Consider the following 144,179-nt stretch of genomic DNA (forward strand, 5'->3'; position numbering starts at 1 on the left):
AGCTGATGGTCCAGTTTCCAGAACTATCCAAAATTACAGAGGAGGCTCGTGTGGGGTCTGGGCTTGCCCGGCTCTGTCATCATTGTTTCCTGTCTCTCCAGTAAAGGCCTGAGGAGACATTTGCCAAGAAGCTCACATGGAGAAACCAACTTACCCTGGTACTTGGTGGATCAGAAAAGAGAAACTCAGTTGCCTGAGTTTTAATCTAGTATATTTCCCAACCACACTAGGGGAGAGTAAATAAACCATTACTGTTTTAATCATTTGACCATGAAAATAACATTTCAGCCTTCCTCCTAGATAGAGGAGTGCATGGAGACAGCACTCTTTGCCATATGTTCTGGTTTGCATACAGACTGGGCACAGACTTCTTTGAGGGGCTGCTAATTTATCTTATTTTGATTTACAGGACACCCACATGGAGGTTCCTGAGGAAAAGCATGTCAAAATCTTTGAAATATCCTAGGCCTACTCTTCTTAATCTTTAATCCACTGTCTTCAACAAAATTGATCTGTATTTTTCAAACATGAAAATATAAGACCTCAATGTGGTTCTGAGTTCTGGAAACCATCATTCCTGAAAGTCCTTACTTTTTTTTTTTCTTTTTCTCAACTTTTTTATTTAAATTCAGTGTAATACTAGTTTCAGGTGGAGAATTTAGTGACTCCTCACTTACATACAACACCCAGTGCTCATCACAACAAGTGCCCTCCTTAATCCCCATTATCCATTTAACCCATTCCCCACCCATCTCCCCTCCAGCAACACTCTGTTCTCTATAATTAAGAGCCTGTTCTATGGCTTGCCTCTTTCTCTATTTTTCCCCCATATGTTCATCTGTTGTATTTCTTAATTTCCACGTATTAGTGAAATCATTGGATCATTGTCTTCCTCTGGTTGACTTATGGTTCCATCTATGTCCTTGCAAATGGCAAAATTCCATTCTTTTTGATGGCCGGTAATATTCCATTAGACAAATATACCACATCTTCCTTATTCATTCATCAGTTGATGGACATTTGGGTTCTTTCCATAATGTGGCTATAATTGATAATGCTGCTATAAACATCAGGGAACATGTATCCTTTCTAATCAATATGTTTGTATCCTTTGGGTAAATACCTAGTTGTACAATTGCTGGGTCATAAGATAGTCCTATTTTTAACTTTTTGAGGAACCTCCATACTGTTTTCCAGAGTGGCTGCACCAGTTTGCATTCCTTCAAGAGTGTAAGAGGATGCCCCTTTCTCCACAACTTCAAGCACTTTCTTATACCGTACACAAAAATAAATTCAAAATGGATCAAAGACCTAAATGTGAGACAGAAATCCATCAATATCTTAGAGAAGAACACAGGCAGCAACCTCTTAACTCAGCTGAAGCAACTTCTTACTGAACACATCTCCAGAGACAGGGGAAACAAAAGGAAAAATAAATGATTGAGACTTCTTCAAGACAAAAAACTTCTGCACAGCAAAAGAAATAATCACAAAACTAAATGGCAACCTTTGGAACAGGAGAAGATATTTGCAAATGACATACCCAGTAAAAGGTTAGTATCCAAAATATACAAAGGATTTATAAAACTCAACACAAAAAATAAATAATCCAATTTAAAATTGGGCAGAAGACCTGAATGGACATTTTTCCAATTTCCATCAGACATACTGATGACTAGCAAAGACATGAGAAGATGCTCAACATCACTCATCATCAGGGAAATACAAAACAACCACAATGAAATACCACCTCACACCTGTCAGAATGGCTAAAATTATCTTTTGGTGTGTGTACTTAAAATATTCAAAAATCATGGGGCGCCTGGGTGGCTCAGTGGGTTAAGCCTCTGCCTTCGGCTCAGGTCATGATCCCAGGGTCCTGGGATCGGGCCCCACATCGGCTCTCTGCTCCACAGGAAGACTGCTTCCCTTCCTCTCTCTCTGCCTGCCTCTCTGCCTACTTGTGATCTCTGTCTGTCAAATAAATAAATAAAATCTTTAAAAAAAAATTCAAAAATCATAATAGACCATAAAATCCAACTAACAAGTAATGGGATACTGCCCTTATTCTCCCCACAATTTGTGCATTTCTCCCTCTTTCATACAAATTCTAATTGATTAGGAGGAGGTCAATTGATATTCTAGTTTTTTTAACAATGCATGAAAGAATCATTGCCAATAAAGGATGAATCCAAACCCTTAAAGAGATGGTGATTATGGGCAGAGACATCCAAAAAAGGGAAGAAATGTTATCCTCCCACCTTCTTAAGGTCACAGTAACACATATGGAGTGGAAACACATCTTGTTAGAACAAAAAGGGACTTAGAAAATATCTATCCCCAACTTCTCATTTTATAGAGGAGGATACAAGGGAAAGCAGCTTGGCCCATATCAGAAAGCCCTTGGCAACTGGGCTTTCTGATGTAGAACCAGAAGATAGAATTCCTGTCTCCTTCCATGAAACCAGAACTCCATTGCCTCAGTTAAGGTAAGTTAATAGTGTTCTAGAAGAAAATCTGCATTCCATTCCAAGAATAAAGGGAAGATAAAACAAGGGCTATGTAGGAAGTATGAGGAAGGGGTTACTTCCTTACTGCAGTGGGTAGAAAAGTAAAACACAGTGTCCCACCAAGTCAGGAAACACAGGATAAACTCATTTTCACCTATGTATCATTTATAATGTCAAAACATACACAGTCTGTATTTCTTCAACTTTCAGACCCTTTACAAAGTATCATAATTATCCTATGTTCCCTACACTTCCAGAATTTTTGGTCAGTAGCGTTTTCCTAAGTTCTTTTTCTTTTCTTTTTTTTCCAGATTAGTAATTAGGCCTGTTGCTTTAAACAGCAAATCCACCTCACATGATAAGCATGCTGAGCCTATTATTTGAAAATGTAGCTAACATACCGTTTTAATTGAAGTTTATCCTAAGCTTCCTGACTTTGCAAATACATTGTAGAATGGAGACTGAAAGATAAACAGCAAGAAATTATTTGTCAAGAAATACAGTAGATGGGGATGCCTGGGTGGCTCAGTCAGTTAAGTGTCTCCCTTTGGCTCAGGTCACCATCCCAGTGTCCTGGGATTGAGCCCAGTGTCATGCTCCTCACTCAGTGGGAAACCTGCGTCTCCCTCTCCCTCTGCCCTCCTCCCTCCCACCCCCACACTCACTCTTTTCTCTCTCTCAAATAAATAAATAAATTCTTAAAAAAAATGCAGTAAATGAATAATGTAAGCTGACTTAGACAAGTGCCTAAAATTTCTTTTTTTTTTAATTAACATATAATGTATTGCTAGTCCCAGGGTAAAATTTCTTTTAAAAGAAGCTTAATGTAGAAATCTATACTCTAGTCCTTTTGAACTATTTAAGCCTTAAAAATTACCAAGCACATCTTTCAGAGTGTGTTGTTCTAACACCCTAACGCTGGAGTGTAATCTCCCCAAGAGGAGGGGTACATATCAGTTTCATTCCCTGGGAGTCCCCAACACTTGGAAATGTGTCTGGCACATAGAAAGCATTCAACAAATTTTCTTTTAATAAATGCTGCCATAGGTGAATAGAGGATTAACTTGATTTGGCTAGCTAAGCAATCAACAATTCATCTGAACATTGAATGGTTGAGCAAAACCCCTAGTGTCTCTTGCTCAAGGATGGGTTGCATAATGAGAATCTCTCTGACCATGTAAGTTATCTGGGAACGATATCAAATATGTCAGCTTAACAAAGACACCTCAGTTGGTTATCTTGGGAATTCATCATCTTTTGCACTTCTGAGGAAATATAGCACATTTTGACAGAGAGCCACAATTCATGATTTCATGATATAATTGACATAATTGCAGCACTTAAAATAAATTTTCCTTGCTTCTGGATAGATCTTGCCAACCTCTCACACACAGTGTATTTTTTTTTTCAAAAAGAAGATATAAACACTGAAGAACAAATACATCGTAATTATATAAAGAGTGTTAGCTTAATTTTTAGAGGAAAATTTCCTCATTGTAAGTATGTCATTATCAATAAATTTATTTTGTATGACCCTAATTCTAAGAGACTACTCCTTTCATTGGTCAGGTGGAAGAAAGGCACTAAGGGACATGATGATTCATAGAGAAAATGAGAAAATGGAAAATGTTGGGAATTCAGAGGAGACAGTCCAATCAAGCTGTAGGTTTCAGTGCTATCCATAACCAGTGCTCTGCAGCTAGAGATGGAAACTCCACCTGCCTGTCACACTTTCTGGAAAGGCTTAGGTTGAAGAGGAATAGGAAGTATATGATCAGGGCACCAGAAAAAAATAAATTACGAAGTAAAAAAAAAACTGTGTTCATTTTGAAACAAAATCGTGTACAGATGGTGGAAGAGCTAGAACTAGAGGCATGGGCACAGAACCTAAGCAACCTGACTGCAAAAATGCCAACCCATCAAGAGTCCCCAAGGCAGCTCACTGATTCTCACGAAAGGGAATTTTGTGCTCAATCAATCTCTTTGGTACATTAAGTAGAACCATTTTATTTAACAATATCTTCTTTACAAACATGAGCTATACAATCAAATAACCATTGTTCTTATCTGAGTTTCACCTCGGGCCAACTGTGGGGCACTGGCCAAGTAGAACTCTCTCTGGGCCTCAGCCCCACATCTCCAACGCAGAGGGTACAGTCTCACTTCTCATGTCTGCAGAGGCCTTGGCACAGGGGTTGGCATACAGGAAAATATCGGTAAGAGGCAGCTATTATTTTTCACATTTTGCTTGCAGGAATATGAAAATTGCTTTTCACTTTCCTTTATTTTTTCCCTTGGTATTTTTTGCTTTTTTTTCTTTTCTTACTTTCTTTCTTTCTTTTTTTTATGTGTTCTCCATGACCTGTGTGGAGCCCAGTACTGGGCCCAACACAGCCTCAAACCAAAACCCTGAGATCAAGACTCAAGCTGAGATCAAGAGTTGGACACTTAACCAACTGAACCACTCAAGTGCCCTTTCCCTTGGTATTTTAATAATTAACCAATCAACCAGGGCACCTGGGTGGCTCAGTCAGTTAAGTGCTTGCCTTTGGCTCAGGTCATGATGCCAGGGTCCCAGGATTCAGCCCCACATTTGGCTCCCCACTCAGCATGAAGCCTGCTTCTCCCTCTCCTTCTGCCTGCCGCGCCCTGTGCTCACCCTCTCTGTCAAATAAATAGTAATAAATAATAAGTAATATCTTTTTAAAAAATTAAATCAATCAACCAAAATTAATCAATCAACCAATCAATCAGTTAAAATAGAGACATTTATGCATGTGTTTCTATGTCTCCCTCTTCTGTCATCTTCTACTTCTTGAACCCATCTCAGAGCTAAGACACTCTGGTCTCTGCCTGTGCTGATTCCTGCATCTTCTGGCCTCGCTCCCAATCCCGGTGATTTTGCAGCTGCAAGAGCACTGTTTCGGGGTCAGCCTGAAGAAGAGCAAAGCAGACTCATACTAACACCAAAGCCACCAAATGAAATCAAACCCATGGAAGCAACACACAGGAAAGGAGACAGGTAGGAAATCAGCGAACCTCGAGGGAGTGAGATCAAAGCCAAACTTCATCTCACAAAAGGAACATTGGTATAAGGCTTCCCAAGTTTGAAAAGCAAAGAGATCTTCTCTGTCTCCTTCATATGAGAGCATTCAAGGATAGGAAGGGTAGATTTATAGTCTGAGACTTCTGTTGGAAGCCTTGCCTTTCTCATGAAGTTACATGTCTGGCATGTCAGCCCCATATGATGGATTATGTTATTGTTTCCTACATTGGCTCTCTTCCCTGTAAGGTGATTGCACATCCTAGCCCATTTCCAGGTGACTTGTAGTGCTTCTATATGGGTGGAGTATACTGCTCTGCCACATTATCAGGTTTGGCTTACGACTTTTGTCTGAGCAAATGAAATGCAAGCCGAGGTGCTAGTTTCCCAGTTCCAAGGAAACACTTAGAAGAACCACATTTTCAAGCCAATTCTCTGTTTTCTCTCTGCCACAAAAACAGCATATCTCAACGAAGTGCTGCTCTTTTGCTGATCCCTAAAAAGAGGAGACATTTGGAGCAAAATCATAGAACCAATTCACAGCTACCACCATGCCATGCTAGTGGGAAATGAAAATCTGTTGATGTGAGCCCCTGAGATTTGGAGATTGTGTGTTACTCCAGCTAAGCTGACTAATACATCTGATACCACAAAGTAGTAATACAACTGCACTGGGATAAGCATTCCATCTCTAAGGGCATTCCGCTGCTTGAGGGGTTTGGATTTTAATCTAAACATGAGCCAGAGATTAACTAGGATTAGTTCAAGGTCCATGTTATCTCTAGTCAGACAGTACCAGGGATAAAGAGCAATTGTGCCGTCTTGAAAGCACTGGGCTGCTACAAGTCGTCATTATCCTAGGGAGTCATTATTAACCATTTTACAATTCTGGGAGTGCCCATAACATAGCTCAGCCGTGAAGGAGTTGGTAAGCACGGGTTTATTATCTGTCCCACCGCAACCCATTTCTTGGAATCCAAAGCAAGGTAACTCGTCCTCCCTTCCTAGAGACTATGGAATTAATACACACCAGGAGGGCTGTTAGAGAGAAAGTGCTTCTTTGGCTCCCAGTTAGGCAACTGCCTTCATGACTCCACTTCTTCCTTTTCAGTTGTTTATTTATGGGCTGTTTGACAACGCCACTGCTCAGCCAGTGGCCTTGGGGTACAATTACAAATACTTTAAAACTCAATGTTAGCATGTTTTTCAAATCAATTAAAAGCATTTAAAAATTTTAGGGAAGAAGCCAAGAGCAACCAAAGTCCTAGCCACCCGGACAGGCCCACAGGGACTTGCAGGACCCGGCAAATTCAGTCTTGCCCGGATTGGCAGGGAGGAAAGAACAGTGAGATTCAGAAAATGAGTCGGATGGCAGGAGAGTAGGCTGAGTAGAGGGCATGTGTTCCTAGAATGCTGCTGCCTCATCCAGCAAGGACAGACAGGGCTGGGAAGCAGACCTCAAGCGTAGCTGTGGGAGCTACGCCCTAATCCCTGGCAAGCTCAGCTTGGTGGTGAGGCCTGGGCCTCGTGAAGACAGTGAGCAGCAAGTTGACTGGTGCAATCACAGATGATGTCTGCTGTCCCTGGAACAAATTATTCTTCAGAAGCTTAAAAGCAAAGCAGATTCACTCTTTGGCTAGACCAACTAGGGGATGAGTCACACGCTAGGACTTAGGAGTCTGGGGAAAAGGATGAGCAGAAGGAACTCATGAAAGACGGTTGTCCAAGGATGTGTTACCACAGAGCAGCCATAGCTGGAAGGGATGTTAGAACCAGATTTCCCTATCAGGCCAGTGTGTTTCTTTTATAGATAAGGAAACTAAGTCCAGAGAGGTTAAATGACCCACCTGAGGCCACCACAGCCAGTGAGCACATGGCAGACGCTGGGCAGGGCTGGGGGCTGAATTTTCCATCTGCTGGTGAGAGCTCTTCCTTAGTCTCTACGCTGGTCTGTTCTGGAATAAATATAAGGGTCCGGTAGGAACCCCTAACATCTAGTCCAAGTCAGCAGACAGAAGATGTGACTACAACAGCAAGGCCTTCTGAATCTTGAGGCAATTAGCAAGTGATCAGCCCAGGACATGTCTGCTCAAGGCTTCCCCACATAATAGAGGTATAAGATACCGTTGTGTAGATATTATCTGCATGTGCGGGGGGGAGGGGGAATCAAACCATGTGATCTCCACAACCATTGAAACTTCATCTTTGGAAAATTTCACAAGTCAACCTGATTGTCAGTGGTAAGGATCCTCCCCAAAGAGAATTGTGTAAAGCATGAGTAAGATGCATCACTCTCCCTTTGGGACTGGGGATAGAGAAGGCAGGTGGGTGGAGTGGAAGGGGCTCAGAAGAGGAAGGAAGATGAGGGAAGTGCTTAATGAAAACACTTTCTGACAAATAATGAAAATAAAGAACTTGGTCAGGTGGGTACAGCTAAATTAGGTTTTCATATGAGAAACAGAGCAAAGGACTCTTTTAAAATGCTTGTAGGTAACCTGGACATTGTTTCAAAATACTAGATTGAAATAAAGATCTTAATATACGGAAAAGGCAAATTTCTGTAATTTCCTTCCCCCTTGCGAGTTGTCATACTTTCATTTCCTCCCAAAGCAGATCCTAAATACCTACTCAGCAAAATAGAATACATGACATCGTCAACAGACATCTTCAACTATCAGAAGAGCAGCTTAACTTCATTCTGCAAATACTATCAGGCTCCACTGGAAGATATTCTTAACATGATCCCCCTGTTGCACTTGGGCTTCACAAAGTGATGAACTTCTCAGGAGGAAATGCTTCTCCAGCACTTGGTAGATTTGCTTTGTCTCTTCTGACAGTACCTGTTTTTGCTACTTGGAGCAGATTATGCCCAGAGTTTCTTTTTGCATAAACCACACAATAACCATGACCTTGTCAGAATAGCTTTCAGGGCTGACTGAGCTGTGATACAACTCAAACAACTGTGTGAGTTAAAGGTATCAGAGAATCATCAAGATGAACCAAACCCTACTGAAAATGATTCTATCACCAGTTTATCTAATCAGGATTAAAACCTGTCTGAAAATCAAAGAGAAAAAGGAATTAGATGGGCAATGGGATTCCATGTAACTTGGGCTCTTCCTCTGCAAAGTAAGACAAAGCAGACACAAGAGGGCACTTGAGCCCATACTCATGTTAGAAGCAAACTCCCTGTGACTCCCTCCAGCCTCCTAATCCCCCTACCTTGGGTCCCTACCCAAGAACATGAACCTGATCTATAAAGGAGCTAAACTCTACCTACAGGAGACAAAATATTAAGTGGGTTGATTTTTAAGCTTCACACAATAACGCATGGTATATCAGCGTGATATTGGTGTTAGGACTAATATCGGAATGGAAATTTGGTCTTTGCCCAGAGCAGTAACTTTACAGCCAAAGCTTGATCACCCAGCATGGTAAGGGTCACAGGGAGAGCATGACTCACACAATCCAAAAACCTTTCTAGTCTGTAGTTTCAAAATCACCCTTCCCCAAGAAGAGTGAGCAAAGCTGGTGTCAGAGAAACCAAATAGGTCAGCTTGAGTTTCATTTCCCTCCACTCAGGAGTAGCAATGAAACACCACAAAATTAACTACTTTAAAAACCACCTAGATTCCCCAGGTTAATTTCTATTACCTCATGGGAAAGAGCAGAAGACACAAATTTAAAACTTTACTCATTTTTTCACCCATTAAGGCCTCAAGTAGGTGTATGCTGTGGGCTGAAATGTGTCTCCCCACACCCATCCCCAAAATTTGTATGCTGAGGACCTTATCCCCAGTACCTCAGAATGAGATTGGGGGAGGTAAGATTTTTAAAGAGGTGATTAAGATAAAATGAGATTGTTAGAGTGGGTCATAATCCAATATGTCTGGTGTCCTTATAAGAAGAGATTAGGACACAGATATACTCAGAGGGAAGATGATGTGAGGACACAGGGAGAAGATGACCATCCATGAGCCAAAAAGAGAGGCCTGAATAAAAACCAAACCTTCCAACACCTTGATCTTGACTTCTGGTCCCCAGAACTGTGAGGCACAAATTTCTATTGTTTAAACCACCCAGTCTTTTGTACTTTTGTTACAGCAGCCCTGGTAAACTAATACAGTATATTTAACTTTTCCACACGTTAATATATTCACATTTCCCAGTGAATATATTAGTATATTAAAAATTTACCACTAGGGAGTGACTTGAAAACTAAATATAATCTCTCTCTCTTATTTAATGTTTTGTTGATATCCACATTTCATGGGAGACATGTCTGAATAACCAAAATAATGACCTAGTCAGCCTGGAAGTTTGGGCTATCAAATCCATAATAGTTGCTCCAGCTACGTGGACATCAACATCTACAGTTTGTTCCTATCATTTCTATTTGACAGATGGGGGAAAGGAGGCCTCAAAAGGCTGAACAATTAGTTCAGGTTTGCAACTGGAAGTGGGAAGGGATTGGGTTTGGACCTAGTTAGCCAGAGTCAGAAATTGTGTTCCTCCCCATCATCTAATCATGAGACACTACCTCTGCAAGCAAGGAGCAAAGAGTGTGATATATTCTGAGCTTTAATGGCTGAGAGTAGGGTTCTATTACTGGCAGAAACAGAGACAATCCCAAAGTTTTGTTTTGAGGGAAAAACAAAAGTTGTTTGGGTTGGATCTTAGATCTATAGTCCTACGGAGAGTCCTAAGTAGGAGCTGGAGAGCCAAGGCATGGCAGGTAGTAGGAAAAATGGGGCTCCACAGTGTAAAGCATGGAAGTAGATGAGACCTTAAAGTAGAAAATCCTAAAGAAACAAGACAATGACAAGGACTTTGTTCAAGTAGAGCCATAATTAAGAAGAGAATGAGGGAGAGGCCTCTGTGAAGAAGTCAGAGAGGCAGAGCAGAACCAGAAAACAGTGTTCCAGGGATCCAGGGTAAAATAATGTTAAGAATGTGGTGGTAAATCCACTGAATAATAAAATGCTGACTTGTGTTGTTAGCAAATTGAAATTGGGGTTACATTGAACTATTTTGTGCGCAGGCAATTGGTTTGACTTAACTTTTCATTATTGGGGTACTTGGGTCACTATATAATAAAAATTAGCATTTAAAAATTTTAATATTTGCTGTTTATTTAACTGTGGGGGAAATGCAGAATACATGAAACTGAAAACATATTATTATCAGCTTTGCAAATAATTACAATGACCTGAATGTGGAAAAAGATGCTGTAAAATGATTTCTTAAATTCAGAAAAATTAAGGACTTAAAAAACCAACAGAGAGATAGCTACATTTTGACAAAATAATGGACATGTCTAACGCAAATGTCCAGTGATACCTAACCACAACAAATTGAAAAAATAAAATTGTAGTCTAATAAAAAAAAAAGTCAAAACCCCATTTCTTGGCTACATCATTAAAAACAAAAGGTCTTTGGACAACTGGGTGGCTCAGTCAGTTAAGTGTCCAAATCTCGAAATGGAAAAATGCATATATCACACACATTTATTATCATTTTCCAAAAAATTTAAGCAAATATAACTGCTACTTACTACATAAAATCTTTGAGTTGGAAAGGCCATTCAAGCTAAATCACCACACCATATTCATAGGCAAGAATTCCCTTGGCAATATTCCTAACAGATGCTCACTCAATAGTCCACACCACTGTCTCCATTAATTATAGAAAGTTCTTCTTAATATTGAGTTTACAGCTATCTTCCCACAGGATCAATCAAGTTCTTCCCTTGGGACAGGATAAAATGAATCTAGACCAAAATAATTAGCCTGTCTCTCATTAATCATCTCTTCTGCACACTTCTACTTTTTCCATTGGCTGTCTGAGAATGTAGTTTTCAGACCCTCTCTGTTGAACCACCATTATTTATGTGCACGCCAGCTTAACAACTGACCCTTAAAATATGACAGTGAAATTTCAGTACAATACTCCAGCTACATCTTGACTATCATAGCTATTATTAAACAATCACTGAGAATCTATTTAGTGCAAGACACTGAGGATACAAAGGGTTATAAAACATGGAGTTTAGAACTCAGATCTTACAGGCAGTATCTGAAGTATTAGACTGTGTTAATTTTTTGGCAGCCATGTAGTATCTTGGTTTTGCTGCAAATTCATAGTTAATTGATTTGTTCAGGTTTTATTTTCATTGTCACAAAAACTGCTATCAGAAAGGTTCATATGTTATATCTTATCATTGTAAAATTGACCCTTCGAAGTTGATAATAGGGACTCACATATTTCATTTCATGTCATTTCAGAGCCAATGGTCCAGCCTGGAGAGATCTTTCATCTTTTACCCCTAGCTTTATAAACTGTAAGCTTGGAAGTGTGATAAACATGGCTTTTATGTTTATGCCTAAGCCACTGATAAAATTTTCACAGGAGGGGTACCTGGGTGGCTCAGTAAGTTAAGAGTCTGACTTTTGGTCTCAGCTCAAGGCTTGATTTCAGGGTCATGTGTTCAAGCAAGCCTCCATGATGGGTGTAGAACTTACCAAAAAAAAAAAAAAAATCACAGGAAAACTCCAAGAACAAAGAACTTGGCATGCATGGATGCCTGGAGAAATTCCCTTCCAGGTTGACCTCCTTTGATTTATATCCTATCATGTGATTGTCCAGCTACCTGAAAAGTCATCTGTTTATAGTATCAGCCATCCCACATGCCTCTACTTTTGTTCAAAAGATTATTTAGATAGGCTTTATCCAAAGTAAGACAATAATAAAGATTGAAGGGTTGGTTATTTGTGCTATTTATAGTTACTTCTATAGAAAAAAAAAAGAAAAAGAAGAACTGCACAGATAGCTAATTGATTTAAAAAAAAAAAAAAAGCCAAAAGAGGAACCCATCACAAAAACAACAGCAGAAACAGTCTATAAAGAAACCTCAGGGCTCCGATGAGAGGCTACTCTACCAAATCATGTGCCAATGGTCATGAGAATGCAGAAATCCTTACCCCCTTAGAAAACTCGCATATGTTTAGGAAATGTGGCTCTTCCACTCCCCTAGGAATATTGTGGAATGATCTAGGATGTGTGGAAAAAAGCACATTGTGGAAGTTTATTATAGGATGCAATAGGCACAATGATCACAGACAGGGAGGACACCTGCTTGGGTCATGGAAGATGAAGTCTTCATGGACTTGACTGGAGAGTTGGTAATTATTCTAGGTAATATTAAGCTAGTCCTTATTGGCTATACAAGTTAGTTTTAATTTGGAGTAGTTTCTTATTTAATCTTCTCCCATGTGGATTTCATTCCAATGATGACAACCGGGGTTCCCAGAGCTAATAAGATATATGCTTTGTCTGCTATTCCATGGTGATCATGCAATCTAGGAAATTTATGATCAAAGAAAATGAGAGTTTATTTTGAACTTTTCTTAGTAAGTGTATGTCAGTCCCTATTGATTATCATGTTCTGTTCCAAGTGTTCATCAGCCATCTATCTAATAAAGGATTCTAGAATTTCTCAAATCTATTTTTTAAATATTCGCATATTGTCAGGATTCCTTCACCTTTCTAATTCTCTACTGTCTCTAGAAGACCTTTACACTCTGAGAAGTAATTTATCTAATCCTGAAGGCATGACCACACTTGAGATCTCTTGAGGCCCTCTTACTCTTTTTCCAAATCCCATGCTTGGTGATAGAGTGGAAAGAGAATAATTTTGGATTCAGAAATCCATTTATCAAACTTATTCACTCTGTAATTTTGGGCAAATTACCAACACTCTCAATCTTCACTATGTCCTTCTATGATTTGGGAATACATCTTAATTTGCAATGTTACTATAAGAATTAATGAAAATATGCAAGTAAACCAAAAAATAACAAAATATTAAAATCTAAAATCCAGCTATATATAAAATAATTATACAATAATTATACAATATGACCAAGTTGGGTCCTGGAAATGAAAATCTGGGCCAATCAATGCAATCCATCATATTGAGTGCTGGCAGAAGAAAAACTACGTGAAAATATCAACTGATGCAGAAAGGCATTTGACAAAATTCAACATCCATTCCTGATTGAAAACAAAAACAAAACTCTCTAAAAACTAGGAATAGAAGTAAACTTCCTAAATCCAATAAAGGGAATCAAAAAAAAAAAAAAACCCTTCAGATAACTTTCATACTTAATGACAAGAGACTGAGTGCTTTCCTCCTAAGATTAGGAACAAACCAAGGATATCCACTTGCACCATTCCTATTCCTCATCATACCAGAGGTCTTAGCCAGTACTATAAGGCAAGAAACAGAAATAAAAGGCATACAGATTAGAAAAAAATGTTATGTGTCCCTATCTGCAGTATGATTATCTACGTAGAAAATCCCAAGGTTTCTGCAAAAAAGAAAGAAAAGAAAAAAAAAGAAAACCTTCCAGTATCCTGGTCACATGATTACAAGGTCCACACAAAAATCAACTGTATGTCTACCTGCTAACAATAAACAATTAAAAACCAAAATTAAGGGGTGCCTGGTTGACTCAGTCAGTTGAGCATACGACTCTTGATTTTGTTTCAGGTCATGACCTCAGGGTCAAGGGATCCAGCCCTATGTCAACCTCCATGCCAAGCAGAGCTTGCTTAAGAGTCTTTCTCCCCCTCTCCCTCTGCCCCTCCCTACTCACACTGTCTCAGAAAAAAAAAAAAAAAAAGAAAAAGAAAAAAATTAAAATCATAATACATTAGTTCTAAAAAATATAAAGCGCTTAGGTATAGATCTAACAAAACATACAGGATCTATATGCTGAAAACTACAAAATATTGACAAAAGTAATCAAAAACCTAAATAAAGAGAAAGACATACAACATGTATGCATTGAAAGACCTAATACTGTGAGGAAGTAAATTCTCCCTAATTGATCAATAGGTCCAATAACACCTCAAAATCCAGCAAGATTTTTGTAAATATACACAAACTGATTTTAAAATTGTTATGGAATACCAAACGAACTGGAATAACCAAAATAATTTTTAAAAAGAAGAATAAAGTTGGAGGAATCATACTACCTTTTTCAAGAATTTACTGTGAAGTTAAAGTAATCAAGACAATGTGGTTCTAGTAAAAGTTTAGACATAAAAATGGGTGGATTGAATAAAAGGTCCAAAATCAGACCTACACAAATATGACCAATTAGTTTTGACAACAACATTCCAAAGAAAATTAAATGAAAAAGGTAGTCTTTTCAAATGAATGGTTTTGGAGTAATTGGACATTTATATGCAAAAAAAAAATGAACATCTTGCAAAGACATGGATGGAACTAGAAGGTATTATACTAAGCAAAATAAGTCAATCAGAGAAAGACAATTATCATCTGATCTCACTCATGGAATTTAAGAAACAAAACAGAGGATCATAGGGGAAGAGAGGAAAAATAAAAAGACTAAATCAGAGACGGGAAACAAACTATAAGAGACTCTAAATCATAGGAAACAAACTGAGGGTTGCTGGAGGAGGGCAGGGGGTGGTGGGGTAACTGGGTGATGGGCAGTAAGGAGGGCACTAGGTGTAATGAGCACTGGGCATTATATAAGACTGATGAATCACTGAACCCTACCTCTGAAACTAATAATACCCTATATGTTAATTAATTGAATTTAAATTAAAGAATGAAAAATAAAGCAACTATATTTAAAAATAAATGTAAAACGTACAGCTATAAAACTTTCATATGAAAGCATAAGAGAATCTTCAGTATCAAGAATAGACACATTCTTGGACCTGACAACAAAAGCACATTGTTAGAGAAAAAAATAATAAATTGGACTACATCAAAATTAAAACCTTTTATTCTGTGGAAGATATCATTAAAAGATTGAAAAGATAAGCTATTGACTGAGAGAAAATACTTGAAAATCATATATTGGACATCGTACTTAGATCCAGAATATATAAGAATCTCTCAAATTTCAACAGTAGTAAATCAAACAACTCAACTCAAAAATAGGCAAAAGACTTACACATCTCATCAAAGAGGAGAAGAGGATGTCAAGTAAACACATGAAAGGAAATTCAAAATTACTTGCCATTACAGAAATACAAATTAAAACCAGGCTTAAAACACACTGATTAGAATGGCTAAAATAAAAAACACTAACAATACCAAGTCCTGGCTCAGAGGCAGAGCACCTGGGACTTTCACATCTCTGGTGGAACCCAAAATGTAGACACTGTGGAAAATAGTTTGGCAGTTGTTTTTTTTTTTTTTTTTTTTCTAAAATTAAACATACAGGGCACCTGGGTGGCTCAGTGGGTTAAGCCTCTGCCTTCAGCTCGGGTCATGATCCCAGAGTCCTGGGATCAAGCCCCACATCAGGTTCTCTGTTCAGCAGGGAGCCTGCTTCCCCCCACCCCCACCCCGCCTGCCTCTCTGCCTACTTGTGATCTCTGCCTGTCAAATAAAGAAATAAAATCTTTAAAAAATAAATAAAATAAAATGAAACATACATTTATCATATCACCTGGCAATCCCATTCCTAGGTATTTGCCCCACAGAAATGAAATGTTATGTTCACTCAAAAATCCTTACATGGATGTTTGAAGCTGCTGTATCCATATTTACCCCAAACCAGAAAGATCCCAAATGTTCTTCAGTGGTTCATCAAACTATGGCTGAACAAACACAAAAAGACAAAGCAGTGAGCCATCAGTACATGCAAGAACTTGGATGAATGTCAGAGGCAGGATACACCAAGTAAAAGAAGCCAGTCCCAAAAGGTTGCCTGGTGTAAGGTTCTATTTATCAGAAAGATTATACTATCACCCCTGAGAAGAGATTCATGGTTGTCAGAGATTAGGAGAGTGAGGGCAGTTTATGGCTGCAAAAGCACAGGACAAAGGAATGTTAGGGGGTAAGACAACTGTGCTGTATCTTTACTGTTGCAGGGGTTACCTGAATCTAGATCCATATGAAAACTCATAGAACTGTACACCAAAAGATAAAAGTCAATTTCACTGCATCCTAATTTAAAATTTCTTGGTGCTAAAATAAAAAATACACGCTCAAAGACACTTCATTTCTGCTTCCTCATCTATAAAATAGAATTTTTAAACATACTTTATAGGACACAATAAAATAACTGACAAAAATGTTCACCAATACGGTTTCTGCATGAAGTAGCCAAGCATCCTCTGGCATAAAGTATGAAACAGAGATAAGAAGGGCATGTATTTATTTTAAAAATTTCACTAAAGATGCAGGCTGCAATGAGAACTGGCTTTGATTGAACCCCATTCTTTAAAAGGAGTCACTTTTCTGGACTATCAGAATCTTATTCCTCAATGTCTATTGGGTCTACACCAGGTGATTTTCTTCTGCTTTTATCTGGGTTCTATGTTACCCTTTGATTCCTTCAGGATCACCTCCCAAGTCACAGTGGTCAACCATGCACTGATTTACAAATTTGAAAGGTTGTTTTTTTTCCCACTAAAATATTAGTCAATTCGTTCTCCATTGTCAGTTTTACCTGAATTTCAGAGTTTTTTTTTTTAATCTCTATTTGAAAATACCCCAAAGTTAAGCTCTTAAAATAGAGTTTGTAATATCCTCTGTCTATAGTTGCAGCAACTATACAAATATGTACTGACACTTGAACTTTACAAATTACAAATCTGACAAAAGCCATAAAAATTGCTTTTCTCCTTTTCCCACTGCCTTTGTGAGTACAGTCTTGGAGATATTCCGAGGCTCCCCGACTTTTGGAAACAGGAGAATAACTTCTGAACTGGAAACTATCTCAAAAACATTCCAGAATATTCTTGTGTTCCTCCTCTCTCTCTCTCTCTCTCATACACACACACACATAGACACACACAGAGATAAGTGTTTTGTTTTTTTTTTTAATTTGGTTATGTTTTCTTTTCTTTTCTTTTGTTTCATAAAAAAGAAATTACTATGTAAGGGGAGAAATGAAGCTGCTTTACAATAACTTTCACCTAGTATCTAGTAAGAGATATTAACTATTTCTGAAGCTATAAAGAAAAAATTTATCAGCAGATTAAGGGATATGACCCAGTATCATTAACTTTAATAAACAGAATTTCAAAAAGCAGATATGTCTCACAGAGAAGAGTATGGCATAGCTCCTAATTTCACTCCTACCCTTTCCCCAGAACCCACATATATTCATTAACAAAATCCTGAGAATTCTCACTAATATGCACTCAATTTGAAAAGAAGTACAGTAGATTGCTTATCTTCTTCCTCTTCTGACTGGGGAGGCAGTAAAGAAACCCAAAAGGTGTAAACAACATAGCTTTTGGTAGTGATGAATGGGGTAACAGATTAAAGCTTGGCTACACACAAAGTCTAGTCCAAATTTGGGTACCAGTGAGAATCACTATTCAGTGATTCTGTACAAGTAACTATCACTTGTTTCACCTTCAAATCAGCAAAAAGTGCAAAAATTAAAGTTTTAAGTGGGCGAGAATATACACTAATGCCTCCCTTTTCTCCTCAGAGTCATCTAACATCCAATGGTATCAGTATCTTAAAGAAAGAAAAGAATGTGCTGGTTAGAGGAGTAAAGAACCATGGCCAACAATAAAAGTAATAAATGGTGTGAGAACAGTGAAAAGAAACTATGGACAAATTGGAGAAGAAAGAAAATATAATATGTAATTAATAAAGAAACTAACATAGAAGAAAAACAAAGCAAACAAGAAATGGAAGATTTTCAGAAGAGTTTTAATAGGACAAGAGTCAACAAGAACCGTTTGACTTTGACAAAATAATAGCACAATAATTAGAATATAAAGAACACTATAATATGAAAAGGGAAAATACGATTTTTAGAAAATAAAATGAGAAGCAAAACAATGTCATTAAAAATAAGCAATGTCAGGGGCGCCTGGGTGGCTCAGTGGGTTGAAGCCTCTGCCTTCGGCTTGGGTCATGATCCCGGGGTCCTGGGATCGAGCCCCACATTGGGCTCTCTGCTCAGCGGGGAGCCTGCTTCCTCCTCTCTCTCACTCTCTCTGCCTGCCTGTCTGCCTACTTGTGATCTCTGTCAAATAAATAAATAAAATCTTAAAAAAAAATAAGCAATGTCATTAAAAACAAGACTGAAAGAGCAAAAAAACAAAATCCACTGACTTACATTTAGAAAAAGATTATGAACATCATAGTAATGAAAATAAACCTGAGTACTTAAAGAATCATAGAGAAACCACTACCAAAATAGGTCCCCAACAAATGCATAATTGGTGTCTAGAAGAAAAATAACAAATGAAATAAGAAAAGTATTACAAAGATATATTACCAAAAAAATCCTTGAAATTAAAACATTAAATCTGCACATTGAATGAATATGAAAATTAGGTATGGAACTCTGCGTTAATATACGTCCACGTGAAGTTAGTGAATTTCAAATATAATGAAGAAATGCTCATTCAAGCATCAGGAAATGCTAGTCACCTCCAAGGAGAAAAAACAATTATCAGACAGATCTCAGACTTCAGCATAGCAACATTCCACACTCAACTATAAATGAGAATAGTGTACAATGTGTTGTCCAATATGAGAGTTACTTGCTACATATGGCCTTTGAACACTTGAAACTTGGTTAATTCAAATTGGGTTGTGTTGTAAGCATAAAACACATGCTGGGTTTTGGTGATTTACTATAAAAAAATAATTTAGGGGCGCCTTGGCAGCTTAGCTGTTAAAGTGTCCAACACTTGATTTCTGCTCAGGTCATTATCTCAGCTTGAACCCCATGTTGGGCTCCATGATGGGCATGGAGCTTATTTAAAATTCTCTCTCTCCCTCTACCCTTCCCCAATCACACTTCTCTCTCTTTCTAAAAATAATAATAATAATAATAATAATTTTTGAATCTCAGTAATAAAGTTTTATGTTGATTACATGTTAAAATGATAGTTCAACATATTGGGTTAAATAAAATATACTATTAAAATTAATTTTATCTGTTCTACACAATATTTTTAATGTGGCTATTAGAATTATAATGCTATCAGACTATTTTGATCTACGTATTTTTTTAGGAAAGAATATAATAGCTACCCAAGATTTTTAAAGTAAATTGTAGCATATATACATTTTTTATGTAAAAAGGGAAATTCAGCTCTTATAACCTTTTATTGAAGAAACTACCTGATGAAATCCAGAAAAGAATCAAAATAAAGAACTCAAAATTAGAGAAGTCATGGTAAAGAGGACTAGTAATGAGCACTGTATGCATTCAAATATACCAAAAATGTGGAACTATGGTTACAAAGGAGATACACATCTTGATCATATAAGAAGTAACAATATAGTAAGGGTCAATAAACTTTTCCTAAAAAGAGCAAAAGACTAAATAATTTGGGATTGCCAGCCCCATGGTCTTTGTCAAGATGATTTAATTTCATTGCTATAGTTCAAAAGCAGGAATAAACCATATGCAAACAAAAGGATGGGGCTGTGTTAATACAAAAACTTTACTTACTAAAACAAGACCATATTGTTTCCATCAGGACTACTCCTTTCAATGCTGTAACTCAAAAGCAAAAATAAATAATACATAAACAAATGAGCACAGGCAATTGAGCAAATTACAATAAAACTTTATCTACAAAAACAAGCAGCAGGCCAGGTTTGGTTGTAACCCTGTAATAGAGGGGAGGGAAAAGAAACGTATTATGATAAAATCCCCATCTTCTTAGTGGGTGTTTCGAAACTACTATCTAAAATTGAAATATACTGTTTTTAAAACACATAAAATCCCCTTTGTAAATTGTTTAATATATTTTCCTTTAAAGAGGAGTTTTTACAGAAAATAATATCAGTCTAGGAATCTTACACAGTCATAAAAAAGAATGAAATCCTGGGACGCCTGGGTGGCTCAGTTGGTTAAGCAGCTGCCTTCAGCTCAGGTCATGATCCCAGCATCCTGGGATCGAGTCCCACATCGGGCTCCTTGCTCGGCAGGGAGCCTGCTTCTCCCTCTGCCTCCATCTGCCAGTGCTCACTCTCTCTCTCTCTCTCTCTGACAAATAAATAAAATCTTAAAAAAAAAAAAATGAAATCCTGTCATTTGCAATGACATGGATGGAGCTAGATAGTATTATGCTAAGTAAAACTAAGTCAGAGAAATACCATATGATTTCACTCATATGTGGAGTTTAAGAAACAAAACAAATGAGCAAAGGGGGGATAAAAAAGGAGGCAAACCAAAAACAGACTCTTAACTATAAAGAACAAACTTGTGGTTTCCAGAAGGGAGGTGGGGGGGGTAGGGCTTAAGTAGGTGATGGGTATTAAGAAGGCTACTCTTGATGAGCATGGGATGATATATGGAAGTGCTGAATTACTAAATTGTACACCTGAAACTAATAGTACACTGTATGTTAACTAACTGGAATTTAAATTTAAACCCGTAATTTAAAAAAAAAGAAAAAAATCAGTCTAAAATTCATTTATTTTCTACCCATTTATTTTCTCTATCAGTTCAATTCAAATAACATTTAAAAAAATTTTTTTTGAAAAATTTTTTACTTTAAAAATTTACCCAATTATTTTCTATGCTACAGGATTAATATATTCCATCACTGCTGCTTTTTAACCCTTTTATAACCACATACCCAAAAAATGAGTAAAACTGTGTTTATTTAAAATGGTCACTGAAAAATACACTTGCCCATCCCTGTCACTTGGAACTGAAAAACTTCAGAATGCAAACTAAGCGACTGTATTACTATTACGATCTGTCATATTAGGTTCGATATTCTCCAGATTCGACCCATCGGAACTCGCTGCCTTTTCCCTGAGTTACCTGCTATTTTTCTGTATAGTGTCAGCTACACTTTAAAATAGGCTACTGTTTTTGTTTCTTCAGCTTACACTCTTTGGTCAACTCAGGTCATCTATCCTGATATTGCGTGATCCCCTCTCATATCATCTGACCCTAAAAATACATCCTTGCAAAATCAAAGAATGTGTTTTTCTTTCCGAGTCATCTTGACAGGTATCCAGTTCCCAAACTAAAGAATTATAACGAATTTCAGGCATGGAGAGCACTGGGGTGAGAAAATCCTTTCATGGAGGCCCCTGCGCCCAATCACCCATGTATGCTCCAGTTTTGTCCTTTAGCGAGAAAAGAGAAGACCCGGTCTCTGTAGATGGAGAGCTATCCATTGAACATAACTAAAGTCAAAAGGGACTTCCCAGTTCTCTGAGAAAAGCAACAACTGGAGCTTTATAAGAAAGTGCCAGTGACTCATAAACAACTCAAGATATCTTTTACAGGGAGATTATTTCTAAAACAATAAATCTTTGCCTGATACTTGTTCAAACATGAACTCAAACCACCTGAACCCTTTATCAGATATTGTCCTTCAGTGTGATTTCTTTCTTAATCCTTGAAAAATTGTACTACAATTCTGTGCATGGCGGAGCACCTTAAACAAGGTTGCCAATCATTAACTAAATGCCAGGCATTTAAATTTTAATATTTGTGATAACTTCTACTATCTATTTGAACTTTGTCTAAATATAGTAGCTCAGGCCCAAAAAGAAGACAAGAAAAACTTTTCACCTGAATCATCCACATTATCTCTCACGAGTAATCTCATCTCAATAACCATCCATTTTCTGGAAATCCTGTCACTGTAACAGAGCCAGTTTCTTAAATAAAAAGAAAAACGAAGTTCCTTGTACTGTACTGATTACTTCTACTTTTCTGATCTCATCATGGCTCTTAGGCTGTGTTATCTCAGTGGCAATGTAACTTGCTGGATAATTCTTATGATAGATATATTTTACTCAAGGGCCATTCAAATAATTAAAAATAAATTTCTCTTAAAGAGGAAAATCTATTCTGGACTTCAGATAGGATAATTCTCCTTGCACTCCTTAAATAGTAAGGTGCATCATCAGAAGCAAAGCACCAAACACTCAGGATCCCTACAGAAATAGTCATTGTGTTTGTTCAGCTGCACATACCCTCACATATCTCAGCCCCATGCATGCTGGGTATTTTTAGTAGCTGCTCAAGTTGCCTATCTCTCTTTAGCATATTCTTTCATAACCCTAAGAAACTTGTGCCACTCTAAAAATTTATTCCCATTTTGCTTATAGCCAGTGAGGAAGCCATCACTTCTCCACAGATTTCCATTAAAGGAGTTTAGGTAAGAGAATGAGATCATATTAGCAATGCAGGAATCACTGCTGTCTGCATCCACAAGGATGAGCATGGTAGTAACCACCCAAAGCCAACATGGGAGTCAGAATGGCTGGGCCAGTGAGGCATGTTGCTCTGCCTGCAGAATGTCTTGATTCTTACATTGTGGTCAGTGATAACAGACAAGAGTAAATAAGGGCCATGGTGAATTTGTATCAGTATATCTGAAATATTTAGCTGCTTTCTAGAGTCAAAAAAAAAAAAAAACAAGTTTGTACTACTAAATAATTTTTCATTGAGCCTCATCTTTCATTCTAGGAACACAAGGAGAAGGTTGCTATATTTGTTCTTTTTTTTTTTCCTGTCACCTATGAATAAGGAAGGCAGGTGTTTAAACAGCAACATCTGAGACCTAAATTCAATTCTGGAAGTATTTTTAGGCTGATCAGTTAAATATAGAGATAATTTACTGGGTGAGGTTATAGGCTTCCCACATAGCACAGTTTTAAGATCCTGAGCCATCATTAGAAAACAACTATTTGCTTTAGACTTAAAAATAATTGCTTTTAAAAAATCTTGGGTCCAGAGACTTCAACATGTCTCTCTTGTTGGTATTAACAGGCTGCCTGTCTAATGTTATAGTTACAAGCATGGCCTCTCAAGTAGAGTACCTGAGCACAAATTCTAGTACTGCTATTTATGAGCTTGGTCAAGTTAATTATGAGCTTAATCGAGTTAACCTGTTGGTGACTCAGTTTCCTGACCTGTTAAAGCATCTGTCTCAAAAAGAAAATTGTTGTAAAAATTAGATGTGTGAATTTAATGCTCCTGGCATATGGTGAGCACTAACTGTGATTGTTGCTATTAGTCTGATTGCATGTCTGACACTTTTACTTCTTATCAAGAATAAAATGCTTTGTTTAAATTTGATTTTCTTATTGTCCTTACAGAAATAGGCTACTATGGCAACCTGGCATAGAGACAAAGAGAGATATACTATTAAATTTTGTTATTCCTTACCTACCCACTTTACGTATTCATTCGCTTATTCATCCATTCATCTGGCATGTATTGAACATGTATTATGGATCCCATATAGTGCAAGACCCTGAGGACACAAAGATAAATAAAAAACAATCTTCAGGGAAGAACAGAGTCATATATGCTACTAAGCACATTAATGACTCAGGTCTACGGTAGAAGAATGAAGAATACAGTAGAGGTACAAGTGAAGGAAAGACAAATTTCGCCCTGGGAAAGGGTTAGAAAAATCTCCTTTGAGGAAGGGGTATTTGAGCTGGGGACTGAAAGATGAGCAAAGTTCACCGGGGTCTGAGTTAGTCTGAGGGCAGAACATTATATATAAAGAAGGACACAAGGATAACTCCGGTGGGTAAAACAGAGTCCCTCCAGCAATCTAGTGGACAAAACTGACACAGATTCTTCCACCTGCTAGATAAAATAGCATAAGAAACAATAGCCAAGCTTGAAAGAAGTAAAGGAAAACAGCCCACAGTTTCAAGAAATGAATGGGACATCCAAATGCAGAGTAGTAAAGCAAACTGATGCAGCAACCCCCCAGGGGTTGTCAGCCTTCCTTATAGAGAGGGCTGTTAATATCCAGGCAGGAAAAAGAAAAGAATATAGTCCATGTGAAAAAGAAAAGAATATAGTCCATCTCTACCTATAGTCCAATATAGGTAGAGAGGTGGAACTGAGATCTCTGCACTTAGCTGGGCCATCTAGAAAAAGGGAACTAGAAATATTCTCCCCACCAGCCTAGAGAAGTAGCAAGAAAACTTGCCATCTGCCTGGAACTTAGGGTGGGGAAAACATTGAAAACCCCACACCCAAGGCAAATTTGCATATGAGCATCCAATTTATATTGTCCCCACCAAAATCCCAAGCTAAGACATTAACATAAAGCTGGTCTGAGACCCATGAAACCACTAGAAAACTGGCAAAATTGGTGTTTCCATTACGGAGGGCACTACTCTCACAGGGTGGAAATCGACCCCTACTGAAGATGATCTCACAATGAAATAAACTAAAAAATCACACACACACACACACAAACACACACACACACACACAGAGAGATGTTTGGAAACAATCCACCATCACGAGAGAGAGTCAGTGAACATTACAAATAGAAAATTCACATTACAGAAACTAGATATAAAAATGTGAACAAGACTATAAAATAAGTGAAATTTAAATAATCAAGGAGATAAAAGTATGCATAGAGACAACAGTGAAAGAACAGGATGATGATGAAAAAAAGACAGAGCAGAGGTTAATGCAGCACTGTCCACTTACATATTACTTGGAGCTCAGCATCTCTACAGTGGCATGTGGGATGGGGGGTGGAGAGGTGGGGAAGTATGGGAAGGGAATGGAGAAGAGACATCAAGAGATAAGTCCTGGGACCAGTCAGTGGCAGAGTTGGTTAAGCATTGGATGCTTTTCAGCTCAGGTTGTGACCTCAGGGTTGTGAGATCAAGCCCCAAGTCAGGCTCAGTGTTCAGCACAGAGACTGCTTAAAACTCCCTCTCCCTCTGCCCCTCCACCCTGCTATCTCTCTGTCTCTGTCTCTCTTTCTCTCTCTCTCTCTCTCCCAAATAAGTAAATAAATCTTTAAAAAAGAGAAAGAGAAATAAGACCTGAGAGGCAGACAGGATCAAGTTATGTAGGGTCCTGTGCCATCCTAAAAAGTTTAACTTTATCCCTTAGCAAGGAGAATACTTTAAAGAGTTTTAATCAAGAAAGTTATGAATAAATTTGTTTTAAGATGTTCTCTTTGACAGTACTTGGAAAATGAGTGAAAGGAGACAAGAAAGGAAAATGGAGACCACTTGAGATTTTTACAGTAGACCAGGAGTCTTTAGTTCCAAGTTGCATTTATAGGGTAAGGAACATTCAACTGCTTTTATCAGAGTTCCAAACTTTGATTGCTCTACAAACATCAGCAGAGCTCCAGAAGATGCAGGACTGTGTGGAGAATTTATGTTGTTAGATGGTACAAATGTTGGGGATACAAAGATGAACAAAACATGGGCTCTGTTTTTCTCTCCTTTAAGGGCCCATAAGCTAGCAGGAGATTCAGACATGTAAATAAATAATTACACTGTGATGTATATAAGAGAAGAATGAACAGAACAAAGGTGGGGGAGGTGGGGGGTAGGCAAGGTGGCGGAGGAGTAGCAGACTGAAATGACATCAGATCCCAGGAGTTCAGCTAGATAGGTATCAAACCATTCTGAACACCAACAAACTCAACAGGAGATAGAATAGAAGAGCAGCAATTCTAGAAACAGAAAATCGACCACTTTCTGAAAGGTAGGACGTGTGGAGAAGTGAATCCAAAGCAAAGGGAAGATAGACTGCGGGGGGTGGATCCTGGCAAACAGCGGAGTAGTGGAACACAAAATTGGAACTTTTAGAAGTCTGCTCCACTGAGGGACATCACTCCAGAGGCTAAGCAGGGATGGAGTCCTCACGGGGGCAGTGTGGTCTTTGCACCCATGGGGTCACAGAAAGATTGAGCATTCTGAATGTGACAGAGCTGCCAGGTATCAGAGTGGGGAAGCCGACTACAGAGACAGAGCCGAGGAGTGAGCTTTCAGATTAGGGTTATGTTAAACCATGATCCAAGGCACAGTTAGGGCCACTCCTCTTCGAGCAGAGACCCTATAAGTGACAGATCCAGGGATGTTCACCTTCTTCCTCCAGGAGGAGCAGTACAGCAGGAATCTGCTGGGTTTGGAGACTCCAAACAGGGCTATATGCCAGAGATAGAAATGCTCAGTCACAGGCCAGGTGAGCTCAGAGTGCAGCTGGAGACCAGGGAGACAGGAGGGATTGACTGCTTTTCTCTGAAGGTGCACTGAGGAGTGAGGTCCTGAGCTTTCGACTCCTCTGGCCCAGAGATTGGGAGGCCGCCATTTTCATTCCCATCCTCCAAAGTGGTGTGCAAAGTGTTCTGGGAACCAAAGCTACCAAGAGCTAACCTGAGCAGATTACTTAGCCCAACCCCTGGCAAGGGTGGTGCAATTCTGCCTCGGGCAAAGACATTTGAGAATCACTACAACAGGCCCTTCCCACAGGAGATAAGCAAGAATATCCAGCCAAGACCAAGCTCACTGATCAAGGAGAACAGTGGAATTCTAGAGCTGGGGGAAAGCAATGCATAGAATTCATGGCTTTTTCCCCATGATGCTTTAGTCTTACAAAGTTAAATTTTTTTAACTTTATTTTTTTCTTATTCTATATTTTAAACTTTTCCTCTTTCCTCTTTTAATGTTTTTTAACTAGTTTATCTTAACAATACCTTTCTAAAAAAAATCTTTTTAAACCTTCATTGTTATAGTCATATATTATCCCCTCATTCTATTTAACCTTATTTTTTGTATAGATATAGGGTTTTATTTTTTCTAAAAAATTTTGGGATACAATTTCTTCTTCTTCTTCTTCTTCTTCTTCTTCTTCTTCTTCTTCTTCTTTAGATTTTATTTATTTATTTGACAGAGAGAGAGATCACAAGTAGGCAGAGATGCAGGCAGGGGGGGGTGGTGGGGGAGCAGGCTCCCTGCTGAGCAGAGAGCCCAATGTGGGGCTCGATTTTAGGACCCTGAGATCACGATCTGGGCCAAAAGCAGAGACCTAACACATTGAGCCACCCAGGTGCCCCTAATTTCTTCTAACAGATCAAAATATATCCTAATCTAGCACATGGCTTTGTTCTAGTCTCCAGCCTGAGCACATTCCCTCCTCTTTTTTTCTCCTTTTTTCTTTTTCCAACCAACTTATCTTATCAATTCCTTTTTTAGAATTTTCTAAAAATTTTCATCTTTACAGTCATATTCCATCCCTTCATCATGCTTACCCTTATTTTTGTATATATACAAGTCTTCCTTTATTTAAAATTTTGGGGGGTAGTTTTTTCTAAGAGACCAAAATACACCCAAAATCAAGTGGGTGGCTCTGTTCTATTCACCAGTCTAATATGTTTTTTTTTAATTTTTATTTCTTTTTTCCCCCTTTCTTCTCCCCCCCCCCCCCGCAATTTTAGGTCTCTACTGATTTGGTTAGCATACCTTTTTGGGAGATCTTTGCCTCTCTCTTAGTATTTTATTCTGTCATTCATATATTCTTATCTGGATAAAATGACAAGGTGGGAAAACTCAACACACAAAAAAAGAACAAGATGCAGTACCAATGGCTATGGACCTAATCAATATGAACACTGTTAATAAGTCAGAACTAGAGTTCAGAACAATGATTCTCAAGGTGCTAGCTAGGCTCGAAAAAGGCATGAAAGGTATTAGAGAAACACATTCTGGAGAAATAAAATCCCTTTCTGGAGAAATAAAAGAACTAAAATCTAACCAAGTTGAAATCAAAAAAAGCTATTAATGAGGTGCAATTAAAAAAATGGAGTCTCTTACTGCTAGAATAAATGAAGCAGAAGAGAGAATTAGTGATATAGAAGACCAAATGATGGAGAATAAAGAAGCTGAGCAAAAGAGAGACAAACAACTACTGGACCAGAAGGTGAGAATTCAAGAGATAAGTGATACCATAAAATGAAACATTAGAATAATTGGGATTCCAGAAGAAGAAGAAAGAGAGGGGCAGAAGGTATATTGGAGGAAATTATAGTAGAGAATTTCCCTAATATGGCAAAGGGAACAAGCATCAAAAGCCAGGAGGCACGGAGAACCCCCCTCAAAATCAATAAAAATAGGTCCACACCCTGTCATCTAATAGTAAAACTCACAAGTCTTAGTGACAAAGAGAAAATCCTGAAAGCAGCTTGGGACAAGAAGTCTGTAACATACAATGGTAGAAATACTAGATTGGCGGCAGACTTATCCACATAGAACAGGCATGATATATTCAGAGCATTAAATGAGAAAAATATGCGGCCAAGAATACTATATCCAGCTAGGTTATCATTGAAAATAGAAGGAGAGATAAAAAGCTTCCAGGACAAACAAAAATTAAAAGAATTTGCAAACACCAAAAAAAAAAAAAAAAAAAAGAATTTGCAAACACCAAACCAGCCCTACAGGAAATATTGAAAGGGGTCCTCTAAGCAAAGAGAGAGCCTAAAAGTAGTAGATCAGAAAGGAACAGAGACAATATACAGTAACAGTCCCCTTACAGGCAATATAATTCCACTAAATTCATATCTCTCAATAGTTACCCTGAATGTAAATGGGCTCAATGCCCCAATCAAAAGACACAGGGTATCAGAATGGATAAAAAAAACAAAACCCATCAATATACTGTCTACAAGAAATTCATTTTAGACCCAAAGACACTTCCAGATTTAAAGTGAGGAGGTGGAAAACAATTTACCATGCTAATGAACATCAAAAGAAAGCTGGGGTGGCAATCCTTACATCAGATAAATTAGATTTTAAGCCAAAGACTATAATAAGAGATGAGGAAGGACATTATATCATACTTAAAGGGACTGCCAACAAGAAGATATAACAATTTTAAATATCTATGCTCCTAACATGGGAGCAGCCAACTATATAAACCAATTAATAACAAAATCAAAGAAACACATTGACAATAATACAATAATAGTAGGAGACTTTAACACCCTCCCCTCACTGAAATGGACAGATCATCCAAGTAAAAGATCAACAAGGAAATGAAGGCCTCAAATGACACACTGGATCAGATGGACATTACAGATATATTCAGAACATTCCACCCCCAAGCAACAGAGTACACGTTCTTCTCTAGTGCACATGGTACATTCTCCAGAATAGATCACATCCTGGGTCACAAATCAGGTCTCAACCAGTACCAAAAGACTGGGATCATTTCCTGCATATTTTCAGACCACAATGCTCTGAAGCTAGAACTCAATCACAAGAGGAAAGTTGGAAAGAACTCAAATACATAGAGGCTAAAGAGCATCCTACTAATGAATGAATGGGTCAACCAGGAAATTAAAGAAGAATTGAAAAAATTCATGGAAAAAAGTGAAAATGAAAACACAACTGTTCAAAATCTGTGGGACACAGCAAAGGCAGTCCTGAGAAGAAAGTATATAGTGATACAAGACTTTCTCAAGAAATAAGAAAGTTCTCAAGTACACAACCTAACCCTACACCTAAAGGAGCTGGAGAAAGAACAGCAAATAAATCCTACATCCAGCAGGAGAAGAGAAACAGTAAAGATAGAGCAAAAAATCAATGAAATAGAAACCAAAAGAACGGTAGAACAGATCAATGAAACTAGAAGCTGGTTCTTTGAAAGAATTAATAAGATTGGCAAACCCCTGGCCAGACTTATCAAAAAGAAAAGAGAAAGGACCCAAATAAATAAAATCATGAATGAAAGAGGAGAGATCACAACAACACCAAAGAAATACAATTATAAGAACATATTATGAGCAACTATACGCCAGCAAATTTGACAATCTGGAAGAAATGGATGCATTCCTAGAGACGTATAAACTACCAAAACTGAAACAGGAAGAAATAGAAAACCTGAACAGACCCATAACCAGGAAGGAGATTGAAGCAGGCATTAAAAATCTCCCAAACAAACAAGACCCCAGGGCCAGATGCTTCCAGGGGAATTCTACCAAACATTTAAAGAAGAATTAATACCTATTTTCCTGAAACTGTTCCAAGAAATAGAAATGGAAGGAAAACTTTGAGGCCAGCATTACCTTGATCCCAAAATCAGACAAAAACCCCACCAAAAAGGGAAATTACAGACCAATATCCTTGATGAACACAGATGCAAAAATTCTTACCAAAATACTAGCCAGTAGGATCCAACAGTACATTAAAAGGATTATTCACCATGACAAAGTGGGATTTATTCCTGGGCTGCAAGGATTGGTTCAACATCTGCAAATCAATCAATGTGATCCAATACATTAATAAAAGAAATCATAAGAACCATATGATACTCTCAATAGATGCTGAAAAACATTTGACAAAGTACAGCATCCTTTCTTGATCAAAACTCCTCAAAGTGTAAGTATAGAGGATACATACCTCAATACCATCAAAGCCATCTATGAAAAACCCACAGCAAATATCATTCTCAATGGGGAAAAACTGAGAGCTTTTCCCCTAAGGTCATGAACATGGCAGGGATGTCCACTATCACCACTGCTATTCAACATAGTACTAGAAGTCCTAGCCTCAATAATCAGACCATAAAAAGAAATAAAAGGCATCCAAATTGGCAAAGAAGAAGTCAAACTCTCACTCTTTGCAGATGATATGATACTTTATGTGGAAATCCCAAAAGACTCCACTCCAAAATTGCTAGAATTCATACAGGAATTCAGTAAAGTGTCAGGGTATAAAATCAATGCACAGAAATTAGTTGTATTTCTATACACCAACAGCAAGACAGAAGAAAGATAAATTAAGGAGCCATAGACACATAGATCAATAGAACAGAATAGAGATCCCATAAATAGACCCTTAACTCTGTGGCCAACTAATCTTCAACAAAGCAGGAAAGAATGACCCATGGAAAAAAGACAGTCTTTTCAACAAATGGTGTTGGGAAAATGGACAGCCACATGCAGAAGAATGAAATTGGACCATTTCTTTACACCACACAAAAAAACAGACTCAAAATGGATGAAAGACCTCAACGTGAAGCAGGAATCCATCAAAATCCTTGAGGAGAACACAGGCAGAAACCTCTTCAACCTCAGCCGCAGCAACTTCTTCCTAGAAACATCACCAAAGGCAAGGGAAGCAAGGGTAAAAATGAACTATTGGGACTTTGTCAAGATCAAAATCTTTTGCACAGCAAAGGAAACAGTCAACAAAACCAAAAGACAACTGAAAGAATGGGAGAAGATATTTGTAAATGACATATCAGATAAAGGGCTAGTATCCAAAATCTATAAAGAACTTAACAAACTCAACACTCAAAGAACAAATAACCAATCAAGAAATGGGCAGAGGATATGAACAGACATTCCTGCAAAGAAGACATCCAAATGACCAACAGACACATGAAAAAGTGTTCCACATCACTCAGCATCAGGGAAACATAAATCAAAACAGCAATGAGATACCACCTCACACCAGTAGGAATGGCTGAAATTAACAAGTCAGGAAATGACAGATGCTGGTGAGGATATGGAGAAAGAGGAACCCTCCTACACTGCTGTTGTGAATGCAAGCTGATGCAGCCACTCTGGAAAACAGTATGGAGGTTCCTCAAAAAGTTGAAAATAGAGCTACCTATGACCCAGCAATCTAACTACTGGATATTTACCCTAAAGATACAAATGTAGTGATCCAAAGGGGCATGTGCACGTGACTGTTTATAGCAGCAATGTCCACAATAGCCAAACTATGGAAAGAAGGTAGATGTCCATCAACAGATGAATGGATAAAGAAGATATGGTATATATATACAATGGAATATTATCTAGCCATCAAAAGAAATGAAATCTGGCCATTGCAATGATGTGGGTGGAACTAGAGGGTATTACACTGAGCAAAATAAGTCAATCAGAGAAAGACAATTATCATATGATCTCTCTGATATGAGGAATTTGAGAGGCAGAGTTGGTGGCTGGGGGAGTGGGGAAGGAAAAAAAATGAAACAAGATGGGATCAGGAGGGAGACAAATCATAAGAGACTCTTAATTTCACAAAACAAACTGAGGGTTGCTGGGGGGAGAGGGGGAGAGTGGTTGGGTTATGGACATTGGGGAGGATATGTGATATGGTGAGTGCAGTGAAGTGTGTAAGACTGATGATTCACAGACCTATACCCCTGGAGCAAATAATATATTATATGTTAATAAAAATAATTTTTAAAAAAGGAATGAACAGAACAGGGAAGGCTGGAGCAGAGGAGTGTTGACAAACGGATTACAGAGAAAGGGACATGTGAATTGAAGCCTGAAGGGAGAGTGAGAATGAACATTCAATGCAGGAAGAATTTTGTAACCCCAATGACTCATGAATATAAAACCAATATGATGAAAATTCAGGAACTACTTTCCACAAACTTCATATCTTGATGATATTCTGACATATGAGTCATCATGTGGTATAAATGAAGAATAAAAATTGATCCTCAGAGAGCTTTTGATTTAATAATCATTCCTTATTTTGGTATAATGGAATACTTTCACAAGACTTACACACATTCACTTATCCTTACAAGAACTCTGCCTGGTTCATCTTATTCTATGCACTTTGGGATGAAGAAATTTATTAATAGAAAAGCAATTAAAAACAAGACTAACTCACAAGAAATAACTAATGTTAGCAACCACGCAGAGTGTGTAATGATGGTAGTGGGTCCACATTTGTTTCCTCTCACAGGGAAATTCCCAACTGTTCTGATCCATCTAGGCCAGGACAATGGTTTTCCTTCCCATTTTCTGCTTTGACAAGGTGACTATACGGTGGCAGAATATACCACCCCCAAATATGTCACTCTGGTGTAAAGATTACTTTGAGTTAAAGGCAAATGAGAGGAAGCGGATGTAGGAAAAGCTCCATGCCCTCTCCTATTTGCCTAAAAGCAGGACATAAACTTACAAAGGACCCGCCTCCTCCAAGAAGAACAAGAGTTAATCACCGAGTCAATTTTAGACCCTTATCAGCCTGGAGATGGCACCAGAGGAAACTACATGACAAACCTTCCTACAACTAGCAATATCTGATATTAGTTTCCAATTTATCTGCGTTCCCACAATTTGCTGCCATGAAAACTCAGAAGTCTTTTTTTCTTTTTCTTGTGAATTTTCTAAAAATGTATTGTTCCTTTGCTAAGATGCTATATAAGCCCAAGTTCTAACCAACACTTTGAGTTACTCACATCTGAGAACTCCCATAGGTAAGCAAAATGCACATGTTAATAAACTTCTGATTGGTTTTCTTTTTTTCCTATCAGACATGTTTTAATCAGAGAGGTAAAAGAAAGTCTCCTCATTTGAATTAAATAAACTATTCAACTGCTAGATGACTTCTACTGGCTTAAATTTTACATATTTTGAGTTTTGTTCTTTAAAAAAGCAAGGATTGGGGTGCCTGGGTGGCTCAGTGGGTTAAGCCTCTGCCTTTGGCTCAGGTTGTGATCTCAGGGTCCTGGGATCAAGCCCCGAATCAGGCTCTCTGTTCAGCGGAGACCTGCTTTCCACCTACTGCCTGCCTCTCTGCCTACTTGTGATCGCTCTCTGTCAAATAAACATATAAAATCTTGAAATAAATAGATAGATAGATAGATAGATAGATAAAATTAAATACGAAAGCAAGGATTTATAGGGACACCTGGATGGCTCAGTTGGTTAAGCGTCAGACTTGATTTTGGCTCAGGTCATGATCTCAGGGTGGTAAGATCAAGACCCACCTCCAGCTCCATGCAGCACCTGGAGCCTCCCTAAGATTCTCTCTCTCCCTCTGAACTCCCCTTCATGCTCTCTCTCTCTCTCTCTCAAAAAAAAAAGGTTCTATTTTAAGTTTTAAAATATGCTCATATGAGGCTGTACTAATGTGGAGAAATATTTAATATAAAACTATAATATTGTATTCAAATATTTTGTAAACATACTTGACAGCATTCCAGCCCACCACAACCATTCTTTAAGATATTCATGGCCACCTTGACCTGGTCTCATGGAGGCTTTCCTGGCAAAGCACAAAAGACCTTTCTTTTTTTTTTTCTCCCCAAAATAAAACTTCCTTCAGTGAAAATGCTGGAGCTCACAGCCAATCACAGACCAATATAAAAGTCATATTTTCCATGCCCCTGGACCATTTCATTTGTTACTGAAGAAGCTTTGGATCATGAAACACAGAAACTACTGGTGCTGGAGGCAGGATTATGCAGCCTTTGAATATATAACTTTAATACAGTCTCTCTTATGGAAAAAAAAGCCTGGGAGAGGTTAGAGATGACTTACTCACTCTCATTTCCTCATAAATAATATTCTGTATTCTCATTTACAATTTTAAACCCTGGAAGTTAGCTCTGAGTTGGAGACCAATCATGCACCTGCCCCTCTGCTATGCAGCCCTGATCGCTTCCATTCATAGGCCCACATGGGACACACGGACCGCCATCTCTTGGGCTTGCATGGCTAGTGTCTTCATCACCCATGCAGTAGAAGGTGAAAGCATCCAGGGCCACAGCTGTGCTCTCTGTCTCCTCCATGGTGGAATGGTGGGGGGAACCTACCTTAGAAGACCTGCAACCCCCACTACCACCAGGACAAAGGGCTGCCCCCAAGCTATTTTTCTCTTATTAATGTATCTTTCATCTATACAATGTATAGGGCCTCAGCCAGAGAACCTAGAAGAGTAGTAAGAAGAAATATTTTCTCTTCCCTGCAAGTACTCCATCTTTGTCCAGGGCACAAATAAAGGCCCTGGTGGGTTTAGATGGTGGGATGCCCATGGGCAGTAACCGTTAGTTCCTGAGAGCAAGTGGTTCCTGAGGGCAAGTGGATCAGCTCATTGTAGTGCTGACTCCCTCCACATCCTGGTCCTTCCTTCCCTTCCCAGCTCCATTTGGGCAAGTCTGTCCCTCCACACCCTCCTCTCATAGCCCCATTGCCCTTGCACTGGCCTTCTCACAGCCTCAGCCCCGAACTTACGAAGCGTCTATAAGTAAGCATCTGAAAATGCTTACGTTGGTGTTTGATTAAATTCTGGGGATTCCCCGGAGTTCAAGTGAAGGTAACACACTGAAGGAAGGGGAAATTCACAGAAATCAGACTAATATTCAAATGAACTCTGCCATATGTGCTATAGCCTAAAGAAGCAATTGGAGTTCAGAGAAGGAACAGCTAATTTAAATGCAGGATATGTGCGAAGGCCAGAGCTGGGCAAGGATGGAAAAGAGGCATTTAGAGAGGAGAAAGAATTTTATAAATTTGAGAACTGAAAGGGATCCTAGAGCCCTTAGAGTCTGCCCTCCTGCTACCCTCAAGGCTTAATCTTAGCAGAGAGCCATATAAGCCAAGGTCCAGCTTGGACTACGTGGAGCCCTGTGAGAGACAGGCCTACCAGAGAACATCACTATTGTCAAGAAATGCTGGGACAACGGGAGGACGGAGGGAAACAGAGTCTGTGAATAATGAGCTTCCTCTGACAAGCAGAAACAGTATTACAATTTTATTAAGCTCATAATTCCTGTCCGTTAAGAAGTTCATTGTCTTGATGACCTGGGAGACACTAGAACAGATTGTTCTTAAGAATACTGTTTGCTGGGCGCCTGGGTGGCTCAGTGGGTTAAAGCCTCTGCCTTCGGCTCAGGTCACGATCCCAGCGTCCTGGGATCGAGCCCCGCATTGGGCTCTCTGCTCAGCAGGGAGCCTGCTTCCCCCTCTCTATCTGCCTCTCTGCCTACTTGTGGTCTCTCTCTTTCTGTCAAATAAATAAATAAAATCTTAAAAAAAAAAAAAAGAATACTGTTTGCTTGAACAGCCAATATTAACTGTTTCTTCCCACTCACAAGTACATTAGACCTAGTGGGACTTAAATTGCTTTCTCTTAGTGAGGAAGCTTCCTCTTGGTTGTAAATTATACATCTTTGCTTGGGCATTAAATCTTTAGGCCACCAGCAAACCACTGAGTAGATTACTATTCTACCATACACATACACTCTCATTCAAATATGCAAAATTCTTAGAGTTCTGGGGAAGAACAGCCATGTACAAATAAACTCGAAGTATGGAACTACATGGGGTCAGTAAACCACTCCTAGTTTATAGCACGAGAGCCGGCAAACTAGATCCCGGAGGCCAAATCTGTGTGCCAGTTGTTTTTGTAAATTAAGTTGCATTGGAGCATAGCCACACCCAAGCATTTGTGTATTATCTACCTTCCTGCTAGAACGGCAGACTTGAGAAGTTGTGAAAGAGCTAGGATGGCGTGCAAAGTGTAATATATTTACTATCTGGCCTTCTACCAAGAGTTTGCCAACTCCCTGTTACTCTTAGTTCTGTTAATACAAGATGTGATTCAGAATTCATCCCAATCCTACCTAGTTCCCTCTCTAATAAACATTTATTGAGCAACTTACCATGTGGTAGGCCCCAAAGCAGACACTCTGAGGGGGCAGGATGGGGGAAGTACAAAGATGAATAAGACAAGGCTCCTGCCAAGAAAGGGGTAACATGAGTAATTTCAAGGTGTGTTCAATACTGAGATAAAAGTGGGCTCTGACACCATGAAGCCAAAATAGGAGAACGTACCGGAAACTGGAGAAGACGTACTGGAGACTTTAGACTGCAGCCAAGTGACAAAGAACAAGTAGCAGCTAGCCAATGGGAAGGGCTAAAAGGAAACCAGAGGACTTCAGAGACTGCTCCGGCAGTCCAAAGGCAACATTTGGCTCTTTCTCTTTGCATTTCTGCTGTCGCAATCTTCGTGGAGATAATGTACACACCAGGCCAGGAGACAGGGGTGTCTGGAACATCACAGAGTTTCCATAGTTCACTTCCCAAGGACTTGCAACTTCAAGACTAATGAAGGAAACAGTGAAAAGCTTTACTATTAAACCTGTGTCAAACGAAGTTTTTGTCTCCATGAAATTCTAGTCCTATTTTTTAAAGCCCCTTAGAACTGACAGATAAATAATTCTACTTGCCAAAAATAGAAACCTAATTTTTAACCTATAAAAGCCTGGGGAATCACCACTATACGATAGGTGATAAAATAAAGCTCTTTCGGCCTCATTTTTGGCTGCACCCCCAAAACCAATTCAGTGAGTGACAAATAATCCCCTAGAAGAAAATTCTTTGTAAAGTTATCCAGATGGTGTGAATTGAAGAGAACAGAAAAGGTCCTGCACTCCAGCAGCATCTCTTGCACCAACCCCCAACCTACCCTCAACTGCAGCCCTTTGAGGCACGCCTGTGGGTCACAGAATTAATTTCCAAAGCCCAAGTACTGTTCAGGCGTGTACATCTGCTGTCTGAAAGCTACCACACATTAACATCTTTCCTTTTAAGTGAGAACTCGAGCGGGAATTACTTTTTTCCGACTACTCACTGAAAAGTAAAACCTAAGGGCCTAGGACAAAAGACCACAAATCCTGTCAGGGTTTAGGAGGGCAGGAAAGATTCTGAGCGTAAGACACCGCACTGGAAGATTTAAATGGATTATACATTACAAAAAGAGGGCCGGAGGGATGCCTGGGTGGCTCAGTCAGTTAAGTGCTGTAGTCTTGATTTTGGCCCCGTTCAGGATCTCAGGGTCAGGGGACGGAGCCCTGTGGGGCACCCGGCACTCAGCAAGGAGTCTGCTTGAGAGATTCTCAAGCAGAAGATTCCTTCTCCCCCTAGCCCCTCCAAACCCCCCCCCCCATTCCACAGGCATATGCATACACACACACACACACACACACACACACACACACACACACACAATTTCTCTCAAATAAATAAATCTTTCCAAAAAGGCAGTGGGGAGGGAGTTGGTAGTACAGAGAACAAACAGGAAGTAGAAAGATTGAAGACTTGTTTTTCCATATGTGGGATCTGTGAATGTGTGTCTGTGTTGGTGTATTTGTGTCTCTATGTTTGGCAGGGGCAGGCGTTTCAGAAGGAAGAAAGGCAGGATAGTAACACAAAGAAGAACAGGTGGGCAGAGTTTGTCAGAAGTAAATGTTCCCACATTCCAATTTTGCTTAGGCATTTTAAAAAATTATCTTAATTCTGGGGTGCCTGGGTGGCTCAGTGGGTCAAGCCTTTGCCTTCAGCTCAGGTCATGATCTCGGGGTCCTGGGATGGAGCCCCGCATCAGGCTCTCTGCTCGGCGGGTAGTCTGCTTCCCCCATCTCTCTCTCCCTGCCTGCCTCTCTGCCTACTTGTGATCTCTGTCTGTCAAATAAATAAATAAAAGCTTTAAAAAAAGTTATCTTAATTCTATAGGCAGAGTGTAAATACATGCTAAGCCTTGTGAAGGTCTTTCCACATATTATATATACCGTGTGAACTGTTCGGAGGTGATTTGTGGTTAACAGGAGATGAATATTGGTATTTTTCCATTTTAAGCATCATCCCCTGAGTGTTAGAAAAAGGTTTGTTTTTTTTTTTTTTAACATATTTATATTCTTTACTTTTATAAATCTTGTGCCTCCTAATTTTGAGATTGCTTCCACCAGATGCCAATTAATTCTCTCAGCTCGGTGAGGTTATCATGGTCCACTCTATCTCCAGCCCTAAATGGAAGCATTAGAGCATGTGTGCATGATTCTCTAAGGGGCAACTCAAAACTTACCTACACCACCTCCCTGCAGCTTCTAGACCATTAGAGCGAGATTATTAAGGAGGCCTTTGTTTGTTAGTTTTGCATTCCAAGGGAGAGTGGGAGGAGGGCTTCTCTCCTTTTCTCAAGCTGTCTTAGCTCAGGCTGCTGTAACAAAAATATCATAGACTGGGTGGTTTAAACAACAGACATTGATTTCTCACAGCTTTGCAGGCTGTGAAGTCCAAGATCAAGTTGCCAGCCAAGTCAGCTCCCGAGGAAAGCTTTCTTCCTGGGTTTGTTATCACAAGCCCGTTCTCGCCTGTAATCACCTCCCAAAGGTCCTACCTCCTAATACCATCACGCTGGGGGTTGGGGCTTCAACATATGAATATGGGGGGAGGCACATTTAGTACATAGCACAGGCCAAATTGCTCTTCAAAAGAACCACGACAGGGGCTGGCACGTACATGGGCTAAACTTTCCAGTACCTGCAAACAAGATCTGTGAGACGAATGTGCAGGAAAGGAGAGCGGACAGAGGGCTTGAAAGAAGATTGTTTTCTAGTTTGCTGCCTCATATGTGTCCAGTCTGTGCATAATTATCAAGTAATGAAACTGGTTTTCCTATGTGGTCTATAATCCAGTCCTGAAGGAGAGACCCAATGAAAAGATGATGTTTTAAGAAATACCATTTGCATTACATTTAAAATAAGGAAGAGCTCATAGGAGGCTTCTTTGCAGGCCACCACTCATGCCGGTCCATCATCTCCGATCTTTCCTGGCGGTGGTGGCAGGTAGGCAGCGTACACATCTAAAAACTGCGTCCTTTATTTAGCCTGGTCTCAAATTTCGAATGCCAGTCAGAAAAGGATAAAATAAATCAAAGGACTTGATAAAGTCACTCAGAATTGGTAGAAATAGGGGTGCCTGAGTGACTCAGTCGGTTCTGCTGTCCAGCTTTTGGTTTTAGCTCAGGTTGTGATCTCTTGAGTAGTGAGACGGACCCCTGCCTCGGGCTGCACACTCAGTAGAGAGTCTGCTTGAAGGCTCTCTCCCTCTGCCTCTTCCCAGACTTGTACGTGCGTGCGCACACTCTCTATCTCTATCTCTATTTGTCTCTCTCTCTCTCTCTCTCAAATAAATAAATAAATCTTTTTAAAAAAATGTAATAAAAATAAAAAGAGAAAATGACAGACCTACAGCACCAGCGTTGATCTCTCTTTGTTGTGCTCAGGTTTCCCTTGGTTATTTTCAGTTAAGTCTTCCCCATAGCCTACAGACATAAGCGTATCTTGGACTTCATGTCAAGCATTTCTATCACTTATATAACACTGTCTAGTGGACAACTTAATGTTGCTTTTTTTTTAGAGAGAGATTTTATTTATTTATTTGACAGACAGATCACAAGCAGTCAGAGAGGCAGGCAGAGAGAGAGAGAGAGGAAGGGAAGCAGGCTCGCTGCTGAGCAGAGAGCCCGATGCGGGACTTGATCCCAGGACCCTGGGATCATGACCTGAGTTGAAGGCGGAGGCTTTAACCCACTGAGCCACCCAGGCGCCCCTTAATGTTGCTATTTTTAAGAAAATATCTATAAGCAATGGCTTTGAAAATATTATAAAATTTGTTCTCATCTGAGGTACAAAATGTTTTTTTTCCTAAATCTGTAAACTAGAATATAATGTTAAGAAATAAAAATGCAGTAAATTTTAATTCACAATGGAAAGAAAATATTCTTAGAGCTGAATTGTCTAACACAGTAGTCATTGACCAGTGTAGCTGCTTTTTTTTAAAGATTTATTTATTTTAGAGAGAGAGTGAAGTGATTGTGCCAGTGGCGGGGGCTCAGTGACAGAGGGCAAAAGAAAGAGAGTCCCAAGTAGACTCCCTGTTGAGTGCAGAGCCCCATGCAGAGCTGGATCTCACGACCTTGAGATCATGACCTGAGCTGAAATCAAGAGTCTGAAGCGTAACTGACTGAGCCACCCAGGTGACCGCCACTATAGCTCTTTAAATTTAAATCAAAATAAAAATAAATAAATATCCAGTTTCTCCACCATATTAGCCATGTTTCAAATGTTCAAGAGCTACATGTGGCTAGTAGCTACCATATTTAACTGTAAATATGGAGCACCGTCATCATTACAGAAAGCAGTATTGGACAATGCTATTCTAGAGTTTCAGAGCCAATCATTTCTGACACTGAGAAAACAACTCTTGTTTTCTCTGCATGAATAGATTCTTAATATTTTAACCCTCAGTGAATTTGAGCTTTTTTAAAGTATGAAGATATGTGGTATCAGAGGCTTGTAAGAACAGAATTTTATTGTTCATTTTAGAGACAGATTAAGTTCCCTTGATAACTTATTTTTAAACAGTCTTACTAGGGTCAAAGGACAGGCAAAAATCCAGAGTTGCAACAGTTTTTCCTAGAAGCTTAATGCCTTTCAGATTTCTTGCAAACCATTAAAGTTCAGCACAGGGGAATTTAAAATGTTGAGTTAGTGATCTCATACATTTAGCTGATTCTCCGAAGCTTTCATCCTTTCTCTGCTAAGCAGGATGCCCTTCTTTGTATCCCATTCTTTTCCCATATTTTCAATTCTCACTTTCTCTTTACATGATACATGTTTTCAAATATTAAGGCTACTCTCTTCACTGACATGAATAAATATGAGTGCAAGGGTTGAAGAAAATAGAACTTTCAGGAATATTTCTGGAATTCTATGATTTCATAGGCTAGTAAAACTGGAGACCAGGTATCAGCTTGGAACAAGAACAGTTATGAGTTTTTAATGTTTTAGATTTCAGTATACAGCTCTTCTTCCCCATAAAAGAACAAATGGGATAAATCTTTGTCAGACTTTAAATTTTCCTCTCACTGCTTCCTCTGAAATACCTGGAGGCTGGGGTCATCAAAACCTACATTCGGGGGCACCTGGGTGGCTCAGTGGGTTAAGCCTCTGCCGTCAGCTCAGGTCATGATCTCAGGGTCCTGGGATCAAGCCCCGCATCGGGCTCTCTGCTCAGCGGGGAGCCTGCTTCCCCCCTCTCTCTCTCTCTGCCTGCCTCTCTGCCTACTTGTAATCTCTCTCTCTCTCTCTTTCTCTCTGTCAAATAAATGAATGGAATCTTTAAAAAATAATAATAATAATGGCAAAGATTTTGAATATCCAGGAAGGGAAGCATCCCAAGGAATTCTAGATGGAGTAGGGAGTGAAAAAAGGAAATACCAGGGAAAAATGCTGTAATCAATGCTTTTCAGACTTTAAAATGCATGGGAATCACATCTCACCCAAATGAAGCTTTTGATTAAATAAATCTAGATTAGGACCCGAGACTCTGTATTTCTAAAAGGCTCCCAGATTTTGAGTAACAAAGCCGTGGTAGACTCAACTACTACCATCGGTACAAAACTCACATTTAAACTGATACTTTGTTATCTAAGATTGGCCCTCAAATAGTTTCCCTCATTTGATTATAAATGAATGAAATCGGATTCTGTGAAATATCTGCTCTAATACATCAACTCAAATCTTCTACACCTGTCCCTCCCAAGCTGGATGTCAGTAGTACAAACGTTCCATGCTCAAAGTTTGGAAAACGGTGAGTCAAACACAGGTAAGTTTCTCTATGGTAAGATTCTCAGAGCCTTTAACACAATGTACGTTATGAATCTTCAAGAGAGAATTGACTACACGTAATGCTTTCTTCCTAGCTAACCTAGTAATACCTCCTGGAGAAACTTGCCTACAGGATGACTAGTGGTTATTGACAAGTTCTGAAGTCGCAGTGGTTCTTAAGTTCATGGGTACTACTTTGGTCACTGTAATTAGTAACCCATTCTTGAGGGTAAGTCACTGATAAAAGAGTTTTCATAGATGGTCAAGGCAACAGGTTAGAAACAATGATGATCTTTATACCAGTCGTTCGGATGGAGCTAAGCAGAGAATACTAGTGTAGGAAACACTAGAAGGAGCACAATGCTGATAATATACAGAAGGTATGTTCCAGAATTAGGATGTTTGAAAACCTCCACTTTATATGGCACAGCATAGCTGTAACCTCTAAAGAAATGACAATGGCAAACAGAACAGACTAATCCTCTGCGTACAAACAGAAACAGAATAGCTCATCATACGGAAGAGCAGAAGTGCCCCACCCAGGGACACAGTTTAGGGAGAAGTTTTCCAGTTATGCCATATAGTTCCCTGTGATCATTGCCTTTATATGAAAGGAGCAAAATGAAATGTTTAGTGTAAGATCTGGAAAGACTTATCTCATCTCTGTCTGCCATGACAACTGGGAGAGATCTTCTAACTGTGTAAAATATGTGAAGCCCAAAGCTTCAAGAAATACTTCTCCGAGCCCTCTTGAAACTGGTTATGTTGAAATAAATAGTAGATTGACGTTTTGCCTAGAGCAAAGAAGCTTCAGCCAAAATGACTTTCTCTTTTTTTTTTTTAAACGATTTTATTTATTTATTTATTTGACAGACAGAGATCACAGGTAGGCAGAGAGGCAGGCAGAGAGAGGGAGAAGCAGGCTCCCCACTGAGCAGAGAGCCCGATGCGGGGCTCGATCCCAGGACCCTGGGATCATGACCTGAGCCGAAGGCAGAGGCCTTAACCCACTGAGCCACCCAGGTGCCCCATGACTTTCTCTTTTATACAAATGTGGAACTGCATGCTTTCCAACTTCAAGAGGTGGTAGCAAATATACTCTTAGGACAACCAAATCTCCCTGATATCAAAGACCCATATCACGAACCTCGGATGTAATGGTCCTCAAAATGTAATTGTATCTGAATCGCCTGGAGAGCTTGTTAAAACATGGATTCTTGGGAGCCACCCTGGAGTTTTTGATTCAGTTGGACTGGGTTGGAGCCTGATGATTTGCATTTCTAAGAACGTTTCAGGTGATGCTGCCACTGGCAGCCCAAGATCCACACTTTAAAGAACACTGCTGGAATGGAAGGAGCCTCAGTGATCACTTGGGCCATCCCCTTTCCCTCACAGATGAAGTCTGGGACACATAAAAGAAATTATCCCCAAAGATGGGGTCATAAACAACCCCTTTGATCACATGTCTGTGTGCCATTCCCATATCAGGAAAAATTGTGAAAGACTTTGATGTGGACAAAAAAGATGACCATGTGTCCCGTCCATCTACACTTCTAATGTATTTTTGTTTTAACTGTCCTTCAGGTATTTTACAACTCTGAAAGTGGTAGAAAACTAATCACAATGCTAATGATTATTTTCTGAAGAAATGCAAGTGTATTGGGATCTGTGAAATACAACTGGTTGATGGCTGTCAGCACTAACCAAACATGCATCATATGTAAAATTAGACAGCATTCTCTTTGCCTGTGTATGTGTGTGTGTGCGTGCATGTGTTCCTTCAATACCCTCTTGAATCTGTAGCATGTTCCTGGGCCCCACATTAAGTAATGAGTTAAATAAAATAAAACTCTTTGGCATGAGTTTATGTAATATTTGTATTGATTTGGGTATCATGATTTTACCAAAAAATTATCTTTTTTTTTTTTTTAATTTTTTATTTTAATAAACATATAATGTATTTTTATCCCCAGGGGTACAGGTCTGTGAATCGTCTGGTTTACACATTTCACAGCACTCATCATAGCACATACCCTCCCCAATGTCCATTTCCCCACCACCCTCTCCCGTCCCCCTTCCCCCCCGCAACCCTCAGTCTGTTTCTTGAGATTGAGTCTTTTATGGTTTGTCTCCCTCCCAATCCCATCTTTTCATTTTTTCTTTTCCTACCTCCCCCCAAACCCCCCCACCTTGCATCTCCACTTCCTCATATCAAAGAGATCATATGATAGTTCTCTTTCTCCGATTGACTTATTTCGCTAAGCATGATACCCTCTAGTTCCATCCACGTCGTCGCAAATGGCAAGATTTCATGTCTTTTGATGGCTGCATAGTATTCCATTGTGTATATATACCACATCTTCTTTATCCATTCATCTGTTGATGGACATCTAGGCGCTTTCCACAGTTTGGCTATTGTGGACATTGCTGCTATAAACATTCGGGTGCACGTGCCCCTTCGGAGCACCACGTTTGTATCTTTAGGATATATACCCAGGAGTGCAATTGCTGGGTCGTAGGGTAGCTCTATTTTCAGTTTTTTGAGGAACCTCCACACTGTTTTCCAGAGTGGTTGCACCAGCTTGCATTCCCACCAACAGTGTAGGAGGGTTCCCCTCTCTCCGCATCCTCGCCAGCATCTGTCATTTCTTGACTTGTTAATTTTAGCCATTCTGACTGGTGTGAGGTGGTATCTCATTGTGGTTTTGATTTGTATTTCCCTGATGCTGAGTGATGTGGAGCATTTTTTCATGTGTCTGTTGGCCATCTGGATGTCTTCCTTGCAGAAATGTCTGTTCATGTCCTCTGCCCATTTCTTGACTGGATTATTTGTTCTTTGGGTATTGAGTTTGATAAGCTCTTTATAGATTTTGGATACGAGCCCTTTATCTGATATGTCATTTGCAAATATCTTCTCCCATTCTGTCAGTTGTCTTTTGGTTTTGTTAACTGTTTCCTTTGCTGTGCAAAAGCTTTTGATCTTGATGAAATCCCAATAGTTCATTTTTGCCCTTGCTTCTGTTGCCTTTGGCGATGTTCCTAGGAAGAAGTTGCTGCGGTGGAGGTCAAAGAGGTTGCTGCCTGCATTCTCCTCAAGGATTTTGATAGATTCCTTTCGCACATTGAGGTCCTTCATCCACTTTGAGTCTATTTTCGTGTGTGGTGTAAGGAAATAGTCCAATTTCATTTTTCTGCATGTGGCTGTCCAATTTTCCCAGCACCATTTGTTGAAGAGGCTGTCTTTTTTCCATTGGATATTCTTTCCTGCTTTGTCGAAGATTAGTTGACCATAGAGTTGAGGGTCTATTTCTGGGCTCTCTATTCTGTTCCATTGGTCTATATGTCTGTTTTTGTGCCAGTACCATACTGTCTTGATGATGACAGCTTTGTAATAGAGCTTGAAGTCTGGAATTGTGATACCACCGACTTTGGCTTTCTTTTTCAATATTCCTTTGGCTATTCGAGGTCTTTTCTGGTTCCATATAAATTTTAGGATTATTTGTTCTATTTCTTTAAAAAAAATGGATGGGATTTTGATAGGGATTGCATTAAATGTGTAGATTGCTTTAGGTAGAATAGACATTTTCACAATATTTGTTCTTCCAATCCATGAGCATGGAATATTTTTCCATTTCTTTGTGTCTTCCTCAATTTCTTTCATGAGTACTTTATAGTTTTCTGAGTATAGATTCTTTGCCTCTTTGGTTAGATTTATTCCTAGGTATCTTATGGTTTTGGGTACGATTGTAAATGGGACTGACTCCTCAATTTCTCTTTCTTCTGTCTTGTTGTTAGTGTAAAGAAATGCGACTGATTTCTGTGCATTGACTTTATATCCTGACACTTTACTGAATTCCTGTATAAGTTCTAGCAGTTTTGGAGTGGAGCCTTTTGGGTTTTCCACATATAGTATCATATCATCTGCAAAGAGTGATAGTTTGACTTCTTCTTTGCCGATTTGGATGCCTTTAATTTCTTTTTGTTGTCTGATTGCTGAGGCTAGGACTTCTAGTACTATGTTGAACAGCAGTGGTGATAACGGACATCCCTGCCGTGTTCCTGACCTTAGCGGAAAAGCTTTCAGTTTTTCTCCATTGAGAATGATATTTGCGGTGGGTTTTTCATAGATGGCTTTGATAATATTGAGGTATGTGCCTTCTATCCCTACACTTTGAAGAGTTTTAATCAGGAAGGGATGCTGCACTTTGTCAAATGCTTTTTCAGCATCTATTGAGAGTATCATATGGTTCTTACTCTTTCTTTTATTAATGTATTGTATCACATTGATGGATTTGCGGATGTTGAACCAACCTTGCAGCCCTGGAATAAATCCCACTTGGTCGTGGTGAATAATCCTTTTAATGTACTGTTGGATCCTATTGGCCAGTATTTTGGTGAGAATTTTCGCATCTGTGTTCATCAAGGATATTGGTCTGTAATTCTCTTTTTTGGTGGGATCCTTGTCTGGTTTTGGGATCAAGGTGATGCTGGCCTCATAGAATGAGTTTGGAAGTTTTCCTTCCATTTCTATTTTTTGGAACAGTTTCAGGAGAATAGGAATTAATTCTTCTTTAAATGTTTGGTAGAATTCCCCTGGGAAGCCGTCTGGTCCTGGACTTTTGTTTGTTTGGAGATTTTTGATGACTGTTTCAATCTCCTTACTGGTTATGGGTCTGTTCAGGTTATCTATTTCTTCCTGGTTCAGTTGTGGTAGTTTATACATCTCTAGAAATGTATCCATTTCTTCCAGGTTGTCAAATTTGTTGCCATAGAGTTGCTCGTAGTATGTTCTTATAATTGTTTGTATTTCTTTGGTGTTGGTTGTGATCTCTCCTCTTTCATTCATGATTTTATTTATTTGCGTCCTTTCTCTTTTCTTTTTGATAAGTCTGGCCAGGGGCTTATCAATCTTATTAATTCTTTCAAAGAACCAGCTCCTAGTTTTGTTGATTTGTTCTATTGTTTTTTTAGTTTCTATTTCATTGATTTCTGCTCTGATCTTTATGATTTCTCTTCTCCTGCTGGGTTTAGGCTTTCTTTGTTGTTCTCTCTCCAGCTCCTTTAGGTGTAGGGTTAGGTTGTGTATTTGAGACCTTTCTTGTTTCTTGAGAAAGGCTTGCACTGCTATATATTTTCCTCTCAGGACTGCCTTTGTTGTGTCCCACAGATTTTGAACTGTTGTGTTTTCATTATCATTTGTTTCCATGAATTTTTTCAATTCTTCTTTAATTTCCTGGTTGACCCATTCATTTTTTAGAAGGATGCTGTTTAGTCTCCATGTATTTGCGTTCTTTCCAAATTTCCTCTTGTGATTGAGTTCGAGCTTCAGAGCATTGTGGTCTGAAAATATGCAGGGAATGATCTCGATCTTTTGGTACCGATTGAGACCTGATTTATGACCCAGGATGTGGTCTATTCTGGAGAATGTTCCATGTGCACTAGAGAAGAATGTATATTCTGTTGCTTTGGGATGGAATGTTCTGAATATATCTGTGATGTCCATCTGGTCCAGTGTGTCATTTAAGGCCTTTATTTCCTTGTTGATCTTTTGCTTAGATGATCTGTCCATTTCAGTGAGGGGAGTGTTAAAGTCCCCTGCTATTATTGTATTACTGTCGATGTATTTCTTTGATTTTGTTATTAATTGGTTTATATAGTTGGCTGCTCCCATGTTAGGGGCATAGATATTTAAGATTGTTAGATCTTCTTGTTGGACAGACCCTTTGAGTATGATATAGTGTCCTTCCTCATCTCTTATTATAGTCTTTGGCTTAAAATCTAATTGATCTGATATAAGAATTGCCACCCCAGCTTTCTTCTGATGTCCATTAGCATGGTACATTGTTTTCCACCCCCTCACTTTAAATCTGGAGGTGTCTTCGGGTCTAAAATGAGTTTCTTGTAGGCAGCATATGGATGGGTTTTGTTTTTTTATCCATTCTGATACCCTGTGTCTTTTGATTGGGGCATTTAGCCCATTAACATTCAGGGTAACTATTGAGAGATATGAATTTAGTGCCATTGTATTGCCTGTAAGATGATTGTTACTGTATATTGTTTCTGTTTCTTTCTGATCTACTACTTTTAGGGTCTCTCTTTGCTTAGAGGACCCCTTTCAATATTTCCTGTAGAGCTGGTTTGGTGTTTGCAAATTCTTTCAGCTTTTGTTTGTCCTGGAAGCTCTTTATCTCTCCTTCTATTTTCAATGATAGCCTAGCCGGATATAGTATTCTTGGCTGCATGTTTTTCTCGTTTAGTGCTCTGAATATATCATGCCAGTTCTTTCTGGCCTGCCAGGTCTCTGTGGATAGGTCCGCTGCCAATCTAATGTTTTTACCCTTGTATGTTACAGACTTCTTTTCCCGGGCTGCTTTCAGGATTTTCTCTTTGTCGCTAAGACTTGTAAATTTTACTATCAGGTGACGAGGTGTGGACCTATTTTTATTGATTTTGAGGGGCGTTCTTAGCATCTCCTGGATTTTGATGTTTGTTCCCTTTGCCATATTAGGGAAATTCTCTCCAATAATTGTCTCCAATATACCTTCTGCTCCCCTCTCTCTTTCTTCTTCTTCTGGAATCCCAATTATTCTAATGTTGTGTCGTCTTATGGTGTCACTTATCTCTCGAATCCTCTCCTCGTGTTCCAGTAGTTGTTTGTCTCTCTTTTGCTCAGCTTCTTTATTCTCTGTCATTTGGTCTTCTATGTCACTAATTCTTTCTTCTGCCTCATTTATCCTGGCAGTGAGAGCTTCCATTTTTGATTGCACCTCATGAATAGCTTTTTTGATTTCAACTTGGTTAGATTTTAGTTCTTTTATTTCTCCAGAAAGGGCTTTTATCTCTCCGGAGAGGGTTTCTCTAATATCTTCTATGCCTTTTTCGAGCCCGGCTAGAACCTTGAGAATTGTCATTCTGAACTCTAGATCTGTCATGCTACCTATGTCTGTATTGATTAGGTCTCCAGCCTTCGGTACGGCCTCTTGTTCTTTTTTTTGAGGTGAGTTTTTCCGCCTTGTCATTTTGTCCAGGTAGGATTTGCTTTCTCCTGCTGTGGAATTCCGCTGTTCTTGGTGACTGAAGTTGGTTTTGGATGGTTTCTTGTTGATCTTCTGGGGGAGGGGCCTGTTGTAGTGATTCTCAAGTGTCTTTGCCGCAGGCGGAATTGCACCGCCCTTGCCAGGGGCCGGGCTAAGTAATCCGCTCGGGTTCGCTTTCGGGAGCTTTTGTTCCCTGAGCGCTTTCCGTAGAGTTCCGGAGGACGGGAATGAAGATGGCGGCCTCCCAATCTCTCGGCCCGGAGGAGCCGAGAGCTTGGGGTTCCGCTCCTCAGTGCGCTCTCAGAGCAAAGCGCCCAATAGCCCCGCCTCCCTGGCTTGCGGTCGCGCCTCGAGGAAAGCAGTCAATTGTTGGAGCTGGAGAAAAGCGCCGGGTCGCTTTTGTCTCCGTGGCCTCCGGCCGCGCTCCGAGCCCACCCAGCCTGCGACCGGCACAAGGTAACCCCGGGCTTAGAGCTCACTCCTCGGCTCTGTCGCTATAGCCGGCTTCCCCGCTCTAATACCTGCGAGCTCTGCGGCACTCAGACACCCCCAGTCCTTCTGTGACCCCGCAGGACCTGGGGTTATGCTGACCCTGCCTGGGTTTCCCCCCAGTTTAGCCTCCGGAGTGATGTCTCCCAGTGGAGCCGACTTTTAAAAGTCCCGATTTTGTGCTCCGTCGCTCCGCCGCTTGCCGGGTGCCGGCCCCTCCCCCCGGGGTCTATCTTCCCGTCGCTTTGGATTCACTTCTCCACAGGTCCTACCTTTCAGAAAGTGATCGATTTTCTGTTTCTGGGATTGTTGCTCTTCTTCTCTTCGATTTCCCATTGGATTTATAGGTGTTCACAATGGTTAGATAAGCTATCTAGCTGATCTCCTGCTACCCGATGTCGTCTCAGCCTGCTACTTCTCCACCATCTTGACTCCTCCCCTCACCAAAAAATTATCTTTTAACCTCGTGAAAAAAAAGAAAAGAGTGCTTTTTGAATGGCAGAATAAGGATCTACAAAAATCTGCAATAAAACTCGGGCAAAAGTCAAAATCAACTTTTTCCATATTCTGGACATTCACTAAAGAATTACAAAATTCCAAGTCGTGTTTATCAAGAAAAATGGCTGAATCTTGGTAGGAACAACCTTTCCCTATCAGCCTCATGGTAGCCTTCAGGACCAAAAGCTTCATAACTGTGATAATCATGCAAGCCAGCATTCTAACTGAAGAGACTAGGATGGGTTTGGAACTTCCCAAAAGCCGCATAATTGTCAACATTTGACCAGCTTATGGCAAGCTTACTGAAAATCCCCATTCCCAGGACGTATCTTTATTTGACTTGACTCAGAACATGATCTGTCTGTACCAACATCCCTGATTCTAGGGAATTTGAAAAAAAAAAAAAAAAAAAAAAAAAAGCAGTGACAATTGTTTTAACATTGCAGCTGCCTAAGATGATGTTACTTAGTGGGGTTAATCAAAACACCTAAAAAGAACAGGGGAAGGCAAGGTCCAGAAGGGACCTTGAAAAGCTCACATGCTTTCTTGGAAATCTAGAAGAACATGTGAAGGATCGTGTGCATTCACAGAAAAGACATAAGAAGGTTCTCATCTCTCATTTCTAGGTTGCATGGAGACTCTGCACAAGCTAAGGCAGAATTGTAAACTGCCAGCAAGATCACTGAAGATATATGTTTATAAAGGTTGGGAGAGTTATTGGTTCAAAGCATTTATGGAAATCTCAGTCATCTAATCATTAGCTGACCACTAAGCTAACCAGGTAGAGACTTCAATGGTAACACATGACAAAAAACGCAGGCTTTATAGAAAGAGTACAGGAAAGCCCCTAAACAAATGAATAAAAAAACAGCAACACTATAACAAAAACAAAAAAACAGCAATAACAACAAACCCTGGGGAAAGCATCTGATTTCCAGTGTTGCCACTATATATTGTTTAAAACAGAAAAATATGAGGCACTTAAAGAAACAGGAACTTATAGCCCATGCAAAAGAAAACAACCAGTCAATTCTCCCTAACAAAGTCCAGACTTTGGACTTCTTAAACAAAGACTTTAAATTACCTAATGAACTAAAGGAAACTATGTTTAAAGAATTAAAGGAAAGTGTGAGAATAATTCAAAAACACAATCAGGAAAACAACTCTATTTACAAAAGAAAAGAAATTAGAATTAAATTTTTTGAAGCACAAGATTTATATACTGAAAATCTACAAAATGTCAGTGAAAGAAATTAAAGAATATATAAATAAATGGAAAAACATCCCATATTCATGGATCAGAAGGCACTATTACTGTTAAGATGGCAATATTCCACAAATTGATCTATGCATTCAAAGTAATCCCTCTCAAAGTGCAAGCTGGTTTTTTTTTTTTTTTTTTTTTTTTTTTCAGAATTTGACAGGGTAATTGTAAAATTTATATGGAAACAGACTACCCAAAGCAATCTTCAAAAAGATTAAGGAACTTGCAGGATTTTTTTTTTTTTTTGAGAAAGAGAGGGTGCAAGCGTGCACACCTCAGAGGAGGTGGGGAGTTGGGGAACAGGGGGAGAGGATGAGGGAGAGAATCTTAAGCAGACTCCACACCCAGTGTCCAACACAAGGTTCCATCTCATAACCCCAAGATCATGACCCAAGCCAAAATCAGGAGTCAGAGTCTCAACTGACTGAACCACCAAGGTATCCTGAAACTTGCAGAATTTAGACTTCCCAGTTTCAAAATTATTTATTACAAAGCTACAGTAATAAAGTAGTAGAGACAATTTGGTAATGACATAATTCAATGGATAAATAATAATCTTTTCACTCTCTTCGGTCCTCGCTTCCAAGATAACCAAGAAAAGAAGGAATAATGGTGGTGCTGGAAAGGGTTCTGGCCAAGTGCAGCCGGTGTTTGCTACACCAGCTCTGCTAGTTGTGTGCCCAAGGGCAAGGTCATTAAGAAGTTCATTATTCGGAACATAGTAGAGGCCACTGTCATCCGAGACATTTCCAAAGCAAGTGTCTTTGATGCCTATATGCTTCCCAAGCTCTGTGTGAAACTACATCACTGTGTGAGCTGTGCCATTCACAGCAAGGGAGTCAGGAATTGCACTCATGAAACCTGGAAGGACCAACCCCCCCACCCGCCAACCTTGATTTAGACCCAAGGGTGCTACCCCACAACTTCCACAAAAACCCATGTAAAGAGCTAAGTCCTTAGGACTGAAGAAAAACTGTTCTCTGGGGAAAAAATAAAATAAAATGGAGAGTATACTTTAAAACACACATACACAAAACAACAACAATAATCTTTTCAACATACAGTGCTGGAACAACCAATGCAAAAGAATAAAATTAAACCCCCTACTTCACACCATATATAAAATTAACTATATGGTTTACAAATATTATCTCCCATTGTGCAGGCTATCTTTTCACTTTGTTGAACATGTCTCTGGTAATCAAACTGGAAAGCCAAATGTGTCAAATGTATGTGACATACATACTACATGTATGCCAGCCACATGAGGGTGGGATATGGTTGGGTGAACTAAGCTAGGGGCAATTTTAGAGGATGTGTAAGAAATGGCAACTGCATTTCCACTTCCAAACAACTAGCTTATGTACAAATTTAGATCAGATCCATTCTTCTGCTCTTCAAAGATTTTTTTACGTGTGTCCTTTCTATTGTTGTTTTTAATCAAATTGATGCTGCATTCCTACAGAAAACTCCTGAACATATGTTCTGAAATTTTACCTCCTGTTACCCAGGGTAGAGAGGAAGACAGAACAGGGGTTTTCCTGAAAGTGTGGCAATCGTAATGATTCATGCTACTTCCTTATTCTAACCCTTTCTACGAGCGGGGTGGAGAAAGCTCACAGTCAGACCTGGGGGAAACCATCTTTACTGAAAGGGTGTCCTTGCTGTCACGATTGCTTTTTGTTTTCCTTTTGCCACAATGCAAAGCAAGGAAATAAAAAGCCAGAGGAAGATAAGAGTTTAGAACCGTAACTACAGGACGGCAAGAAAGAGTCATCCGTAAAATAAATGCAACATGTATTAAAATGAATTCCTGAATGTATGTCATCAAGAAAGTCAAAGTCAGCATATTTCTTTGTTTGTGTGGCCAGGTACTAAATGACTCTTTAAGCATAACGAAGCCAATAAAGAGAACAGAGGTGACGAAGAAGAGGAGAAAGAAGTGTAAGTAGGACGGTAAGTGTGAACATAGTTTTCCAACGTGGGTAGTCCAGATAGTATCTCAGTTCCCCAAACTCTGTTTGTTTTGTAATTTCATTGCATTCTTCTTTGAGATGTTTTCTCTCTGAATGGCTAGAAGTCAACAGTCTCAGACTCTAAATCTGCTGAAGCAAAGCACTCACGTCCTTTCCAATTCACTCATAAAACGGGGAATAATTGAGGATTTCATACCTTAAAAGATTTCTCGAAGCATTGCATAGAGATTAAGGATCCGCAATTATGTAAAGCTATTCATAACTTAAAACTGAGGGGAAAGAAGCCAAGTCGTTGAGGAAACCAGAGCCAAAAAAGGATTGCTATTTAGTTCACTGAACCATGCTGCTTTTGAAATACTATAATTCAGATCATTCAATGAAACTTGTTTGCTTAAAGTTTCCTTTTCTTTATTAAAAAAGAAGGACTTGAGTAAGGAAGGCATGAACTGCTACTCCATGAAACAGGTATAATTATACCCCACTGTGTATGGTGGTATGAAAATTAAATTTAAAAATTTATAGGTAAAAGACCTAACACAGTGTCCAGCATGTACTAAGGAATCAGTGATGGGGTGCCTGGGTGGCTCAGTGGGTTAAAGTCTCTGCCTTCAGCTCAGGTCATGATCCCAGGGTCTTGGGATGGAGCCCCACATCGGGCTCTCTACTCAGCAGGGAGCCTGCCTCCCCCACTCTCTCTGCCTGCGTCTCTGCCTACTTGTGACTTTTGTCTGTCAAATAAATAAATAAAATCTTTAAAAAAAATTTTTAAAAAAAGGAATCAGTAAGACTTGGCTGCCATACTTTTTATTATTGTTGCTGGAATTAGCTTGGCCATTATTATGGAGGTCGATCTGCGACAGGGACGTTGCTGCTAGTTAGAGAACTGATTCAAATTATTCAGAATGCTTATATTGTATTTCACGGACATGTACAGAAAATAGAATAATATTTCAGTTTTTACATCAACATATAATTAGTTAGTGCCAGACTCTCGAAAGAATCCTTAGTTTTCATGCTCTTGTCCAAAATGAAAGGGCCAAATTCCTGTGTGTGAGTCTTAGACCACAATAGCTAATTTATTCACCGGTTAATTTCTAAATCTTTAGTTATTTATCATTATGAAGATCTCATATGCCCCCAAAACACCTTTTTTAAAGATTTTATTTATTTATTTATTTATTTGAGAGAGAGAGAGTAAAAGCAGGGGTTTGGGGAGGGGGAGGGAGAAGCAGACTCCCCTCTGAGCAGAGACCCTGACTTGGGGCTCAATCCCAGGGCCCTGGAATCATGACCTGAGCCCAAGGCAGCCGCTTAACTGACTGAGCCACCCAGGCACCCCCACAGAATCATACTTTAAAGAAAGACTACAGGATTAAAAAAATGGGACAAACTTTGAAATTTGCTAAGCATCTTCTAGTTCATCCCCTTGTTTGCCTCCAAGGAGGCCATTTCACCACCTTTTAGATACAGAAGTTAACTCGTGGAAAATTTATTGTAATGCAAACAATTCCTGTCCATAAAAATGCAAATTGTATTCCTGTGGCTATTGACCAGTTTTACCAGTTTTTCATGTATTTGAGAATTCATGTCACACTCTTTATCTGACTATAAACTTGTGGTTCTCTTTTTAAACAAGCAAGAACATCTGTTGGTCCCTCATTAATTCCTGAGTTAACTAAAATCTTTGATACATGTTTCATTTTATATTGTATGGAAGTCATAATTTTAACGTCATTTAAAATCTCTCCTTTAATAAGCATAAGCACCCAGTTTATATGACTTCCTGAGAAATACATCTGAAATTCAAGCAGAGAACCTTCCCCGGAAACGTTTTAGTCAAGGCCAGAATTAGTCCTTCTTCCTGTGGCTTCTGGACAGTCATTGTCAGAAAGTTAGTCAGTCAGTCAAAGATGGCTGTCGAAGCTTACCAAGTGAAGAATGGTGTCCTGGGCATTTTAAAATAGCTTTTTCTATACAAGAAAAGCCTGCAAAGTTATAATGAGTTGCCGGGGGGGAAATAGGTAAGTATTAACCTCAGGGAAGTAAGATCCCTCTAGAGGGCTTCCTGGAGAGAAAATTTGGAAACCAGATTTGGGTTCAAAGAGGATTCAACTTAACAAGAATGTATTCAAAACTAACACTCTTTGAGGTTTTAAACTAAAATTTGGCTAACGTCTTATGAGAAAGCAAAGTATTGACAAACATTTTGTTTTCATATCTTATCATTATAGTTGCTTAAAATATAAGAATAGAAGGACTGGCTGGCTCAGTTGGAAGGGCATGCAACTCTTGGTGTTGGGGTCATGAGTTCCAGTCCCATGTTGGGTGTAGAGATTATTTAAATAAATAAACTTTAAAAATAAAATAAAATATAGGAATAGAACCATTCAGATTTTCTCTAGGAAGTATGTTGCTAAAATTTCAGGCCTTTCTTCTTACTTTAATCTTACATAATTACAGAATTGAATATTTTACAACTATAATACCATTCCACTTATGTAAGTAACATTTTATATAATTGAAATAATTATGTGGGAGGAATCTAGTCAACCCAACTATGTAACCATCATGTAGGTTATAGAATTATAAAGACATTTAAAACATATTTCCATGTGAATGTGTAGTGTTTCTAACAAAAGTGGTATCAAACTATAATCATATAATAACTGAAGATTATAAATAATGACCATTTAATGATTATGACTAATTATATTAGTGGGTGTATAATAAAAAAAAAAGTAAGTATGAGAATTTAAGTATGTGTCACCAATGTGGAACATTTAATAAAAGATTACAAAAAACTAATGAGAGCTTTTTAGAATTAATACAATATGTTTTTAAAACTAGTAATAATTATTTTATTGCGAGCATCCTCCACACATTGACTATAATTATCCTGACTAGAAGATGAGAAAATTTTGTCAATCACAACTCAAGTATCACCTTCTCTACAAAGCCACGCTTGATGCCCATAAGACAGAATTAGATGTTCTTTCCTTTCTGCTCCCATAGGGTGTATGCTGTAAGGCTAAATAATTGTTATTTACCATCAGTCTATATCTATAGATATGATATAATGGAAATAATATAGATGTTAGAGTCAAATCAGATTTGAATTCCAAATTAACTAAATTGCTGCTTGAGTGATCACAGATGAGCAAATAAACATGAACTTCAGCAAGAGGTACAAAACAACCATTTTAGTATTATTGTATATGCTTATATGCACAGTAGTGTTATAATGTTACTGCTTATGCTTATGTATGTACAATAGCATTGCAGTAGTATTGTGACTAAGACAGGAAAATTGCCAAGTGCCTGGCTGCCTCAGTCCATGGAACATGCAACTTTTGATCCTGGGGTTGTGAGTTCGAGCCCCATGATGGATATGGAGATTACTTAAAAAATAAAACCTAAGAAAAAAAAAAAGACTAGGGGAAATTGGATATGTTGTCACCTGGAGCATAGCAGGTGCTTAATAAAGATTATATAAACATTTCCACCTCTTACCTGGATGCTAAGTAAGCTATTTTATCAATTTCATTATATATTTACATATAATGCTAAATAAATGTTGTAAGAGAAAAGTGGAAAAGAGTGAATTATGAATGCCTTCAAAGTCGTTAGTATTTCCCATTTTGTTTTGGTAAGTCATTGTTAATACTCACTTTCTCCTCAACTTGGCTAGAGATGCTGTTTTGACACCAGTGTTTGAAAAAAATGCAAGTGACTGAGCAATTTCTGACCCTTGCAAAATGTCCCCGGTGCTTCTTCTTCATCATTGACAGGGAGAAACGAATGTCCAGCACTGCTCAGCTGGGTAAAGATGAAACATTGGCCCAGACAGAAAGATCCTGCCCTGCCTGTTCCTAGGGGTGGAGATGCTGGGGGTGCTGAGGCTCTGACACATGGCGAGTCACCAGACCTGGCCCACCACCTAGCTGGATTTCTCACCACCCATTTCACACCTTCTCACACTGGCCAAACCAGATGGCAGCCAGTGTCTGAAGCTGCCAAGGACTTTCCACCCAAGACGTCTCCTGCCTCAACTGCATTTCTTCCATGTTTTGGCTTGCATCCTTTGCAACTCAATTCAGTTCCCATTTTGCCTAGAAAATTTTTTCTGAATCATCTTTCTCTTAGATCTCTATATCACCCCCTTAAAGACAGAGGTAGTATCATCTCTTATAGGCCATGTTCCTCTCTTTTAGGGTTAATAAACTACAGAAGGTCAAGTCAAACCTTTATTTTAATAAATAATGCATAATTATCAGCATTAGTATGCCCCCAATATTCCATGAGATGTATGTGGACTATGGGTTGTTTATCTGAAATTCAAATTTAACTGGACACCGTATATTTTTATTGACTTAAATCGGGCACTCCTGCTGTCCTATATTGTATCATTTCACTTGTCTTAAGTTACCCCATGAGTCACAGCTGTGACGAGGCTCTCGAAGGCTAGGCTGCGTGTCCAACCGCTTTGTCTCACCCCCAATCCTACCTCAGTCTTCCTGATGCTCCATCACCAAATGCCCAGCACGGTGCCTTAAGGACCCCTGGGAGAACAAAAGGAGGGTCTTCATGCATTCTTTGATTCTTTCAGGTAGCAAATACCTATTCAACTCCTAGACAGTGCCAGGCACAGAAGGATATTCTGGAGATGCAAGTTTAAACAAGACACAAGCCTTGTCACAAAGGAGTTTCCAGCTCCTTCAGGAAAACAGACGTGGCAGAAAGCAATCTCAATCAGTACAATAAGTGCCAAAAGAGGGTGAGTTGAGCACACGGGAGGAAGGCACAAAACCCAGTCTTCAGGGGTCAGAGGGGTCTTCTGGGTGGAAAAGTAGCTAGGTGGAGACCTGATAATTAAAGGCATGAACCAGAGGGTGTCGGAGAGAGAAGGCATTCCAGTTCCCAGCAGAGAGAACAGCATGAACAAAGCCCTAAGGTAAGACAGACCACGGCATTCATGCTGTACTATTTAATCAAATCTGTCTTTTAGTTCAAGCTTGTTTGACCCATGGATGCCGCTGTCTTTTAAGCTGCTTCTTAATAGTTTTTTTTTTTTTTTCCTCAAGGAATTCAGTGATGACAGCTCTTTTTCCTCTCTTATCACCTGAGTCTTCTCCAAGCTCCAGGCTGGTTTCTCTCTTCTGCTGTAATCTGAGCATCTTCTTTAAGAATGTAAAGCTAGGGGGAGCCTGGGTGGCTCAGTCGGTGAAGCATCTGCCTTCGACTCAGGTCATGATCCCAGGGTCCTGGGGCTGAGCTCCAGATGGGCTCCCTGCTCAGCGGGGAGCCTGCTTCTCCTTCTCCCTCGCCTCTCCCCCCTGCTCATGATCTCTCTCAAATAAATAAATAAAATATTTTAAAAAATCAAAATAAAAGAATGTAGAGCTGACCAGGGCCAGCTCACCTGGGCTCGCGTCACACCGTCCAGACCTCCCCTCTCTGCTCCTTCCAACATTCTTTCCTATCCTCCCCTCAGCTTCCTCCTTCCAACTCTCGTGGCCCCGTGGTGATGGGTGCCTGCACCCACAGCTACTCTCTCATCCACTTTCAACGATGCACCCTCATTCTGTACGTCCTACCTAACCCAGCCTCGTCCATACAGCAGCGGAGAGGACCCTCGCTCGGTTCCAGCCCTAAAAAGGCAAACACGAGAGAAAATAAAGTCACGACCCTGGCAAGAGGGCTGACAAGTGAAAGAAGGAAGTTTGTAGGTAAAACCCACTTAAATAAAGCTGCTTCTTTATTTCTTTGTAGTAATCAACTATTGTTGGTTATTTTCTCCTCCCTGGCTTGTGCTTCACACTCAGTAAACTTTGACGTAGGAATTCACCTTTTGTTCTCGTTAACTCTTCAGTTACGGCCGGGTAACTGAAGTAAGAACTAACTGGTAGAACTAAACAAATGGCATAAACAGTAGCTCACTTTCTGTACTACGTGGGAAGCCAGGAATTTTAAGTGCTAGGCGGAGTTTGTGACAACAGGGTACCCGTGATGGTTAACTTTATGTGACAACTTGCCTGGGCCCCAGAAGGCCCAGATATTTGGTCAGACATTAGCTTGGGTGTTTCTATAGGGGTGTTTGGGGATGAGATTGGCTGTTAAAGTGATAGAATAAAGCACATTGCACCTTCCAAAGTGGGCGGGGTTCACGCTGCACCAGAGGCTTGAAGGGAACAGAATGGCGGACCCCCTCCCAAGTGGAAGGGAATTCTCCCTGCCTGAAACGCAGCTCCTCCTAGGTCTCCAACGGGCCTCCCTTCAGACAGGAGCCACACACCACTGGCTGTCCTAGTTCTCAGGCCTTCAGACTCAGATTGGATACATATGGCCAGCTCTCCTGGGTCTCCAGCTTACTGACTCACCCTGGAGATTTGGGAACTTGCCCACCTTCGTAACTGCATGAGCCAGTTCCTTGTACTGGTTTTGCTTCTCTGGAGAGCCCTAACAAATACAGTAGCACAGGAAACAAAGCAATCAGAAGCTATTTTGATTAGAATATGTGCTTTTCGGGCTGCCTGGGTGGCTCAGTGGGTTAAAGCCTCTGCCTTCAGCTCAAGTTATGATCTCAGGGTCCTGGGATCGAGCCCCGCATCGGGCTCTCTGCTCGGCGGGAAGCCTGCTTCCCCCTCTCTCTCTGCCTGCCTCTCTGCCTACTTGTGATCTCTATCTGTCAAATAAATAAATAAAATCTTTAAAAAAAAAAAGAATGTGTGCTTTTCATTTGTCTTATAAATCTTTCATGATCCAGGTGTATCCCGTCTCCCTGGGAAATGAGTTCACTCTTCACTACACGTGAGCAATGTGATTCTTATAGGTCAAGGGCCTTTGACAAATATTCCTAGTTTATTTAGTAGGACTCAGTCCCCTCCATACATATAGCCCCATGAATGTTCTCCACGTGTGTATACATGACAAGGAAGCAACTCAGGGTACTGCCTCATATTAGAGGCAGTCAGAAGACAGGGAAATATCTGTGAGTCCTAATATTCAGGAAAGAGGGAAAAAAATCTAAGACCACTTAATGTTTTCTCTTTAGATCCTCTTATCTCCTGTGATGTTATGCAAAGTAAAGATTTGGGTAGAAAGAGAAGATTCGAGGGCAAAGAGGGAAGAGTAAAGTGGGAGCTTTGTGGAGCCTTCAAGGACACCAGAGTGATAATAATACAATGCTAAGAGAGGCTGGCTTCATAGGTGTGCCACCTGTGCAGTTGCCCAGGATCCACACTCAGAAGGGCTCTGCTCTGGTTTTAAATGCTCTACATCAGCGTCTTGAGATTCTCAGTTTTTGAACCAAGGGGCCCCAAATTTTCATTTCACACTTGGTGTGAAATTTCACACAAATTATGCGATTAGTCCTGATGCTACATAAAACTTCAAGTTTGGTAACCAATTACAAATTAAAAGTAAGCATTTGTTCAACATTCTACCAACTGATTATTCTGATGGCCCTGTACTAGGATCTAATAATAGCAAACCAAACAGATCTCATACTCCCATGCCCTTCCCACAGATAGAAAGAAGAAGAGACAAGAAAAGACTTTGAGCAAAAACAATCAGGAGTTGTGTAAAATTGATCTTTGTACAAAGCTTGGGAAGAGACGCAGGTTTTTATCAGCAGTTCTTACAAGAGCTTGGATCACTGCTCTGAAAATCAAGAACTAGACCTCTAATAGTGGAGTAACATCTGCATCCAGCCAGTGAAGTGGCTTCAAAATCCCCGACCTAAGACCTAGCAATTACACTACTAGGTATTTAGCCAAAAGATACAAACATAGTGATTCGAAGGGGCACATGCACCCCAATGTTTATAGAATCAATGTCCACAATAGACAAACTATAGAAAGAGCCCAGATATCCATTGACTGATGAGTGGATAAAGAAGTGGTGGGAGATAGATAGATATCTATCTATCCATCTATCTAGATGGGGAGATAGATATAGATAGATATAGATATAGATATAGATATAGATATAGATATAGATATAGATATAGATATAGTGCAGCCATCAAAAAGAATGAAATCTTGCCATTTGCAATGACATGGATGGAACTAGAGGGTATTATCCTAAGTGAAATAAGTCAGTCAGAGAAAAACAAACACCATATGATAAAACTCATATGTGGAATTTAAGAAACAAAACAAATGAATGTAGGGGAAGGGAAGGCAAAAAAAATAAGATGAAAATTGAGAAGGTAGCAAACCATAAAAGACTCAACTCTAGGAAACAACCTGAGGGTTGCTGGAGAGGGGGTAGGGGGGATGAGGTAACTGGGTGATGGGCATGAAGGAGGGCACTTGATGAAATGAGCACTGGGTGTTATATGCAACTGATGAATCACTAAATTCTACCCTTAAAACTAATAAAAAGAAAAATTCCCAGTCTAGGAACTGAATAGTTTCTCACCACTGTCAAAACTTTTTGTCATCCATCTTTCACCCTTGACAGTTACCTGGTGTAAGAAAAAGAAAATGCCAAGAAGCTGGCGGTATATTACTTGCTACACAAAAGTAATCACCCTTACTTCCATTTCAGTCATTAAAACAGACCAAATACCCTATTTGCATGTTTGATACACATATATTCATATCAATACAAACATGCATCACTGCACAAAGTGACAGAGCTTTCTATTTGTAGAGATATTTGTATTAACATACTCTGGATAGATATTTAAAATGAAGGGATGTGGATATGATTAATATTTTCCAAGAACTTTGAACTGGTAGGACAAAGGAAGACACTGCTGTCCAAATTGATAAATGGAGAGCCTGACCTGCTGATATGACTGTGCTCTTGCTCAGCTCCCCCAATGAAAGACTGCACCCCTGCTGACTCACACAGACCCTGAAGGGTTTGAATTTCCTTCCTGTGGCAGAATCTTCTGCCTGCCCCCTCACACGTTCACTCCACATACTTGCTCTTTTTCTTCCGTACGAAGTTCCAGACAAGAGGATTGTACTAGTAAGCATTCCCCAGAGAAAGAGAACCAACAGGTAGTATAGAGAGAGGGGGATTTATGATAAGGAATTGACTCATGTGTTTATGGAGGCTGACAAGTCCCCAGATTTGTCATCTGAAAGCTAGAGACCCAGGAAAGCAATGGTGTAATTCTCATCTGAAAGCCAGCAGGCTTGAGAGCCAGAGAGAGCCAATGTTTCTGTCCTCGTCTGAAGGCAGGAAAGAGCCAACAACCTAACTAAAGGCAGGAAGGCAGGAGAAGGACTTCCCTCTTACTCAGAGCCTTTATGTTCTATTCAATTGATCAGATGAAATCTTCCCACAGGGACGCCTGGGTGGCTCAGTCGGTTAAGCCACTGCCTTTAGCTCAGGTCATGATCCTAGGGTCCTGGGATCGAGCCCCACATCCGGCTCCTTCCTCAGTAGGGAACCTGCTTCTCTCTCTGCCTCCACTCTGTCTACTTATGTTCTCACTCTCTCTCTGAAAAATAAATCAATAAAATCTTAAACACAAAATCTTCCCACATTAGGGAGGACAATCTGCTTTATTCCGTTTACTCATTTAAAAGCAAATCTCATGCAAAACATTCTCACACACCCAGAATAATGTTTGTGCAAATATCGGGTACCCCATGGCCCAGAAGCATCTTGTAGCAACTTCCAGGATAGCCAGCCCACCCTGTCAGCCGCTCTTCTTCTATGTCCCTTCCTCGCTGTAGCCATCTTAAACCGTAACAATGAGCTGCTGCCATCTTGGAACTTAATAATGAGGGAGATCCCTCAATAATGACAGAGAAATTTGAGGCTTTCAAGATTTTATAGAGTGGAACCTCCAACTCAACCCAGGGATCTACATCTCCAGTTTTTCACACCATAGGAAAAAAAAAATCTTTCCACTGTTATTTGATGGTGGTGACTGGGGGTGGGGAGCAGGCATGGAATCCGCCCTTTGAAGCTGATTCTTTTTTTTTTAAATCAATTAATGAACATATAGTGTATTATTAGTTTCAGAGGTAGAGTTTAATGATTTCTCAGTTCCATACAACACCCAGTGCTCATTCCATCAAGTGCCCTCCTTCATGCCCATCACCCAGTTACCCCCTCCCCCCCTTCCCCTCCAGCAGCCCTCAGTTTGTTTCCTAGAGTTAAGAGTGTCTTATAGTTTACCACCCTCTCTGATTTCATCTTATTTTTCCTTCCCTTCCCCTATATTCATCAGTTTTGTTTCTTAAATTCCACATATGAGGGGCACCTGGGTGGCTCAGTGGGTTAAAGCCTCTGCCTTCGGCTCAGGTCATGATCCCAGGGTCCTGGGATGGAGCCCCTCGTTGGGCTCTCTGCTCAGAGGGGAGCCCACTTCCCTTCCTTTCTCTCTGCCTGCCTCTCTGCCTTCTTGTGATATCTGTCAAATAAAAAAAAAAATCCACATATGAGTGAAATCGTATGGTATTCGTCTTTCTCTGACTGACTTATTTCACAGCAGATTCTAATCCTAACCTGATGTGCCTCCCTTTTTCTCCCATTGCACATTACAGAATAAGGTTACGGACTGGACAGTAAGTTAGCTAAAATACTTAGGACCTCAAAGAAAGAAAACTGTAAGACCTGCATAGCCCACCAACTATACAGTGAGGATAAGAAGAAAACTTCATTCAGCACAATAATCTTTTGTGCGTCTTTCACATCACTCCATTTCTTTCCAAAAATAACTTTGTGAAGCAGAGAAAGCTAATATTTTTGTCCTCATTTTTCTCTCTGAAAAATCCAGGATTGCCCCTGTTTGGATGATAATTTAGTTTTAAATGATTCCTCATTTTAAGCTAAGCAAAACCATGCAGTATCAAGTGAAAAATCTAATATCTTATTAAGTAGATTGCTATCACTTTGCAAACATTTATGGGGAGCTTTAAAAACCTCTTTATAAATGCAAATTAAGCCTTAAAGCAAGATTCTGAGGTACTGGTAAAATTCTGTTTTAACATGACGGACATCAAAATGACCGCTAAATTTAAATTGCATTTCAGTGGAAACCTCTGGTCACTGTGGAACAAAAGAATCTTGAACCTGTCATTTGTTTGTTGTACTGGGTTTTCAATAAAGCCAGAAAGCCCCATTGTTGGTGTCACAATGCATAGTAGCATTAAAGTCCAAGAGGGGGGCGCCTGGCTGGTTCAGTCAACGGAGCATGAGACTCTTGATGTCAGGGTTGTGAGTTCAAGCCCTCTGTTGGGTGTAGAGATTACTTAAAAGTAAAATCTATGGGATGCCCGGGTGGCTCAGTCAGTTAAGTATCTGTCTTCAACTCAGGTCTTGATTTCAGGGTCCTGGGATGGAGTCCCATATTGCATCATCGGGCTCCTTGCTCAGCAGTGAGCCTGCTTCTCCCTCTGCCTGCTGCTCCCCCTGCTTGTACTCTCTCTCTCTCTGACAAATAAATAAGTAAGATCTTTAAAAATAAATAAATAAAAATAAAATAGAATCTATAAATAAATAAATAAAGTCCAGAAGAAAGCCTAAAGCTGGGAGAGCTCTTTAACTTTAACCCTGTGTTACTCTAACTTACTTGACCATGAAACAGTGTTTTCTTCCCCCTTTTTTTTTAATGCTTCACACGTCAAACACTGATGTTGCAAGAGCATGGTTTCAGAAATCCTATACCACATTCTACTTCCAGAGCACTTTCTCCTAAACAAATGGCAGTTAAGGTCGAGGTTGGGAAAGGGCAGGGTACACCCACAGAGCCATCTCCACACCACCCTCCCTAATTAGGATGGATAGATTTATCCAATGAAAAATACGGAGTTCTCAGCTAAAACTGAACTGCAGATAAGCAGCTTTTTTTTTTTTTAACTCAGTGTTTGGGACATACTAGTACTACATATATTTATATATCTATTCATTGTTTATCTGATTTCTGAAATTCAGTTTTAACTGGACATCTCGTATTTGTCTGGCATCCCTGCCTCTGATCCCTCCTCAGGGAAGAGGAGCTGAGGGTCCTCTTGGTTTGTGTTTCTGGACATTTAAGGGGGTTTTACAAAGTAGGAAGGATGATGGGTTAAAAGAACAGCGTGGCTATCCTCCTCTTCTTATGCACTTCTGAGGTATTTCTACCTTTTTTTAGCTTGTTGATCATCTGCACTAAACACCCTCCATGCACCCCTGCTGATCCGCTGTCCCTGCCTTTCCCTCCTGCTGTATTCCCCCTGGGAGACTGCCTATCTGAACTAAAGCCACAAAGTTGACTTGTGATTGGGTTTGCATCCTGGGAGCCACCAGCAGAAGAGGGAAGGACAAGTATCTATTGCCCAGGCCTCTCCCTGCTAAGCCCTGGGAGCCCTGTGGCCTCCAGTCCCCACCAAAGCACTAGTTCTTGAGGATGTGATGGAGAGAAACCTCCCCTCCAGACACAGCCTCTGCCAGGTCCTAATCCTCCCCCCTTCATCTTCGAAAGCTTTAGAGAGACTTTCCCGAGGCTGCCAGTCCCCAGGGTTTCACCAACCCTCCCAGTTTCCCTTAACTCTCCCCCAGCTTTGTAAATATTCCCTTCATTAGGTCTCTTCTATTGGCCCCTTTCGAATGTGCTTCTGTTCCCTACCAGGACACTGACTATACAAAGTAAGACTGAGATGTGGGGGATACAGAAATTCCTCACCTGTACCTTAGTCCTAAATCTCAAACTGAAATGAGGTTTGCAGAAAGTCTCGCTTTGGGGGTTTTAGCACCACTAATAAAGAGGTTCCTTACTTCCCATTTCTGGATCAGCTAGCTAAAAATCAGTGAATGCCAATCAGTAGGGGTTTTTTGTGTTTTTTTTTAAAGATTTTATTTATTTGACAGAGAGAGGCACAGCAAGAGAGGGAACACAAGCAGGGGGAGTGGGCGAGGGAGAAGCAGGCTTCCTGCCCAGCAGGGAGACCAATACGGGCTCAATCCCAGGACACTGGGATCTTGACCTGAGCTGAAGGCAGACCTTTAACAACTGAGCCACCCAGACACCCCAATCAGTAGGTTTTTATAGTTTCTGCTATTTCAACCACTATTATTATAATTAGCACCCTAAATATCTGTATTTATAATGTTGCAATGGTCATGCAACAGTTTGGGGGTGCAGGTCAGTGTATTAAAATGCCGCAACACTCATCTCTGTCTATGAAAAGAAGAACGTATAATCAGATAGAGATTTGCCTGTAGACCACAGTGACTCCTGGAAAGTCTTGAGTCTTGCTTCTTGCCTGGGACCTGACCACTGTGTTTGCCGTGTTAGTTCCCAGAAAACCCTAAAATTTGATTGGGAAACCAGATGTTGTCAGGATACTTGGGGCTTGACACAATTGCAAAGTTAGACGAAAAACAAAAACAAAAGTGGGGGGAAAAAAAAAAAGAAAGAAAGAAACCATCCCAACTTACCCATGGCCGATTTCTTGCTTTTTCCCAGCTATTTTTAAATTATCAAATCACCATAGTATCTATGGCATTCTAAAGATTGCAGGGCTTGTGAGTCATATCCTTATTTACAGGAATGATGGGGAAAGTCAGCATGTTCAGTATTTACTCCATTTTTGAGAAATGAGCAGACAAGAAGCTGGGGGGAGGGACGGGGAGGACAGTCTCTTTCACACATAATTTTACCTTGTCCTGCTATCTCTTTATCTTTCCCTTTCCAAGACTCAGATCTGAGAGAACAGCCACTGCCCAGACATGTTCAGTGACAGACAAAATTGGTTCAGAGAAGCCAATTGCAAATGCGAATTCTTCCTCTCATTCCACTGCTGAAAAACTTGGTTCCTCCTTTATTCACACTGGCTCGGTCCTTCCGCTCAGAATTCTCGTCCTGAACGCCTTAGTCCAAAAGCAGCCAATAATGAGTTTTTAAAAGACAAACTCCAGAGGAAACAACTGTGTGTTCTGGCTTGTGTGACTCAGGCCATCGCCTCCCCATCATTATCATATTATCTACACTTGCAAAAGCCACCCACACACAAGGACTGACTAGGAAGGAATGTTTTCAAGGTTTCCAAGAGCAAAATGAAACATATGATTTTAACACTGTAACTTAAAACCTTTTTGAATATAAGACATTTCTCTTTGAGGGAGCATTTGTTGGTAACCGTGAGAAATAATATATTCTCCCTATGATATAATATGGACAGTCAGAACTGGAAGGGTATTCAAGGAATCTTGAATGGTTCAATGAATCATTGATTCATTGATTCAATGAATCTTAATGGTTCATGCTATCAGCTTCATGGTTATTTCATCTCGGACTATGTGCATTTCGAGTTTCTATGTTCACGTGTGATTTAATTTCACTCTCAGCTCTGATTGTTATGGTTCTTTAAAATAGCAAGATGGGTAAAAACATTGTCTTAGAAGTTCGAATCGCTTCAGAGTATTCTCTTGCCCATTCTAGGCTTGGAAACTTTGGAACACTTACTAAACATTTTTTAAAAGGTGGGGGTTAGAAATATTCATTGAAAAGCAGAATTATTAGTGTCACCAAATTAAATACATTAATGGTGACTGTGACTGTGAAGGTAGACTCAGTCTGTCTTTTATTCTGTCAGGACACACGATACTACTGAGGGTTTATTATTCTCTAAGGAGAAAAATATTCATTGAAATGACTTATCAAGTAAAATGTATGCAATAACCTGTATAACTAACCCTATCTTCAGACTTTCTGGCCAGCTAGCCAAATACATACAGTATAAATACCCTCTATAGCATTCCCAACAACGGAAGGTAAGGTAACTTAAAAAAGAAAAACTCTTAAAACATGTCACTGTAGAAAATAATGTGTTCACATGGTACCCCCTGTGCTTAAAATTCAATGGCTTCCTAATGCTTTGGGGATTAAGGCCAAAATTTTTAATGTGATCTTCAAGTTTCTGCTTTATTCTACAACCTCATCTCAAATCACACTCTCCCAACATCTTCATAATCAGCCACATTGGTCTTCCTTCAAGGCTTTGAACATGCCACAGGGACTTTGCACGTTTTCATACTGTCTAGATGCCTTCCTCCACCTGCCTCCACTTGTGTCTTAAGCTCTTATTCATCCACCAGATCTTAGCTCAGTACTTATCACCTTTAGGAAATCATTCTAGACCCCTTATCTCAGTTAGATTCTCTTTCATATGTGCATTCATAAAGTATGTTTCTTTTCTGCTTGGCATTTACTTACCTCATTTCTATGGTATATCTGTTATCTATTGCTGCATAACAAATCCCCTTGAAATTTAGCGGCTTCATACAACAAACATTTATTATCTATTGGTTCCTGCTAATCAGGATCCAGGAGCAGCCTGGTTGGGTGGGTCTGGCTCAGAGTCTCGTTACATTGCATCAAGATGTCAGCCAGGGGGTGCCTGGGTGGCTCAATCCATTAAGCATCTGACTCTTGATTTCAGCTCAGATTGTGATCTCAGGATTGTGAGATGGAGACCCTCACTGGACTCCACACTGGGTGTGGAGACTGCTTAAGATTCTCTCTCTCCCTCTCCCCCTTCCCACTTTCCTCCCTTAAAAAAAAAAAAAAAAAAAAAGGAAAGAAAGAGAGAAAAAAGATGATGTCGGCCCAGCTATAGTCATTTGAAGTCCTGCCTGGAGCTGGAGGGTCTGCTTCCAAGTTCACTAGTGTGGCCTCAGTTCTCCTTATCATGTGGGCCTCTCCAGGACCTGCTTGAATATCTTCAGAACATGGAATCTGGCTCATCCCAGAGCAAGTGATCCAAGAAAGCAGGAGAAGGAAGCCAGAGGTCTTTTATAACCTCGTTTTAGAAGTCACATACTGCTACTCCTCCATTCTGTTTGTTAGAAACAAGTCTTCAAGTCCAGCTCACACTGAAGGGCAGGGAAATTTAGCTCTACATTTGGAAGGGATTTTTGGATATATTTTAAGACTAACCCAAGACTACTTTTGGGTAAATGTCTACCTCCCTTACTAGACCAAGGGTATCTTGAGAACAGGACCCATGTTTCTCTTGTTCACTGTTGGGTCCCTGGCACCTTCCGGAATGCCTGGCAAAGTACAGCATTCAGGAAATCGTTAAAAGAATGAATTAAATGATAAAGGAATGAACCTTTGTATTTCAATCCCTGTGTTAGGAACTCTGGACAAATTCTCTAATATCAGTCACTGGTTTTGGATATTGGGGTTAATTCTAGCTCACTCTCAGGCTATTGCAAGAATTAAACAATACAGCCTATATAAAGCACCTAGCACCATCTGGCACAGACTGGGGCTCATTAAATGTTACTTCTCATCTTCTTTGTTTCAATTACATATGCAAACCCCCCGGGCCACCCTGGTTCTGCTTCTCACATCCCTCCATCCCTCCCAGACTGGGACTCCACTTCCATTCCCACCATTCTCCTTCTTGCTGCCTCCTTTCTACTGCCCTCCTGACAATTCCTCACACTTCTGGTATCTGTTTTGTGTGACCCATCCCATCAGCAACCACATGAATAACGTTAAGCCTTCCGCATTTCAAAACATTTTTGTCCAAACTCCCCCCACAACCAGAGCCCAGTGGCATTGCCCAACTTAATTTTCCACGACCCCCCATACACACTCTACAAGAAGACTACTTACTGCCCCCAAATGTGTGGCCTTCGCTCTGTGCTCCCCAACCACTGTCCTTCTGCTTATGCCATTCCTTTCTTCTTTGAGTGCCTACTGTAAACCCCATTTATCTTATTGCATTTGTGTTTATTCGTGTGTTCCAGGAACTAGAATGTGTGTGCTATTTCTGTTACTAAATTGGAAGCACATCGAAGGCTGGGACTATATCACTCATTCTTACATCCTCTATTGTAGTTCCTCTGCCCTGCACCAGGAAAGTGCATAATAAACTTTTGTTGAATTGAATTTGAATTCCAGATGGTTTTTATTTCCTTATTTGTACTGACCTAATGATACATTCCAGCCCAGTACCAGAATGAGATAGAGCAACATGTTCTGCCCGTACCAATGATGAGAGATTTGACTTCTAGCCACACAGAACCATGTTCTTTTCACATCTACATAAACTAAAGGACCTACAAAGAGCGAATCTTTCATAGAGCCATTGCAGGATGTAATACAGGTTACATTTTCCTTTAATTCTAGCTCCAATGCAAGTATTTTCACCTTAATATTAATAGGACCTCTGTGCTCATTTTTAACGTTCTGTAACATTTTCATTATTGCTAGTAGCAAGAATACAGTAGATGTATTTGAAGATAGAAAATCCTTAAATGATTCTGAGTTATATCAGTAATATGCAGCAGTAAGTAAGATTGGGGGAAATTTGTCAAATGAAGAAATAGATGGGACTGACAATGTAAAATATTTTACCTTTGGACTGCTCTGGTAATGCTTCAAAAGTAGATGATGGGGGCGTCTGGGTGGCTCAGTGGGTTAAAGCCTCTGCCTTCGGCTCAGGTCGTGATCCCAGGGTCCTGGGATCGAGCCCCACATTGGACTCTATGCTCAGCATGGAGCCTGCTTCCTCCTCTCTCTTTGCCTGCCTCTCTGCCTACTTGTGATCTCTGTCAAATAAATAAATAAAATCTTAAAAAAAAAAGTAGATGATGTTTTCATATTTTCAATGAATAACACACATACACCTAGGGAAATTCTTACTTTTGAGTCATGAATAGATACCTTTTGGAAGCACATAATAAATTTTCAGGCTGAGACTGGCACAGACATGAAAACTATTTATTCAGTGTCTCCTTGATATATTACCAGTAGTGTTCAAACATTTTGACAAACAAAATTATTTTCATTCTGATAGAGCAAAGATATTTTGGAACTACATTTCCCTGTTCCTCCCATTATCTATAAAGGGCCATGACTGCTTGAATTCTGCAAATAGATGTAACTATCTTCAGACGGGCAGTGACCAAAAACGAATTCTTGTGTGTAAATGTTGGTAACATACTCTTCATCCTCCCAGTCCAATAATCCTGGATTTATAGAAACTTAGTGGACAATCCCTCCTTTGTATTAGTATCTATGAGCCTTGGGGTTACTAAAAAAGAAGGTTCTACCAGGATAATAGAGACTTTCATTTTTGGTCAAATGTTAAACCAGCTTCAGGGTGAATAGGCACATGTAACATTAAAAACTTTGAGATCTATCTAAAAGCTGTATTTTACAAATGAGGAAATTGAGAGTCAGGAGATTGAAGGACGTCATGGACTCTGCAGCACATGGCAAGAAACTTGTGACCCCGCAATGTGCTTCCCAGTGACTAGGCTGTGTCCTGGGTGTATCAAATTTGTCATCATTGGTGCATTGGGACAGATGATTCTCTGTAGTTGGGGTGTTGTCCTTGCATCACTGACCTCTAGTCTCTAGACACCAGTAGCAACTCTTTAACCTGGTCATGACAACAACAACAACAAAATGCCCCTAGACTTTGCCACATGTCCCCCCAGGGTAAAATCTTGCCCTGCCCCATAACAGCTGGTCTCTTCTAAGCCATCATACTGGCATAATCAACTATTCTCTTCTATGTTTTCTGGAAAATACCTTAAGATACTAATGCATCATATTAAATATTAGAACTCTGAATGATTTCTGTGAGAAACCACAGTCTTTCCAAGAAAAGGGACTTCACTGCTTATTTCACACATTCAGATACAACTAAGAACACAGCCTGACTCCGGGTAACCAAACCCAACTAATTTTCAGCCTAAGAGAAGCTCAGAAAGAGACAAAACACAGACTGACAATTTTGATTCATGTTTAATGAAAAAGAAGTTACATGAATAGAAATGGACATAAAACAAAGAGATCAGGTTGGGGAAAGACGGTGATAGGTGGAACAAGGGAAAAATCATTTTAATCCTGAATTTATTCATATATCCTACTTGTTATTACTGATCCAAAATATCTCCTCAAATCCAAAACAAAGTCATAGCTACAGTTTTGCTGATGTTTTCATGGGAACTCACCAAAGTCATGTCCAAACCATACTTTTCCATCCCCCCCCCCATGCCCCCAGAACACACACAAGCAAAGGCAGAGATGTTTACTGGTTGGTAACATGGTATGAAAGAAATGCAGCCTTATCAGCATTTTATTCCAACAGCAAGTTAGCACTGGCACATATGTTTTTGGCACAAACAGGCTTCCTGCTAATATTTTCATGAGAAAGCTTTTATGATACGCAACCATTTTTTCTTAGTACAATCAATCATTGAGGGATTAAACCTAACTCTGGTGAACATAAATATGTGTGCAGACATTTCTGACTTCAGGTCCGAGCACAGTTGAAATAGTCAAGATGTGAAGTTTAAAGATACACGTATATGAACCTGTGGCAAGCCTCTCACTAGTTTGTTTCATGGCTCAATTCTGTTCAGGATTCTTAGTCGAGTCAGTCAATATTCTATTTTCCTTCATTTTGTACCCTGATGTACAGGGTGATCACATCTTCCTAAAGAAGAAAAAAAAAAATCTTTGGAATTGAATAATTGATCTCTGAAAACATATTATGGCAATAGGTTTGCTTTAATCATCTTATTTCAAATAAAATATCCCTTCTGTCAAACTCGATCTGGCAAGCATTAAATTCATTATAGACGTTTGCCACGTGGGTAATAAAAAGGAACAATAAAATTTTACACACTAGCCCTTGAAAATAAAAATCTTTTGGCCAGCACACAACAGTCACCAACCTTCTATGCTCACACTGAAACATTCAAAGTTAGGACGAGCCCTGTCTCTTCTGATACTGTATTCTAAGTTTCTCCAGCTGTTCCACACATTGGGACTGAGCCAACTTTAACGTCCGGTTCTCCTCCATCAGCACCTCGAATTCCCGAGCCAGCTGAGCGGCATCCACCTTCTCCTTTTCTGCCTGATCCAGCTTGGCGATGAGCTCCTTTCTGAAGGGTCAGGGGGATCGGTGAGGAAAAGAGCACAAGATTTAATGCAAGCAAATTAAAGGGTGCAGTGACAGCGTAATGGAAGCAGAACGCTTCCTTTGGCTTTCCTGAATTTCACCATCTCTACTGGCTTCCGGGAGACTTCCTTTTAGCTTTTCCAGCTTCATGAGTTTTAGCCACTTTATTTTACTCTAGAACCTCAAACAGACACCTCCAAAATACTGAATAGAGACCAAAAAAGCTCAGTGAGTCCTTCAATGGTCAAAACAAAAGTGATTTTTTTTAAAAGAATGTAACAGATCATAAAAATTGCAATTAGTTTAGGGCAGAAAAAACCCAAAAGTCAGTTTATTATTTAAGATGGGATCTATTGTCCTGTGGGTAGAACTATAGTTTGTCTCTTACCTTGTCTTTGTCTTCCAAATTCAAATACTGTCTTCCTTTGTTTTCTACTTCAGAGCTTAATAAATCTTTATTAAGCTTCTTTGAACTAAAGAATCCAACTCCTTCCTGCAAATATTATTTTCCATCTCCTTCCCTACTGCTTGTGTGTATTGTGCAGCCCTATTTAACAAACAACGTATCTACGTTTCATGCCGGCCTGACTCTAGAATTCAGGAGGTAGGCTAAGATTATCGGAAGGAACTTGTAGTGATAAGTTCTTAAACAAATTCAGTTCTCAGTAATTGCGTGTAAATAATTCGTTGATATAAATACACATAATAAGGAGCTGAAGATTCCCAGTCTATGTTTAGATTCATCAAACATGACGACCCAAAACAGGTCCACTCCCCTTATGTGAGTTAATTAATCCTGAACTAGATCTAACCAAATTCTTTGCCTATAAACATGTGTCAGATTTCCTTCTCTGTAGGTAAAAGCATAAGAAACCTGGAAGACTGCCTTAACCAAATGACCAACCTTGACCTCACCAGTAAGGAGATAAATAAGGCACCGCCGGCACCAAGGACACATCCTTTTTCTGGTATTCTTGCCAAAAATGCATACACTAGACAACCTCAAATTGATGGAAATTTTTACAAAATTGCTAGCCTGTAGTCTTCAAATTGCTAGCCTGAACTGTTCCATATTTAAGGAAACTAAAGAAAAATGACAACTAAGTGCAATGTACAATTCTGGACTGGAAAAAAATTGCTGTGAAGGACATTGTTCAGAAATTGATGCAATTTAAACATGGATCAAGTAGTAGTAATGCATCAATGCTGAAATTCTTACTTTGTAATTGTGGTACTATGGTTAATGAGAGAATGTCCTTATTCTTAGAAAATACTGAAGTACTAAAGCATTTAGAGCAATGGGGCATGATTAGATAGATAGATTGCAGACAGATAAATATCTCATCTCACTGAAAGAGGGAGAGAGAGAACACCAGTAGTATGCAATGTTGACTATATAATAAAGTACAACTGGGGAAGCTTTGAATAATTAGTGAATCCAGCAAAGGATATATGGGAGTTCTTTATATCATTTTTGCAACTTTGCTGTAAGTTTGAAAGTATCAAAATAAAAAGTTACCCAGGAAACGGACAAAACACAAATCACAGTTGAAGTTCTTGTATATTCGTCCTTCACCCCCTGCACTGCCTTGTGCACCGACTTTGATGACCACTGAACAAAACTAGGCATTGGAAAGAAAGTGCCCAAAGGGGACAAAGGGAAGATAAGCTAGAACACTGCTATATAAATACACAGGTTTCTTATTGATCTTTGAATTTTCCATGGTATTTAGAACATAAAGGCTCTTAATAAATACTTGGTGAATGAATAATTAAAGAGTAAGATACCTCAGAGACAAATCACGTGTATTTTAAAGACAAGGAAATGGGAATGCACAGTGCTTAACTTATTGGAAAAAGTCACCTAACTCATAAGAAAGAGCCAAAAATCAAACGTATCCTTCTCATTAAATGTTTATGGCTCTTTGCCTCTAAGCATAGTTTAAGCAGGAAATGTCAATAATTAAGTATTAGTAAAGTTCCTTATGTAACTGTCCTAGAGAAATTAATAAGACTTAAAACTCAAATGAACTGTGTCACACAAATAATTCACATCGAAATAGAGTTTTGCTTTCAAATCATGGTCTGGAAATTGGGAGTACCAGGTATAACAATAGCGATGGTTGTGGTTCTGTATCTGACCTTGCTTAAAACTCCTCCGGACATCTGTTATTAGTTTTAACTGGTAAGAAAAGATAAATCACAAAATCACAGAATTTGCAACTAAAAGGAATGATCATGATGGTCTAGTTCAGTTTTCTTGCGTTGGAGAATGTCAATAATAATTTCTTCCTTACTGGAATCAAGAGGACTCAAATGATAGGTTTGTAAATTAGTTTGATGTATCTGATAAGCAAACATACACATATTCAATGAATACTGTCAAAATGTATGTTGTCTTCTGTCCAAGACATATCTATATAGATATGTTTATGTTCATTCATTAGCAAATCATAATTAAACCTGGCACATCAAGCTATGGAGACAATCTTATAAACAGATGATCTGAGGAACAAATCAATATCTATATTTGGCCTATCTATAATGTGGCCCTGCCTTTGATTGTGTGTTTATCATTTCTAGCACTCCCTTCAGTGTAATGTGATAAGGGGGTAGGAGACCATCATTACAGGAATCTTTCTTTTTTTTTTTAAGATATTATTTATTTATTTGACAGAGAGAGCGAGATCACAAGCAGGCAGAGACGCAGGCAAAGAGAGGAGGAAGCAGGCTCCCTGCTGAACAGAGAGCCCAATATGGGGCTCGATCCCAGGACCCTGGGATCATGACCTGAGCTGAAGGCAGGGGCTTAACCCACTGAGCCACCCAGGTGCCCCCTGGAATCCTATTTCTGAAATCAAGAACCTATAATATAGTTTCCAACATGATGTACTTCAACAATGGAAAGGCCTTGACTTGGGTCCATCACAGATCATCTGCCATCCCCATCCTACACCGTATGCCTGGAAAAGTTTTTGTTTATTTGTTTGTTTGTTTGTTTGTTTTGTTTTTTTTGCTACAACAAATGGAGGAAGGGAAAGTGCAAGTGAAGAGAACTTTGAAACTTTGTGGAAACTAACTCCAAAATTAAAACATGAATTCACCTATTTCTGGCAAGACCACTACCATCGTTCTTGGGACTTTCAAACATGACTAAGACTTGTATTTGGAAAAGACAAAATCTAAGATGTTTTTGCCATAATGAGCTAAAGAGTTCTGGATAATAACGTGATAAAATACTACCTTCATCATGGGGAGAATTTTATTCTAAATAGTGATTTAGACTGCACTATTGGTGGTTCTTAAAAGATGTGTGTTCTAGTACAAGCATTGATACACAGGAAAGAAGAAGCAGATGCCTCAAGATGGCAAAAAAGGATGTGAAAATCTACCTTCCTTCTATGTGGGTGGGGGAACAATCGATGGTATTGAAATGGAATTGCAAAGCACAGTCTAGACTGTGGTAATTGAAGCCCTACAAATGAATAATGCATAAGAAATAAATGTATTACATCATTTGGGAGCCAAAGGGCAACACTTCTTGCAGGAAGAAGTGAGATTTGCTCTAGAGTTTCTCTTGGCACAATTAATCTTTTGGGCCTGAAAACTCTTTGTTCTTGGAGGCTGCTCTATTCACTGGCATCACAGAAGGTTTAGCATCATCTTTGGCCTCAATTCACTAAATGCCGGTAGCATCTTTCCCCACCCCTGATCATTACAACCAAAAATGTGTCCAGACATTGCCAATAACCAGGGGTTGGGGACTGAGGAATTGGTCTAGTTAAGAACCTCGACCCCAAAGGAAATGGAGATTTCCCCCTATTGATCAACCCCCAAACAGTTAATCCTGGAGGGATGCCTGGGTGGCTCAGTTGATTAAGTGCCGTCAGCTCTGGTCATGATCCCAGAGTCCTGGGATCAAAGCCCACACCAAGCTCCTTGCTCAGCGGGAGCCTGCTTCTCCCTCCCTCTGCCTACTGCTCCCCCTGCTTGTTCTCTCTCCCTCTCTCTCTGTCAAATAAATAAATAAGATCTTTTAAAAAAAAGAGAGAGAGAGTTAATCCTGGAATAGGAATGGATGAAAGGCAAAAGTTTCCTCATTCTATTCCCCCAAAAGATTGGAGCCTCTTTCCTTAGCCAGGGAGATCTACTTAAAAGTACTCCCACTGAGAAGTGGTAAATATTCTGTCTCTTTTATTATGGTTCCAGGCAGAGATTAAAAGGAGAGATACTGAGGAATGAGATTCTAGGCTGAAGACTGAACATCAGATAATTAGGTGGCGTAAAAGGCCCAAATCATTATGACTAGGGCATACGCTGGTACTGCGTGATGGGGTTACACTGCAAACACTTCTGGAGAAGTATCTCCATCAACTATTGCTTTATGACAATAAATTTGCTAACTTCTGGGGGCTGTGTAAATTTTTTTAAAGAATTTTTTTTAAATGCTTGGAATATAAAAGTGAAATTTGGTTTTCAATGTTTTCTAGCTGTGATACCATTTTTCAAGGAAAATTTCACCCTGAAGTGAAGCAAATAAAACCGACCAGATAGGACTTTCTCTGGTTGGTCTTTAGACAGTTCCTGCATGATGCCTGCTCTCTCCCCAATCTTTGAAATGTTCCCCAGAACACAGCTTAAAAATCTCTACCATCAGGAATGTCCTAAAGAAAGAAATGTTTCCGCTTAAACATAAAAATCTATCATTATTGGAAAATTCAGAACAAATTAAATGTCATGACTGAAAACAAATCATAACAGGGCTATTTTTAGACAATGCTGTTACCAATCACATATGCTCCCTTTTCCCCTTCCTGATATGTTCCCTCAATGAGATGTTGCTCTTTCAATCACCGTTTTATGATATTTTTAAAAGATCTGAAGATAGGGGGTCCTGGGTGACTCAGTTAAGTGTCAGACTCTTGGTTTCAGCTCAGGTCATGATCTCATGGTCCCAGGATTGAGCCCTGTGTCAGGATTCCCACTGAGTGGGGAATCTGCTTGTCTCCTTCTTCCGCTGCACCAGCCCCTCTCCATTCATGTGTGCGCTCTCTCTCTCGCTCTCTCTCTCTCTCTCTGAAGTAAGTAAATAAATCTTTTTAAAAAAGAGATCTAAAGATATAGGTCTGATATTTTTATGTTATCCCCATATGAAAATCCTTTTCTAATGTTTTGCCTGAACCCACAAAAAATTATATAACAGTTTTTTCAATTCCATAATCAAAAGAGAAATAACCCAACTGGAAAATGGGCAAAGAATCTGAATGCACATTTCTCCAAGAAGACATAAAAATTGCCAAAAAGCCCATGAAAGGATGCTCAACAAAGTTCAGCTATCAGGGAAGCATCAGTCAAAACCAAAATGGGACGTCATTCTGCGCCCACTAGCCTGGCTATAACCAAAGAGACGTAATAAGAGTCAGCAAAGGTATGGAGAAATCAGAACCTTCCTACATTTCTGGTGGGACTATAAAATGGTGTAGCCACTTTAGAAACAGTCTGACAGTTCCTCCAAAGATTACCCATTGAGTTATCATGTGACCCAGCCATTCTAGTCTGGGGCACATACCCACGTGAACTGAAAACATACCTCCACACAAAAACTTGTACTCAGATGTTCCTATTTAACCAAAGGGCAAACACTCCAAGTGTCCATCAACTGATGGGTGGATAAATAAAATACAGACTGCCCGTACAATGGGATTTTGAGTACCCAGCCATGAAAGGTATGCTACATACTACAACGTAGATGAACCTTGAAAACATCATGCCAAGTGAAAGAAGCCAGTCAAAAAAGATCGGATATTGTATGACTCCATTTATATGACATATCCAGAATAGACAAATCCATAGAGAGAAGGTAGATGGGTGTAGACCAGTGGCTTGGAGCGGGGGAGTGGAAAGGGGCTCAAGGTTTGTTTCCTGGGTGATGAAAATGCTCTAAAACTGTGAGGGTGGCAGCACAATTCTGGGAACATACCGAAAACCAGACTTATCTTTAATTATGTAACATTTTTCATCCTGACTTCTCTAAGAGTTTATCTCTCTTTCTGACATTCTAAGTCAATCTTTTAAACACCCCAGCATCTGGCACACATTTCACATATACAGAAGACAAATGGTTTCTCCTCTGAACAAGATAAAATACCCTATCTGGAGCAAAGCCACCTTTACTAATTGTAAATCTGGTTGTAGATCTAATTGTAGCTTAATCATATACTTTAACTTGCTGTCAAAATATTGGTGATAAATTTCAGAAGTCATAAAATGTCTACCTCTCACTTTTTCCTATTACATCTACAAAAAAACTGTTATATTTTAAAAGTTTACAATATTTATTGAGAAAAGCATGTACACATTCCATTTTATTATATATGCAATTTTATAAAACTATTGGTTCACATTCAAAAGGCCTAAGAAGAGGCAGAAATAATAGTAGGAATTCTGGAGAGATGTCAGAATTCTTGGTAAGTTTTTAAAGCCTGCAATAAAATCGTCATTTTTTTTCAATTGAGAAGGAAAAAAAAATCCAATAAAAGTAAGAACAAGCTTTTCATACATCAAATAAGCCAGAAGTGATTCTTTAAATTAAATTCACTGCATGTGGAGTTTATAGTCCTAGAAAATGTTTGACTCTCTTTATCTATCTAATAGACATGATTTAAAATAATAGTTATAATCAACTCTTCTCTCGCCTCTGTAGTCTCCCAAACTTGATCCAGGGTGACCCCCTCTGGAGATGAGAGAGAAGTTCAGCTTCACCTGTCCCCACATGGTTCCACCAAAGAAAAACTCTTTAAAATACCTGAGTTAGCATCTCTCCTTGGTCTAGCTCATGCTAGCCAATCACCAGAGACAACATAATTGCCCACAATTTATGAAATGAGGGAAAGAAATTCATATCCAAATCATCAAAACATAGAGAGCTAATGAATTGGTTCAGATCCATTTGACCTAATTTATCTTGCTTGAACACAAAGAATGTCCAGGAAAATATCTGTTATGTAACGAATTTCTGCTTCAGTTAAGTGTTCATGAAAACAGTGATCACCAAGAACCCCTGGAGAACCAGTCTTATTTATTTATTAAATAAAAGACATACCATACTTCCTATTTTAACAATTTATCTTAGCAATTCCTTATTGCTGATATCGACTCTGTATTTTAAATATGGACCATACAAATTACAAATGACACATCTGTTACAGTGTTTGTATACATAGAGGGTATTACCATGTCTTATAATTAGTCACTCGAAATCACCCTCACTAATGTTTGACCCTATGCACCTGTCCCTGCTCGGTGGTTGGGACACAAAGAGATGTTAAAAGGTGACCATGTTTGTAGGGAATTCTGCACAGGCAGAAAGTCAGGACATAAAGTTAAATAGATAACTACTGATAACACCAGCCCACAAATAGGCCCCAGAAATCATTCCAGGGGCTCTAGGGTGGCTCAGACTAGTTGGGCTTCTAGCTATAGATTTTGGCTCAGGTTATGACCTCAGGGTCATGAGGTCTAGACCCATCCTGGCTTCTGTGCTCAGTGTGGAGTCTTCCAGAAAGATTCTCTCTCCTTCTCCTTCTGCCCCTCCCCCAGCTCACTTGCACACGCCTGCTCTCTCTCTCTCTCTCAAATAAATAAATATTAAATCTTAAAAAAGAAAAAAAGAATCATTCCAGTGTATTTTCTTTCACCCAGTAAGAGAGATGAACCCTGTGCACTGGTTGGGCAGGGATATTTGCTAAGATCTCCTTGAGGGTGGCATTTGGGCAGGTAAAAAGGAAGGACCCAGTGCTCCAGACCTAGAACTTGTTGTGTGAGCCAGAGCACAGAAGCAGGAAGAGTGAATAGGCCAACATAGCTGAAGACTAAGGATGAGGTAGAACATTCCACAGGGGTGCTAAGGCCATCCTGAGCTAGAGCTTCCAAGCCAGGCCAAGAACTTGGTGTCCTCTTCCAGCAATGTGAAACCATAGGCATAGGTCCTAATCCCAAATAGCAGAATCAGGAATGGAGAAAAAAGAATTTGAGAGACTTTATTAAAAAAAAAAAAAAAAAAAACAAGAAAGAAAGGAAAAAAGATAACAAAAGAATTTGGCCTTTGCTGTACATCTAGCCAATTATTTAAGAAGAAAGTGGGGGGGAGGGGAGGGAGATAACATCATAGTTTCAAGAAAAGTCCAAAGTTCAAACAGGCTTAGGGGAAACATAAGATTAGTTATGCAGAAACAGCAAGGATATGTTTTCAATAAAAGACCATATGAGTCATCAGTACATCTTATCCTAGTTTTTAATGAAACACACAAAAATATAAACTTATGAAACATACAATTTAGTGGGTAAATTTGACATTGCAAAAAAAAAAAAAAAAAAGGCCACCCATGGATTAATTGAAATAGGCCAAGACCTCCAATACTTTCAATCTGAAGAGTTTACAAATAGATACATGATTACCTGTTTTTTCTGTCTAAACAGCACAGTTCACACACACACACACACACTCACACACACACGAGGAGATACATTTATAGGCTACTGATTATACAAGCCCTCCTTTAACTTCCCCATGGGTATTATTAATAAGCTTCTTCAGCTCCTTTAAGAGGCTTTTTTAGGACTCAGATTGTGTGCAAATGTGCAATCCGAGCTTTCCAACCAATTTATGAGAACTCTCAGATCAAAACCAAAGTCTCAGATAAATGAGGGGAAGTTGTGTTTTTCTGATCTCCTCATAAACATCTTTTCATCCCTTTAGCCATAAGTCCAGGGATGATTTTATGTTAGAAGCACAACACAGAAAGGAAGTAAGAAAAAGTTTGTTAACCGAGAATTCTTAGAGTGAGTGCAAGGTCTAACCCTACAACCCATACCACTCCCCACCATGTTATTCTGTCCAACCACCATTCTGGGGGAGGCAGATGGGGGAGGGGAGCTCAGGGAGGGTCTTAAAAGAGTCCCAAGAATTTTATAAATTTCTCAAAGCATATTTCACTTGCTTTGATTTAAAAACAAGGTAATAAATGCACGTATTAAATACCACGTATCACTTCAGGAAGAGAAAGTGGGCAAAAAGTAGAAAGTTAAAGAATCAAAACATGTTTTGATTACGTGTCAGGCGCTCAGCAAAACATGATTCAGCATCTGCATCCCACGTACTGTGCTTGGCTTCAGAAATACGATGGTGAGCATCACCTGGCTCTCCCTGCGTTCAGGGATTAAAAGCACTTAGCAGTTACCATGTAGTAGGAGATGCAAGTATTAGTCAAAAGATCTCACTAATAAGTACGTAAGGATGGGCTAAACAGTGCTAGGGTGGAAAGATGTCTGAGGCTTTGAAAGCATGAAAGAATGGGGATCACTGGGGTAGACACTGGTAGAACCGAGTGCAATTAAAAGGAGGAAAATTCTGCAAGAAAAAGCTACGTGTGATTAAAATTAGAATGCTTTAATTAATTTAATTATTAGGACTCTTTAATTCCCTACAGCAGAACTGGAATGGTAATGGAAGCTATCAGATTAAAACAAACAAACAAACCTCCTCGGGCTACTGGACTATAAAATGCAGTTAGTCGACTAATACATTTACATTATTCCAAAGATCTGTCCCACAGGCTTCCTTACTTGACTTGAAGTGGGAACTCCACCATTAAGCATTATCAAAATTCACTCCAAGCCAAAGTGCTCTGGCGCCTTTGGGCACATGCACAGGGAGCATAGTGTGACTCTGGGTGGTATTCTGGTATTTTTAATTTCCTGAACTAAAAATGCTTATTAGAAATTTAAGTTTCTGTATGAAAAAATTAAAAAAATTTTTTTAAAAATTTTTTTAAAAATTTAAGTTTCGGGTCAGAAGTCTTCCTACTGTTCTTCTCAGTACTCCATAAAGTAAAGCATTTTGTCTTCAGCAGTCCCATTTGGATCTTTTCTATCATCAAACATGATATACACAGAAGAGGCCTAGGAACCTCTGACCCACAGAGTATCACTTGCCCGCATGCCTCCCTCTCACCCTCACGCTCAGCCCGTTCCTTCCCTGCCTCCCCCAGGTCCATGACCCGGGAGACAGTTCTCAGAGGCAAGAGCGTTCACGGGGGCAGTACTCACTTCCTTTCCTCAAGGAGAGCGATTTCCTTTTTGACCTCATTGTATTCTTCCGCTATTTGGCAGTGCTGTTTGAACACCTGCATGGATTCCGCGGAGTCATGACAAGGCGGCAGAGGCTTCACAAACAACAAGAAGAAGAAGTCAGTCCATTTCTTCGCATCAGAATATATTATCAATGATTTTGCTCCACTGATGTCCTTTAGAGGGACTGTGTGTGTGTGTGTGTGTGTGTGTGTGTGTGTGTAAGAATAGCATTGTTGGTCAACACTGGACAGAGTTTGCCTGATTCTACTAGACTGAAAATAGGGAGGTGAGTGGACATTTCCCACCCATTCATCTTCCGGTGTCATTCATGGGCTTTCTCAGGCCTGAGCCGGAACAGGGAGGCCCAGGACTTGCTCATTATTGGCCATGCACTGGAGTAAAAATAGGTCTTCTAATAATTCTCTACTTCTCCCCAGAAATCTTAAACTCCGCTTTAGAGAGAAGGGCAGTGGCGGAGAAATATTTCAGCGGTCTGCTTTAATTCTCTCTTGCTTTCTACACCTGTGGCCCAGACGCATCGTCTCATCTTGGAGAACGGAGTAGCCCTAAGAGAAAGGCTCTCTTCTGAGAGATGCAAACAAACTGAAGAAATGATGCTGGGCTGGAAATAAAGGATTAACAACCCCATGAAAGACCAAACCTCAAGTGAAACAATGCTTGTCACATGTGAGGCCAAAGAGAATGTGGATTTTCGCCTTTTTTTCCTCTCTCATCCACAAGGAGCACAAAGGCCAGGAGGGAAAGCCTTTAAACCCTTAACATGTGGAAAATCCTACTCCTTTCCGGAAGTTATTTTTTAAAGAACTAGATTTCCTTAAGTTTGTAATTCTAATTTTTACTTAGGAACACATTATTAAAAACATTACCTTAAGAAACACTAGCTAATCGTCTTTTCAAGAGTGTTTTAATCACCCTAGTCAATAATTCACAGAAAATGGCATATACCTTTCAGAAATAACAATTTCATTGTTGAGTGGGCTCTCTGATTGAATTCTTTTCTTGTTATAGTCTATATATCTAAGTATATGTCTGACTAGGTCATATTTTCACTAATTTTATATTCAGAAATTAGGAAGTGATACGTTTCTTCCTGCTTTCTCCTCCCTTTATATTCTTTGAGGACAAAGATTTCTTTGGGTATTGTATTCAGCAACCCCACCCAGGATGTAATAGAAATTCTATGAAGTTCTATAAAATCCTATAAAGTCTGATCAACAGATAAGATGACCCCTCTTATTTATCATGAGGCCTCTGATTAGAGGTCTTCTAAAGGGAATAAAATTTGAAATAGATTTGCATGGAATTTACCTCCATGTAGAACATCTCATATCCAAATTCATGGAAAATCTAATAACAATTGCATTATGGAGCATCTTTCCCTTCTGCCCCATGAACACATTTACAACATAAACTCAGCCTGTTGGAACCATTATCATCTCTCTTTATAGAAATAAATTGAAAAGTATTGCCCAGTAATATTACAGTATAATGTACCCCATGAAACAAAGCTCTTGCCAAAGGAATTCAGAACTCCTGGCTCCTCTGGTCTATGTCCTAGAAATCACCACCCCCTCATCAATTTTCACCTGTTACCCTGGCAGATTACCAGGTATAACAGTAAGGAGAATGAAAACAATTTACTCCGGGCACCCTAGCCAAGTTGCTATTAAATCATCTGTGTTCTCTGTCCTCACTTGAAGGCCCTAAGACTCTTCGCATCCTATTTCCTGTCCTTACAAACACTACGTAGACTATATTCAGCTCATTCTGTAACTTGCCACCACTTGTAGGTCCCTGAGTCACAAAATCAGCAAGGTCACCTATGTGACAGCCAAAAGATTCTAGGATTCTGTGCAAAGGGTTCATGTCCTTAAGAGGAAATAAATGAATGTAGCCATGTGCAGGAAGAAATGCCCTTGGCTGCTATGATCAAGGGGGAAAACTGAAAGTTCCATATATGTGTGTCTGTGTGTGTACATACAACACTATGTCATAAAGTTACATATATAATTTTCTTAAGTTCACATATATAATTCTCTTAAGAAGAGAATATACACTTACACATATAATTTTCTGAAGAAGAGAGTGGTCTTTTCCCCGCCTTAGCTTTCTACCTTGCAATCCTTTTTATTAGTGGGAATTTTTTTTGTCTGTTCTGATTTACTGACACTTCTTAATTGTGGGAAATTTGAAGATATTACGTATAGGTAGTGTGATCGTGCTGCTAAGGTTATATGAGGATAAGGAGAATTTCAGAATAGATTCAGTATCCTCATATGCTCTTAGCAGGATGATCATGCTACTTACACATAACACTATTTTCAAGATTTCCCACAATTAAAAAGTAGTGCCAATTTAAAAAGGAAAAGCCGAAAATACTTAGTGTTCAGCATTTCAGGGAATAAAAGGATGCCAGGTGTCACTTCAAGCCTCCGGCTCCCACAAGCTCTGTCTTCACCCAACCTGGCATGTAACTCAGCACCACTTTCAGTTCTCCCAATTTGTATGAAAGCATTAAAGAGCAATAGAGTAGGTTTTCTTAAGCAAGGAAGGAAGTTACATTGCATAGCCCACCACAACATTGTAAAGTCATTTCATTAGATGCCGGGGGCTGGGAGGGAAATGGAAATGAAGAGCTATTTAGTGGGTATAGAGTTTCAGTTTTCCAAGATGAAAATGTTCTGGAAGTTAGTTGTACAATAATGTGAATAGATTTAACATTACTCAACTGTACACTTAAAAATCACCAAGAAAATGTGCTATGTGTTTCCACCACAAATTTAAAAATTTCATGCAAAAAAAAGAAAATTGTCTTTAGAGCTTTCTGCTATCCCTACTCATCTTCTTTTTTTTTTTTAAGATTTTATTTATTTATTTGACAGAATGAGAGAGATCACAAGTAGGCAGAGAGACAGAGGAAAGCAGTTTCCCTGCTGAGCAGAGAGCTGGATGGGGGGCTCGATCCCAGGACCCTGAGATCATGACCTGAGCTGAAGGCAGAGGCTTAACCCACTGAGCCACCCAGATCCCCCCAACTCATCTTCTAAGAATTGCTGCAAAGATTCACTTCTAAGAATTGTGGCAAGGATTCACTATCTGAGGCTCACTTCATATGCAACCTAATGCTCCCTCCTTCCCAAATTTCTCCCCAGGGAACTTAAAGTTTCTCATCCCTTTATGTCTACAGTCATTCACTGCAAACCCTAAATGTCATTAGACAAAACAAAGTACCCCTGGCAGCAGGATGCACTGTCGTTGGAAGGCATTTGACGTTTATCCCAGCCAAAGAAACTCATCAGAGCATTTTTAAAATACATATCGTTCCCATCCCAACACGAATTCTGATGAAGAAGAGTATTAAGATATTTAGGTTTAGGGGAGCCTGGGTGGCTCAGTTGTTAAGTATCTGCCTTTGGCTCAGGTCTTGATCCCAGGGTCCTAGGATCGAGCCCCACATCGGGCGCCTTGCTCAGCAGTAAGCCTGCTTCCCCCTCTCCCACTCCCCCTGCTTATATTCCTTCTCTGTCTGTCTCTGTCAAATAAATAAATAAAATCCTTAAAAAAAAAAGAGATACTTGGTTTTATACCCCCCCAAAAAAGTATAGCTATAGGTAATGACATGTTGTTCTGTACAATATAGAACACTGTCACTGCTTGTCACTTGTGTTTTTGTGTTTGTGTGTGTGTCGCATCCCAAGGTCTTCCCTAAGGGTGACTCTCTCTTACCTTCTTATAACCCTGCAAAATAAGAGAGGACATATGACCACCAGCATTCATTGAATAAAATTAAAGTGTTTGCTTGAGGAAACAGATTCTTAAAATTTAAACACAAGAATCGGGTTTCCAGCGCAAAAATGGAGCTATCAATGGGTTTATATCATGTGATATTTGAAACACTGGTGTTCATGAATTAATCAGTCATGCATAGGTAAAGATAGTGTTTAACACATGTTCACATTGAAAACTAAAAAATAATGTAAGGCAATACTGGTGGTAATGAAATGAAAAAATCTATTAGCTTTTTTTTTTTGAAAGTTTTGTTTTTTTTTTTTTTTGAGACAGAGATCACAAGTAGGCAGAGAGACAGGCAGAGAGAGAGGAAGGGAAGCAGGCTCCCTGCAGAGCAGAAAGTGGGGGCCGATCCCAGGACCCTATCCCAGGACCCTGGGATCATGACCCAAGCCGAAGGCAGAGGTCCCAACCCACTGAGCCACCCAGGCGCCCCTCTATTAGCTTCTTGGAATAAAAATTAACACTTATTTTTGCTTTAATGCTCATTGCTTCATTTCCACTATTCCGTCTGAGAGGCTTTCATAGTCGTCATTTGCTGGGAACAAACAAAGAATAAATAAACTCTTCATGTTGACAGTGAATTTCTTTTCACATTAGGAGAAAAAAAAAATCCTTATTTTATCCATAATTACTACCTCTTCCCACACTCTGGATACATTTCTCCCACACTCTTGCCTAAAGGATAAACTACTGCATCCCAAAGACAAGGAGTCCAAAGATACTTGATTTGAAAGTGAAAAGGTAAAGGTATTCTTCATGCACTAGAGCACGCGTCCTGTGGAATCGCAGAAACGACCCTTCGGACTCCCTCAATGCTTTCGTTTCTAGCCTACTCACAATACAGCCAGTTCTAAGAAGGTTAAATCAAGATATTCTCTTAATAGCAACTCAAGCCAACTTTGAAGCACATTTTTCCAAGACCCAGATTGAGGTTGGGATGAGGTCAGAGCCCAGGAGGGGGCATTTGCTCTGCACTCACCCCCATCCTCCTCTCCACCCCATCCCGCAGCTGCCTGAGGATGGAACTTGTAAGGGCTTTAAATTACACACTGTGTGAGTGAATCGCTACTACCCCTGGTATCCACCCCAATCAACAGGACAGATTTAACAAGATGAAGTAAGAGAGAAACCGCAGGCTCCTGTTCCAAGAATGCTGGCTTGAGCCACACCATCCCATCTCTGCTCTCTGCCTGGGAGTTTATAGCAAGCTCCTCCTGAAATGGACTCCCGTCCTCTGGAAAGCGCCCCGTGGGAAAGAACCAAGCCAAGCATCTCTCTGCAAGGGGCAAAGCCAACTTGAGTGCTTCCGTTTTCTACTTGGCTTCTTCAAATACTACTGGCCCCATCTACTTCAAAAAATGTAAGAATTTAATTTTCCTCTCCCAGCTTCCCACACAGAAAATTATATTTAGGAAGCTAAATATTCTACAGTTGCTGAGCAGACTTTTTATTTATTCCTTGAATCTCAGTGTTATCTTTATTTGGGGAGGGGGGTGGAGGTATCTGGTTTGAATTTATGTTGCATTTTAATGTCCCCAAATGAAAAGGTACAATTTGTTAAAACTAAAAGGAAAAAAAACATCATCAGGACTAATCACAATATTTGAAAACTCTGTTATCTTAGAATTTAAAACACTGCTGAAAATATTTTAAGAATTGGCACTTCTCTAGTATCTACCTGATGGCCAGAGTCAACACTAGTCATTGTACTACATATCTTCTATAGAATTGAAATGAAGGATATTTAAGTCATTTTTATTAATGTAAGCAATATTAAAAGAAGAGATTATTCAAGAGTGTCTCAAACTTTTCCAATAAAGCATCTTATTGGATGGCTATTAGGCTTCTCAAAATAAGCAAATAAATAAATAAATAAATAAAAGTAAGATACCATAGTAAAGCTCCAAGGTATCTGGCTATATTTTCCATGTGATCACAGCAGCCAATGAATGATAAAATACTTTCAACATGCGTATAAGGAAGAAAATGCAGACATTTTCAGTGTTTTCTATGGGATTATTTCCTAATTGCATTTCCGGATGGATGTTCAAGACCAGCATAGCAGAATTCCAGAATTCTAAGACTTCCCCATTTGCTATCATTTTCCTTTCCAAGATATCAAGCAATACACTGACAATAAGACCTGAAAGAAATTTCTGGAGAGACTGCTCAGATAACAAGATATTACAGCACACAACTGAAGCTAGGAAATTGTTTATTTGTGGAGGTGACATCAGTTTCTGGACTTACTAGACTCTGTCTGAGAAAAGGCAAGTTCAGTGTGTACCACAGAGACACCTGTCACTGTCTTCTCAGATTAGATGAGAGGACGTTAGGAAGGATTGAAGCTATTGCTCAATTTGGCTTAAAAAAATAAAGCCATATTGTTTTCAAAGTATCTTAGCTTAATGAAAAGAAGAGAGCATCAGAACCTGTATCCCTAACTGAAATATCCAAAGAGATGCTTCTCTTGTCAGTTTACACATACAAAAATAAATTACTAGTTCTTAAATACTTCATTTAAAAAAAAAGATTTCACTAAAGAAGGAAACTAACATGAAGTGAGCAATTATTTTGCCAAGCACTGTGCTAGATCTACTCATTACCACATTTAATTCTCACAACAGTGTGAGATCAATATTGTTTCCACTTTGCAGTTCAGAAAAGTGAGGTTTAGAAGAAGTAAATAATATGCCCCAAATTGTGAAAATGGTACGTAGCTGAGATCCAAATTCAGGACAATCTAATGCCACTGTTCCTATTCCAGCCATTATAATTCCCATTAAGGAAGTTTGTTACAATTTACTTGTTACCATATTCTCTACCTGATTATGAAAGCATATCCTTCATTGCAATGCAATTAAGACCAGATTACAGCTCAGCTTTGGATCATCTATAGGTCAAACAACGATCTCCAAAACACAACAACATGGTTAAATTTTAAAACAAACATGATGCCAACTCAGACCATCCTTCAGAACAAAGAGGGATGTTGGGCATACCCTTGTTTTCCAATAGAAGGAAACTGGAACCTAAAGAAAAAATAGTGATTTTTAATCATTCTTAGAAGTGGACATAGAATTGAGCCTCCTTTCTTTGGACTTTGTGTGCTAAACCAGCTCTACCCAACTACTGCCTCTAATAACCAGAGAGAATTTAGAAACCAAGTTCTAGGAAAGGAATCTGCATAAAATAGAATCAACCTACCCATTGCCCCCTAGCTGAGGCCTAAGGCCCACAAACAAACATTATAAAGAGATGCTCCTTTTAACACCTACCTTACCCCAAAGTCTCTTGCCCAACCTTTTGCATTAATAGAGACATCAAGAGAAATGTTTGTCACGGCTATTCTTGCATAGGGCTTTTTTTGGCTTCTGTGAAAATAGAAGCACCATGAATTACATGCTCCAACATGTCCACATTCTTGGCAAAGCAACAGAAAAATCTAGGGGGTCAAATTGGTGAGAGAGTGTCTACCAAATAGCTACTTTATTGCTCCATTTTATAAACAACACAAGAATGTGTAAGAGATATCAGAAAGTCAAAACCGACTTGACAACATTGTCCTATAACCACATTATGGCAACCTCACAAACCAGAAACAAATAAACAAAAAAAAAAAACAAAACCCTCTACCTATCAAAGTAATTTAAGCAGTCCACAGGTTTCCCAAAAGCTATAAGGGAAAGAAAGCTACCAAGATGCAGAATCCCAGATCGAGTCGGAAATAGCAAATTTACTCAGACCAAAATCTGACCTCAGGTTTCTCATCTCTAAAGTGGAGACATAATAGTTAGCTTACACAATTATGGCGAGGCTCACATGAGATTATCTGTGGGGAAACGTCACTTGCCTAGCGACACTCCGTACGCACGGTGGGATTTAAATCTGAGGCTATGCAGAGAATAGCGCTGGCAGTAATCACCTGGCATCATTTATTTTTCATTTGGCAAGTTTTGAAGGCTCCTGTAGAGATAATGAAGACTCAGTTTATCCTCGAGCAAACAGTGACAACCACAAGGCAGTTCCTCAGCCTTTGTAACCTAACTTTTATTCTTCCATAGAGGATTATGATGGTCGGTAAAATTCCAAGAGCCATCACTGTGTCATGAAAGCACATGACACTGACTGTGAAGATGGTCTGTTCCACAGAATGGATTGCTCCTTTCCTACATAAAGCATTTTCATTTTTTTCAATACAGAGACTTCCTGCTGCAGAATGCCTTAAATTTATATGCTTATGCAAAGCATGGAAAGAAGAATTTGGTTTTAGATGTGATTTTCTGTCTTAGCTTTCCCCCTCTCAATTCCCACCATTTTGTTTTTGAGTCATTCATGCCCTGGAGTATAAAATAAAGGTAGCAGGCTACCACCCCAGGCAAAGGGGACCCTAACCAAATGGTTAGGACATGGACAACTGGCAAATGTTTATAGCAAACTCGATCATATCCTTTACCCAACAAACAAGCACTTACTTAAATGATTTTAGGTGTGAAGCTGGGATTGTTCCCTCTATTCAGGAAGACGTAAAACAATACCGTATTTTAAGGGTAGGGAATCGGGATCAAAACCCATGAGTCAGAAAGTAGCATCTCAACTGCTTATCTTGTTAAGGATCAATGAAGATGAAATAGTCTCATTGGATTAAAATAACTAAATAGACCTAATTTCTTATATATATATATATATATATATAGATACATATATATATATGTGTGTGTGTGTATGTGTATATATATATATAATGGAATTAAAACCATAAAATCCAAATGGATCTTGAGATGCTCTAACAGAAAAATTGTCTAGAGAATTGCCAAGGGCGCTATGAATATCCTTTAAAGAATGATCTGTGAGACAGGGAAGACCATCAATGTTCCCAAAGGAAAAAAAAAAATTTTGTCAATACAAAAGAAGTAGAATTAATGGGGCGCCTGGGTGGCTCAGTTGTTAAGTGTCTGCCTTCGGCTCAGGTCATGATCCCAGGGTCCTGGGATCCGACTCCCTGCTCAGCGGGAAGCCTGCTTCTCCCTCTCCCACTCCTGCTGTTTGTGTTCCCTCTTTTACTGTGTCTCTCTCTATCAAATAAATAAATAAAATCTTTAAAAAAATAGTAGATATAATGATCCAAAGTTTGATGGAGACCAGAACCTGAACATGTTTTTATTGTTTTATTTCCAAAACATGTATACTTGCTATTTTCACCTAACTGCCATGATAATTAATGAAATAACCTTGAGGCAACAATAAAATAAAGAAGAAAAAAAAACTGGGACTTGGAGGAGAAATAGCTCGTTTTATGTTATAATCCCAACTATACCACCAGTAGCACGTGCACAGCCATTTTGTTAGGACAGAATCAAAGTGGGGAAAGTTGTGTGTATAGAACACGCCAGGCAGCAAAGCAGACTGAGAGCTGAGTCGTTCTCCATGGTGAGAAAAAGTGATATTGGAACAATGTTAGCTATCAGGAACTAGGGGAGCTGGGTTGAAGACCCTGTGTGGGAAGCAGGAGAAGGAGGAGATAAGAAGGCTGAGCAGAAGAAATCTTCAAGGAGAACAGCTCTCTCCTCTGACAGCTGTGTGGTGATCAGTATATCCATCCCACCTCTGGTGCTGTCCAGTAATCTCTGCATAACGGATACCAGTCTGTTCAGTGGGCTTTCTGTTGGAGGGCTGTGACGATGCCCAGGACCATGGCAGAGGTAAGAAGGACTCTCCTCCAAGCAGCCTAGTCACACTGGAGTCTTGCTGGGTTGATTTTTTTTTTTTTTTTTTTTTTTTTTTTAAGAGACCATTCCAGTACTGGAACACAGGCTCTTCTGATCTGGCCTGACTACTTCTAGGTTTTTAACTCAGTGCACTGGGTACTGAAATCAGAACTGGAACCCACCAAAAAGGACCTTGTTTGGGTTGCACAGGGGCTCATTCTTGGTTCTTCCCACCTCAGTCGAGGACTGTTGAGGACTGGGGGTCACGAATGTGAATGATGTCAGGATACCAGTCACACCTGCAAATGGGAAAAGCTGTGGGGTATAAGACAATGGGGGACATGAGGCCTGATAGGAAGTAGAGGATGCAGATCCCTCCTAAAAGCTTTCAAAATCCATACTTAAAGGGAAAAAAAAAAAGTAGTGACTAAGTAAATATCTGTGTGCCAGATTCAAGACCCCTATTAGGTTTGTCTAAGTGTGACTGCGAAGTGAGGTACTCAAGAGCACATCTGACCCACGGCCAATATCCACGTCTTCCAGGCAAAGCCTCTTCCTAAAGCCATCTTTGCCTGGAATCACCATATATCATCTCAAGAAAACTGAAATGTCATAAGTCAGCTCCTTTCAAAGGATTCTGGTGTACTAAAATGGGGTCTCTTTGATAGAGCATCCGTAAACTATGCACACAAAATAGTTTTTCTGTGGACCAAAACCACACAGTATTCAGAATGTTTAACTTAAAATAATTATATTCTACTGAAAGTTGTCAGAGGACTGGGGAGGGGCTGGAGGTGGAGGAGAGGAAAAAAGATTATTCTGAAACCTCCTCTCCACCCCCCATCCATGACAAGTCACCTCCACACAGTTTGCCCCTAAATCACTAATTCAAAATGGGCAACCATTTTGTCTTAGCACAATGGTACAGAGACATTCTCAGCGAGAGAAGGCAGGGACCAGCCCTGTTCCCAGGCTCCAGAACTCCTTAAAAGTAGGTGCTTGTCTATTGGGTATTTACCTCAAATATACAGATGTAGTGAACAGAAGGGCCATCTGTACCCCAATGTTCATAGCAGCAATGGCCACAGTCGCCAAACTGTGGAAAGAACCAAGATGCCCTTCAATGGACAAATGGATAAAGAAGACATGGTCCATATATACAATGGAGTATTATGCCTCCATCAGAAAGGATGAATATCCAATTTTTGTAGCAACATGGACGGGACTAGAAGAGATGATGCTGAGTGAAATAAGTCAAGCGAAGAGAGTCAATTATCATATAGTTTCACTTACTTGTGGAGCATAAGGAATAACACGGAGGACATGGGGAGATGGAGAGGAGAAGTGAGTTGGAGGAAACAGGAGGGGGAGACAAACCATGAGAGACTGGACTCTGAGAAACAAACTGAGGGTTTTGGACGGGATGGAGGTGGGGGGTTGGGTGAGCCTGGTGGTGAGTATTATGGAGGGCACGTATTGCATGGAACATTGGGTGTGGTGCATAAACAATGAATTCTGTTACACTGAAAAGAAATTTTTTAAAAAGTAGGTGCTTGCTTACACTATAAATTCTTGATATTCTGGTGCTATAGCCAGATACCCAGACAGGGAGGTTAAATACGAGTTGCATGACTTTGGAGTTCTAAAAGTAGAAGTCTGGATGGATGACTTGACTTGAAAGCTCCCCACTCTGTCTCCAAGTCCGTCTTTTCTCAATGAGGCCACGTGTCCATTCACTATATCCGTGAAGCTAAGGAGGAAAAAGGAAAGACTCTCGATATATCCTTACCTGTAGCTGCTGGTCTAATTCTGGAAAGACCAGAGGAATGGCGTCTTCAGAAGTTGTATCATCTAAAATATGAAAATAAAAGGATTCTTCACTATAGAGCTCTTTCTTTCCTGGGGTGGGGGGGGGGGTCCCGTTCTCACCATCTTTGGACTTACACAATTACTTACTTACTTTGGACTTACTCTGTGGCGGGGCCACAGAGAATACAAAAAAAAAAAAAAAAAAAGAAAGAAATCTTGTCATTTTTTATACAAACAGAAGCCTGGAGAGCGTAGATAGCCCGGCCAAAATTTTGCAAACAAATACCAGAATCCTCCATGGTTCAGTCTGGTGGCTCTACAATTGAGAAGCACTGCTTGTCCTTCAAGATTCTCACGGTAGCCAAAACCAGATTCCCTGGTATGCAAGAAAGCGCTTTAACAAGGCGTTAATGAGGTGACCAGAGCAACCTCAATGGGACAGAAGAATGTGTTAGTGAAAAATAGAAGTTCGACTCTGAGTGACTCCGAAGTTGGCAAGCTTTGATGTCCTTACCACAAACCACCACCACCAGGCAGCAACCCAGTCAGAGAGGTTCTTCCCTGCGCAGGAGGCATCAGTCCCCACCTGAGGCCCCGTGCACTGCCTTGATGTGGGAGAGCGAAGAGAGCCGTGGGCACTCTGACCTCAACCGCCTTAAACTGATGACTGGCAACAGGCAGGTGTTGCTGGATCAAAAGATGTTCTCAGAAGCATCCAAGGAAACCTGAGAGGAGTTTGGCCTAAAATACTCAAATCACCCCCAAATGTCTTCAAGAACATACTGTGACCCAGCTGCGCTACTAGAGGACAGCCCCTTGTCAGCAGAACCTCCTATGTCCAGGTAGACTCTGGCTCTGCCGGGCCATCCATTCCTGTCCCCTCCATGTTGGCAACACCTACCCCGAGATAGACAACTATGAGAATAAGACAAAAGACAAGCTAAAGAATCTTTTAAAAACCGAATCTCTTTTACATTGTAACAAAAGAAAAGAAAGTTCATGGCTTTTATGTTCTCACTATCATAACCCAATCTGTTTATAAAACTGTGCTGTTCTATTTGAACAAGAGCACGACTATGGGCCGAACCCAGTGAAGAAACAAGTCTCCTCTCCCTACTCACTGAGAGCAGAGTCCAGAATAAAGCACAGCACGCAAGGAGCTCCTGGCTTCTAAGGCAGTAAGATTCTTTGAAGGCATCAAAGATAATTACCAGAAAGAGAATTCAAAGGAGGACAGTATTTGCCTCTGCCAAACACCTCAAGGGTCACAGCAGTTAATAGCCTCTGGTATATTTTAGTCAAGAGTAGTATAATAATACTCCCATTTAAAAGTGGCTTAAGACAATGATAATGCATCACCAAATTTGAATCCACTTTTCCCTGTACCTATGCCAGACGAGAGATGCCCGCACGTTCACTAACACTGTTCTGCTTCACAGAGCATGTAGAAATGGAGAAATCTCCCCAGGATCTTTGCTGCAGGCTGGAGGACAGAATCAAGGGGACACAAGGCGATCTGACCCCCAGACCCTCTGAGCGCTCACTTCCTACTCAGAATGACAACTTCCACCAGATACTGCGGCTTCTCAAGTCCACCCTCTTCATCTGCAAAGAGTTGGACAAAAAGCAGAGATATTCACTTGCTGCTACTGACCCTTTACAGGTAGCCTTCATTATGAGACCTATCGTTTGTAAAACTGACTTGGGTCTAAGGCATATTTAAATGTCCTTCAATAAAATATCAATAAGCCGGACATCCTGATTATGTCAGCTCATTGACTTCAAGGCCAGAACAACTTGGCACGGGTAAATGGGAACATCTTATACTTTGGCACCCCAACCCTAATAATCATAGATGAACAGGCACTCGTTAGAAGGAGAAACCACTTCTGTAAAGTACCAGAACAGATAGTGCCTTTCAGAATCCTAAAAGTCAGCCAGGAAGGGAGCTCAAGCCTTCCTGGGATTTAATCTACTTTGCTGCCTATGAAGTCACACAACTTCCTGCTTAATTATAAAAAAGAAGAAAGTTATTCAATTGCTTTACTACAGTAAAGTAAGTAGCCAATTCTGATATGACCTGGAATTAATACAGTACATTACAGAAATCTACACAATCGTCTATAATCAAACTGTGGCACTTATAGGTAAGCACGCTGATAATTTTGAGGACAAGGCTTAAGACTGGATTTCTTGAGTTTAAAAAAAAAAAAAAAAGTCTAACTCACTGACATAGAAACACGTAACCGATGTTGTCATAATGATGAGCAAAATAAAGATAAGACTTTGGTTAAAGAATGGTTCACGTTGGATTAATCCAAGCGGGAAACGGCAGCGGAAATAAGAAAACCAAAGACAGATGTAAGGAGACGACCCGAGCCTGGAAGCCAGGGCTGCCTTTCACTGCCCGAGGCCATCTGGTTCAGCGGGCGTCCCTGCCCGCCAGAAATTGCAGGGCTTGTGAAGCTGCTTACAAAGCTGGTCTGAGTTGATGTGCGGTGTGTTTACTTTTAAACAGTGGCTGCCTTCTTTGACTGGTTTTAAAAATAGGCAAGTATTCTAAAAGCAGAATGATGAATCACAGGATTGGGCCAAAAGGAAAGAAGGAAAATGATTCAAGCAGACTCGTAGCACAGCTGCTCCACCACCATTTGGCCAAATCGTTGTAAAACATTTTGACAGTGACATTGGATCGGAGTTCCTGACAGCAGTTAGGTTTGTTTTGAAAATTCAGAAGCACAAAGTGGATTGTACAGTAGGTATGCAAGAGACCCTCTCTTGGGCACATTTGGCTTTTTTTTTTTTTTTTAAGGAGAGCAGTTGTAATATGACAAAATCAGAATGTAAGTACATTTTTATTGAAATATATTTATTTACTAAATAGTCATTGAATGTCTATGATGTACCAGGCAAGTAGTCAGGCTCTTGCTAATTGGCAAATCACTTTATCATTTTTTTTAATGTATTATTACTTAAAAAAAAGTAATTCATCAGCTTCATTATTCAAAATGCCCCTGTGGGCTTTCATGGACCAAGCAAAGTATATCCTAAGGAATTTTTGGATATTGGAATATAAAGGAAATAATTTAAAGGTTTGGGTTTTTTTGTATGGGTTTTTTGGGGGGGGGTTTTGGGGTTTTGGTTGTTTTTTTTTTTTTTTTTTTGGATAAGCAGATGTTTGCTGCCTGTTTTGCAAAACACAACATGACTAAGTCAATGGTACTTAAGATAGAACTTTCTTATTGGTATCCCAACCATTAAGACGTGCCATAGTACATTTTATGATGGGCTCGTCCCAGCATCTACGGAACAGCTGCCGAGTTGCTTTTGTGGTTATTCTCTTTCAGATTTCCTTAAATTGTCTTCTCTGTGTTTCTCCATGAATCAGATAAGTGGGAACTGCTGGGGCTGTAATCCAAACCCTCGATGTTATTTAGCAATGAGAGCTATGTGGTTAGAGTTTTCAGAGAATGCTGCAGCTGGACAGGGCTAAGCCATCATCCGGTCGAGGACTCAGTGAAGAGCAAAGGCCAAGGGCCCCAACGAAGGAAAGGAGTCTCGTAAGATGAAGGGGTATTTCCCAGCCCAGGGTCTTCACTATACTACTCCACTCTCCTACATTTCTGGTCCATTGGCTCCCGACTTTTTTATATTTCACGACAGTGAGTGTTCCTCAAAACATTGGGAATCATGCCTTAGAGTGTCCAACTTTTTATTCAGCTGGTGAAGATGACTCAAAACACCTGCCATGTGTCATTAGGATCTCTTTATGACAGAAAGAACATTTTAACCCCCAAATCTTAAGACAAAGGTAATCGAAGTACAGTGTCCATTATAAATGGATAAATTTTAGCTTTAGAGACAAAAGCAAACACACACCAAGACAACCTCCCTGCCATGCCCTTGTTTCTTCTGTTGTACATCAAAGAAGTGAAAACTTCATCAAAGCCAGACCAGGTCTGCAAAGCAGCAGTTGAGAACCACTGTTCTGGGCAACATCTTGACTGGACTTTGGGATCCATTATCTCCCCCTTCCACTGGGCTCTCCAACCTGGGCATAACTGTGGGCAAATCCTTGGCAGGAAGAGTTTAGGTTTCCACCAAGAGAAGACCTCAGGACAGAGACAAGCCATGCTCAGAGGACATGCCCCATCCCAATCCCCAACCAGAAACTCAAGAGGCAGCCCTGCCCAGAATCCACTCCATTTGACTGCATTTTCTGTAGTCAGACCTGGCCCCATGAGCCTGTGTCTACGCAGACTCACAGAGACCTTCCCCCAAGTGGGCCCTGCTCCTGGTGTAATGCTCTAACAAGAGGACTTGAAATTCTTGGAGAGTTTCTGTGGTTTTTGTACTGTGCCTCCACAAATTATGTAGTTATCCTGCCTGCCTGGAGATCATCCTTCGGGGCACCAGGGACAGACTCACACTTAGGAGGCAGATGGTTTAGACAATGGCTACAGTGCCAAGGCTCATGCAAAAACATTCCTGGAACTGTGAAGACTCCTAACCACTCAAGACACAGTGGATCAATCCACATTCTGTAGGGCTCAGGTCAGGCACTTTTTAATGTGGACAAGCAACATAATCTCTTCGAGACCTGGTTTCTCCTCCCCTTTCTCAAAAACTTATTAGTAAAGGAATATATATGTCAATTCATTCCACCTAAAGCCTGATACCTAGGAAATAATCTGTAAACAATAATGAATGTTTAATATAACTGAGCTTACTTTCCATTCCTTTTCAGCATAAACCCAACCAAAGGGGTAATGGGGGGCAAGGGACCTGCATGTGGATGTGTGTACATGAGAGTATGTGTATGGTGGTGGGGGTTGAAAGTATTATTCCTCGTCTGAATAACACAGACAGGAGGCAGGGTGAGAATCACTATTTCTGATTGCTTAGCTCTCCCCATGCTGGTTAAGAGAGATTTCCCTGGTGCAGCCACAACCTCAGGTCTCGTGGGTTTTCTCTCTTCATTTAAATCTGAATTTAGGAGGGGTTTCCCTCTAACTTCCTTATTAAAGCAAACACTTTCTGTATGAAATACTATTTTAAAAACTTCTAATTTATGCATGAAAGGTCTTTGAGAACTTCCATTTTAAATCTAAATCAAGATTCATATTTTATTTTTAGAAATAAGTGATCTAAGGTTGCCAACTCACATTACTAATAAATCAGAAAAAAAGTGCTTACTTCGGCAGCACATATACTAATATATCAAAAAAAAAAAACTTTTTAAAAATGTCTGTATACCTTGGTTCTTGTTAGAACATCACGTCATTTTGAAACACATCAAAAGCTTTTTGAAATTTTGCTTCCTGCCTGTTAAACATTGGACATGCGAACCCTTCGATACACACTGGATTTTCAGGGCCCATCAAATTAAAAGTACAGACATGGATACGAATACAGGCATCAGTTTCATATGACACCTAGCAGATTGCCAGTTCTTTATAATTAATAGTAATCATCATGTCACCTCGGCCAGTACCTACAAATAAGATCATACATTAAGGGATGCCTGGGTGGCTTATTCAGTTAAGCATCTGCTTCCAGCTCAGGTTATGATCTTAGGACTCTACCGCTGAGACCCGCATCAGGCTCCTTGCTCAGCAGGGAGTCTCCTTCTCCCTCTCCCTGCCACTCCCCCTGTTTGTGCACACTCTCTCTCTCTCTCTCTAACAAATAAATAAATAAATAAAATCTTAAAAAAAAAAAAAATCATACATCAAACAGACTGAATTTCTCCACACAGAGAGACCTGATTCAGTTTAAAGACAGGTTTTATGTTTCTTAGAAACATTCATCTAGCCACTATTATTGTAGCTATGAGTTTGTGAATCTTACCATTTTATTCTTTTGTAAGAATATTTTTACTTATTTAGCTTACAACATACTCTCCCAGAAACATTTGCTTCAAAAAGAGCCAGTTGGAGATCTATTTATTTCTCAGCACACCAGCAAATAAAACTTTTCTCTATGTTTCCTCTTTCCCGCTCTATAAAAATATAACACAATTAACCTTTCTCCACCCTTTCCCATGACTACTGAGAAAGCTCTTTGCTGTCAGAAACAATCATGCTTCTCTCTCATTACATGGCCCCTACCTTCAAGTGGGTAATCAAGCAAAATCAGCCCCAAGGGCCTGGCTTTGAATCCCTTCCTACTACTTATTAACTGCTTGATTTGAGGTAAGTTCCTTAACCTCCCTTAGCCAATGGTCTGCATCTGTGAAATGGGTATAATGACATCCTCCCACAGAGTTGCTGCCAGTCTAAATTGATGAAATGATATGAGTAAAAGCATCTAGGTACCCAAATAATGACTTCCCTTCCAGCCTTTGTGGCCTTAAGCAACAGATACAAATGGATAAATCCAGCTGTATCTCAAAGAAACTTCATTCAATATCGGAATAACAAACTCAAAGTGGTTACAGATATTATATTATTGATTTTATAGTATTTGATGATTACGTTTTTACTATGGTTCTCAACTCCATGCTTTGTAAAAGATGTAAATATAGGAGACCCCTGCCCCCTCAACTCCCCCTAGATGGGCCTATGAGGGCTTTTGACCGCTTGTTGTCACAGAGTGCTAAGACAGCTTTGGAGGCAGGGTCAGAGTTAGGAAGGGTGACTTGAAAGAGCCCCAAAGAGCTCCCTGAGCCCCTATTCTTCTAAACGCCATCCTCACCCTTCACTGGCTGGCAAAATTCCAGGGGGAGCTTTAAAACTTGACTTCCTATCAATTCCCCTGTGGATATTAAATATATATATATATATATATATATATACACACACACACATACATACATATATATAGAAATAGAGAGAGAGAGAGAGAGAGAAAGAAAAGGAAAAAAAACACCCCGAGGTTTTTTTGTTTTTTTTTTTTAAAGTAAACCTCAATATTCGTTCACTTAATGCTTAGTGTGAATGAGGTTTCTCCAGTCTTTCCAGAGAACAAGGATTGACAGCATAGAGCAAAAGAAGACAGAAAACATTAGGGTCCTGAGGAGGGAGAGGGAAATAATTCCCAAAGCCACCAAAGGTAGAAAAAGTTGAAGGAAAACAATGATGACAAGAGACATTTCACCCACATCACAATTTTGCTGAGAACCAGTTGTGCACGTGCACACTCGACATTCACACAACAGCCAGTGAAATTAGATTGAACGTTCACTACTTCAGGTGCTCGACACAATTTCCGCTGCCACACAAACACCCCGATATGTGAGGAGAATAGTAGTACCTCAAAGAGATATTGACAGAATGGGTCTTGGATTTTTTTTAACTAAGTGTCATATGATTAATTCATGGCCAGATATGAAAAATTCTAATAGCCTGAAAGAATTTTTTAAAAAACAAAATGTTGAGGGGCGCCTGGGTGGCTCAGTGGGTTAAAGCCTCTGCCTTCGGCTCAGGTCATGATCTCAGGGTCCTGGGATCGAGCCCCGCATCGGGCTGTCTGCTCAACATGGAGTCTGCTTCCTCCTCTCTCTCTCTCTCTGCTTGCCTCTCTGCCTACTTGTGATCTCTGTCAAATAAATAAATAAAATCTTTTAAAAAAATAAAATAAAAACAAAATGTTGAAAGCTGCCAGTTTGGGCTGATACTAGTATCCTTGACTCCTCCTAAAAAAAAAAAAAAACCAAAAACCTAAAAACTTAATGACAACAACAAAAAGAGCCCCAAAGCCAAGGTCTAAATTTACACTTGAGTGCAGCAGATTTAATAGCTTGACTGAAATAAAGGAAACTCTCAAGTAATGAACATGAAATCCTCATGTCTGTCCAACTCCAAATTCTCTCCAACTGGAGAAGAGCCAGTGATTCTCTAATAACCCAAGAGATGGGATTCATGTTTCTATTCTGCATATTTTCTATTGGGAAAACTACCTCCAGAAATATCCTAATTTAGAAAGTTAACTCTTTGGAATTCCCAGGTTAGAAGTAATGCCAATCATATCATTAGTTTATTAAAAAGAGTCATTGATGCCTCCAGGAACTGTGGTTAGCTAAGTGTTACTTAATGAAGGGTTCTGATGATAGGTGATTGTATTTTAAAAGGCTTTTTCTAAAACACCCCCCCACACACCCCAGGCTTCCCTTGTTTCCGGTATTTAAGCCCCTGGAGGTCCACAGTCTATCTGGAGTTTGTGGCACATTCTGCTATCAATAGACCATGATCAATGCACCATCCAGAGCCAGTCTGTCAACAAGTCCTTTCAACCCTCCCTTCATAATGTACTCTGAATTCAGTCATCCCATTCCATCGTCTCATCTAGGCACTCAGTACTTTGTCTCTGTACCATTACAAAAAGCCTCTTCCGGGGCGCTTGGGTGGCTCGGTCGGTTGAGCGTCTGCCTTCGGCTGGGGTCATGATCCCAGTGTCCTGGGATCAAGACCCGCGTCGGGCTCCCTGCTCGGCGGGAAGCCTGCTTCTCCCTCTCCTTCTGCTCTTCTACCTGCTTGTGCTCTCTCTCATTCTCTCTATCTCTCAAATAAATAAATAATATTAAAAAAAAAAAAAAGCCTCTTCCATTCTCTCATCTCTACCCATTCCAGACTATTCAACCAATCGAACATTTACCATTTTCATCCTATCGCTCCCTTGCTCAAGAACTTTGGACACTCGATTTTTTCGGATCAAATCCAAACCCTGTTGTTGAACTTTTAGGATTATATTGTTAACCCTAGCCAATGGCTTTATACACAGATATTCCGGGTAAAGCTCAAAGCAGGTTGGTTAAATGATATGCCACTCTTCTACCCTCCAGACCTCTGCTCCAGCTGATGACAATTTTACTATCTCATGAATATATCATGCTCTTCCTGACTTTTAGGTTTTGCTCAGCCTTTCTGTTTGGAAGGAAAAGGAAGGATTTTTAAAAGTTATATAACCCATGGGGCGCTTGGGTGGCTCAGTGGGTAAAAGCCTCTGCCTTCAGCTTGGGTCATGGTCTCAGGGTCCTGGGATCGAGCCCCGAATCGGGATCTCTGCTCGGCAGGGAGCCTGTTTCCTCCTCTCTCTGTGCCTGCCTCTCTGCCTACTTGTGATCTCTGTCTGTCAATAAATAAATAAATAAATAAAAGTTATATAGCCCCCATTTTTTTACCTGGTACCCAGAGATGGCTCCTTTCCTACACTGCCTTTTAATACTTCACCCTTCTTCAAGAGCAGGTTGAATATCACATCTCCCAAGAGGTTGTTCAATCCACAGATTTTTTTCCCCCAACTCTCTTTACGAAACCTATAGGAGGGATCATGCCATACTTTGCATTTGCACATCTCACTCACCTGCGGCAGAGTGCAAAAGTATAGAAACTAAGTTCAACTAATTGATAAGAGGAGAGACAGGGGTACCCAAAATCCACCAAATGCATAACCACTCTCTAAATAATCTCAGGCCAGTTATACTATAATCTCTATCTTGACATTAAGTAGACGTGGAAGATGTAGGTGAGACATAAAACTGCTTAAGACAGGGGTGCCTGGGTGGCTCAGTGGGTTAAGCCTCTGCCTTCGGCTCAGGTCACAATCTCAGGGTCCTGGGATCGAGTCCCACATCGGGCTCTCTGCTCAGCCGGGAGCCTGCTTCCTCCTCTCTCTCTCTGCCTGCCTCTCTGCCTACTTGTGATCTCTCTCTGTCAAATAAATAAATAAAATCTTTAAAAAAAAAAAACTGCTTAAGACATCTATATTTTCCTTAATACTCCAGAACCGATTATCATAGGTATAAGGACCATTTGAGTCCTGAATCTGTGTCAAGCCTATGCTAAATGCTTTCCCTATACAGTGGTATTTAATTGTAACAACCACTGTGTGAATTATCACTATATACATCTTGTGGGAAACTGAGGTTCAGCAAAATTGAGTGACTTGACCAAGATCACACACATAGTGATAGAGATGGGTCTAGAAACCACATCTTGGAGATTCCAAAGCCCTATGTCCTTAATCTCTACACCAAATCGTGTCAGAAAAATATGCAAAAAAGATTCTAAAATAACTAAAGGAATGAGCACTGTATTCGACTCATAAGAAATGAACAAATTTAATATTAACAGGCAAAGAGGTCTCTTTTCTCATGGACTCTGCATACTTCTCAATGATCAGTCCATAAATATGGAATTACTTCCCAAAATTCCATCTAGTTTCCCTATTTACCATGGGAATCTAGGATGTTTGCCTTTGTTCTCCCTCTAAATGTGTGCTCTAGAATGTGCTGGAATTCAAAAGGCATGCACAGTGTGCATGATTGCAAGTGTTGCTCAGTGTGACACTCCACAGACTCCTTACTCAAGAATTCAGAGGGAGTGTCTCCAAATATCTGTGAAGCATCTTTCTGTGCACTCGCAACTTCACATGCATACAGAAATACAGATTGCTAGGCCTCCATCTGCCCCTACTGTCCCAGAATGTATAAGGTAGGGCCTTGGAACATGTATTTTTGGTGAGTGCTCTCAGGTCATTATTTTAAGAAAGGCTGAGAAACACAGAAACCCACTCCTGCCTTGGATTCTCCAGTTAGATGTCTTTTTAGAGATGTGAGGACACACAGACCATAGGGGAAAAAATTTTTTTTTAATTGTAGCAGTTTATTTATAAATCTTCCCATGCATCTTTTTGTGGAGCTAGAGAGTAGGGATTACTTCAACAACAACCCCTTTTGGAAGCTACCGTATCAATAAACATGAATTTTGAAAGTGGGCATTCTTGGGACATTTGAAAGACTGGGAAGAATCAATCTAAACTGACTGATTTAAAAAAAAAAAAAATACAAGAGTTCCTAGTCAGGTGCTGATATCATTCAAAGGGTGGTAGCAAATTAATGACAAGTTGTATATCTTGTATTTCAAGGAAGAATCTTTGCAGCTCAAAGATCAAGATCCACCTCTCCATGGCTCTTTTCTGTACATAAATTAAATTATGTTAGAATAAAGATGAGGAGGGCGCCTGGGTAGCTCATACAGCTAGGCATCTGCCTTTGGCTCAGGTCAAGATCCCAGGGTCCTGAGATCAAATCCCGCATCAGGCTCCCTGCTCAGTGGGGAGTCTGCTTCTCCCTCTGTTCCTCCCCCCTGCTCATGCACGTTCTCTCTCTCTCTCTCTCTATCTATCTCAAATAAATAAATAACCAAAATCTTAATAGATAAATAAATACGATAAAGAAGAAACAGTACATGTATTTGTCTTATCCAAAATTATGATATAATAACACTGCTTGGAATAAATAACCTTTATATACTGAAATTGTCTTTGTAAGACTGCTGATTGTAGCAAGACTTGTTCTGCTCACATGGCACATGATCACAAGGAAATAAATTAGACTTCTCTGTCCCTAGATTTGGGAGCTCACATGCAACTGTCTTGAAAGCGAACCGCTCAAGCATGAACTATTCCTCAAAATATTACATTTATGAAATGCATGAAAGCAGGAGGGGTTCTTCTTTTCCTTTTTAGAGTAGTGATATAGAATAATAGAGCTCAGATTCATAAGTCTAGAGACCTGCATTTAAATCATAATTCTATTACCTACTAACAGCGTGGTCTCTGGACCTCAAGCTCTGTGTCTGCAAATTGGCAATACTAATGTCTACATTACATGGTTATTTTTGTTAATATCTACTTATTTATTTAAGTAATCTCTCTAACCAGTGTGAGGCTTGAACTCAGGACCCTGAGATCAAGAGTCACATGTTCTACCAACTGACCCAGCCAGGAGCCCCTACATTGCATGGTTATTTTGAAGATTTAAAATAATACATCTGAATGCCTAATACAAAAGAGAAATGCAATTAATGTTAGTCATCATTTCCTTGTTGGGATGGGTGGTTTGCCTTTTGGGAGGATTTCCCTTTACCACTACATTTTCAAGGCAACCCCTGAGCAGAGATATGGGACAACAGCAGGCCATTGGGAAGAGGGTTGAAAGAACATGTAATGGAGAGTCAAGGCTTCACCTCTTCTTTCTCTAGAACAAATCCTCTGCTGGGGGCTGCACAGTCCAGGAAAATGGAGGCAGATGTACCGTCACCATAATCACTTGGTATTAGTGAAGCCTGAATTGGCTGGCTAATGTCAGACTTCACAGAGCCCAGATCCTTACTTTGCATCATTTGGGGGATAAACTTGCTTCTTCGCAGTTATTACTTCTTTAAATATTACCCCTATAGGGGCAGCGTACAAAGAAAAATAGATGACTGATCGATTGATAGATAGGTAAATAGACTCAGTCCTCAAAAGTCCCAAGGTTGAAAGAGTAATGTTTGAGTGTGTGATGTGGATTTTAACAGATGACGGACTGAGAGCCAAGACTGATGCCGGTGAAAGAGATCCAAGCATTCCCTTCCTCGCGTCTGCGACCTCACACCACCTGAGGTCCCCATCATAGGTGGTGTAATTCAATAAGTGTGTTAAGAGGTCACTGAAGGGAGTCATGACAAAGGGCTCTAAGTATGGCAGTCTCACCTCAGACCTTACTGTTTCAAGAGGGTCTGCCTCACCTGTCCCCTTCATCACGCTTGGCTGAAGTCTGTTTGTTCAGCCGAAGTGTGGGAGCACCAGTGAGAAACCAGCATTTGGAACTCGGGCTCCAGGAAATGCTGCTGGAACCGGGACAATGATATTTTTACATCACCTAACCAACTGCCAGAGCTTTAATAAACGTCTCCTCACACAGTTTCAATGATGACATACATTGGAATTGTTAGAAATTGTTAGAGCTCCGGGAATTTTGTGATAAAAGAAAGTTAAATAGGGAAAGCAAAAAGTGCTAAACAACTCCTCCGGTTGTGCTAAAACAACCAGACATCAGAGGCAGGGGACAGGGGTGGGGGAAGCGTCCCCAGAGGCATTTCTGGAAGCCACGCTCCAATAATGCTTGATGAAAAATCACACTCCCCATCATTAGGTCATGGCAGGCATGCATTTTTTAAACACCCTCTGGGGAGCAGGAAAGGATAACCAGAAAGCAGTGACAGGCAGGGAGATGGCCCCCCTCCCTGGGTGCAGAGCTTACCTGAGGCATTATCGAGGCTGAAAGCAATGCGTACTGGCTTATCTGCAGGTACCCTGGCTGTGCTGATCATGTGGGCACCTGAGCCTTGGCCTTCTCCTGGGTCTTCCAGCTGTAAGGACAAGGGAGAGCCGTTGTCACTTACCCAAGCCATCCCTCAAATACTCAGAGGATCTTGGGAATCAGAGGGAAAGTTAGTAAGCATTGCATTCATATTTTGAAGATACTCCCAGTTCCTAGCTCTCTTTCCCTACATGGAAAGTATTCACCTGCCCCTTTTAAAATTCTTTTTCTGGCTTATAAGAAAAAATTGTTTTAGAGATACATATCTAGAATAAAATATACAACGTAGAGCAAAATCTCCACCCATCTCACTTTTTTAGTATCCCTTCACACTGACTGATCTAACCCTGGCCTTTCAAGTTCTTATATAGTGTTTTATTTTTAATTGAGGAGGATAAAGGAGTCCTCATAGGGCATCAGATGGTTTCATATTAAATTAGCTTCTCACACTCAAAAGCCTAAATTGGACCTGAGTTATTGATCTGAATTATTGAGTGATAAAGAATGAGTATGAAGGACTACTTCAAGAATACCAAAGACATTTTAAAATATCCCACAGTTGTATTATGAATAGTATGTGCTTTAAATATCTAGTTAACTACCTATAAATCTATCAAATTTTTATCAGGTTGTACATCTTAACAATGTATTGTACAAGCAAAAAAAAGGACCTAAAAACATCCTACAGATGTTTCACTGTACCTGCTAAATTACCATTAATAAACTCAGATCGAATGAATGGACAAACATCCTACAGATGAGTTGGGATGGGCAAAAATACATGCATATTTCCTTGTTATAATAATAGAATTTAGCCCTAATACATTTTAACCAAGATATTTGATAATTTTTGTTCAGTGGGACTAAGGAAAAGAGATTGTTATGAATACATGATATCTTCATTATTTAAATACACATATGCAACTTTTCTATTTTTAATCCTGCTTCCCCTAAACTCTCTACTTTCCTTCTCATGTAGACCATAAAGCAAAAGCTCTGAGTGATATTTTTAGGAAAACGTCTCTAAAAATGGCAAAATATAAATCATCTCTTTAACCATCCCCAGCAAGATTCTGGGAACTGTTTAGCAGGACATTTTCTCAGAGCAAGGTTTCCGACTCTTTCCCATAACTTTTTTGTATCTAAAAATAGTGTCTAGAACACTGAATTTTGTTTTTACACTTATTTATAGAGCAAACTCGAATGCATATATATATACACACACACACACGTATATTTAGACATACATACATACATATGGAATCATCCTACCCAGTATATGGAAAGAGAACAGGCTTATATTAAACACCTAGTATAGCTTTGGAGAAAAACCGGCAGCTGTTTATCACCCAGTTAGAATTGTATTTGGCCCATTCATTTAAAACCACAAACAGCAATGAACCATAAAGCACTCCGAGTCATGTCCTTCTAAGTTAGAAAAAAAAATAATAACATGAAACATTCAACTTAAGAAAAGGGTAATATAAAATTGCTGTTACTTGACTCTGGATTTGTTTTATCTTAGCTCTGACATACATTTCTGTGTAGTCTCCTCTGCTTAGAATCAACCATCTTGTTAGCCACCTGTTCCTAGGGAATAGAACAGACTGTCTCAAATTTAACAAAACAAACAATAAAAAAAAAAAAAAACTTAAAGTTGTAGCTAAGACTGTTATGCACTGTACCATCACCAACCCATCGTATCCTAACATCTAAGGATGAAAAGCTCTGCTCTTTTGGCTCAATCTCCCAATGCTTTCCTGCACCAAGAAATAAAGCACGAGGGGTGGGAATTTGCCTCAAGCTTTCCAACGCGGGGAAATGAAACTGATAAACACAGCTCATGAGAGCCCCTCCCCTCCACACAACCGAGAACATCTGTCTGCCTTGGAAAGGATGACAGCGGCCAAGTGGGGTGGATTTTGAGTTCCTCACGGTGTCAGCCAGGAGAGCCCCTCAACCAACTTGCCTTTTCATCACACCGCCTGGGGAAATGGACCACTGATTCCTCCTCTAGGCTGTACCAGGGCTTCGGTTAAGTTGCTGGTGCCCCGAGCGTTTAGTTCGGTTTTCACACCTGTTGCCTTACCTCACTTAGTTGAGTGTCTGCACTTGTGTAATCCAGGGCCAGCCACTGCCTTGGCCAGTCGCTGCCTTTGTGGAGCGAAGACCTAGTAAGAGAGCGAGCTGCACCTGCTGCAGAGCGGTCACGGACAGTCTGAGGAGCAATGACAGCTGTCAGGGCACTTCACGGCTACCTGCTCTCCCCCAGACCCCGCGTCCCACGGGCCTCCCGGTTCCGCTTCCCTCTGCAACCCCTCTCTCCTTTCCTTGCCTCGCCACCGGCCAGGATGTGGTCATGCTTCTAGAAAAAGCAAGTGCAAAAGAAAACCCTCCTCCTGTCAGAGGCATTGATAAACAGCAAGTTGTGGAGAGTCCAAATGTTTTAATTCATTAGTCCTGGCAAACCTAAAATACAAACAGACTTGCTTCACAAGACAGGAATGTCTTCAGCGTGACCCAATCGGTGTCTGTGTCTATTCCAGCAAACTGGCAAAGATAGCATGACTCCAGTCAGCAAAAATGTCGGCAGCTCCAATCGGCTCAGCGAGACCCGGCCAACTCGGACAAGCCGCAGGCTGACTCTCAGATGATAGCAGCAAGGATCCCGGTTAAGAACATGAGGCTTGAGATGGACGCTGATGGGCTCGATGACTCGATCCCATCTACAAACACACCCGACTGCAAAACCAGTCCATGGTGAAAAGGAATGGAGCATTTCACTTGTTCATCCTCTTTAATAGCTATAAACCTGCAGGTGCTTTAGTTTGAAAGAGTTGGATGATGATGTTGAGGTTGAATAATTAAAGATAAACAAGTGTGAAGAGACTGCAAAGACAAGCCATAGACAGAAAGAGTAGTCTTTGCAAGCTAAGTACCCGATAAAAAGCCAGTGTCCAAAATACGAAAAGAACTCTTTAAACGGTAGGAAAGCAAACAAACCAATTTTTAAAAATACACAAGAATCTGGGGGCGCCTGGGTGGCTCAGTGGGTTAAGCCTCTGCCTTCGGCTCAGGTCATGGTCTCAGGGTCCTGGGATCGAGCCCCGCATCAGGCTCTCTGCTCAGCAGGGAGCCTGCTTCCCCTCTCTCCCTCTGCCTGCCTCTCTGCCTACTTGTGATCTCTGTCTGTCAAATAAATAAATAAAAATCTTAAAAAAAAAAAAAAACACAAGAATCTGAACAGACACCTCACCAAAGATATACGATGACAAATAAGCATACAAAAAACTGCTGAACACCATACATAGGTCATTAGAGAACTACAAACAATGAGTGACCACTACACACATATTAGAATGGTCAAAACCAAAACACGGACAGCACCCAATACTGATGAGGACACATAATGGCACAGCCAGCTTGGAATACAATTCGGTAATTTCCTCACAAAACTAAGAGAACTCTTACCCTATGATCCATCAGTCTTGCTCCTTGGTATCTACCCAAAGTAGTTGAAAACTACTGTCCACACAAAAACTCACACGATATTTATGGCCACTTTCCTCATAATTGCCAAAACCCGAAGGCAGACAAGATGTCCTTTGGAAGGTGAATGGATAAACCAACTGTGGTCCATCCAGATAGGGGAATCTTATTCAGCGATAAAAAGAAAAGAGCACTCAAGCCACAAAAAGACATGGAAGAAACTTAAGTGTGAATCTTTAACTGAAAGAACCCAGTGTGAAAAGGCTAGAGACTGGGGGCACCTAGGTGGCTCAGTCTTTTTTTTTTTTTTTAATATTTTATTTATTTGACAGAGAGAAATCACAAGCAGGCAGAGAGGCAGGCAGAGAGAGAGGAGGAAGCAGGCTCCCCACAGAGCAGAGAGCCCGATGCAGGGCTTGATCCCAGGACACTGGGATCATGACCTGAGCCAAAGGCAGAGGCTTTAACCCACTGAGCCACCCAGGCGCCCCTGGGTGGCTCAGTCTTAAAGCATCTGCCTTTGGCTCAGGTTATGAACCCGATTCCTGGTATCAAACCTCACATCAGGCTCCCTGCTCAGGGGGAAGCCTGCTTCTCCCTCTTCCAGCCCCCCTGCTTGTATTCCCTCTTTCTCTCTCTCTCTCTGTTGAATAAATAAATTCTTAAATAAAAAAAAGAAAGAAAGAAAGAAAAAGAAAAGGCTACAGACTGCATGATTCCAACTATGCAACACTGGGAAAGGCAAGATTAAAAAGACAGTAAAAAGATCAGTAGTTGGGGCACCTGGGTAGCTCAGTGGGTTGAGCATCTGCCTTCGGCTCAGGTCATGATCTCGAGGTCCTGGGATCAAGCCCCGCATCGGGCTCTCTGCTCGGCAGGGAGCCTGCTTCCTCCTCTCTCTCTGCCTGCCTCTCTGCCTGCTTGTGATCTCTGTCAAATAAATAAAATCTTAAAAAAAAAAGAAAAAAAAGATCAGTAGTAGCCAGAGGTTCAGGGGAAAGGCAGCAGCGTGGGTTAAACAGGTGGGACTTTTAGGGCAGTGAAACTATACTGGTGATTACTATACTATACCATACTATACTGTACAGTGATACTATAATGGTGAATACATGTCATTATACATTTGTCATAAACCCACAAAATATACAACACCAAGAGTGAACCCTAACCCAAACTGCGGACTTTGGTTAATATTAGTGTATCTATCCTGGCTCATCATTTGTAACAAATGTACCATACTAATGCCAGATGTGAATATAAGTGGGAAAAAGCATTGAGAGGGCATAAGGGAAACCTCCTTTTTATTCATTCTTTTCTGTAAGCCTAAAACTGCTCAAAAAAAAGAAGTTTAATAAGTAAGTAAAAGGACTTAGCAGGTTGCGGTGCAGTCAGTTGATCTCAGCCCAGGTCGTGATCTCAGGGTGGTGAGTTCAAGCCCCTTACTGGGCTCCATGCTGGTCATGAAGCCTACTTAAAAAAAAAAAAAAAAAAGGCTAATTTGTTATGATACCCACAGCAATAAGCTACACAGATTCAGATAATTAGAGCCTTCACATAGAAACTTATTTGCATTTCTAACGGCAAATCTTTACAGGAATCATTATTACTCTTGTTGTTTTATGGTTAATAATATCACCTGACATAATGTATTATAATTTATCAAAGGAGTCTTATCCACTATCACTTTCTTATCCAGTATCCACTTCATCTTCCCTGTAATCCTATAACATAATCATGGTCAATATTGTCATCCTTACCTATAGATGAGCAAACTGAGATTCAGACAATACAAGTAACAGTCCTTTTTTTTAAAGATTTTATTTATTTATTTGGCAGACAGAGATCACAAGAAGGCAGAGAGGAAGGCAGAGAGAGAGGAAGAGAAGCAGGCTCCCCGCCGAGCAGAGAGCCCCATGCGGGACTCGATCCCAGGACCCCGGGACCATGACCCGAGCCAAAGGCAAGAGGCTTTAACCCACTGAACCACCCAGGTGTACAAGTAACAGTCTTAAGAATAAATGATCAGTATAGAATAAAGAACCCAGACAGGATTCAAGTTTTCTAATTTTTGGTTCATCCTATTTCCACTACACCAGGATGCACTCTGTTTTAAATACCCAACTGACCTCTTTCATGAACGATGCCTGACTCTTAACTTTTGTCTTGGAGGAGACGAAAGTATAACTTGCTTCAATGGTCTGGCATCCAGGTTCATTTAATGCCAGCCATGTTTATCATGACTCCCAAAGAAATCAAAGTTGGGCATCTAATCAGTGCTGATGGTGAAGTGGGTACCATGTCCACACTGGCTCCCAGATCAACCCCTCAGTGCACCTTCAGAAACGCTGGCGGCGACACTGACATTGCCAAGCGATGTAGCAACTGGAAGACTTTGGATTCCAGTGAAGCTGACCCTTCAGAATGGAAAGACCCAGAATGAGGTAGCACCTTCCTCCACTGCCCGATCATCAAAACTCTGGAGGAACCACCCAGACATGGAAAAGGAAAGTTACACATTAAGTACAACAGAACAATCATTCTTTATGGTATTGTCAGAAGCACCTGACAGTTGCAACATTGATCTTTAGGCAGACAGTTCCTCAGTGTCAATTAAAGCAATCCTGGGGACTGCCCAGTGTGTGGGTCTCAGTGTCAATGGCTCCGTCCTCATCACATCAAAGATGACATTAACAGTGATATGGTGGATGCCCAGTTGATAAAGAACTATAAAGAGAAAGATTTCATTAAAGGATAATTTGGCAGCAACCAGAAAGGAACAAAAAGAACACATCCAAATAATCTAAACGTGCTCCGTCCAAGTCTCATGATATAAATTCAAGGTTTTAAACAGTAATTAATATTCACTAGCTCTTCTGTTCCCATAGGAGCAACAATGTATTTCTTGGCTCTTTATCTAAACACTTTCAAGAGAGTAACAAATCTGAAACCCAAGTGAAATCCCTTCCCACAACTGTAACCCAAAATAACTACGTGGTATTTTAAGAATTTAATAGAATTGTACTAATTCAATCAAAAAAGGATTGTGAGTATACATCAAAATAGTAACAGATGAACAGTATGTCTCTGGGTAAAAGCAATGTGTATAATTTTTATTTTCTTCTCTTCAATAATAAATGTATTTTATTGTGAGATGAAAAGTTAGGTGTTTTTTTTTTTTAAGATTTTATTTATTTATTTGACAGACAGAGATCACAAGTAGGCAGAGAGGCAGGCAGAGAGAGAGAGAGAGAGGGAGAAGCAGGCTCCCCGCAGAGCAGAGAGCCCGATGCAGGGCTCGATCCCAGGACCCTGAGGTCATGACCTGAGCCGAAGGCAGAGGCTTAACCCACTGAGCCACCCAGGTGCCCAGAAAAGTTAGTTTTTAGTAGTATTCTAGGAGGCTCATGGGACAGGTCATCGTTGCAATTAATGTGGTCCGAATGTCTCAATACAATTCAACAAGCATTTGAGGAAGATTTATTTACTTACTTATTTATAGTAATCTTTACACCCAACATGGGGCTCAAACTCACAATCCCCAGCTCAAGAGTTGCTCACTCTTCCGACTGAGCCAGCCAGGTGCCACTCATTTGAGAAAGATTTAGTATGCTCCAGGCTAGTGTTTCCCAAACTTGCCTCATCACTGGGCTCATGCCTTTTAAAAATCCTATTCCTAGGCTCTGCCATGGCAGTGACTCAGTAGGGCTGGGATGGGCCCAGGGTTTTGTAAATTTAAATAAGAAATACTAATGCCTATTAACGGTGTTTAGGGAATGGTTTATAAGACATTCCTGACCCACAGTTCTAAGGAAAGACTGATTATTTCATGTCATGAAATAACCAACCCTTGAACTATGTGGGGGCTTAGGGGTGCCAACACCCCCCCTGCTGGCAGTCAATCATCCACATGTAGCTTTTGATTCCCCCCAAAACTTAATTACTCATAGGCTACTATTGCCCAGAAGCCTTACTGTTAATAGCTGAGTAACACATATTTTGTATGTTTTATGTATTATATACCCTATTCTTCTTCTTCTTTTTTTTTTTTTATCTGAGGAAGTGAGAGAGAGAGAGAGAGAGCAGGGAGAGGCAGAAGGAGAAGCAGGCTCTCTGCTGAGCAGGGAGCCCCATGTGGGTCTCCATCCCAGGACCCTAGTGTCATGACCAGAGCCAAAGGCAGATGCTGAATGTACTGAACCACCCAGGTGCCCCTATATACTCTATTCTTACAATGAAGTAAACTAGGAAAGAAGAAAATGTTAAGAAAATCATAAGGAAGAGGAAATATAGCACTGTACTGTATCGAAAAAAATCTGCATATAAGTGGACTTGAATAGTTCAAGCTTGTGTTTTCCAAGGGTCCTCTGTATTTTGTGCAGAGGAGAATTCAGGCTAGTAGAACAATCATCTTTATACCACTAAGCTCAAGGCTGACTAGATGAGAACAATTAAACCACTCAATGGGTCCTGCTGGGGGTTTGTGGCTCCCTCACTGCTAAAGAAAGACTCTTCTGGGTCCCCAGCCTGGCTCCGTCTCTTGTTGGTATGGGACTTCGGTAACGTTGCTTAACTAATCTGTGCCTCAGTTTCCCCAAGTATGGTATATTTGTCATAGGCTGTTTTGATTATTTAAAGATCAATAATGCCAAGAAGACAATAAGCACTGTGTAAGTAAAAATTATTATTTCAGGGGCAAAAACATAGGGAAAACCATATGCAAAGGGTATCTAGAGTTAGAAGGCCTAGGTTTGCATTGTGATTCTGTGCAAGTTGACACTAAACACTTGACATACCAGCCTCAATTGTCACTTAGAGCAGGGGTTGACACACTTCTTCTGTAAAGGGCCAGAGGGTAAATGTTTTAGGCTTTGCATGTCACACCAGCTCTGCTGCAATGACTCACCTCTGCCATTTCTGCTGTCAAAAGCGGCAACAGACAATATGTAAGTGGATGGATGGATGCCAATAAAACTTTATTTATAAAACAGTAAATAAATGAGCACAGCTGTGTTCCAATAAAACTGTACTTATAGACAATGAAATTAGTTTTTCATACAATTTCCAAATGTCACCAAATACTATTCTCCTTTTGGTACTTAAGGTTTCTTTGAGATATAACTGACATATGACACTATATTAGTTTCAGGTGTAAAGCATAATGACTCAATATTTGTATATGCTGTGAAGTGATCACCACAATAAGTCTGGTTAACATCCTCACCACACATAGTTACTGATTCTTTTTCTTGTGATGAGAACTTTTAAGAGCTACTCTCTTAGCAACTTTCAAATGTATAGTACAGTATTGTTAACTATAGTCCCCATGCTGTACATTACATCCCCAGGATTTCTTTATTTTAAAACTGGAAGTTTATATCCCTTTCATAGTTGTCAACTATTTAAAAATATAAAATCCACTCTTAGCTCATGAGCTAAACCAAAACAGGCAGTGGGCCAGATTTTTCCTGAGGTCTATAGTTTTAGGACCCTTAATATACGGAATGAGCCCAACAAGAAAGTATAGGATAGTTCATGGTTTCCCAAACTAGAATAATACAGTGGGGGGGGGGGGTGTATGGGAAGCATTTTTTATATAGAATTTTAATGGTTTTATACTATATGTTTATCATTTGTAGTTGATTGGATTTGACATATGTGTCCCAATTTCTGTAATAACTTAGACATCAGGCTCATGGAGAAGAATGACATTTTCTTTAATATTCTTGACTATGGGAAATTATATTTATCTTATATTTCAGTGTTTGCCTCTTTCCCAAGAATATAAACTAGAACTAATAAAATCAAGTTTTAAAACTTGTTACTACAGTAGAGATTTATTTTATCATTTTAATATTATCCTAAGGAAAATGTGAATTTCTTCTCACCTATAAATACCCCAGTGTGTACCCCAAAGGGCAAGAATACTCCCTTCTTTAACACATCTGAAGAGTGGTATAATACCAAATAAAAGCCCCCATAGTTGCCCAACATCATCAACATCCAGATAGTGCTCAGATCTCCAGTTTTCTCACAAATGTCTTAAATTATTTTTTCAGTTCATTTTTTATTTTTAATCAAGACCCAAACAAAGTCTGCATACATGATTGGTTGCTATTGTTTTTACATTTTTTAAATCTACAATTCATTTTTTGGTAATTTATTTATTTTAGAAAACCATAGAGGTTCCCTCTAGACTCCCTGTAAGTTGACAGTTAGATCCAGAAACTTGATCAGATTCAGGTTTGATTTTTTTTTTTTCTTTTTTTTTGGTGGGGGGCTGGGAGAAGCAGGATTGCTTCATAGGAAGTAAATACTGTTTCTTTAAAGAAAAAGTATTCTCCAATATTGACTTAGATAATTTTGATAATAATGTTACCTAAGAACAAGCATAAAACTATGTGCAAGCTTCTCACGAAACTTATTAAAACCAAATTGATAAAGCACTTATAAAAACATGTTTATAAATTAAACACAATTGGGACACCTGGGTGGCTCAGTTGGTTAAGCTGCTGCCTTGGGCTCGGGTCATGATCCCAGAGTCCTGGGATCGAGCCCCGCATCGGGCTCCTTGCTCAGCGGGGAGCCTGCTTCTCTCGCTGCTTCTGCCTGCCTCTCTGCCTGCTTGTGTGTATTCTCTCTCTCTCTCTCTGGCAAATAAATAAAAATCTTAAAAAAAAATTAAACACAATTAAAACACCATTTAACCCCATTAATTTAAGATGACAGAAAGTTTCCCTGAAAATAACCAAGTATATGCAACTTGAATATAGTAGTCATTTGGAGGGTATGATTCATTAGGTTTCCTCTGTCCACACTGCTACAAGCATGATGACTAGTTGCTTATGGGACTTTCTTCTGCGACCTACTTTGAAATTCATGCTTGACTGATGCCCATGACATCCTTGCCCTTCACACAAGCACACATGATCAAGAAGTGCTCAGCACCTGGTGTCTGCAAATATTGGCGTCCTTTTTTCTAACCACAACTGCTTCTTTTGTACCATATTAACCCATGAGCACAGCCTGTTAAAATTGGAAGGCCTAAGTAGATATAACCTGAATATTTTTCTGACATTTCTCAAATGAGCTTCAGTTTTAAGGTTACATCTTTACTGAAATTACTAAAGAAAATCATTGAATTGCTGCTAAAAATCCCAGACACTGAGCTGTATGGTCCATTAATTACTGTGGTTGTCTGTCTTCTTGGTGTATGTCTTTACTTTGAAAGCCTCCAACTGTGAGAGCAGACCAAATGCCAGTCAAACCTCCCATGTGATTGAGGGAGAGTAAAAACAAGCTTTAGCTTTAAATTATGATTTAAATCAGAATTCTTTCAGGTATGAGAGTCAAAAACCAATTTAACATTGGCATAAATAACAAAAGATATTTATTGGTTCTCATGACTAAGTAATCCAGAGGCCTTCTGATTTCAGAAATGGATTTATACAAAGGCACAGAGACATCAGGAATATGTCTCTTTTTCCCTCCTGGGTCATCTTTCTCTAGAGTTAACTCCATTCTCAAATGGAGACTCCCCATGTGGGGGCCATAAACTATCTAAACTCACATCCTATCAACTTTAAAAGCCCGGTCAAAAGAGAATATCTTGGGCACCTGGGTGGCTCAGTGGGTTAAGCCTCTGCCTTCAGCTCAGGTCATGGTCTCCGGGTCCTGGGATCAAGCCCGGCATTGGGCTCTCTGCTCAGCTGGGACCGTGCTTCTCCCCCCTTCTCGGCCTGCCCGTCTGCCTACTTGTGATCTCTGTCTGTCAAATAAATAAATAAAATCTTTGGGGAAAAAAAAAAAAAAAGGAAGGAAGGAAAGAAAAGGCCACTTAAAAATCCTATGCTACTATCTTTGGAAGTAGGATATATCAGTGTCCCATGAGGCACTCAGATTTCAAGATGGTGGTGAAAATGACCTTGGTGGGTCATCTTACCTGATGGGGCAATAACTTCCAGACCTTGGCTAAGTTCTTTTCATATACATGACATCACTTAATCACAAAACACACCTTTAAGATGGCTACAGTCATTTCTGTCTTATAGAGGAACAAAAAGACTCTAAAAGTTTTAGTAATTTGCTCTAAGTTGCAAAGCTAATAAAGTACTAGACCAATTTTTTTTTCCAAGATAAATTTCTTCATCTACAAACCAAAATCCTGTTCAAGGCATATGGCTGAAGTTGTCTTTGTAGAAGATGCTTTTTCCCATTGCCAGAGTGGGAGTCTCAAAAGTCATTTCTTTATAAAGGAGAAATGCAACGTCTCAAAAAATGCAGGGTGTATTCATTTTAATAATCAAATGCCAATAGATACAAATTTTGTCACCTCATCCAATGAATAAAAACAAGTTATTCCTTGTGCAGGAAATCAATATGAAACCTCCATAATCAGCAGTCTGAGAAACACAGAATATTAGACTGGACTAGGATCTTAATCCAACTCTTTGGGGAAACTGAGACCCAGAAAAAGAAGGTTATGCCCTCGGACTGGAGAACAAAAAGGAAGGAGATGAGCACTAAAAGTTCACACCTGTTGCAACAGCATCATCCTCTTTATAAGCTTAAATTTATACGGGAGTCCAGATATACCAACCAAATATTACTTTTGAAAACATAATAAGGCTCTTACAAGGTATGGATTTATACCATTTAAATTTTGAAAGAAAGGCAGAAGTGAAGTAGGAGAAATTCCTGATCTTACTGATTCTTCTTACACAAAACATCGTTTCCCTCACCTCTCCATGCAGAACTGATCACCAAATTGGGTGACTTCTTCCCAAATATGTCTCACAACATACAGGTGGTGATATCGTCACCAAAACAACATCATTGTTTACCTTCCTTTGAAAAGAAAGGTCTGGATCACTATCATACACTGATGAAAAGCATCCATTGGACAGAGGCAGGTTTTGGGGACACTGACTCCCACAGACCCCCTTCCAAGAGCCTGGGTGGGACCCCCGCAATGGGTTCACATGGTCATAAGTCTTTATAAAATCTGCAAAACTGAAATAGATTAGCAACATTGATTAATATTTTCATCTCTTCCCAATTCTACTTCCCCTCTGTCACATTTCCTCTTGTGTTGAGTAGAAATGGATTCGCAGTAGGAATTTGACTAAAGGGAAGTTGAACTGAAGATACATGTACTATCCATATACACCTGTGGTTCTCTGTCTCAGTACAGAATAAATGTCTGGCTGAGCCAGTGTGGGAATGGCTTCCAGTACAACCCCACCACCCACTGTGCCAACTCACAGCATGACAACACCAAGGTGCAGAGCCATTGGTCATCTCATAATATCAGTGTGCCTTAGAGAGCATGCACCATTTTCTAGACTTCTCCAACAAAATTCCATGAGCTTCAAACACTACTAACCAAGATCCATGCCTCCATTTCTAAAGAAACTTACAGGTAAAGACGGCAGCTCAAACATTTTCATTTCTAAAGCCCTACTAAAATGACAGTAAAGGGGGTGCCTGGGTGGCTCAATGGGTTAAAGCCTCTGCCTTTGGCTCAGGTCATGATCCCAGGGTCCTGGGATCGAGCCCCACATCGGGTTCTCTGCTCGGCAGGGAGCCTGCTTCCCTTCCTCTCTCTGCCTGCCTCTCTGCCTCCTTGTGATCTCTGTCTGTCAAATAAATAAATAAAATCTTTAAAAAAAAAATAAATAAGACTAAATAAGTAAAATGACAGTAAAGTTTTTTGTTGTAATTGGCTTTTGTTTTTGTTGGTTTTGTTTTTGCTTTTAGGCATAAATCCATAAGGATGGGGAAAATAGGGACAAACACAATAGGAACAAAGTTTTACAAGCTGGAAAGCAGGTGGAAGGGTGCTAAGAAGGGATGAGTAGCCTGCTGATACCTGAATCAAACCTTAGCAAGGCAAGTTGAGATTCAAAGTAGATTACAATCTTCATAACAGGAGGCAAAAAATAGAAGAATCAGTAGTCGGCAATGTTTTGGGGCTCTCAGTCACGATACTGGAAACCACAAGGAAATGGAGCTAGTCTTGAATCATCTAAAGATAAAGTTATTTCAACCTAGAATTCCATATCTGAGCAAACCAGCAATCAAGAGTGAGAATCAAGATCTTAAAAAAATAATAATTTATATCCCATACACTTTTCTCAGAAAGTTGTTGGGGAAACTAGAAAAGAGGAGGCCTCGGACACGGAGACACAAGAGAAGGGAAAATATTTTCAGGATGACAGTGAAGGGGATTAGAGTGACCCTATGGGCCAGGACCGGGGGCAGCCCATCTCCAGTTCCCCCAAAGGCAGGTCCGAAGACCACAGAAACGATTCCTTAGGAATAGGAAATGGTGAGACTTTATTGGTACCATATGAGAAGAGATGTATACTGTTGGCAGAAGAGCAAAGACATTTAGGATTGAATTAGTGACAATACATGAACTGAAAAAGGAAACAAACAAGAAGATGAACTCAAGGACCGTCTGTAGCAAAGCAGAAGAACAGTAATTGACTATTTGCCTCAGCTGTGAATAGTATTTATATGACCTTAATAATGTAAATCCCAAATATTGATCCAACTAAAAGCGCACTGTTGAAAAGAGGTGGTATAGGAAGGGTGCCTGTGTGAGTGATGTCACCAGGGTACAGGGAGGAAGAACCCAATCCCCATTCTCCCGCCAGCAGATAATGACACAGACCAAAAAAAGCAAGAAATCGTAGTGCAAACGCATGGTGCAGGGGTGGGAGGTAGAAACCAACATCATTCTGGAAAGCAGTTACCTCTGGAAGGGAGAACTGGGAAGGAGGGCTGAGCGCTGTTAGGATTTTTCAACAAATCTTGTGGAAATACTTAACTCGTCAGCATATAAGCGTGTCAAACTTTGATAAAAGTTAAGATGTCCAAGCCTCCATTTGTGGGCTGAGTCTTGCCTAGAAGATAATATTCACCATTCCAAGTCCTTCTCACCTTGACCTCTTCTCCTCTGGTCTCAGCTTATGGCCTTCTCTCCCTACAAGGGGCCACACTGAGCCCTCAGTGCCTTCAAACACGACAGCCTTCGTGCCTACTTTGTGCTCTTGCCGATCAAGGCCATCTCTGCTGTCACCTCCTCTGTAAAGCCACTTGAACTCACTATTCCCAAAGCCTTTCGTGCATGCTCATGCTAAAACACTCAGCCGCACTCAGGGTTGCTTCCATCTCTTTACAGGTTGGCCCCCTTTCCTCCATGAAACTACAAGAGCAAAGGCACATGCACGGTGCCTGGTCCATAGCAGAAGCTCAATAAATATTACAGGAACTGAATCGAATTTGGGATCCAAGTGTCTAGTGGAGAAGACACCCAGAGAAAGCAGGGATATCGGGAGAGAAGTTAAGAGTTATCAGTTTATTCTGCCGGTTTTTCTAATTTTGTCTACTGCCAGGCCTGAACTGATCTTAACTCTAGATCTGTTTTTGTGAAGAATCAGTAGTCAAAAAGCCACAGTTATGGCCAAATGAACTGAGCCATCCCTGCCCTAAAAGGCACGCTTGAAGAACATACCACATCATTGTTGACTGTGGGCCTCAGTTTTGCTGAGTGGTATACAGTAGTCTCCCCACTTACTGGCAGTTTTGCTTTCCATGGTTTCAGTTCCTGCCAGGGAACCATGGTCCAGAAGCCGATGACCCTCGTTTTGACGTATCATCAGAAGGTCAATAGTAGCCCAGCGCTGGGTCACAATGCCTGCGTCATTCCCCTCACCTCATCTTGTCATGTGGGTACTTTATCAGTTCACATCATCGCAAGAAGAGTGAGTACAGTACAATAAAACATTTTGAGAGACAGTCCACATTCACATAACTTCCATTACAGTGTATTATTATCATTGTGCTTATTCTTAGTTATTCTTACTCATCTCTTACTGTGCTTACATTATAAATTCAGCTTTATCCTAGGTACATGTGCAAAGGAAAAAATACAGCATACAGAGGGTGTGATACTGCCCGCGGCTTCAGGCACCCACAAGGGTCTTGGAACCCAGCCTTCATGGGTAAGGTGGGATTACTGTACACTCTCCAGGCCAGAGCTGAGTCACTCCAGAAAACAAAGGGAATTTAAAAAGCTGTGTGAGAAAGAGGAAGTGAGAAAAGAGACCAGACAACAGGATGCCAAGAAGAGAAACATGAGATTCCAAAGGAATAGTCTACATTTTTCTGGGTAGTATGTAATCCGTCTCCCTAGGAAACGTACAGTAAAATCCACCTTGTTCGCCAATGCTTTTGGACATGTGTATTTGAGTATGTAAAAAGGTAATGAGTCTGGGGATGCCTGGATGGCTCAGTCAGTTAAGTGTCTGCCTTCGGCTCAGGTCAGGATCTCAGGGTCCTGGGATCAAGTCCTGCATCGGGCTTCTTGTTCGGCAGGACCCCTGCTTCTCCCTCTCCCACTCCTCCTCCCCACCACTCATGCACCTCTCTCTCTCCCTCAAATAAATAAATAAAATATAAAAAGCAAAAAGTAGTGAGTCTAAACCCAAGGTTGCTTGTGGGGAGACAACAGAAGTTACCCAAAGGGCTCAGCCACTTTGGAGTATGACGCATGATACTCCCAAGTGGTGTCACAAAGGCCAACGACACGGAGAGTTGCAAGACTCGTCTAAATGGGAAGCTGCTGTTATGTAAAAATGTCGCTGTTGATGGTGGAGGTATTTAATTAGTTAAATTGACAATTCAAATGTTTCCATTTCATTACCAGTTACATAGACTCAGTGTTTTCAGAGGTAGAAGAAAGTAAAATGCCTTGGAAGGGCAGTAAAGAAGACACACATTAGCAATTCACCTTTTTCATGGAAAAAGTCACCAACATGAGGGTAAAAGAAAAACGACCCAACACAATGTTTTAGTCGCCTTTTCATCTTGGTTCTGTCTCTCACTCACTTAGCCGCCTTAAAATTGTTACTTCCCATCCCAGGGCCACAGTTTCCCTGATCTGAAAGTGAGAGATTTAAAACTGACCCACTGAGCCACCCAGGTGCCCCATAAAATTGAGGCTCTCTGAAATCTCTTTAATTCCAAATTCTTTCATTTGGGGAGGTAGAACAGCCCTAAAAATGAAAAAAAACAAATCATCCGCAGAATTCCTTCACTAGTTTTGATTCAGTAAAGGGGCAACCGGTTTGTAATAAACCAAAAATACATTTTACAGCAACCGTCAAGAACAGAATGAAGATAATCCCTCTTCTTTTTCCTGTTGAAGCCAGTTACCAACACCACCCCCAATTTTACTGCCAAACCCATTTAGTCATCGGATATTTCATACCCCAGCAGAATCCATTCAGTCCCTGATTATACTGTGAAACCGGAGGAAAGTGACAAGGAAGAGATCATGTTTTGTTCATCAAAACATTTTTCAAATTAAGCCATCACATCCTAAAATAGTGGATTAGAATCACCCAGCAGGACTTCTTCCTGAAAGCATGCAAATGCATAATCTTTGTTTAGAAGTGGGGTGTCAATTACTTGTGCAGATACAAAAATGACTAATAGCTAAAGCCTAATAAGACACCTGTCAATTTCCCTTTTTTTAGCTTGGCCACTTTCAATTCATAGAAGTTGCCCAACACAAACAGCATTTTGCTGACAGTTCTGTGTGTGCTTAGGCAGTGATAGCATTCAAACGAAAATGGAGTTTCAGATATTTCCATCCACTTCTTAAAAATACATTTTAAGAATTACAGTATTAACCACACATGAATGGCTGCCTTGCCTCTCCAATGAGATACAGAAATAGCATCGTTAAGTCCATCAGAGAAGGGACAGCTTCCCATCCTTGCTCCAGCTAAATGAGAATGAAGAAAATTTCCTAGAAGAGGCTACAAATAGAAACAGACATTTTCCTGGAACAGAAAATTCCCAGTGAAGGACAGGAGATGATCTCCTTTTGAGATCTGAGAATATATTAAATATAAGAAACCTATCAATAGTGAGGACAGAGTTCACAAATGTGTCTGTTATCTGAGGTGAGGGCATCCTTCATTAACAAAAAGCCTTACTCAAGACCAGCATAACCAAGGTAAGAATCCAAGGGATATTTCACAGGTTGCCAGACTAGTCCTAATAATTTACAATTGACAAGTCTGTACTATAAGGTCCTTTATGGACAGAGTTCCATGAAAATGGAAGTTATTTGTCAGGAAAGCATTCCTGAACATGAAAAAAAGGTTATTGCTTTTAAAAGCCCTCTGGGAAAAAAAATAAATAAATAAAAGCCCTCTGGACTAACTGTAGCTACTTCATCCTTTGAATGTTAAAATTATATATATATGAATACATATAAATATGTATATTTAAACATTTTCAAACATTTTTATTTACTATTAAAGTATAATTGACATACAAAGTCATATTAGTTTCAGGTGTATAACATAGTGATTCAACAATTCTATATATTACTCAGTGTTCACCAGGTAGATGTAGTTGAATTTTTAAAGAGGCTTATTATCATGCTTTTAGGATTCCCTTTCCAAGTTTAGATTCTGAAATTCACATGAACATACATTATGTTCCCTTTTACCAAGAAAAAGAGTAAATGAAGATTCATGAGAATTTGGAATGAATAGTATTTTGTATTCCATTTAGGTATTTTAAGCAAGGGTTTTTAAAAAATTTATCTCCTATCAATCTGAGCTGTTTTTAATAATTTTCTTTAAGAACACATTAAGAGCAAAAAATAGAATAATTTTAACTAGGTCTTTCCAGCTTTGTCTCCATGAACATTAACAAAGAATTGGAGCACATGTGATTACATTACTAATGCTAGAACTAGATTTCTTTTAAATCACCTAAATCATTCCTTGCTTTAACCCATGAAGAGACTCATCCATCATTTATATTTACATGTATCTTTTTAAAATAATTTACACCTATAAGTTCCATTCATATTTTGAGGATAAGATCCCAGTGTCATTTACCTGACTCTTCTAAATTCATAGAGCTTAATAAGGTGAGAATACCAAGGTCCATCCAAGGACAGAGTTAGCACAACTTGAGATCTATTCTAGAGCACTAAAGCATTTTAAGTAAAAAACAAATCTCATAAACTGCACATTTCCACGGTCTAGCGCTGTGGATGGAACAGAAAATGCATCCAAAAATGCTGAATGAATGAATAACCTTTGCTGAAAAAAGCATAGAACATATGTAAATAAACCACGTAGGAAGCCATGGGACAGAGCCTAAGCCTCCATTTACCACCAACTCATTCAGTTTCCTTCAAGTGGTAACAACCTCTTCAGTTCTCAGATTACCGAATTGTCATTTTTTAGATCTAACTAACATTTACATAGATTGCATATATGCTAAATGCTGCTTTGAGAGCTTTAAACACAGGGGTGCCTGGGTGGTTCTGACTCGGTTTCGGCTCAGGTCATGATCTCATGATCTCATGTGAGACTGAGCCTCACCTCAGGCTCCACTGGGTATGGAGGAAGCTTGGGACTCTCTCTCTCTCTCTCCTCTACCCCCCACCCCCCACCTCTCCACTCTTTCTCCTTCTCAAATGAACAAATAATTTTTTTTTAATTTTTCTTTAAATACAATGATTCATTTAATCTTCACAACAATCCTATGATTAGGGCCAGCTTCCTGGGCAACAACAGAGGGCCTCCCTCCCCCAGAAGGACTCCACACTTGGTGTAATGCTCTCCTGTCGCCATCTTGAAATTGGAACAAGGGGCCCAGCATTCACTTCACTGAAATTAGAACAAAGGGCTCTGCGAATTATGTAAGGAATCCTGTCTATGAAGTGTTAGAACTATTATCCTTCCCATTTTACAGATGCAGGAACTGAGGCAAAGAGAGGTTAAGTAACTTGCCCAAGGTCCCAAAGTTGGTCATTGTTGGAACCAGGATTCAAATCCTACACACTTCTGAACAACCCCCACCCCTGTCCCGCCCCGGGTGGGAGACGCTGGAAGCCCTTATGCTCAGTTCCTCGCTGGTTCTGCAATCCTAGCTTAGTCCTTTACTGAGAGGAATGTTGTTTTCACTCTTTCCTCCTTCAATCAAGGCTTTTTATAGCTACAGAATCGGTGGATAAAGAAAAAGACATGTTGCGTTCACAAACAAGCCGAATTTGAAAAAAGAACTGCTTAGCTAAATGAAAGGTGAGAGGGTTTGAAATGGTCATGGCAGGGGCTTAGCTATTTAAATGACAAGCTAAACAGGATACCTTTGGGGCTATTTCAGGCTCTGATCCCCAAATTAGAGCTTTTAGGAGTGGGATCCAGAGCCCTACATGGGAAAGACCAAGTTAGCTGGGAATGGCGATGCCACAGCAGAGGCGGAACACATCAAAGGGAGCACTCCCGTGGCTGCCTTTTATAGAAGTGAAAACAGCCCAACTGCCCTGTTGTGCATCCCCTCAATCCCTGCCCCGCCCAGGGGGGAGCATAAATAAAAGATTTGCATCAGCTGAGGATCAAATACTAAAGAAAAGCGTTAAGATGTCCCTAGGACTCAGAGTCAAAGGTCAGGTGGGAGAGAAGCATCTGGCCTCCCTTGGCTCTTGAGTTTCCTGCCAACCCTCTCCCATCCCCATCTTCTATCTAAGATAACTGGGTATTTCACCTTGACTATAAAATCTATGAGCTCAAGCGGATGGACTGCAGACATTCCCCAGTAATCCCAGGCCTGGTCCAGACCACTTAAACTCTGAGAGTTGTTATTGTTGCTATTATTATTATTATTATTATTAATTATCAGACCACCTAAACTCTGGGAGTTGTTATTATTATTATTATTATTGGCTGTTGTCTCATTTTCTGTCTGCGCTCTACATTTGATTTTTTAAGAATCAGAATAAAACTCTTTTGTTTTATTCATTGCAAAACTATCTTCCAAATAAGGTCAATAAAAAGACCACCCAGATTTGGGCACAAACGTTGTCTCCAAAGAGAACCCTGAAAGCTGCTGCTTGGAAGCCAGCACACTCCTTATCGCAGACGGCCCTTGCGACAGGCAGACCAGAACCATGTGAGCTACCCCAAAGAGAGAGACCCAGTAATTGATGGTGGAGTCTTACATGAAGTGAATGATTTTCAAGAATCTTCGCGTTCTCGGATAAAACCGCATGTTTTGTGATTGGGGTATGTCAATCCAATATAGGGTCCCATAGTTTTCAGACTATTGTGATCTTTTGGTTGGTCAGTAGGGTCTCTGTACATTCTAATATCTAGTCAATTAGCCAGCATCAGTCCTCTTAGGAGGTCCCCAACCTCTGTCTCCCTCCTAAGAACCACCAAGAACCAAGTAAGAATTCCCAAAGAGGTTCCCTGTCCCCAAGTTCATTCTGCATTTGGCTGATGTCAGATATCCTGCCTTCCCCCGAATTCCTTTCCATGACATCGTTGTTCCATGTGCAACCAAAAGTCAGAAGCACTGACCCTGAAAGAGCAAATTTGAGGATGCACCTGTGAAGGCCATAGTTGGCAGCAGGGAAGTTTGCAAGGATGGTGACTGACCTGGACCTCTGGACACAAAAACCATCTGCAACCACGCAGGTCGCAGTCTAGGTTAACATCACATCACTATTCCAGGAAGCCTGGAAGACGAAGTTGTAAATAATTGCAGTGTTTCAGGAACTTCCCTAAAATTCACTTTAAAAACATTCACTTAAAAAAAAATTCACCTAGTGCTGTGAAATGTGTAAACCTGGCGATTCACAGGCCTGTACTCCTGGGGATAAAAATACATTATATGTTTATTTAAAAAATAATAATAAATAAAAAAATTTAAAACAAACAAACAAAAATTCACCTAAAAAACACTATCCAGTGGCCCTTGATGAGTAAATAACCACCTCTCAGAACGGTAGAACCCTCAACCCGGTCATCAGATGATTCCTTGTGCTTCCTGACAGGTGGCATTCTCAGTTTGTCCACTAATTCTAAACCATTATATAACAAACTTTGCCCAGTCCCAATCAATTCCCACCAAGTGGAGAGACTCACCTTTAACCAGGCTTCATAAAAATCCCCCCTTTACCCTCTCACTGCCAGGAAACTACTGACTCTGCTTTGCTTTATCAACATTTTGATACTTGAAGGCTCTATTCAGGGAGTCAATAATCACTACCCCCTTCCCCTTCACAACCACTCCCACCTATTTGTCTCCCCTGAGGGCACAAATGCCACATCATCAACAACTGGATGCAAGGAAAGCCTCAAGCTCTATGAGAGTTGCAAAGCAGAGGAGTGGTGCGGGTTTTCTTCCCAGGCAGCTGGGCGGGGACCTAGGAATCAGCATTGGAGGACCCACCTCAACCTGCAGGGATTTATGGACCTCCCAGAAATGGTCTCCCTGTCCTTCGGAGCGGACCTGGAAGCTGGGAAAGCCTAAGAGACTTTCCTTCCGAGGGTCTCAGCAATAGGTGAGCAGCCTACCTGCGTCTATCAGGCCTTCCCAGCAGACTTGGCTGCCACCTTTTGGAGATGCCAATGAGCAAAACTATGCCACAGTGAATGGACAAAGGAAAACAGACACACATAAAAGGAGGCTCAGAGAGAGAGAGAGAGAGAGCGCGCACAATCCACCAGATTGTTCCAATTCAGCATGTGCCAAGAGAAATAGAAGCATAGGAGAATGCCAAAGGGAGAAAAATGAAGTCCCAATTCATGTCCAAAAGCAGGCTGGAGCTAAAAATTATCATTTTCCAGCTAACATTTCACAAGATGAGTTGGAGGAAAGGAAGGCCATGTTGATATCCAAAATGGTGGTGTAAAATAACTAAAGGAATAAATATCCTCTTTGCACAAAGCAAAAATATAAATAGAATCATGAAAGAGAAGTAAAGAATTTTGAGAGAAAATGGTTATAATCCAAGAATCCTATATTTAAATCACTTATCAGTACAAATCATAATAGAGGTTCCAAGGCACAGAGGGAAAAGAGAAAAAAGAAATCATCGATAAATCTTGAATATATACACATATTCATACAACTAGATATAAACACTCAAACTGACTTACACACATATGTGGATACATCCATGTACATCTTGATGATATGCATGTAAATGAATAATGGTATAATATCTAAGAATGTTTATAGATGTATTAATAAGTTAACATTTATTAAACTATGAAAGAGTTAAAGAGGCACCTGGATGGCTCAGTGGGTTAAGCATCCCACTCGATTTTGGCTCAGGTTGTGATCTCAGGGTCCTGGGACTGGGCCCTGAGTCAGGCTTGTGCCCAGTGTGGAGCCTGCTTGAGATTCTTTCTCTCCCTCTACTCTGCCCCTCCCCCACCACTCTCTCTCAAATAAATAAATAAATCTTTCTTTAAAAGAACTATGAAAGAGGTTACTTGGGTGGCTCAGTTGTTTAAGCAAATGCCTTCGGCTCAGGTCATGAACCGAGAGTGCCGGGATGGAGTCCCGCATAAGGGCTCCCAGTTCCATGGGGAGTCTGCTTCTCCCTCTGACCTTCTCCCCTCTCATGATCTCTCTCTCTCTCTCTCTCTCAAGTAAATAAATAAAATCTTAAAAAAAAAAAAAAACTATGAAAGAGAAAGTGTTTCAAGTACTTGTCATGTAGTACTAACTTAACCCTCACGAAACCTTCAGGACTATGGTACGTGTATTAACCTCATTTCACCAAGGAGGAGGGTGAGGCACAAAGTGATTAAGCAACTGACCTATAGACACGAAACAAGAAAGGGATAAAGGCAGGATTAAAAGCCAGGGAGGGGTGCCTGGGTGGCTCAGGTCATGATCCCAGCATCCTGGGATCTAGCCCCTTATCGGACTCCCTGCTCAGTGGAGAGCCTGCTTCTCCCTCTCCAGTTCCCCCATGCTTGTGTTCCCTCTCTCGCTATTCTTTCTGTCATAAATAAATAAAAATCTTAAAAAACAAACAAACAAACAAAAAACAAAACAGGGAATCTAGTGCCAGATCCTTAGTTTTGAAACACAGTAGTCCTGAACTGTTCTCAAATAGGGACTTTTAAAGAAGAAGCATACTAAAGGAGAAATTCTAACAAAAGCATAAAATCAAAAGTTAACTCTTTCGTGGAAAAAATATTGACATTGAGAGTTGAATCTGGGGGGTAGGGAAATTTTAGAGTAAAACTTCCAAAGGTCTCATTTGCTGGGAGAAAAGGTGGAAGGAAGAGTAAAAATACCCCAGAGTCAGTTAATCAAGGTGGGCGGGACATATGGGGGGGTATAAAGAGCGTCTTGATAAGGGAAATCAATGATGCCTTCTTTTCAACAATAGTAGAGAAATAGGTATATAATTATGAGAACCAAAAATGGAAGATAGATTGGAAAAACATAGTAATTATCAGGGGAAAAGGAATGAATTACAATTTGATCAGACCTACCAAAGAAAGGAAAAGAGAAAATAACTATCTAAAAATAAATAAATAAAATAAAATAAAATCAGATATAAGGAATAAAACCTAATGCCTCGGGTCACTTGGGTGGCTCAGTGGGTTAAAGCCTCTGCTTTCGGTCCAAGTCATCAGATCATGATTGGGATCGAGCCCCGCATCGGGCTCTCTGCTCAGCAGGGGGCCTGCTTCCTCCTCTCTCTCTCTGCCTGCCTCTCTGCCCACCTGTGATCTCTGTCTGTCAAATAAATAAATAAAAATCTTAAAAAAAAAAAAAACCTAATGCATCAATGCTTAAACTACAAAGCAAAGAATGTCAGATTGGGTTAGCAAAGGAATCCTAACTGTATGGATTAATTACAAGGAAGACACACAAACAAGTGATAAAGGTTTGCCTTTGGGGCATCTGGGTGGCTCAGTAGGTTAAGCGTCTGCCTTCTGCTGGGGTCATGATCCCAGGGTCCTGGGATTGAGCCCTGCATGCTCAGCGGGGAAACTGCTTCTCCCTCTCCCTCTGCTGCTCCCCCTGCTTGTGCTCCCAATCTCTCTCTCTCTCTGTGTCAAATAAATAAGTAAAATCTCAAAAAAAAAAAAAAAAAGAAAAGAAAAAGATTTGCCTTCATAATGCTAGAGGATTACATTTGATTTCAATCTTTCCAAAACTACAACAAAAGATTTTATAATGAATGAGCACAGAACCTTAAGGAGACCGAGAAGAGGAGGCAACACAAAGCTTAAGTCTGGAAATATCCAGATTTGAGAATGACAGAGGGCTGAGCACACCACAGGGTATAAGCCATCGACAGGGAAAGTCAAAAACCAACTCGATTTACATCACAGAATCCTCCAAAGCCTTAGGAACTGGTGGCACCAGGGACCTCTGGAAGGGTGGATAAAGAAATGAAAATAAGGAGGATGGGTTGAAATCCGTTTGAGGCATAGTCAGACCCTTAAATTTCCTATTCTACTCCATACTGCCAGGAGAAGAGTGGTTGTTTTATTCTCTAGAGAAAGGATAAAAGAGGGTGAGTGGGTATAGCTGCCTGGAAATGGAGCAGAGTGGGGAGGTGGAATTCAGTGAAACCACAGGTCTTCTTGTCCTCCCCTTCCACAGTGAAGTACACGGGAGACTGAAGATTCTTCTCAGGAAAATCTGACAGGCCCAAGAAGCCCGATCCCAGGAGGAGGAGGAGCTTCCCACAAACACAACAGCCAGATCATCCTCTAGAGCACAGGCACCCCTGTGCCTTCAGAGCTCCCGGCCAGCACTTAGCTCCTTATTTTTAAACAAGAGCAGACAATCAGAGATCACCAGACACCTTAGGAACATGTCTACTATGGAAAATAAAGGGGAAAAAAAAAAAAACACAGAAAACCACAAAGCAATTTGGAAGATGCAGAGACTACTGAGAAAGGGAAAAAATACGTCTTACGATACATGTTGCTGGAGCGTGGGGGTTGGGCAGAAGAGATAAAGGGGATTAAACATACACTGATTGTGATGAGCACTGAGCAATGTATAGAATTGTTGAATCATTATATTGTACACCTAATATAACTAATGTGACACTGTATGTTAATTATACTTTAATCACTATATATATATATATTCAGATTTGCTATATATATTCAGAATATATATGTTTATATTCAGATTTCAAGGAAGATGAAACATTCATGAAACAAAAATAGGATAGTATAAAACAAAGAAGCGTTCAGAGAAGGAAAGAAGTTCTTTGAAATTAAAATCACAAGGGGCACCTGGCTGGCTCAGTCGGGAGAGTGACTCTTGATTTCAGGGTTGTGAGTTCAAGCCCCATGTTGGGGGTGGGAGGAGACATGTAAACCTCTCATTTAAAAAAAAAAAAATTAAGAACATGAGAGTAGAAATGAAAAACTCAATAGAAAGGGTAGAAAAGAAAATTAAGGGCCTACCAGCAAGCGGAACAAAAAGACACAGAGATGGAAAATGGAACATAGTAAGAGTTAAGAAAATCAGAGGACTAGTCCCACCATCATTTGAATAGAGGAGTTCCAGAAAGTGAAAATGTAGAAAATGTACCTCAAAGTTAATGGCTTTAGTTAAGACCCCTTAACTAATTAATCACGGGTGATTAAAGTACATAATGGCAGAGATACATGAATGTATGTTCATATAATGAATGTGAGGCTTTTTTATGAGGGAAAAAGATTAATTTTGTATTTAAAGTAAAATGTCTGGTCCCAAGGTGTAACTGAAGATAGTAAAAGAAAAAACTAGAATGGGTACAAGTTATAGGAGTTGTTTTGTTTTTTTTTTAATTTATTTATTTGACAGACAGAGATCACAAGTAGGCAGAGAGGCAGGCAGAGAGAGAAAGGGGCAAGCAAGCTCCCCAGGGAGCAGAGAGCCCGATGTGGGGCTCGATCCCAGGACCCTGGGATCATGACCTGAGCCGAAGGCAGAGGCTTTAACCCACTGAGCCACCGAGGTGCCCCAAGTTATAGGAGTTTTGAAGAAAAGTGGAAGTGTGCTCAAATTTGCTGCCTCAAGGATGAAAATTAAATATGGAATATAATATCACTTTATACATCATTGGACTGATAACCTCTTAAAAACAGAAAACATCTCTTGTTGGCAGGGCTGTACGGAAAATACACAGTTTCTGATTGCTCGATTAATGTCTTCTTGGAAAACAAATTGACAACATCAACTAAAATTAAAGATTCTGTATACCCTTTCACCCAGAAGTCCCACTTCTGGGAGTCTACGATACAAAAAATGAAAGCTACAGTATAGACAGTATAGTAAAAGATCATTTACTGGATCATGCTACATAATAACAAAAAAGGAAACAAAGAGAGTGCCCATTGGCAGCAGAAAGCTGATTCAATCACAATATTGTTATACAAAGGATTGTCTGTCATATAGCCATTCAAAAGAATGAATTAGAGCCACTGAAGCTGGCTTGGAGGGATTATTCTAGAGCCTGATGAGTGAGAAAAGCAAGATGCAGAAAAGCATGAATAATATAATTTCTTTGTATAAAACATATACATAGTCATAAGTAGGCTTATGTATATCTCTATTTGAATATGATTATTTGGGCATGGAGAGAAATATGAAAGGACACTTTTATGAACATGGGCTGGGAGGAGGAGTGGTGGGTAGTGTGGGCTCTCTGAGGATGGGGGGAGGGGAAACCAAGCCAAAAGGAAAAGAAATTGACTAAATAAGGAAGCAAGAATTGAACACACTTGTTCATTTATACATAGATGTATGAATTTTTTTTTAATTTATAGGGGAAAATATTGTTTTACTTTCAAAAAAAGGAGAGTATTATTTGATACATTTAATTGTCACTTTGTGAAGCACAGTCTGAAGAGGACCTGAAGAGATGTTTTTCCGGAGAAAGCATACAGATGCCCAGCAGATGCATGAAAGAGAAGGGATGGACACTTCTACGAAGGCTGAGGAAGATGAGACAGAAAGGTCCTCTTTAGGTATAGAGTCCCCCAGGGCAAGCTCTACTTCCCATGTTGGCATCCTAGACACAGAAAGCAAAGATCAGGACTGGTCCAGAGGCTTAATCTGCAACTGGGTCCCACCCCTAAGCCAGGGCAGATACCTGGGTGGAAATCATACAGTTCTTGGCACAAGAGGAGGCAGCAAATGAGAGTTGCCTCCCTGCTCATCAGAAAACAGCGGACTTCTCAGTCTGAGAAGTCCCATCTCCGTGTAGGTAGTCGTTCAGTGGGACCCAGAGTTTGGCTGAGAAGAGCCGGTTATTTACAAATAACTATTAAATTTACCTAGTCAGGGGCAGAGCTAGCTAGGCTCGTGTGCCCCCAGAGGATTGATCAATGAGTCTCCTAGGCATGAAAAGACGGCAGGAAGGACACAGTTGAGAAGCCAGTGCCTGCAGAAAGAGAATGTCCACCTCGGTTAATGAGGATTAGCTGAAGGACATGCTGTGGTTCATAGCAGTCGTACTTTCGGGGTGATGCTTCCGGGAGTGCTGTAATTAGAGATGGCCACACACACATTTTGTCATTTAGGCAGGTCAACAAATAGGCAGCCCTTTCCTGTGTGTGATTCCAAATACTCCCGGCTCAGGATAGTGTCAAGTTTCTACGCAGGACTTTTCTAATCCAGACAAGCTTTCCCTCTGAGGAAAGAAGCTTCTCAAATTCACGGTATGTGGGTAAGGCAGGTCAGTGAGGAGCGGAAAACAGCAAAGCTCGCCTCCACGTGGAGGAGTTGCTTGATGTTCAGACCGCTGTGTGGTTGTAAAGGAAATGACCACTGTGGGGCGTCCCCATGCAGACCACACACATTTAACTGTGGAAAGGGGATTGTTCTGCTGGGACAACGATAGTTTAAATAAAAATACATAGCTCTGGCTGAGAGGAGACCTAGAGAATGTTTCTGGAAGGAGAACAGAAGGAACCTCAAGGGAAAATAATGTGTTGTTTTAATTTTTTTTAAGATTTTATTTACTTATTTATTTGACAGAGAGAGAGATCACAAGTAGGCAGAGCAGCAGGCAGAGAGAGAGGGGGAAGCAGTCTCCCCGTGGAGCAGAGAGCCCAATGTGGGACTCGATCCCAGGACCCTGGGATCAGGACCCAAGCTGAAAGTAGAGGGTTAACCCACTGAGCTACCCAGGCGCCCCTAATGTGTTATTTTTAAAGGATCACCTGGGGTGATGCTGATGCCACTGGTCCAAGGAGGAGCAGAGCCTTTGAGGAGCAGAGCCTTGGGGACACAAGCCCTAAGACTGAATGACAAGAAAATATGTACCAAAAAGAAAAAATTCAAACAGAAAAAATGCAATCATGGCTGGAGTTTGTGTTGATGGGAACTCAACATGGTGGTCCAGTGGGCTGGAAAACCATGAAGGATGAAAATAGGGTGGTCCTTTTTAAGTAACTTGCTACATCATAATAAGTACAAAGTACTAGTACAAAGGAATTTGTCAAAACTTCTTAAGAGAGACACACAGAAATATCCTCTTTACCTTGATTCTGTCATCTGACCCACAGAACTCAGTCAGTTACCAAGAAGGCAGGCAAGAGTTGCCCTATGCAAGAGAAAGCATCATGGAGCTACTTTGTGTCAAAAACCAACCCAAGAAATGAAAAGAGGAAATACAAAACACAAAGCCCACCCCCACCTGGTCAACGTAAGGCTAAAGGTGGGAGTGGGTCCACAACACAGTTCTGACCCAGCAGACCAGGGCCACTATGCACTCCCTAGGCCACTCACTGGTCAGTGTGGGGGCAAGTGTCAGGGCCACCATGAAAGCAATGGGCAGGCCACAAGCGATTAACTGTGTTCTTTAGGTGCATTCTTCTCCCAGATCTTTAATTTATTGTGAGTGGCCTTCAAGGCACCAGGAATCCAGGGAATCCCAATGTATTCTGGCTCCCTTCCCAATGCAGACCAGCACAGATTTGTATGGAAGGAGGAAACAATGGAAAAGTGGAAGGTAGAGGCAATTTGAGTTTTGCTACAAAGATCCTACAATGTACCAAGCTCCACTGACACATTCCCCAGTTGCCTAGACAAATTAATATGCTTTTGAATTGAGTTAAGCTCTGTTTGCTCGCAGAGCCATTTTGTTCAAATATATAGTCATATAATTAAGATAATTTTAACTGCAAGTAACTGAAATCCCAACTCAAAGAACTAAAACAATAAGAAAATCTGTAGGGTATAAGACAGAGCTTCGGTAGTCTGGTTTCAATGTTGATTAATTCAGTGACTTGATGACTTCATCACAGACCCAGTGTATTAATCAGGATTCTCCAGAGGAAAAGAAATGCTAAGATTCATATAGGTGTACAGAAAGGACTTATTGTAAGAGATTGGTTCATGCAGTTATGGGGACTAAGAAGTCCCACAACCTGCTAACTGTAAGCAAGAGGCCCAGGGAAGCTGGTGGTATAGTTCCACACCAAACCCAAAAGCTTTGGAACCAGGACAGCCCAAGAACTGGGAGCACCAATGGCCAGGGGCAGGAGAAGACTCATATCCCAGCTCATGCAAGAAAGTGAATTTGCCCTTCCTCTAACTTTTTGTTCTATTAAGGCTCTCAGAAGAGTGGATTATGCCTCCCTTCCTTGGTGAGGGTGAACTTCTTAGTCCACAGATTCAAGTGCTAATCTCTTCTGGAAACACTTGCACAGACTCACTCAGAAATAATGTTATACCCACCATCAAGCCATCCCTGAAGCCAGTCAAGTTGACACATAAAGTTAACATCACACCCAGGTTTTGTTTCTTTTTTTTTCAAGTTTTTGTTTAAATTCTAGTTAGTTAACATATATGATTAAACTGGTTGCAGGTATAGAATTTAGTGATTCATCACTTATATACAATGCCCAGTGCTCATCACCGGTGCCCTCCTTAATGCCCCTCACCCACTTAAGGCATCCCCCAATCACCTGCCTCCAACAACCCTCAGTTCGTTCTCTATTAACTATAGAGTCTCTTATGGTTTTTGCGTCTTTAAGCTCTGTTATTCTCGTGTTGGCTTTATCTTTCAACTGACTCTTTCCATGGTCACAAGATGGCAGCAGCACTTGCAGAGGTCATAGCTAGATATGACAAAATCAATATAAAGAAGAAAATGTTGGGGTGCCTGGGTGACTCAGTTAGTTAAGCAGTGGACTCTTGACTTCAGCTCAGGTCATGATCTCAGAGTCCTGCGATTGAGCTTTCCATCAGGCTCCACAATTAGTGGGAAGTCTACTTGAGGATTCTGCCCTCTCTTTCTCTCTCCCTCTGCCCCTCTCATGTGCTTGCTCTCTCTCTCTCTCTCTCTCTCTCTCAAATAAAAAAATATTTAAAAGAAGAAAATGTCTGTTTCTTGTATATCACTCTTAGGAATCTTTGCCATATTCCTCTATATTACATATCTACTCTAGTATTAAAAAAAAAATTACTCCCAAAATTAACAGGTAAGGCAGGGATTGGCAAATTTTCCCTCCATAAAGAACAAAATGATAAATATCTTCAGCTTTGTGGGTCACATAATCTCTATTGCAATTACTCACCCCTGCCATAGGCAATATGTAAATCAAAAGACACGACTGTGTTCCAATAAAACTTTATTTACAAAAACAGGCAGTAGGATGGATTTGGCCTTCCATTGATAGTGTGCCAACTCCTGACTTAAAACAACAAACATCTTTTACCTCGCACTGTTTCCATAGGTGAGGAATCTGGGCATATCTTAGTCCTGGCTCTCATGAGGTTGTAGTCAACTTGGGGTAGTGGTCATCTGAGGTCTTGACCATAGATGCTTCCAAGATGGCTCCTTCAAGAGGCCTCACTACGTGTATCTCTCCATATGGCTGCTTAAGTGTCCTCACAACATGCCAGCTGGTTTCCTCCAGAATGTGGGATCTGAGGAAGAGTAAGGAAAAAACCATGACATCTTTTTATGACCTGGTCATACATATTTTGTCATATCCCAGTCTTTGGAATTGAGTCAGTTGTCCAGCCCACATTCAAGAGATAGGGAATTAGCATGTCTCTTGGGAGGGGTCAAAAGGTAAAAACAAGATGATGGCATCAAATCAGTCTTAATTTCTTGGGCTTAATGTGTGCTCCATTTCTAATCATTGAGATTTAGCTTTATTCCTGAGGCCTGTTTCTACCATGTACTTGATTTCTCTGTTCCCTGGGATTCAGTTAATTGACCTAAAACTCCCCCAAGATAGAGAGAATCTTCAAGCAGCCTTCCCCCTGAGTGTGAAGCCTGACACAGGGCTCAGTCCTATGAACCATGAATTCATGATCTAATCCAAAACCAAGATTGGATGCTCAACCAACTGAGCCACCCAGACATCCCCCAAGACTCTTTTTGACATGTGCTAGTGCGAAGCCACAGGTCTGCCAGGTGTGGTTGCGCAGTGTGTACACTGTGTAAGGGGCCCAGATGAGATGAAAAATTGGGACTGAAATCCAGCCTGTATTCAGCTCATTAAGTCTTGTTTCCTGAAGAAGGAAATAATTTTTGTCATTTTTTGCCTGGAGGGGCCACCTCTGCAAGGATCTATGGAAGGGGACTTATGTAACTGGGATGCTGATTTTTTGCATGATTTGTCCCCAACCTTGGTTTATTTGTCTGTAACTCTAGCCTATTGAGACTTACTTGGATCCTAACTCTGATACTCACCACATTCCCTATGTCTCCATCACTTTCTATATTAGGGGGTTACATATACCCAGAGAATACATGAGACAATCCTTTTGGGTGCAGGTTAAAAAATTAAAAAAAAAAAAAAAAAAAAAAGAACTTCTATTTCTAGGGGGTTTTATTCATCTGGAGAAAGAAATAAAATTAAGCCTTACTATTAGTTAATTAACTAATGTTAGTTGATATTTATAAATGAATGTTGGCAGATGTTCATAATTTATAAATAAATATATATATGTACATATATATATATTGAGGTGGATGCTCAGAAGTTTTTAAAGATGTGTGATCAAGAAATATTAAACAGTATTGTTTTATAGCATCATCTAAGTCATTGATAAAAATTTTAAATGAGGCCAGGCTGAAAACAAAACCTTGAGATCAACCCTGATCCAACAGGCTGTCTGGGTACAATTTGGCCCAGCATCTAAGTTAAGTCCACTGTTAAGTAACAGATATTCCATGCTAGGCAGTATCTAAGACGGTCCTCAGTGATCCCAGCTCCTGCTTTTCATTCCCATTTAAATGACATTTTGCATACATGTCAAGATTCCTTATAAAAATGTTGAGCCAGAGGTGTCCAACAAAGCCACATCCAGATTCCTGACCCACAGAAACTGAGATAAAAAATGTTTGCTGCCATAAGTTGCTAAGTCCAGGAATTATTTGTGACACAGTGATAGATAACTAATAGACTCTTCTAAGTGACTTGTAATAGATATATCTAAACTCACAACAACAAGCAAACCTGCAACCTAGATACTATCATCCTCATTTTATAGGTGAGTAAAGAAAGGCTCAGAGTATTTAAATGGGTTTCCCGGGTTTTAAAACAGCTAGCAAATGACAGGATTCAGCTCTAAAATCCACAATCTTTTCCATTTACAATAAGATATTCCTTTATCTAGCTCTACGACCTTGAGCAGATAACATCAACCTCTTAGTTTCCTCATCAGTAAAATTGGGGAGTAAAACAAATTATTCATCTCTAATATTATAAAATTTCATCCCAGTCCTCTGCTTTGGCCACACCCCAAGAAGCAAGTTTAAATGATTTTTATGCTAGAGAATGTTAAGGGTGACGGGCGAGGGTTTGAAGATCACTTGACTTAGCTAAAGAAATACGTTGAAGTCAGAAACCACTGAGGTTTAGGAATCTCCATTTTTTCTGTAGCTGATGCCAACAGCTTCCCACACGTCCCAGTGCTGCCACTCAGAGGATAAAAAGGGGATGCGGTCTATTTCTCAAGAGGAAAGGAAGAAGCTTCTACTCTAACACAGATTTTCCAGCTGCAACAATGTAATGAAAGTATGATAACTTACTTTTCTGCAATTCAGCATACATCCATCCCCTTAATAGAGTGATGTGACAGAAAGAACTTTGCAGCGCAATGCAGAGAAAGAGAGTAGTGGCAAAGAGGGACACCCTGATCAAAAGTGTGATAATTGCAGATGTATTTACACATTCTTTTCTTTTTTTTTTTTTTTTAAGAAAGAGAGAGAGAGGGGCACCTGGGTGGCTCAGTGGGTTAAAAGCTCTGCCTTCAGCTCAGGTCATGATCCCAGGGTCCTGGGGTTGAGCCCCACATCGGGCTCTCTGCTCAGCAGGGAGCCTGCTTCCCCCACCTCCCCCCCCCCCGCCACCTGCCTCTATGCCTACTTGTGATCTCTGTCAAATAAATAAATAAATAATCTTTTTTTAAAAAGGGGGGGGGAGAAAGAAAGAGAGAGAGAGAAAGAAAGCATGAGTGGGGAGGAGGGACAGAGAGAGGGGGATACAGAATCCTAAACACGCTCCATGCTCAGCACGGAACCCAACTCGGGGCTCGATCTCAGGGCCTTGATATCATGACCTGAGCTAAAACCAAGAGTTGGATGCTTACCTGACTGAGCCACCCAGGCGCCCCAATTTCCACCTTCTGAAGTGTTGTTTCACTTTATCATGCTTTGCTATTGTTTTCACTGGCTTTTGTGTGTCTTCTGTTTTGACTCTTTCAATCTGTACCAGTGTGTCTTCAAAAACCAGTGTTTTCAGCTAAGCCTCAAACCTGAAAACGTGGGAGCCACTGCCCTAAACCCTAGGACAATGGCCCAAGTTGATCAGGGAGAGGACCTTTCAGCAGAGGCCACGTCAAAATTCCACTTGTCACTATGGCATCTTTGGGAGTTAAAGGAATAGAGAGTTTCCACTTTAACCTAATGAGGAGACTGGTGTCCTCATAACTGAAGACACAAAGTCCTGATAAGCAAACAGGTAGATAATCGTAAATAAGGGCACAAAGAGCTCCTCTCTTCCTCAATGGAAAGAGGCCCAATAACAAATCTCTCTTTAGGCTTAATAGTATTTAGCAAGGCAGACCAGTTGGCAGCTTATCTGATCATTCATTTGTTTCTTCAACAGCTCTGCCACTTACTGGCTAGGTGAACATAGACAAGTTATTTGCCTTCTCTAAGCCTTAATTTCAACCTTTGCAAAAAGGAGAGAATTACGATACCTCCCTGGTGTATTATTGTGAAGGTTAAAGAAGATAGAACAAGGCACAGTGGTGCAAATAGTGGGGATTCATTAAATGTTTGATTTTCTTCTTTTGCATGCATTTTTTCTCTTAAGAAATTTACATTTTTAAAAATCACCATGACTGCTCTAGGGAGACCCTATATAAATACAAAGAATGGAAACAGGGAGATGAGTCAGGGGCTATTGTAGTTGCAAAAAGGAGACCCTAGTGGCTTGGACTCAGAGGGCATCAGTGGAAAAGGAGAGCAGTGGGTAGATCTGGGATGTGTTTTTATGGCTTTGTATTTTGTACTTCTTCTTTTCATTTCTTGGGTTGGTTTTGGAATAAAGCAGCTCCATGATGCCTTCTCTCACATAGGACAACTCTTGCCTGCCTTCTTGGTAACTGACTGAGTTCTGTGGGACAGATGACAGAATCAAGGTAAAGAGGATATTTCTGCATGTCTCTCTTAGGAAGTTTTGACAAATTCCTTTGTACTAGGTACTTATTATGATGTAGCAAGTTACTTAAAAAGGAACATCCTATTTTCATCCTTCATGGTTTTCCAGCCCACTGGACCACGTTGTTGAGTTCCCATCAACACAAACTCCAGCCATGATGCTGTTTGCATTTTTTCTTTTTGGTACATATTTTCTTGTCATTCAGTCTTAGGGCTTGTGTCCCCAAGGCTCTGCTCCTCAAAGGATGGTCCTTGGACCAGTGGCATCAGCATCACTTCAGATGATCCTTTATAAACAACACATTATTTTCCCTTCAGGTTCCTTCTTTTTTACTTTTTATAAACATATAATGTATTATTAGCCCCAGGGGTACAGGTCTGTGAATCGCCAGGTTTACACACTTCACAGAACTCACCATACCTTCCCCAATGTCCATAACCCCACCACCCTCTCGCTATCCCCTCCCCCCGGCAAACCTCAGTTTGTTTTGTGAGATTAAGAGTCTCTTATGGTTTGTCTCCCTCCCCATCCCATCTTGTTTCACTTATTCTTTTCCTACCCCCCAAACCCCCCACATTGCATCTCCACTTCCTCATATCAGGGAGATCATATGATATTGTCTTTCTCAGATTAACTTATTTCACTAAGCATAATACCCTCTAGTTCCATCCACGTCATCGCAAATGGCAAGATTTCATTTCTTTTGATGGCTGCATAGTATTCATTGTCTATATGCACACCACATCTTCTTTATCCATTCATCTGTTGATGGACATCTAGGTTCTTCCCATAGTTTGGCTATTGTGGACATCACTGCTATAAATATTTGGGTGCACGTGCCCCTTCGGATCCCTACATTTGTATCTTTAGGGTAAATATCCAGTAGGGTGATTGCTGGGTCATAGGGTAGCTCTATTTTCAACTTTCTGAGGAACCTCCATACTGTTTTCCAGAGTG

The 144,179-nt window shown here is 40.2% G+C and overlaps 1 protein-coding gene across 5 annotated transcripts; it reads right to left on the minus strand.

Moving 5' to 3' along the window:
• Positions 1-72,509: 72,509 nt before the first annotated feature.
• Positions 72,510-110,585, minus strand: MAP3K7CL (MAP3K7 C-terminal like). 5 transcript variants are annotated; one of them, XM_080817521.1, is made up of 7 exons: positions 110,327-110,584; positions 109,774-109,827; positions 108,178-108,286; positions 95,131-95,192; positions 83,797-83,912; positions 73,463-73,672; positions 72,510-73,221 (listed from the first exon to the last, which is right to left on the minus strand). In XM_080817521.1, the coding sequence occupies exons 2-6, from the start codon at positions 109,807-109,809 to the stop codon at positions 73,492-73,494; spliced, it is 504 nt and encodes a 167-aa protein (XP_080673647.1). In that variant the 5' UTR covers positions 109,810-109,827; positions 110,327-110,584; the 3' UTR covers positions 72,510-73,221; positions 73,463-73,491. The 5 variants fall into 5 exon arrangements, with proteins under 5 accessions (XP_080673647.1, XP_080673646.1, XP_080673649.1 ...); XM_080817520.1 differs by having other exon boundaries at positions 72,510-73,672; positions 110,327-110,585; XM_080817523.1 differs by lacking the exon at positions 109,774-109,827.
• Positions 110,586-144,179: the final 33,594 nt, after the last annotated feature.

This window comes from Martes martes (genome assembly GCF_963455335.1).
Source record: "Martes martes genome assembly, chromosome: 1".
Taxonomy (NCBI): domain Eukaryota; kingdom Metazoa; phylum Chordata; class Mammalia; order Carnivora; family Mustelidae; genus Martes; species Martes martes.

Bases quoted from the DNA above. Each gene is read 5' to 3' on its own strand.
- MAP3K7CL (XM_080817520.1), bottom strand. From the start codon at position 109,809: ATGGTTGATTCTAAGCAGAGGAGACTACACAGAAAT. The intron at 95,193-108,177 runs GTAAGCTCTGCA...TTCATATTTTAG, and splicing joins CAGCCTCGATAATGCCTCAG to ATGATACAACTTCTGAAGAC. The intron at 73,673-83,796 runs GTGAGTACTGCC...CTGACCCTTCAG, and splicing joins GCTCTCCTTGAGGAAAGGAA to AAAGGAGCTCATCGCCAAGC.